Source organism: Terrapene carolina, unplaced genomic scaffold, assembly GCF_002925995.2.
Source record: "Terrapene carolina triunguis isolate 2854851 unplaced genomic scaffold, T_m_triunguis-2.0 Scaffold66, whole genome shotgun sequence".
NCBI classification, from domain to species: domain Eukaryota; kingdom Metazoa; phylum Chordata; order Testudines; family Emydidae; genus Terrapene; species Terrapene triunguis.
This window is the reverse complement of record NW_020664417.1, coordinates 48,779,831-48,924,009: the sequence shown is the minus strand read 5'-3', so window position 1 is coordinate 48,924,009 and position 144,179 is coordinate 48,779,831. Positions and strand designations below refer to the sequence as shown.

Genomic DNA, 144,179 nt, shown 5'->3' with positions numbered 1-144,179 from the left:
CCTAGTAGCCCTTCTCTTCACCTGTTCCAATTTGAATTCATCTTTCTTAAACATGGGAGACCAGAACTTCACACAGTGTTCCAGAGGTCTCACCAGTGCCTGTATAATGGCAATAACACTTCCCTGTCTCTACTGGAAATACCTCGCCTGATGCATCCTAGGATTGCATTAACATTTTTTCACAGCTTCATCGCGATGGCGGCTCACAGTCATCCTGTGATCAATCAGTACATCCAGGTCTTTCTCCTCCTCTGTCACTTCCAACTGATACGTCCCCAGCATATTATAAAAAATGCTTGTTGTTAGTCCCTAAGTATGTGACCTTGAACTTTTTACACTATTAAATTTCATTCCATTTCTATTACTCCAGCTTTCAAGGTCATCCAGCTCTTGTATAATATTCCAGTTCTCCATACTGGCAGTTCCTCTCAACTTTGTGTCATCCTCAAATTTTATTAGCATACTCCCACTTCCTGTGCCAAGGTCATGAATGAAAATGTTAAATAAGAGTGGTCCCAACACTGATCCCTGACAAATTCCACTAGTGACCTCCCTCCAGCCTGACAGTTCACCTTTCAGCATGTCCCGCTGGAGTCTCCCCTTTCATCAATTCCTTATCCACCTTTCAGTTCTCATATTAATCCACATCTTCTCCAATTTAACTAATACTTTCCCATGTGAAACTGCATCAAATGCCTTATTGAAATCCAAGTAGATTAGATTGCTGCCTTTCTTTTGTCTAAAAAATCAGTTATCTTCTCAAAGAAAGAGCTCAGGTTGGTCTAGCACGATCTACCTTTTATAAAACCATGTATTTTATTCCAGTTACTGTTTTCTTCTATGTCCTTAACTACTTTCTCTTTCAAAATTTGTTCCAGGCCCTTGTATACAGTTGAGGTCAAACTAACGGGTTTGTAGTTTCCTGGTTTGCTTTTTTCCCCTTTCTTAAAAATAGGTACTATGTTAGCAATTCTCCAGTAATATGGTAGGACCCCCGATTTTACAGATTCATTAACTCCCCTCTATCCCTCCCCTCCATCAATGTTGTCCTCAAATAATCTTTATAATCTTGCTTCATTTGTTAAAGAAAATACATACATAAGTGTAGATTTGGCCTCGTATTTGCAATACTTACAACTTTCAAACAATTACCACATTTCTCAGTTCCTTCTCATAGTGCCTATGGGATACAATTTTCCATGTTTGGCTTCTGCCCATAGGTGTGTGGGGGGGGGCGGTGAGCAATGGCACATAAAAAGCCTGTAGTGAGGGGTGCATATTATAAACTTGAACGGTTGATTGGATCATAAAGTTATAAGCAACTGAAAAATTGCTTCTTAACATACTCAGAAGTATCTGCTTCTGATCAGGCACAATCTTTCATCTCCAAACTTGGTACACCCTAACATGTGTACCAATAGGGCTTTTGTCTTTGGATAGTGGATCAATGAAAGAGCTTAGAGGGAAAGTGTCACCTAAATCTAAGGTCCCTTATATATAATACAAGCGTGATATACTGCATCAGATCTCTGTTATGATACGCTTTCCAATTATATGATTACACACAATATAATATATTTTGTAAATTGTAATCTATGAACTAAATTCTCTGCTGGTGTAAATTAATTGATTTCAATTAATCTACATCAGTTTTCACCAACGAAGAATCTGACCCTATATTTTTTTTCCTATACAACGTTTGATATCCTTACTTTTGACTGCTTAAATGTGCAAACATAACTTAGCAATAACATCATTTTTGCATTTCATTACATATAGTTCAATAGGAAAGTTTATGCTGAAGAGGGTATATCACAACATGTAAGCTTTTATGATATATCGAAAAATTAAAACACATAATATGACTTCTATGTTTTACTTTTTTCTTTTGATGTATTGTTTACATAGATGAATTCAAGCGTGCTGTGTATGTAGCTACAGGCCTGAAGCTTTCAGCACATTTGGTGAACACAGTCTTCAAGATCTTTGATGTTGACAGAGATGACCAGCTGAGTTATAAAGAATTTATTGGCATTATGAAGGACAGATTGAATCGAGGGTTCAGGGTAAGAATATCAATATTATGTTTATTTTAATTGATTCAGAATTGTCAAAGTAGTGAAAGTAGCCTCTGAACTAACAGCTGATTGAATCTTTATATTTTGAAAGACTTAGGAAACAGTCTGGAAGATTAATCTCTTCCTGATTTGTAGAAGTTTGTTATTCTGGAAGAACCATAGATGGGGGGCAGGATGTGCCTTTACAGTACAGGACCACCTCGGAAGTGCAGAGTGCTGTCCTGTACACGCTGCCATTTCTGCTGGTTGGTGTGGAGTGGTTTGGGGCTGGAGGTTTTAACAGGTACTGTGTTTGTGCCTGGACCATTGGCAGAGGAGAAAAGAGGAAGGTGCCTTCCACCTGAGGCCTTGTGTATCTGTGCAAAGGCAGTTACTGACAATGGGTGTCTGCAACAGATACAGCTGATCAAGGTTTTAATTAGTGAAATTAACAATTAGTGAAACCATGCTGAGCATGATTAGCTGCAAGTGTAGCCATGGACCAAACTATATATCTGTGTTCAGCACCAGTTAAGACTCTCTTTTCAGCAGCAGCTGTGAGGCTTGGGATTTTTTGTTTGTTTGTTTTTGTATAAACAAGGTTATTGTGGCCCACAGCTACTTTTTAATAATTTAGGTCTGTTTCTAGCAGATTTAAAGTCAACATTACAACCCAGGAAGATGGGTAGGGAATAGGAAATCACTTGCTAAAAGTTGGAGAAAATGAGCCTGTAAACTGACTGGAGCTTTGCCATGGGGCAGATCTGTAAACGTCACTACTCTCTACACTCTTCCCAGTCCACCAGCAAAGGAAGGGAATTTTGGGAGTGTCAAAGTTTAAAGGAGAATTTTTAAATAACATTGGACAATTGGGACCTACACCTGAACATCGTTGCATAGTGGTGTTATGTGATTGCATAGCTATTTTGCTAGACTTATGAGTTGATTTGGGATTTAGAAATAATTTTAGATTTTATTTTTAAATGGAGCAGTTAGAAAAATTCAGGTATCATTTTAGAATGACCATATGAAGTCCCACGTTTTTCTTACTGTTTTTTATATAGCAATATCACAAATTATTTATTTAAAGTTAGTTTTTAAATGTAATATGCTCTTTTCAAACTGACAATATAACCATTTAGATACAAGCTTTAAACTCATACTATAGAGTACAGTACTTGTTAAATTGAAATTTGGATTTGTTTTTTCATAATATTTTATCCACTGTATTACTCACTTTTAAAGTAGAATAGATTTCTAAATTGACTAATTAATGTTAGGTCTTGTGTAGAAGGTGATGTTGAATCTTGTAGGTGGCTTGGCTTTCTTTGTTGTATTTTGACCCTGTGAAGAAAACATGTTGATGACATTCCTTCAGAAGTGGTGACACAAATGTATTTCCTGCTGATGCTCAAACCATAATTTTTTTTTTTTTTTTTGTCGAAGTATAGTTGTTTTATAACCATTAGATGTTTAACTGCATGATTAACTATGTTAACTAATTGTAAAGGTGTAGTATATGTTAACTTAAGTTACTAAATAATTCTTGTGAATATGGAGTATATGTATGCTTCTTTTTAATATTATTAAAAAGCAGGACGGAAATCAAATATAAGCTTTAAAAGTCATCTTTATCAGACACTATTTTGCTTTCCATGTACCATGCTTTCCTTTATAGGCAACTTGAAAAGCTCTTGGCCCACAAAATAGGGAGTATACTGCACACGCTAGGCTAGATTGTGATATCTATGGGGGGAGGGAGGGATAGCTCAGTGGTTTGAGCATTGGCCTGCTAAACCCAGGGTTGTTAGCTCAATCCTTGAGGGTGCCATTTAGGGAACTGGGGTAAAAATCTGTCTGGGGATTGGTCCTGCTTTGAGCAGGGGGTTGGACTAGATGACCTCCTGAGGTCCCTTTCAACCCTGATATTCTATGATTCTATGATCTTTACTCAGACTGAGTGGCACCTTGCTCCACAAGTGATCCCATTGATTTCAATGGAACTACTCTAGGAATCAGGTGCTACTCACAGTGTGTAAGGGTATCAAAATTTGGTCCCATACTATAGGGACAACAATGATATAGTCACTTTTATTTTTTAATTGTATTTATTTATTTTTCTTACAAGGGTTATAACTACCCATTGCCTTGTCATATGATTCCTAAAAATATATTATTTTCCCCGGGAAAGTAGAACTCCAGGACACGCTCGAAATAAACTTCATGGTGCGAGTATCAGTTTTTAGCAAGCTTTCAGAAATAATGCAGAAAACATGTCAGTATATACCATGTGTAAGTAATGGTGTCTGTTGTAAACCTCTTGCAAAACTCTCTTTTTTTTTTTTAATAAAGTCTAATAAAAAACAAACATTATTGAGTTGTAGAATGAAAAGGAAAAAGGGCATAGCATGTAGCACCTTACTGCTTTTTAAGTGCCCAAATTGGCAGGAAGTATCTATGATCTTTCAAGCTGCAGAAAGTTGCAGATATGGCCTCAGGGGCCAGGATAATTTCTTTCCAACTAATTTGACCTTGCAGAATTATACAGTATTTATTATTGCCAAAGCAAGTACATTGTAACTCTTTAGTCACCATTATAGTCACATTTATAGTGTGCTGAAGCAGTTGTCTCATGCTAAACTGAAATTAACATATAAGTAACAAAGCTAAGGGATGGTAGGAAGGAAAACAGCACAATAAAGATATTGGATTTCAAGAAGTCAGACTTTAGCAAACTCAGGGAAATGGTAGGTAAGACCATGGGAAGCAAGTGTAAGGAGAAAAACAGTTCAAGAGAGATGGCAGATTTTCAAAGAGACATTATTAAGAGCACAAGAGCAAACTATCCCACTGCAAAGGAAAGATAGAAAGTATGGCTAGAGACCACCCTGGCTTAACAAGTACATCTTCAATGATTTGAAACTCAAAAGAGTCCTACAAAAAGTGGAAAATAAATCAAATTACAAAGGATGAATATAAATAAACAACGCAAGCAAGTGGTGACAAAATTAGAAAGGTCAAGGCACAAAATGAGTTTAAATTACCTAGAGACATAAAGGGTAACACGAAAACCCCAAGGATAGGGTAGGCCTGTTAATTCAGTGGGGGGAGAAGAACAATAACAGGAAATATGGAACTGGCAGAAGTGCTAAATGACTTTCATGTTTCAGTTTTCACCAAAAAGATTAGTATCAACTGGATATCTAACTTAATGAATGCCAGTGAAAATTAGGCACGAGCAGAGGCTAAAATAGGAAAGAACAAGTTAAAAATTACTTAGACAAGTTAGATGTCTTCAAGTCACCAAAGCCTGATGAAATACATTCTAGAATACTCAAGAAGCTGACTGAGGAGATATCTGAGCCATTAGCAATTATCTTTGAAAAGTCATGGAAGATAGGACAGATTCCGGAGGACTGGAAAAGGGCAAATATAGTGCCCATCTATAAAAAGGGAATAAGGACAACCCAGGGAATTACAGACCAATCAACTTAACTTCAGTACCCATAAAGATAATGGAGCAAATAATTAAGCAATCAATTTGCAGACACCTAGAAAATAATAAGTCAGCATGGATTTGTCAAGAACAAATTGTGTCAAATCAACCTAATTGCTTTCTCTGGCTTGTGGATAGGGGGGAAGTGGTAGATGTGGTATATCTTGACTTTAGTAAGGCTTTTGATATTGTCTCACATGATCTGCTCATAAACAAACTAGGGAAATACAACTGAGATGGAGCTACTATAAGGTGGGTGCATAACTGGTTGGAAAACCATTCCCAGAGAGTAGTTATCAGTGACTCACAGTCAAGCTGGAAGGGCATAACGATTGGGGTCCTGTAGGGATCAGTCCTGGGTCCGGTTCTGTTCAATATCTTCATCAGTGATTTAGATAATGGCATAGAGAGTACACTTATAAAGTTTGCAGGCGATACTAAGCTGGGAGGGGTTGCAAGTGCTTTGGAGGATAGGATTAAAATTCAAAATGATCTGGACAAACTGGAGAAATGGAAGTAAATAGGGTGAAATTCAATAAGGACAAGTGCAAAGTACTCCACTTGGGAATGAAAAATCAGTTATACACATACAAAATAGGAAATGACTGCCTAGGAAGGAGTACTGCAGAAAGGTATCTGGAAGTCGTAGCAGATCACAATCTAAATATGAGTCAACAGTGTAACACTGTTGCAAAAGAAAGCGAACATCATTCTGCATATGCGGGAGTGTTGTAAGCAAGACACAAGAAGTAATTCTTCTGCTCTATTCCACTCTGATTAGGCCTCAACTGGATTATTGTGTCCTGGGTGCTACATTTCAGGAAAGATGTGGACAAATTGAAGAAAGTCCAGAGAAGAGCAACAAAAATTATTAAAAGTCTAGAAAACATGATCTGTGAGGGAAGATTGAAAAAACTGAGTTTGCTTAGTCTGAAAAAGAGAAAACTGAGGGGGAACATAACAGTTTTCAAGTATTTAAAATATTGTTACAAGGAGGAGGGAGAAAAATTGTTCTCCTTAACGTCTGAGATTAGGGCAAGAAGCAATGGGCTTAAAAGGCAGCAAGGTAGGTTTAAATTGGACCTTAGGAATAACTTCTTAACTTTCAGGGTGATTAAGCACTGGAATAAATTGCCTAGCGAGGTTGTGAAATCTCCATCTTTGGAGATTTTGAAGAGCAGATTAAACCAAACACCTGTCAGCTATGGTCTAGGTAATGTTTAATCCTGCCTTGAGTGCTGGGGACTGGACTAGAAGACCTCTCGATTCTAGAAGACCTTCCAGTCCTATGATTCTATGAAGTGGTTTCTTAATAAATATAATGATGTGTTAAGTCCATAGCAAGTTTTGCAAATTCCATTTGCTAAGAACATAACTGGGTGAGACTAATAGCCCTCTAGCCCAGTATCCTGTCTTCTGACAGTGGCCAGAACTAGATGCTCCAAAGTGAATGAACAGAACCGGGCAAATTATCGAGCGATCCATCCGCTATCATCCCCAGAGCATGGGGTTGCGTCCGGGAACAGCTTGGCTAAGAGCCGTTGATGGACCTATCCTCCATGAACATATCTAATTCTTTTTTGAATCCAGTTATACTTCTGTCTTTCACATAATCTCCTGGTAATGAGTTTGACAGTTTGACTGTGCGTTGTGTGAAGAAGTACTTCCTTGTGTTTGTTTTAAACCTGGTGCCTATTCATTTATTGGGTGACCCCCCTTGGTTCTTGTGTTATGTGAAGGGGTAAATAACATTTCCCTATTCACTTTCTCCATGCCATTCATGATTTTATAGACCTCTATCATATCCCCCCTTAGTCATCTCTTTTCTAAACTGAACAATCCCAGTCTTTTTAATCGCTCCTCATATGGAAGTTGTTCCATACCCCTAATCCTTTTAGTTGCCCTTCTCTGTACTTTTTCCAATTCCAATATACCTTTTTTGAGATGGGGCAACCAGAACTGCAGCCAGTATTCAAGGTGTGGACATAACATGGATTTATATAGTGGCATTATGATATTTTCTGTCATATTGTGGATCCCTTTCCGAATGGTTACTAACATTCTGTTAGCTTTTATGGATAAAAGAAGACTAATAGCTTCTGCTGATACAATATTTTATATCTGCAGAGAAGCATTTGGCAGCTCAAACTTTATGAAGGTCAAATTTAAACTTATAAAGTCCAGATTCAGAATTTTAATATTTTAATGTGAAATACCATACACCTACATAAGTCACATCAGTCTTTGTTATTAGCTAAAAATATCTAGTAAGAAAGAGTAATAGAAACTAAATAACAGCAGGCATCTGTTTGGAGTGTGGCTTTTCTAAATGGCAATTCTTTTCTGTATAATAAGTAGTTCTTGCAATTATAGATGATTCCCTTCAATCAGAGGCCCTCCTGTATTGTAGCTTCTCATGTTAGTTATAAAACCCAGCAGTTTTTACTGTAGTTTCTCATAATAGCCAAGTAAGCTTCAATTTGCTACATTTTAGAAAGACCCTGCAATTGTATCTTTTGAATTGACATGTCATGTGACTGTTTTGATATTGTTATGATGATTAATAAGAGAAAAAATCCTCTTCACTTTGAGTGCTGCCTTGAAAGGAAAAATAATATTCTGTTTTTTTTATTAGTTGTTTAAGCAATATTTCCTAATAATGGAGATTCTTTAAAAATTCTGTTTTATTGAGGATGTTTTGCCTGAAAGAAGCTTATGGTTATTACAATTAATAGTAAGTATTTTAGCACAAAGTGTTCTGTGGCCACATTAAGCCTGAATAAAGCAAGTGCACTTAGTAAAGCACCAGGCTAAGTGAACTGGAATTCTAAAAAGATACTGCCAGGACTGTAGGTTTTACTCTATATAAGGAATCATTCACTTGAATGTCAAAGGACAAAAAGTTATGGGGATGGAGAGAGGACCAGATACTAATCTTTATACAGAATTAACAAGTATACCCAGTAATTTTCTCTTCCATTGTCTTACACTGTCTACTTGTCTGACTGGATTACTTAACACTATAAATTAGATGTCTATAACAATTAAAACATTATGTAAACTAAATTTCCAGTACCTGCCTTCATAAATGGAACATTCAAGAAACTAGCATAGACATAAAACAGTTGAATGTCTAATAGGTTTTATATTATTTAACAAAATATATCTCTCTTTTTCAAGTATGCAACTTAACATTAAAAGATAACTTATAATCTGAGAGAGAGGGTTTAATTTGAAAACCGCTTTTGAGATGATCTGATGTATTTAACTGCCACCCAGTGGTCAGTCAGAATATTGCCATAGGTTTTTTGTTAAAGCTTGTACAAATATTATATAGTAGGAAGGCATAACAATGAAAACTATTTTCCTTGTTTTTTGTTTGATTGAAGATAATGATTTTCATATATTTTATTTTAAAAAATAATGCTAAACCATTTCCCTCTCCTTTATAAATTTTATTTTCAATTACAATTCATTTGAAATATAAAGAGGGAATGATAAAAACGTTTTACCTATAATTCACTATGTACTATGACTAACTTCTAGCTATTTGCCATTTAATCCCCATTGTTTTCTATTTTCATACCACTGTTGTCTTATGCTTACCTCTGGCTGCCTTCACATGTTGTCTGCATCTGCACACTTCTCCATCTTCTGCTCCACAGGGATACAAAACTGTACAGAGGTATACCACTTTCAAAGCCTGCGTGAAGAAGGAACTCTATAGCAGATAAGTTACGGTATGTGTTAGCTGCTTAGTCTCTCTAAATGTGCTAGCATGCTGATGAGAATGACTGCATGTTAAACTGCCACCATTATGTTTTCCCATTACAGAATTAAGGAATAGATTATCAGAATGTGATCGTCATAGTATTTTACAAGGTCATATAATTCTATTTTTAGACTTAAGACTATCTCAGGCTATCATTGTTTTGTTGGCTTATTGCTTTGTTTGTACTGTATTCAAGAAAACACTTCTTCTCCCTCTCCTACAGCACAGATTTTGTGAGTTTCTGTTGGTATTTTCTGTCTGTTCTGTAACTAGTTTTATTCATGCTTCAGATAACTCTGTATGATATATATGGTAGTAAATACTTGTATAGTAAAGGTAGATTTTCCCTCCTCCCACTGAGAAATAGTTATTTAATTTAATTCCACTTTAGTTTGAAAATGTACATATTTTTAATAGCTTGGTTTATTTCTAACATTGTTGCTTGAACTATCTTTCTGTAGAAAGCATGTGTTGGTGCTTTTTTGTGATTTAAGGTTATAAATGCCAGTGTGTTTTCCTTTCTGTGCATAATAATTATATATTGTATAGTAGCTACTCATAGGGGCATTAACAACTAGTTTAGGTCCCAAACATAGTTTATGAACGGAGTGGGGGAAAGGGGCCTATTAGAATCTGGACCCACATGATACTGTACAATCACGAACCTGTTGCAAGTGAAAACAATCGCTGGGTCCCATGTGCTTCCAAACCAACTGGGTCTGGCTAGAGCAGGGGTAGGCAACCTATGGCACGCGTGCCAAAGGCGGCACACGAGCTGATTTTCAGTGGCACACTCATGGCCACCGGTCCGGGGGGCTCTGCATTTTAATTTAATTTTAAATGAAGCTTCTTAAACATTTTAAAAACCGTATTTACTTTACATACAACAATAGTTTAGTTATATATTATAGACTTCTAGAAAGAGACCTTCTAAAAACGTTAAAATGTATTACTAGCACGCAAAACCTTACATTAGAGTGAATAAATGACAACTCGGCACACCACTTCTGAAAGGTTGCCAACCCCTGGGCTAGAATGTAGTAACTGTTTTAGCTCTGGAACCGTAGGCCAGACTCAAGACCACCTGTCTTATGTCCTTCCTTGGAACATGAGATGCTGCCATCCAGCTGCCATAGACCCTCCCTATGGCTTGGGAGGCCTCAGGGTCTGAGGCCTCCCAAACGCCCCACTCTCCATCCCCAGTCATTTGCACACACTGCTGTAGAGCTCCACCTAGGCTCTCGGCTTCTAGTTTAACCCACTTGGGGATAACCTAGCAGGGAAGCAAGGAACACATGCTTAGCAATAGAATTTCTTAACCATAATTACTTTACTCTTAAAGCACTTAAGAGTTACAGATCTTTGAAAACCACAAAACCCTTTGAGACGCACCCTCCCCTAGGCTTATCGCACCCTTCCTGTGGGTCTGAGGTTTGTCAGTGTTTCAGGCTGTGCAGAGTTCTTCCTGCCCTCTCTCCTTCAAGTTGTTTTTCTTGTAGCAATTATCGTTCCCTGCACAGAGCAGAATGAGGCCACTGTCTGTGAGCCATATACTCAGACTGAGAAGCTATATGCCCACCAGTCATGCTTGCCCCTTTTCCCCTTCAGGACCTTGTGTAGAAAGCCCATTGTTGCAAACAAAGTTGTTGGCCCCAGATTGGGGTTTTAGTGGCTCTTAAGGGGAACATCTATATAGCAGCTTGTCATTCCCCGCTTGGGTAGATGTACATGTGCTAGCTCTGTTTGAACTAGTGCCTAAAAATAGCAGTGTGGCCATGGCAGCATTGGCAGCAGCTTGGGCTAGCTGCCTGTGCATGTACCCAGGGACTCAGGTGGGATTGTACTCGGACAGCTAGTCTGAGCCAACACCCGTGTAGCTGCAGCTATGCTAGCTCAAGCAGAGCTAGTGCGTGCAGGTCTACCTGAGCTGAGAATTACACCTCCCAACTGCTGTGTTAGATATACCCTTAGTGTTAGTCCTTCAGCAAGGTATCAAACACCTTTGCTGGGCAGGGCAGCTCTCAGGAGTGTAGTACAATAGGTTGTCTTTGGGTATGTGCAGGCTTGTGCTGTCCGTATCCAATATTTCCACACACCCACAAAATAGAGCTCAAAATTTGCCTCAGACATATCCCACTCAGTCACGTATGAAACTTAGAATCAATAGGACTTTATTTTCCAAAAAAGAAAACTAAATTTTGATTACACTTTGTAATGTAAAAATCGTATGTGTGGGTCCAACTCAAATACGCACTATTGTGTTAGTGCCTCAGAACTGGAAAGTAACTCATTTTAAACAGGCAAAACTCTAGTTTCTCTGCACAAGTGAAGTGAAATGTAAATGACAGGTGAAGTGGTAAAAACAAAGTGATTTTTAAAATTCATTCAATTTAATAATCTAACTGGTTAATCACACAAGGTAAGAAAAATTATTTTAGATTAATTTTATCTTCACCTCTGAGGCTCACTCTTTTGATTCCCAGTTTCATAACATGAGCATTATCTTTCTTTCCTTCGTTCCTACCTTATTCAATCTCTTGTTAACTGAAACCCCAATCCTGCAGTTTCTTCCAGGAGTACGATACTTCCCCAATAATCCTTACACATCCTCCTTTTCCTGTACTGTTGTTACATGCCTTGACATACCTTTGTTTTTCCTTTTATACTCTAGACAATAACTTCAGGGCAGGTATCATGTCCTAAATAGATTGGTAAAGTGCTGTACATTTACAGTGCCTTTTTAGTGAGTTTCAATAGTAAGTATTTTCCAAAATTGGAACAAAATGTTATCACTCAAAAGAACTCCAAAACATTAATATTAAACCTATAAAATTCTCTTGAGACATGAGAGGCTTTGTGTTTTAAGCATCAAGTTTAAGTGCCCATACTCACTGAAACCAGATGTTTAAATCCAGGCAGAGTTAATTCATCCTTCTGACATAAATAAACTGAATACCATGCAGTGTACTACATGTAGACTCTTTCAGGTGAGACTGAAAAACTGAAGTCCTGTCTGATGTACCTGAACATTCTCTTGGAGCTTCTTGTAAGAGTTGCTGTTTTAACCCTCTTTGCCTTCGCTAAAATTCCCCCTTCCCTTAATGTGCACCAGTTGGTTAATGCCCTCCACCCTAGTGGCAGTTGCATTTCAGTAGTGATGTATGTACCATACCATATGTACTTTGTGAGGTAATTTCCGTTCCTTTTGGATAAAAGATGTTGCATTCATTTATAATACTAATCTGTGTTATGAAGATTGGTGAGCTGAAATTGAAGCAAGCTTTGGCCAACTGTATTAATTAAAAACATAAGTGATGTGATTTTGAGCCTGCTGCTCTGAGAGTTGTCTTGGGGACAATAGAACCTGCACTATTCACACTATACATATTCTGAAATGAAAGTGAGTTTATATACCCTTTTAAAAAGTCATTGCAAAAGTAAACTACAGAATAATTGAAAAGAGAATAAAGGCAGAGCCATTAACAGCGGTGAAACTGAACATTTATTTCAGAAAATTAATTAATTTAAACATCAACCTCATATACAAAGAAACACGTAGTATGTCTGCAATATAAAAATCTACCACATTTATCACCCAGGTTAGATGCAGTATGATAACTCTCAATTTTACTTTGTTCCAAATATAAATGTAAAGACTCTAAGTCTATACTTGGATATGATTTGTATGGTGGACTTAGATCAGTGATAAAAAGAGATTAAAATATTTGGCATGCTTATCACTGATTATATCACACTTTGAATCTGTACCCCAAAAGAAAGAGAAGCACATTCTGCTATGTGTTACATATCTCTAAATTGCACTAATGGCATTTGCTTCATAGCATGAAGTATGCTACCCTTATAATAAATAATGAAATCTGTCCTTGGGGAACAAGATCCAAACTTTGCCTGGTTCAAACAGTTGACAAGTCTTGCAGATCTTGTCTCTCTCTCTGTGGCTGTCCCTGCAAAGCATAGCATGTGAATTAGCATCAGTAGGAGTTCACTTGGTTGAGCAAGAAAGGGAACAAGAAACTGTTAAGAAAAAACAGTAGAAGACTGATAACATAAGTATGAATTCTAAAAGCTAATTTCTAGTTATGTTTTCTTATTCAGTTTCTTATCTAATATAAATGTTTTATACAAACAAGATTTAGATTTGTCATGTGGTAAATGTTTTAAAAACCTTTAATTGCTATGCATTCCCAATGTACAATTCTCGTAATAAAAGGCTATCTTTTTATACACTTAAACTTGACCATCATAACAAGCAATATTAGGAAAACCAGCTAACTGTCTCGGAAACATTGTTGCTAGGTCTTTTCTCTGAAACAGGCAAAGTGAAAGGTGAGCAATGACTTCTCTTTACTGATTGTGCAGAAAACTGGGATTACCAATCCAGTTTTAGTGTTGTGTGAACAATAGTCTTGTAGGTAGATGGATTATATTGGATAAAAAAAGATTGAATATAGTAATGACACTGTTTGGTTTATTGTTTAATTCTCTCAACTATTTTTCACTCCGAATTTTAGGGGAAATTTTAGATCATATTGGATTCATAGCTGAAGAAAGTCTAGTTTTAAGCTCTGCAAGGAAGAATCTTACTCTCCAAAATGTGCTGTACTTCAGTCAGTGTTTGTTACACAGGGATATTTGTTATTTGACTGCTAACTATATACTGTGTTCCCAGCCATGCAAGAGAGGAGCTAGCATTTCCCATTTCTTCTAGAAAGCGTATTGGCATTACGCCTCTCAATACAAGTATCAGCTGCCGGAACCTTTCTCTGCTGCCAGAGTCTTTCCCGCAGCTCGCTTTTCACTGCAAAATGTAACTACGCAGACCTGACATGCTGCCGCTACTGGTGTGCAGTGGCAGCAGCGGCTTATTTGTGATGGTAGCTACGTTTACTTCAAATCAGATTTGGAAAGGCCATGTTAGGAACCTTCCGAGTCCATGTATGAAGCTTTTCCTCATTTAAATGTGCTGGATTGTAGTCTATCAAACTATATCAGATAATTTTTCATCTTGGAAGTTCTCAATTGAGGGCCCTTAAAAATACAATACAAGACCCATTTTTCTTTTCAGACATTTTACGAAGGGGCAAATTGGGTTGTGTATCTAAATACATAGAGTGAGTATGTTAAATAGTCTAAAAAAATAACAAGACAATACACTCACTTAGAAAACTGTGAAAACATTGGAGAGTATGGTTTTTAGAGGAAAAAATTCTCCTAATTTGATATACTGAGACTAGCTACAGCAGTGCTCGCACATTAGAAATACATAGATAAATGGCTAGAGTAGTGTGGTTTATGAGTGTATTTTTAAAAATATTGAGTTTATGCCCAGGAACAATTGATGAATCTATCTTATAAATTTAAAAATAAAGATAAATCTTTGGTTACCTTGCCCCTGTAGTATCTGATCTCTTCTTTATCTAAGGCCTGGTCTACACTAGGACTTTAATTCGGATTTAGCTGCCTTAATCCGAATTAACCCTTCACCCGTCCACACTACAGAGCCAGTTAATTCGAATTAAAGGGCCCTTTAAATCGATTTCTGTACTCCACCTCGACGAACGGAGTAGAGCCTAAATCGATTTTGTTAATTCGAATTAGGGTTAGTGTGGACGCACACCACCGAATTACTGTATTTAAGTTAATGGGGTAGTGTGGCCGCACACCACCGAATTAATGTGGTTTAAAACCGAATTAAGGTGCTTAGTGTGGCCGCGCACAATCGAATTTATACAACCTGTTTCCCAAATTCGAATTATCTAAATTCGGATTAATCCTGTAGTGTAGACATACCCTTAATGTAAGTTAGTAGATTACACAAGATGCACGTGAGCAGGGAACTAAGTAACAGACTCAGTGATGTGTTGGAGGTCATACAGGAAGTCTTGCAGAGCATGGAATTGAACCCTAGACTTCTGGGTCCTGTGTTGGAGCCCTAACCACTAGACCATCTTTGCGCCCTATTCAGCCTACTCTCTACTGGGTATTTGTCAATGTCGCAGAACTGCAGTACCATTCAGCATAATAGTAATTTTTTATTGGATGGCCCAGGATTGAAATAACAGAAATCTCATAGTTCAGAATTGACATAACAGTGCAAGGAAGTTTGTGTATCATCTGCCTTCATTTTATACTTGGCTATAGCCACTGCCATGAGTCTTCCACAAGCACCAAGAAATTTTGGTATTTTTATTTTATTGTGTAAAAATGTGAACCTTTTGATACAGCTATGAAAATGAAGAAATTATCTTAAAAGCAGGAGACTTCTGAACAAGAGGATATGTTTTCATTTAGCTACCAATATAGACTAAGTTATTGGGTGAATACTAACCAGGTGCTTGGCAGTGGAGGTGCAGTTCTGGAAACCACTTACTTATCTTCAGACAGATCCACAACCATGTTTATGTGCAAGGATCTACATGTCAGACCTGAAGAAGAGCTCTGTGTAAGCTCGAAAACTTGTTTCTCTCAACAGAAGTTTGTCCAATAAAAGATATTACTTTGCCTGTTTTCGCTCCCTAATCTGAGGATTTAGCACTTCCTGGTTGTAGTCATGAAAAATTTACCTAGTTTGTATGAACACCTGTAAAATATAATCTAGTGTCAAGGAATTTAATGCACAGTATCTGTTTCTAATTCTATACTTGTTCATTTTTAACAGGAGACCCCAAAATATGGTTTGAAGGGTTACTATGTTTGTGTGACAACTGTAACAAGCAAACATTTAAGAGAGCTCTGGAAGCAATTTCGGAGTCGAGATATGCTAGGATAAAAAACTGAAGGAAAGAAAAAACTTCAGCATTTGGTTGCTACTATTTTTTCTAGATATTGTGTGTGAAAAACGGCATAACACAGGTAAACTATGTATCTTTCACTTGCAGCACTATGCACTGAATCACCATTGGGTTTTTTCACTTGATTTGCTGATCTATTCATGGATTTTTTTCAAGCACTTTTTCAGTATGTGTTTTGTTTTAAGGGTTGACTTACACTGTTGTCTGGCCTATAAAAGTGTATCTTAGAGAATGTGTTTTTAAAGATATTTGTTGTTCGTATTTATTTTGAGCTGTGCCTTTCATTTAAAGAATTTTTTTTTTCATTCTGGTGAATGTGCCTTTTGGCAGTGGTGAAAAATTATTTCCATGTGGAGGGGATGTGAATTTGTTTTTAGAAAATGAATATTATATGAAGATTGTGTTAAAACAGGGATGAGAATGCATTCTGTAGTACAACTATTGACTAAGTGTGGAATGTACAGGTTGTAAGTACTCATGAGCCAACAAAGCTGTCATTTAAAAACAACTATAAGTAGCAGTTGTGATACAGGATAATGTGAATTATTGATTAAGAGGTTAATTAATTAAGAGGTACTGATGTCCAACAGCTGTAAGTCTTACTATTATAATCTTACTGATTCAGTTTAATAAAATCTCCTGATTTTAAGATGTCTAATTCTGTACAATGTAATGAAAACAAAATGTCAAAGTATTAGCTAATATTTTTATCATGTTAGTTAATACAATGCTACTTAATATATAGCATTGTGTTTCTGTAACTTTTTTGCCAGAGTATGGATTTCAGCTTAGTTATGTATTACTTGTTAATAATGCACTTTACATAAAAGCTGGACATGGTATGAGGCAGAAATTAATCCTATCCAGTTTTGCTAGACTGGCATGCAGTACTGAACAAATATTTTCCCCAGGTTGTGGCTTTAAAAAAATTAAAAGGAATGCAGGCAATAGTACAGAGCTACAGCCAGTTACAAAATGTTACAGTGATAAATGTAAACATCATGAGACTTTGGAATTCTACCTGTATCAAATTCTAGAATTAAATAATAAGGCTTTAATACAGCTATGGGTTATGCAAGCAATCTGTAGCCTCCCTGGCCTCGTGTCTGTAGATGTCTATGTTATGAAAAAAGATTTTGTTGTTGTTGAATTAAGTCCTAAAAAGTCATGATTAATGGAGCACAATTCTGCTTGTTTTTACATATCCTGAGTATTTTTTGTTTGGCTGGGGTGTGGCAGGTTTGCCTCAATGTAGCGATTGCATTTAAAAGTTTTGCACTGCTTTTACAAGGCTGATAGCATAAAGTAAATAAAACCCCAAATACTAACTCACTTTAACACACAATTTTAATGCCACTCTTAAGAAAATTTATTGAATATGAAATTAATTAGTATTTACATAAAAGCAATCTGTGCATGAAAACAGGGATTATCTAATTTTAATCTATTTACATTATCAGTTGTAAAAAAAAAAAAAAAAAAAACAGTTTGGTTTAGTGGTGCAATTCAGTCCTAAATCAACTATTAGACACAACATATTGTTTTTAATCTTTCATTGTTATCACGAACACAACAAAGAGTTTTATTCTTTCATCATGTAGAATGTGGCTGTCTGTCACTCAAAGACCATATAGTATCTTTAAATGCATGAATAGAAAAGAATATGTTTTGCTTCTGTGTTAATAAGCTTAAGTTCCAGGACTAATCAGTTTACAAAGATTTTATTCATTTTTTTAATTGACTTTAAAAAACTTTTTTTTGAGAAATTCCACTTTAAGAATTTCAGAAAAATCAATGTTAGAATGTTTTTTTTAGCATGGCTTATCTGGCTTTTGGTAAAAATCTTATAATAAGAAAATACTAGCTAGAAAAATGTCAGAAATATTCTACTGTAGACAGCATTTTGATGATAAATACTCATGCAGTCCCTACTTCACTCTCCTCCCGCAACTGACAACTAGAAAATCAGAGATTTGAACTAATGCTGATAGGCCCTGATGTTGTAATTGACAGTATGCAGTGGACTGCTTTTTCGGTGTGCAATCAATTGCAGGACCAATCACAATGTATGTAAAATCTTGGTATCATTTTTCCAATTTGTATATTTTTCTATATGGTGCTTAAGTACAGTAGACTGGCATAAAATAGAATATATTAGTGACAGATTAGTCCATAAGACTGTGCTTTCTGCTTTTGTTTAATAATACAATAACATATGTAACAGTACACTAATATGAAAAAATATGCTTGTCATATTCATGTTTACCTCAAAATAAATGCACTTGAAATTAACTAATTTCCTTTGTTGCAATGCAGATTAATCAAATTCAGGGCTGGGCTGAGGGGTGGGCGGACTAGGCAACTGCCCGGGATGCCATTCTAAAGGGGAGCACCTCCAGAGCAGGGGTGCCTCTCCTCACCCTGCTGCTTGGCTCTGCTGCCATCTGCTGCTGCTGCTGCTCCTGCCCCTCACCTTGGAGCAGCCTCTGGCCAATCTCTTCCCAGGAGTCTGCTGTGCAGAGCGGCGGCAGGAGGCTGACGTTGGGGTGTCCGCCTCCCCCCACCTATATACCCAGTCTCCTCTGAGCTGGGGTGGGGGTAGTCTGCACTGCTGCTTCTGAATCAGGAGTGGGAGCTGCTGGCAGGGGCTGCTGTCTGAACAAGCCTTCAGACTAGTGAGTGCTTTGCTTAAAGTGACAGCGTTACTCTCTCACACTCCCCCAACACACACACACTGTGTCTCACACTCCCCCAACACACACACACTGTGTCTCACACTCCCCCAACACACACTGTCTTTCTCATATTCCCCCAACACACACACTCTGTCTCTCTCTCACTCTCTCTCTCTCACACACACTCTCTCTCTCTTTGTCTCTCTCTCACTCCCCCAAAACACACACTCTCCCCCCCAAAACGCACTTATATTATTGTTGTTCTTATTACTTCTTGGTACTGCCTGTTGAAATGTGCAATGCACATATATTTTCTATCATTTTATTCTTTCAAAGTTCTTTAAGGATTACAGTGCTGTTATTTTAGTTTTTTGACTGGTCTGTGCATTTCATAATTTTATTTCTCTCTTATGCTTAAATTTAATTCTTTGAGTTGTGAGTTCTAAAATGCCTAACCTGTCCTGGCTGGAATAATTATCATTATTACTTTTATTACCATATTGTTCTTTGCCATTCATTATTTAAAATAATACAATCAAATAATAGTATTCTTCTAGAATGTAAATTTAGTTTGTACTCATCTTAGCAGTGCCAGTTTAAAAAACATTAGCCAAACACATAATTTTAGACACTATGCAGATGAAAGTCGCTTATTTTCAAATTGTATTTTTAGTTATATCTGTAAAATAACTTAAAATTTGTATGAAAATAAATGCAGTTCCAAGAATGATACAGAGAGTAATGATAGAGTCAAATGTTAGTGAGGCACGTACATGATTGTGATTGGTAAACATAAATGCCAAAACAATTAGAAAAATAAATCCCTGTTCTTAATAAAAGAGAAATAAACCTTAATCACATATGTTAAAATTCAGTAAATACGTTTTTAGTGGAATGAAAATCAATTAACTACAATAGAGTAGATAATGGCAGTGACCTAGAATTTGTCTGTTAGAGGAAGTAAACGGATATTAAGCAGATTTTATTTATTTTTATTTATCTCTACTAAAGATAGTTTACAAAGTATCAAACTTGTGTTTCTGATATCTGTGTTAAAGCTCCAGAATTGATATTTGAAGGCTTGAGATTGGGAGTATTTTGCTAATTCCTAAATTATTATCTACAAAAATAACCCTAGAGTTTTCAGGTGCCTAAGTAGCCACTGGAATAATGATTAAAGTTGCCCCACCCCACCAAAATCTGAAATGGCACCCCTGGTGAACCAAGCGTGGCCAGAGGGCTGTGGGCTCTGTCAAGATGCAGCCCCCATGTGACTGTGTAAAGCATGCCTTAAGCCTCAGGCAGAGTGCCAGGCACCATGAGCCACTGCAGCAGCGCAGAAGTAAGGGTGGCCATATACCATGACACCCTTACTTCTGCGCTGCTGGTGGCTGTGGTGTTGCCTTCAGAGCAGGGCTGCTATCAGGCTGCCTTGCCAGTGCTTAAAGTGTGCCAGGACTGAGATCTAGCACCTCTTTCAATACAAAGTAAGCACTGGGGGGAGGCAGCGGAGCCCAGAGGTGATGGGGGGTGGGGCCAGGGGTGATGGGAGAGCACCAAAATACAAATTCATCCATGGTGCCATTATCGCTAAGGCTGGGGTTGCCAATTTTGGCTGGACATATTCCTGGAGGTTTCATCACATGACATAATCTTTAATTACAGACTATTCTTTAATTCCTGGAGACTCCAGGACAATCCTGGAGGCTTGGCAACCGTACCTAAGGCTGGCCCTGGTCAAATTCTTTTCTTTTTATAACATTTTCTTGGTATTCAGCACATAAAAGAGTATCATGAATCATAATTTCCCACTTTATCACAAAAAAATTGTGCTCTTGATTTCTTTAGTAACTTTTGTAGATGTGTGACGGAATCCCCTCATGAATCACACAGAGAAAGGCACCAGCCAAATCCCCCCAGTTCCCAGCACTGTACCCCAGGAATGTACCACCTTGCACTGCTCAAGATGGGCAGTGCAAATTTATTAATTGGTTCACCACTTCAACAATGGAAAGTGGACATACACCAGCCTTTGCCAACCTGAGCAGATTTGCCCCACACTTCATACAAATTCACTGGTAAAAATAAACAATTAAACAAATTTATTGACTATAAAAGGTAGATTTTAAGTGATTTTAAGTGATAGGTAAAAAGTCAGAGTTAGTTACCAAAAGAAATAACATGTAAGCATGCAGTCTAGACTAGGTATAGAATGTCACAAAATGTATATGCTGTCCTGCCACAGACTTCTACAGAGAGGACAAAGGTTCAAGGACACATAGGTGAAGCAAAGCAAGACAGTGGGAGATGCCATCTGGTGGGGGTGCACCCTCTGGATATGGAGCAGAGGTGGTATAGTTGGCTAAAGAGATCATTGCAATAGCCTGTCCCCAATTGGCTAGCAGCCTGGAAAATGTATATGCTGCAACTAAATAATGTGCAGGCACCAATAGAGGGCAAGATTTTGGCTGAGGAGCTTGCTGAACTGTTAATGTTGACTTTTCAATCGCTCTTGGTACACTGGGGAAGTTTCAGAAGACTGGAAGAGAGCCAATGTTGAACCAATATTTAAAATGAGTAATGGGATGACCCAGGTAATTATAGGCCTGCCAGTCTGACTTCGATCACAGACAAGATAATAGAGTGGCTGATATGGGAGTTGATTAATAAAGAATTAAAAGAGGGTAATATAATTAATGCCAGTCAACGTGAGAAACTAACTTGATATCTTTTTTTGAGGAGGCTAAATTTGGTTGATGAAAGTATGTGGTGACGTGATCTACTTTCATCCTCTTAGCCTTACAGCAGGTAGTTAAATTGTATGTGCTTTGTTTCAAGACTATGGTTTCTGGCTGCAAATGATGAACTTCATCCAGCTCACGTCAGTCCTGTATTCAGGAGACACAAATGTCTCCTCTCCCATAAATCTCCAGTTATGGATTTTTCTCTGCTGCGTGGTCACATACTGTGCCTCACTCACCTGACCAGAAATAGAAAACAACTAACTTGGATGCTGAATTAAGTCAAATGGGAATGTTCAGACACATCTCTACATGGAAGAGGGGATGAAGCTTCAGGGCAGGAAGCTGGCTACAGAAGTACTTCCAGGGAACTTTTACTTTGCCCCCACCCCACCATATTCATAGATTTTTTTTAAGGCCATCAGGGACTATTTTAATAATCCAGTCTGATCTGCATAATACAGGCCATAGAACCTTACCCAGTAATATCTGCATCAATCATCTATTTTAGAAAGACATGCAGTCTTGGTTTGAAGACTCCAAGGGATGGAGAGGTAAGTTGTTCTAATAGTTAATTATACTCATTGCTATAAAATTCTTCCCTATTTCTAGTATGAATTTGTCTAGCTTCAGTTTTCAACCATTAGATATTGTTAGCCTTTTTCTGCTAAATTAAAGAGCCCTCTACAATCTGAAATCTTTTCCCCATGTAGATACTTGTTTACTGTGATCAAGTCACTTCTTAGCCTTCTCTTCAATAGATATAGATAGAGTCTCAAAATGGAAACAACTCAATCTAAGTGCTAGGCATAGCCATGCAATTAAAAATAGAACTTCTGCCCCATTGGTCATCCATTCCATTGCTCTGTATGTGTCAGTATGGAGGCTGGAGTGGGAACGGGGCTGAGCTGAATTCCCAATCATAACAATGTGGATAGATGGCTCCTCACAACCCCATGCCTTACTGATCATTTCCTCACTCATCCATTTGTCCCCCACTGCTAGTTCTACCCAGCACTACCACTACTGGCAGAAAGTAGAAGAGGCAGTGTTGTGCAGTACCACATTGGGGAGGAGAGAAAGCAAATACAGGGACAGAACCGAGAAGCAAGCAGGATCTCTCCTTTCCCTATAGGACCCACCCCACAAAATGGGAATCCCCCAGTTTTAGTAGTGTTTTCCTGATTTCATTGGTATAGTCTGAGATGACCTCAAGAGAAGTTTGTCATGAAGCAAACAAGCGAACTTGAATTGACCATGTCAGACAGGGTAATGGGAAAGTGGTCAGGTATTTGCTAGGGAATTGGAGTAATGACCGCGCTGCACATTAAGCGGGGGTCTGCTGTCTGGGTTGCTGGAGGAAGGTTTGTTCCTCTTTAAGGGGTAGAAAGAGGTGGAGTGACTTTGCTGCAGCAGCAGAGCTGGTCAGCCTGGGTAACCAGAAGAGAGGGGACATTATATAAGTACATGCCAGACAGGAGAAGCCCTCGTTTACCTGGACCAGGCAGAGCAGCAAGGACTTTAATCTTCATGGCACCCTGTGGTAGTAGGGCAATGAGAGCAGGAAAAGGGGGGAGGAATCCCCCCCATTCCAGTCCATGGAGGGAGAAGCAGGCATTTAATAACAAGAAGGGGAGGCAGACCAAATTTCAGGCATAGCTCTGAGCTATAACAGATCAGTAAGGATGGGGGGAAGTCCCCCCGCACCAGCCTGCAGCTCCAGTAGTAGGCAGTTAATGGGAGAAGGGGTAGGGGATCCAGCCTGGGACTTCTCTCTAAGTCATAGCAGGTGGGGAGTGGCTCCCCCTGACAGCCAGGCATAGCAGGCATGCTAGAGCAGAGAGGGGAGGTATTTTCAAACCCAGCACAGGGTGGATGAGGTGGCACTGGAGGGACCATGGGGAACACATGGGCAAGATGCTGGACCCAGCACTGGGGTTGGTAAATCCCAGGGTGGTCTGTCTGCTTGTCAAGTGGATTCCTCTCAGCTGAGAGGTGATGTGGATCCTGGGGAAGCAAACACCCCGATGGTGAATTGGCTGCATTTGCAGGTGGGACAGCCAACCAAGAATTGATTCAAGTGGTCTGGGCAGTTGCTTCCAAAATTGTTTCCACAGCACTGCGAGGCTTGCAAGATGCAGTGGGTTGCCCAGAGCTAGGGCAGTCATTTCAACAGATTGCAGGAGAGGTGAGCAACACTGCTGGCAGGGGTGAGTTTGATCAGCACCAGATAGAGGTTGCAAGGGCAGGATGTGAAGGTGGGCTCCTTCTACCTAATGTGGCAATGGTTGTCTGTAGGGGGGATGTTGGGGGATTCAGGGACCTGGCCCACTTTTCCCTTTGGTGGACTTAAATGGTGGAGGAGAGGGTGGAGTTAGTGGAGTAACAAATAGGATATGGGGAGGATCGGGTGTCCTAGGAGCTGTATCAGAGACATCTGGGGTACACACGCCTTCTGTGAGTGCTAATGGTATTACACAGTTGTTACAAGCTACCCTTCAGACATTGCAGCAGCTGGGAGCACCCATGGGTGAAGGGTCAGGAAGGAAAGTAATGGAAGCCCAGCATGGGTTTGAGTTTGTGAGACAGGTGATAGTCAAGTGGGGCAGACCCCTTGCCAGGGAGTGGGAGTCCTTAATGGAGGGGAGATTTCTGGGCACATTTCAACTTATCCATTGCCAAGGGACTGCAATTTGTGGAATAGAATTGCTGACCCAGAGGTAGCTGGAGGACAACAGGGCACTGAGGGTGCCCCAACAGAGAGTCTCAAGTATGGTTCTGCTGGGGTGGCTGACCCAGTGGGATTCATCTTCTCAGTACTACTAGGAATACAATTTTGAGAGATGAACATGTGAACAAATTATCATTGTTGCACAGGGAGGTGCTGACACACAATAAGCCATGGCACAGTAAGCAGGACAATGAAATGCCCAAGCGGCCAAGGTTGGTGAGAATATGGGAAAATTGGGAAGCTGCCTTCCTGATCCAGGTGAGAGTTATTGCAGAGGCTTACCCAGACGGGTGGCAGTATCACGTTAGGCTACATTTACATAGAGTATGGAATTTCTTTTCCATGTTCTCAATCATTATTTCCTTTTAATCTGGCTAATGATATAAAGGTCAATTCAGCCCTCAGGTAAGTGGGTACAATTCAATTAATGCCAGTGGAGTTACACTAGGACTAAATTTCACCCTAACAGAATGACAACAACTAGTCCTCTACGAAGCATCTGAAGAAGTGAGCTGCAGCCCACGAAAGCTTATGCTGAAATAAATTTGTTAGTCTCTAAGGTGCCACAAGTACTCCTGTTCTTTTTATGTATGCAATGCACGCTGAAATATTCTCTATACTGCTTCATCTTTTTTTCCTCATGTCACTGACAACCTACCATGCAGACATGTAAGTATTATATAACAAAAAGATGTTTAAAGATTCATTAACAGTTCAAAAACTAATGTATGCCTTTATGTTTATTTACAACATTTCCTTGACATGTATTACGATTGATGAGCCATGCTTATTTCCAGCATACAGCTAAGGTAGCCTACAGTGCTGTAAAATGACTGATGGGGAAATTCTGATGCCATCAGAAATGTTCTGCTGCAGCACATAAACCAGCATGCAGGTGCTGTATGAACACTCACATAATTTTAAGTAAATAAAAAGCAATACAATACTACTTCCTTTTTCTATAATCCTTGAGAAAGCATGCAAAGGGCTGAGACAATCAGATATTGGAATACTGTATTAAAATATTAGTCTGACAATTCAGTGTTTATCAACATAATAATAACACTTATATAGCTTTTGAAATCCTCAAAGTACTATACAAACATTCACTCGCCATGTTATGCCTGGAGTTTCCAGCTGCCAGCTCCTCATTGTGTAGCAAAATAGGAAATGGAATAACAGATCCGATCAGTGATCCATCTAATGCAAGTACCCTGTGTCTGACAGTGGACAGTGCCAGATACTTCGGAGGAAGGTGCAAGAAGCCAAATGGAATGACTTGCCTCTCTTTCTTCCTAACTCATGTCAGTAAATGGTTGGCACATGCCCTGAAGCAGGAAGCCTTTTATCCCTTATACTTTTAAAATCTATTTTATGTAACTGTGGATGTTCTCATTAGCATATAAATGTCTAATCATTTTCATTATTATTTTACTAAGCTTTTGTCTTCAATGATACCTTGTGGCAATGATTTTTGCAGGTTTATTAAGTATTGTGTAAAAAAAATTAATTTGTTGTCTTTTAGTTAATTGAATGTCTCTTTTTTCTTGTATTCTGGAAAACGATTAATAAGAGTGCCAAATTTACCTTCTCAGTGTCATTCATTATTTTTAATACCTCAGTCATGTCTCATCTTGTCTCCTCTCCTAATATTTTCAGTCTCCCCTTATATCAAAGTTTTTCAGTGACTAACAGTGTTCACAGTCCAACTCTGTACCCTTTCTGTTTCTGTAGTACCTTTTTTTAGATGGGATTATTAGATGGGAACACAGTAGTCCAGATGAGGATAAACCAGTGATTTATACAATGGCATCATTATTTTGTTGTCATTTTATATTTCATTCTTTCTATGGCCTGACATTTTGATTGATCTTTCATCCCAACCGTGCATTGAGCAAATATTTTAACTAAACTGTCCACTGTGACAAGTGGGTCTTTTTCCTGAGTAGTTGCAGATAATATAGAAACCAGGAATATTTAGGCGTAATTCAAATTATCCCTCTCAATATGTATTACCTAATACTTATTAACACTAAATTTCATTATGCTACCTGTTCACCCAGCTTTACTATGTCTGTCAAGCTGTCTGGAGTGGCTCAGGAGTGTGAGTACCAACCTCAGGGCAGACTGTTAAGAAGCAGGGCACAAACCCCAAACTGATTGTGAGTTCTATACTTAAATTTCACCAACCAAGTATCAAATGTGAACTCCTCAAGCAGTATAACAGTCTTAACATGGAGTCACAGACAGTCCCCTTGGGTAATCTGGTCTATCTTGCCACCCAGGTAAACTTGCCTTTATGATAGATGGTCCCTTACACCAAAAATCACAACAATATTCAGGTTATTCCCAGTCCCAAAGGACCAGTCACTTTATCCCAGGTCAATTACATCTTAGAGCCTATACCAAAGACAATGCTTGTAGCCAGTCCTATAATAAATTAACAAGATTTATTACCTACAAAAAAGAAATGAGTTATTTACAAGGTTAAAGCAGGTAAACTTACACACACACATGAGTTATAGTCTTACCTTTCAAAAGGTAGAAGAAGCTTCTATAATATGCAAGCTCTACAAGTCCTTTAGGGCTAACCCAGGCCAGCACTGGGGATCCCTTGCTTCTGCTTAGCAATCTTGTCCTCCCAGAGTCCAAGCAGCGTAGAGATCCATTTTCTTCTGGTTAGGGATTTTTATTTCCTACTCCCAGAGTTCAAACTAATGGGATGAGTCCACACGCACAGATTCTCTTCATGGGTGTGGTGGGGAAGCAATTAAAGTCTTTGTTCTTTGATGTTTTACAGTGGTTCATTTGGTTTCAATGGGCCTTCTTGGTGGGCAGTGTTGTCAGATGCTACCGGTGTGGTGCTTCTGCTTTCTCCTGTTGATATCACTCGGCTGCGTGCGCGTGTTCCCTCTGTGTGCTGCCCCAGCTCTGCGCAGATAGCTGACACAGCAAACCCGACGAGAACTCCCAATAACCACAGAGTCTAGTAAGGTACGAAGGCACCTCAGCCAGGTTTATTGCGACCCTGACACAATTTCAGTTCCCCGTAGATTACTTAGTCTACCGGGCATACTGCTAGAAAGTGCCGCTCGGCAATGGACTCAGCTCAGTCAGTGGCGGGACTTTCCACTGCCCCCTCGGCTGGACCCAGACACCACCCCAGGGATACATTTTTATACACAGATATACACAAGTTACACATCACTCCTGACGTATTGAGGTGCAACCCCCCTACGTAGTAAGGTGCCGCCTCGCACCTTGTACATGTTGGTTCGATCAAAACAACTCTATCCATCATTTACCCTTTTGCCCCTGTCATTGGGATGGGTCGGCCTGTTCCATGTTATCTGTGGAATGTTCCGGTATAGTGTGTCTTGGTACCATGTTTATACTGTAACTATGCTTATGAATATACATTTATGCAACATCAGCCCTTTCCTTGCCAGCTTCTGTGAGCAGGGCCTGCCTCTTGACCACAGCTTAACTTTGCTTTATGCTAGCAAAGTCTTGACCATTACTTTAGTTCAGGCCTCAGGCCCCATACTGGGCCTTTATCAGGGCCTTTACTTACTACAGGCAGGACTTACCATCTTCTGTAGGAAGCCTGCATTTTACATAAATTAATGCTCCTTTCCTGTTTGATTATTTACAAATTTACAGAGATTTATAATACAACTACTCAATATAACCTTACAAGGTGGGGTACAGATGTTATAAATGAGATTACTACACGCAGCATCCTACAAGCATTTCATAAATTCTTAACACTAAACACATTCTTATAAATTTAACATCTATTTTAACAATTGTAATACACAGGTAAGCCAGACTGGTTTCCAGTTATGTATTGGTCAGAGTTCAGTTGAGCCTAGGGCCGTGGCATGAGCTGGCACCTGGTCTGCCAGTGTCATAACATCCTTTTGCAATTCCTCAGTCTCCCTAGTTTTGACTAACCTAAACACTTTTGTCTGATATGTAAATTTGCCACCTCATGGTTAAAATCCCCTTATCCAAATCATTAATAAATACACTAAACAATACCAGCCCTAGTATAGAACCTTGTGGTACCCCCCTACTATACTTTTGCAATGTTGAAAACTCTTACTCTTTTTGTATCTCAGGGCTAATTTCTAATCTATGACCATCTATACCTCTCACACTGTGACTTCAGTTTCATTAATAGCCCATTGTGTGAGACCTTGTCCAAAGCTGTTTGAAAATCCAAACACACTTAAATCAACCAGCTCTTTCATAACTACAGTACTATATTGTTGACTCACTCAAAGATTCTAGTAGATTGGAGAAATGCTCCCTGCTGTTCCTGGCAGTTCTAATTTTGGAACTCTAATTCAGCAACTAATTTGTGCATACACACCTAATTATAATCTGGATTTACTATGCCATTTCACAAGTGTTTCTGTGTGAGAAACATTCATTAAACCATGTTTGGGAAAAAGTGAGTCAGCATACTGTATCCTCTCATGTCTTGCCAACTAACCCATTGTGATGTCAAAAGTAGAACTGACTGCCATGTTCACTGAAGTTTGAGCCACCATTTATTGTGACATCACTGGCTGCCTACAACAGTTACTGTATCTGTTACTTTGCAGTAATACTTAGCATTTAGATAGCACTTTTGTCCATATATTCCAATGCATTTTACAAAGGTGTTTAAATATCATCCTTATATTAACAGCTAGGGAAATTGAGGGATTCATGTCTTGACTGCTGACAATGTGCTCAGCACTATACAGAACACAGAAAAAGATAAGGTCCATGTCCATAGGTCTGTATAGTCTAAGAGCATGAAAACATTTTTGCAGGTGTATATCTTTATGCTCTTTGAGTTAAATGGAACTACACATCTGCCTAAAGTTAAGCAGGTGCATAAGCGTTGGCAGGATCAGAGTCTACGGAGCGGGCCCAGTGCTTCCATGAAAGTCAGGAAAAGAGAACTGATCACATAGGATCAAGCCGGTGTCACTGTTTGCAGGATCACACGGGGTATCAAGCCCAGCTGGCCTGAATCAGCAGTGTTACTCCGATTTGACGTTGATGCTAACTGCGTTGGTTTCAGTGGCGTTACACCGCACTACAAGTGAAGGCAGCGGCGCATCCTAATCTCCTTGCCCGCTGCCAGGGCCAGGGGGCACACGGCTTTTTCCTGTCAGTATCCAAGGCAGGTGCTCTGTTCTCCTATCGTTTTAAGCGAAAATCAAGCTCCGGGTTTCCCTCCCTCCGAGCGAGGCCCTAATGAGGGGCTGAGGCGGGGGGAACTGACCACCACCACCACCACCACCACTACCCCTCTGCCCAGGGGGGTACAGGGACCCCCTCGGCCTGGAGCTGTTATAGGGGTAGGTGGGAGCAAACGACCCTGCCCCCGCCCCATTTCCTCGCTGTCTGTGCCCTATGGGCTCCCAGCCTCATTCCGCGGGGCGGCTCCGCCCGCTCCCTTCCCATGCCCGGGGGTAGGCGGGGGCCCGTGACTGGCTGGCTGTGGAAGCGGCGGGGGCGGAGCAGCCCCGGCGCGGCGCCGCCTGCTGGAGGAGCCAGTCGGGAGGGAGGCAGGCACAGGCGCCGCGCCCTCCCCGCGTTGGCAGGAGGCTGCGGCGGCTCGGCTGGGCTGCTGCGCTGCTAGGGCCCGGGGCTAGTGGCTGGCATGCGGTGCGGGAAGATGGCGGCGCCGGCGGCGGGGACGCGGGGCGGTGTGAGGCGGCGCTGCCAGCGGCTGCTCTACTGGGTGCCGGTGCTGTTCATCTCCAGCATCCTCTGCTGGTCCTACTACGCCTATGTCACCCAGCTCTGCCTGCGTGAGTGGGGCCCGCGGCCTGCCAGGGACCCCACCCCTTCCCCCGCAGCGGCGACCCACGGGAGGGCAAGGGGACAAAACCCCCAACCCCGCGCCGGGGGACAGCCGGGCTCGGCGGGTGCCCAGGAGTTTGGGATGTATCTGCCGGGCTGTGCTGAGCCCGGCCCGCCCCGCCGCCCCGCGTGGGGCGGTGTGACTGTGCAAACACGAGCATGGCCCTGTGCTAGAAGGCTTCCGGGCCCGGCTGGCGGCTTATGGCCTTCGCCTTTCCTCTGCCGAGCTGAGCAGGATCCGCTCCCCGCAAGCCCCAGGCGCGCCCCGAGAGAGAGCCAGAGCCCGCCTCTGGACCCTGTGCCCCGGGCGATGGTGGCGGAGGCGCTCGGGAAGTGCTCCCGTGGCTGAGCGCCCAGTTCCTGGGTCTCTTCCTGGTCCCCTTCTCCTTGTGGGTGTTTCTTTGTCAGAGACGTGCTTTGCCAGGCTTGTGCGCATCGCAGTGTAGCTGAACCTAGGAGACCAGTAAGACAGCAAAGGATTTTAGGTTGGCAGGGCTGTGTGGAGAAGAGATGCGTGGTTCGAGATTCAGCTGTAATCAAATAGCGTAGTTCCTCCTAGAGTAGCCTTTGTCATAAGCAGTGACTCCTGAATTAGTTGTTGTTGTGAATTTGTAAGTATTGATGGTGGTGAAAATACTGTGCATGCTGATTTAGTATCATCAACCCACTACAACATCTATCTGCAAGTCAATAAGTAGCTAATTGAGTGAACAAAGCGCTTTAGAATTTGTGTTAATGTTCAAATACACCTTGAAACTGTTTTGCGGAACACCTATAGAGGGCATGATATTTTTCTCTGTCATATAGTATTTTGCCTAGAGTTCACCCCAGACCAAAATCCCAGACCAAACATTTAAAAATGCTGTGGGAATTTTGGATCTGACATTACAGTTAAGGCCCATTTTTAGTATTGTCTAGATCCCATTCCCCTTTTAAAACAATATACAGTACTTAAATTACACAGTTATGCTAAGTATTCCCATCTATTTTATGTGTTACATTATAACCGTTTCAAGTATCAGAGGGGTAGCTGTGTTAGTCTATATCCACAAAAACATTGAGGAGTCCAGTGGCACCTTAAAGACGAACAGATTTATTTGGGCATAAGCTTCAGTAGGTAAAAAACCCACTTCGTCAGATACAACGGTTATATTAATTAAACAGAACCCTTGGGGTGCATTCCCTTAATGGTATGTGAACAGTAGCTCTTTTCATAACTCTATTTGCACTAAGGCTTTGTGTACACTAGCACTTTTGTTGGCAAAACTTTTGTCGGTCAGGGGTGTGAAAAAACACCCCCTCACCACCACGACCACCACCACCAATGTAAGTTTCACTGACAGCAGCGCTGGTATGGACAGCATTATGCCAGTGGGAGAGCGTCTCCTGGTGACATAGCTACCGCCAGTGGTGGATTTAGAGTTAGTGGGGCCCTGTGCACAACTTCATTTTTGGGGGCCCCCCTCGGGATCCAGCCAAGAAAAAGAACATTCTCTTTTATCTCTTCCCCCGTTTTTCATTTTTTTCTTCTTCCTCTTCCTATATTATAAGTAATGGGAAATAAATGAATATGAAGTGAGGTACCTTGATTGGGGCAGGGGGTTAGGGTGCAGGAGGAGGTGTGGGGGTCAGGCTCTGGGAAAAGTTTGGGTGCTGGGTGTGGGCTCTGGGCTGTGACAGGGGATTGGGGTGGTGAGGGGTGTGGGCTCTGGGAGGAAGTTTGGGTGCGGGCTCTCAGCTGAGGCAAGGGGTTGTGGTGTGGGAGGAAGTCAGGGGGTCAGCGCTTACCTCGGATGGCGCAGCTCTTAAAGCGACCGGCACACACCACCCCTCTGGCAGTGGATCCTGGTGGGGAGGGCCAGGGGATCTCTGCGCGCCACTGCCCGCAAGTGCTGCTCCCGCGGCTCCCATTGGTCGCAGTTCCCGGCCAATGGGAGCTGCGGAGTCGGTGCTCGGGGCAGGGGCAGCACATGGAGACACCCCCCCCTCCAGGGGCCGCAGGGACATGCCAGCCGCTTCCGGGAGTGGCGTGGCACGGAGGGAGGGAGGCAGAGCGGGCAGGGAGAAGCCTTAGCTCTGCTGTGCTGCTGCTGGCACAGCTCTGCATGCCCCTTGTGGGAGGGAGGCAGCAAGTCTCCGTGTGCCCCCCGGGGCAGGGGCAGCATGCGGACCCTCCCCCCGCCAGAGAATGCCAGCAGCCGGCCGCTTCCGGGAGTGGCATGGGGCCATGGCATGCAGGCAGCCTGCCTGTCTGAGCCCTGCTGTGCCACCGGCCGGGACTCGGGCAGGTTGTCAGATGAGATTTGTCCTGCATTTTGGGGGCCGCGCTCTCATTGGGGGCCCCGTGCCACCACATGGTGTGTTTCATGGTAAATCTGTTCCTGGCTACCAACACTTTATGCCAGCGGGAGAGCTCCCTCTTTTCTTAGTTTTCAAAGACTGGGGTTTTCTTTTCAGTTTCAAGCTGTTCTCATTTGCTTTGTTTCTTCATTGTTTTTTCCTGCGCTGGACAATGACTAGGTGCTAGAAGCAGTCTCATCTGGGGAAGTAACCTCTCTCTGCCTGATTGCTTCACTGCCCTATTGTGAGGTGATGCTGAAGTTGCACCACAGTTACAATTTTCTACATATACATACAGATATTCGTAACTGTAACTTGTATACATATCTCACAATGACTTGTGTTCAGTGCATTGCAAGCTTTCATAAAAGATCTTGCTCAATACACTTTTACAGTGAAATAACGTAGTATGCCATCAAGTTGGTTTAACTGCTTATTTTTTTGGGTTCAGATCAAACCTGTTCTCTTCAGGTGTCTGGACCCTGATTGTCACAGGTGGTCATTGTGGTTACAGGTGCTAGGAAGAACCCTAATGATACTGCTAAAAGTTATGTTCATTAATATAAGCATTAATTTTCTCTTTCTCTGTTATAGACCATTTCAGTCACAGACTTCCTGTTACTTGTATTATCTAATAAAGGTGCTTATAAAAAAGATAGATTGCACCCTAGCTAATAAACTAGACTTAGGCATATCTGGCTTAGTTATTAAGTGATATTGCCTAGTCATTAAGTGATATTTTGAAGTCAAATTAGTTGGTGCTTAATACCTTGTAGAATTGTACCAAGGGCTCTGTATAAGAGTTAATAATTTTATGATGTATAAAGCAAAACTGAAGAATTAAGGTAAAAACATAACATCATGATGATAAATCTCTTTAGCTGTGCCTTTAGTAAGTATTTTGACATTCTTAGTGGAGTAGTTTTACAAGGCAGTGAACTGCTTCTTTGTTGATTTAACACCAAAGCCCAGGAGTGTGATAACTACAAGATCCATTGATTATTTGGAAAGGCTTCAATTCCATGAACACTAGTTATTACAGAATATGATACAAATAGTTAAATCTTAACTTTTTTAATGACTCTTGAAGACTTGGTAGTTCTAACGTGAAGCTGCTTTCTCTGACTTTTTCTGGATGTCATGTTGAAGGCCATGGCTAAAGATAAATATTCGTTTGAGGAAGTGGCTGTTGTTCCCAGTTACATCACTCCTTTTCTATATGTGCAGTACTGTACTGTAATTTTTCAAGTACAAACTTCTTACTGAAAATTGTTAGGTGACTCATGTCTAGATCAATGTATATGCTTCTTTTAATCCTCATCTTCACAAGTTGTTTTATGGCAGCTTGCAATGCCACCTCCTCCATTAACCTGCAAGTTTTCTAGTACACGAGGGTCTATTTGTGGATTATTAAACACCTTCCTCTCTAGTAATTAGGAAATATTTAGAAGGCTGGTTAAAAAAATTCCATCAAAACTGTTTTTCAGTGGAAAATTGGGTTTACAACAAAAACTTTTTTTGCAAAAAGTGTTTCCTTTCTGTGGAAAATTTCTGGGTTTGGAGTGTTTTGGTTTTTCAGTGAAAAGTTGAACGTTTTGGTTTTTGAGATGAACATTTGCACTCTCAGTTTGGAAATATTGAAACATTTCTTTTCAACACTTTGGATTGAAAGAAAATGTTTCATTTTGACTTAGTTTGACTTTAAACCACATCCTTCTGAGTTGCTGTGGTGCCTCTTCTCTATGTTCTCTTCTGTGGGGTGGGCTTTTCAGCAAGGCTGCATCTCTCACAATATACCTCAACCATGTGTCTGACATGATGTGCTGTGAGGCTCCATCATGGGAGATGTAGTCTGGCCAACAAGCCTGGCCTATAGGATAAAATGTGGGCTTGTTGTACTTGAATTACATCTCCTAGGAGGAAGTGCAGGTGGACGTAGTTCAGTGTCAAACTATTTCATACCCAAGCAGTATGCACATACGTGGATTTATTTTACAGGAGTTGGAAGAGGGGCTAAATGTACACAGACTTAAATTGTAAAAAGTTATCAACTAAACACAACAGTACAAAACTCTAAATCTTCACAGTCCCTGAGGCCTGAATATGTTACTTAGTGACTTACTGAAATATAATTTTTTTTGCACTGATCTTGTGTTTTGTGGACTTCACAAGATACTACTAAATAGCACCCAGTTCTAATCAGAAATCTTGGTGACTTGCTATTTTAAAATATTAATAATTTGTGATACCAGTTTTCCCACATCTAAGAGTAAATTAAAAAATACATTACTGAAGGGGCAACATGTTCTCCTGGACTAGTTGAGACCTGGTGCCAGGATCTCCAAGGGTCTAATCTAGCTCTGCCACTGACTTGCTATGTGACTTTTGGCAAATCACTTAAGTTCTGATTTGCATAGATTGCCGCAACTCCTATTGAATTCAGTAGTAGTTGTGAGTACTCAGTACTTTTTAAAAATAAGGCTATTAAATTCCTTGTGTGAGATTTTAAGTTTCAGCGTGGCCTCTGATTTTGCACTTACATTCATTTCCAGGCAAAATTGTAGGTACAAATGAAATAATTTATACTAGATTTGTGGGCATAGTGAGAGAGACATCTAAATTCAGTCACTTGTGCCTACAGTGGATTACATCTGTAAAAGCATAAGCATTAAATTAGAGAATTTTTAAATATTTGCCTTGTTCTTCATTGTTGTTCTCTGTCAGCTTATTAGGTTCAATGACATATTATGAGAGTTGATTATAACTTTTAAAAAACTGGGGAAAAGAATGTAAGCTAGGTACAATCCGTACATATATGTTTTGAACATTGAAAAACAGTGAACTTGCAACTTAGTAAGTGAAAATAGTAGATTGAAGTGGAATCTTCTTTCTCTACTCCATCCCACCCCACCTTTGTACAAGGAAAACCAGAGCTGGCAATAATACTACTATCCTACGTTTAGTAAGCTCTTTTGTAGGTACATGAAGAAAACAAATTTGCTTACTTCTCCTTACTTCAACTCTAAATCTTCCAGTCTAGCTAGGAATAGATTTATAGTTAAAATGAAAGTAACATTGACCAAAGTTCAAGGCCAGGCTACCAAGACAAAAACAAATCAGCTGTTGTTTGTCCAGTTTAACAAGTTTCTAAATATTGCTGAATTTAATTCTAAGGTTTACCATATTGCTCAGGGAAAGACGGAGAATCACCATTTATTTTAATAAATGCATGGTTTCTTATTTTAGAATACAAAAGCAGATATTCACAAATGGTTCAAATGTTACTTTGGTTAGAAATATGTAAAGAGGAAGCATTATACAGCAGCTATCTATAAATAGTTGTATTTTTTTAAAAGGAGAATTTTTCAAAATTGTTTTTACTATTTTGGGGAGAGAGAGATTGAGGGTGTTTCTGCTGTAGGGATTCATACACCAGAACATAGAAAAAGGTATTAGAACTTTAATTGGACTTTCACATTTGGGTGGAGGAAGATCCAGTTTGACCTGAGATCTGAAAGTTTGTGTTAATGATACTACCATATTTTGGAAGCACTGTATTTTTCCTTCTCCTAAAACTTTGAACACTTACACGTTTGTAGAACTCTTATAACTTCAACTGGGTAAAATTAACCCTTGCGTAGTGGGCCAGTGAAATGTGTATGCATCTTTAAAATCCCACTTAACTCCTTCAAATAGGACTTCACTGGGGAATGTGCCTTGTGCTGGCCCTCAGAACAGAGATGAACTTTGTCTACTCAAAGTATAATTTCTACAGAGCTGCTATTCTCTGCTTGTGAAACCTAATCTTTGAAAAATACTCTTTTTCAGTCAATGTTCAGCATGATGTTTGCTCAACTTACAGTGCATCACATTGAGTTGGGGGGGGAAAACTTCCACTCATACAATATTCTTTCCAGGCTTAGATATTATGCTTTCTTTTCTCCCAAAGTCACTCTCTGTAGTGGTGAAATTATAATCCCCTGGTAATAGGGTTGGGGTGAAAGGCTTTTACACAAGTTGATACATAATAGCATCGACATGATATACATTATTTGCAAAAGTGTTTCATCTCTGTTCTGAAAGGATCTCATGAAACTGATCATGATCGCCTGATCATGAAACTCTTAATGTGAGTAATCTTTATGCATCCAGGTAATCGCTATGATTTTGAATACATATTTGTTTAAGGATTGCCTAATGAAGCGGATAGTTTGGTTGCCATGCACACTCAGTCCTTGGTGTCCCTTCTGATCTATCCGGCAAAGCCTAGCCAAATGTGGTTGGTTTTGTGATATGGACAGCACTAGGAACTAAACAGAAGGTGCCAATTTACTTCATGTAGCGCATCAAACAGCATTAAGATATTACTGGCTTTTGGTGACTACTTATTTAGGCTGGATTTAAAACACTAAACTAAAGAATGGTAATGTTTTGTTTAAGCACACAAGTAGTACACAATTGTTATTATGAATTTTATTTCCATCTACTCATTCTGACTTCCAGCACAAAATAAATCACAACAAAAGAGGGTGGGTGGTTCAGGAGAATACAGTGCAAACAGTCTATCAGGATTAATGAAAATGCCAGTAGCACACTTTGTTAAAGGCGCAAAAGGCATTTTTGTGTGTAGAGGATAGGGGTTACAGTAAATTTTCAGATAGTGTTAAACCATTTTACAGCTTCAAAACTTCAGTAAAGATAAAATATGTGCAAATTTTGTTGTGAATTCAGATGTAGAATATTAAGTCATATCAGAGAGAATCAAAGGTGTAGAATTTTTGTTTAGTAATTAGCTTTATAATTTTATTCATTAGGGTAAATGGATCGTCTCACATCCCAAATAGAGTTTTTCTCACTTCAACAAGCTGTTATCTAAAGAATCTTATAATTAAGGTGTCCCTTTTTATTTTAAGGACATGGAAATTCATTATTTTTATTTTTTCTAATAGATTTTTTGCATTAAAAGCTTGACTAAAATCAAGAAGAAAATGTGAAATTGAATATTTTATCTACGTGGTACCTTACCCCTGACTTCTGTCAGAATGAGATTGAGAGATAAGGGTGACGATGTCACTGGATGTGACGTTATGAGATAAACCTTTTTTCTGGTGCCTGGCCTCCTTCCTTCCAACAACTGACCCCAGGGGTGAAAGCAACTTACAGGACTTACCAGTACAGCCGGAGTCCTGAGTGGGGGCGTGGCCTCACCCGGAAGAGGCGGGGCCTCTCGAGATTTAAAAGCCCTGGGGCACCGGCTGTGGCTGGGAGCCCCAGAGCCTTTAAATCACCCCAGGCTCCCAGCTGCAGAGGTGGCTGGGAGCCCCCGGGGCTCAGGGGCAAATTAAAGGGCCCGGGGCTCTGGCTGCTCCGGAGCTCAGTGCCCTTTAAATCCTCGCCGCAGCTCCGGCAGCCGGTGCAGTCCGGCACGGCGTACTGGCTCTTGCCGGTTCGCCATACTGTACCGTACCGGCTTACTTTCACCTCTGACTGACCCCCAATCTAAGGAGGGATGGTAATAGGATTTGATGTACGGCCTAGAACTCCTAAACCAATGACTGATAACTAGCACTATTCCTGGAAACTATAAAGAACCACAATGAAGATAATGAAAAAATACTAAAATTCAGAGGCATTTAAAATGTGTGCAGAGATACCTGTTAAGGAAAAATGGGTATCTAAATCTGAATGTTAACTAAAGCAGGCCAATGCGTGTTGTCGTCTTCCCCTCTTCCCCCCCCCCCCCCCCCGCAATAATTGGAGAAAAAATTGTAAAAACTAGGTACTTATAATTATACCTTTTAATAATCTGTGATGTACATTATATATTACATATTTTTGTTGGAAAGCAAATAGTATTTTTTATTTAAAGATAAATAGTTGTTAAAAGGATGTACCTCCTTACATTAATATTTTTAAAAAGAGGGAACAAACACAAAAGGTAAAAAACTACAGTGGAGCAATAGTATTTGTTTTCATAACCAACATGATAAAATAACTTGTTTGGCTGCAGTCACAAATTCTAGACAGCTATCTCTTTTTGTTTAATTTCAGTAAATCAAGATATTGTCCTACAACCATAATAATAGAAATCTGGGGGCTGCAGACCATGAGACTTTGTATCATTTTTCTTCATATAGCTCAGTTGTTAATTTAATCTAATAGATAATATAATAATAAGTCACTCTTTCTCTTAAATCTTTCATTTTGTTGGGGGGTTTTGCAACCAAAGGGATAAAAATATGTTGGTTGGGTGCATCCACAAACATTCAAAACAACACACCAGGCTATGTTCCTAGCACTAGAGCCACAGGAATCTGGGGGATATGGCCCCTGTAATAACTTGTGTCAATTTTCGAACATTGAACTAGAAGATGTACCCGATTTCAAAGCCAAAAAAGAAAATGCCTGTGTTGTCATATATAATAAAACTTTGCCTTATAATAATGAATTGACAAAGCACTTGTAGTATATCTTCAGCTCAGATTATTAAAACTGAAAGATATGCAAGCAAGAATTTTTTTGATAAGTGTAAAGAGTAGGAATTAGAGAAAATGTCCAGGTTTTCACATAATGCTATCTAACTTACTTTTAAACTCACTCCCATGTTTGGATACACCCAGACATATATAGGGTGACCAGATCACCCAAGTCAAATATCGGGACGGGGGGCAGGGCAAAAAAAACACACACACACACACACCCCTTTCCTCCACAAGCACTGGAGGGAGGCCCGGGAGACGCAGGGGAAGCGCGGGGCCGGGGTGAGTGAGAGTCCGGCCTGGCCCCGAGTGCAGGCAGGACTCAGTTGGGCAGTAGGGAGAGTAGGGGGGCAGCCCGCGGGGCCAGGCGGCGGCTGTTCTCCCCCCCGGGCAGCGGGACTCGGGAGCAGCCGCTGCTGCAGCTCCCACTGCCGCGGGGGGAGGAAGCGGCCGATGGCCAAGCTCGGCGGCTGCGGCTCTGGCGCCCGGGGCCCGAACCCCCCGAGCCCGGGCCTGTTGCGGGGACCCAGCAGCGCGCACGCTGCGCCCAGCCCCTGGCCAGTCGCGTCTGGGCTGCTGCCTAGCTGGTGCTATCCCGCGGGTGGCCCCAGCCCCCCCGTCCTGCTCGGGTCCCGCAGGGGAATGAACGGGGCTGGGCTGCCGATGCCTCCCTACCGCCCGACTGAGTCCTGCCTGCACTGGGGGCCAGGCCGGACTCTCACTCACCCCGGCCCCGCGCTCCCCCTGCGTCTCCCGGGCCTCCCTCCACAAGCGCCGGAGGGAGGAGGAATGGCGAGCCTGGGGAAGAGGCGGGGATTCGGGGAGGGAGCCAATGGGGGGGGGGGGGGGGGGGGGCGGAGTGGGGGGGGGGGGGGGAGGGGGTGAGCACTTCCGGGCTCCGGAGTATTTGCTTGTTTGTCCAGTGTCCCGACCTAACATTGGTCGGGACGCTGGACAAACAAGGAAATATCGGGACAGTCCCGATAAAATTGGGACGTCTGGTCACCCTAGACATATATGCAGTTTTTAAAAATTCTTTTAGCAAAACATTTCAACACACACATCCTCCACACTGTACATAGTAAATGTACATCTCAGTCACTTATGTGTTTTATAGATAAGACCAGAGGTGAAAGTAAGCCGGTATGCCCCGGTATGGCTTACCGGCAAAAGCCGGTTTGCCGTACCGGGGCGGCCCGGCTTCCCCAGGGGGCAATTTAAAGGGCCTGGGGCTCCCAGCAGGGGCTGGAGCCCCAGGCCTTTTAAATTGCCACCAGAGCCCCACTGCTGGAGTCCTGGGGTAGGGCTGCGGGGCTCTGGGGGCTATTTAAAAAGTCCAGGGCTCCTGCTGCGTCTACCGCCCCGGCCCTTTAAATAGCCGCTGGAGCCCCACTGCCACTACTCCAGGGCTCCGGCGGCTATTTAAAGGGCCGGGGCGGTAGACGCAGGGGAGCCCCGGGCCCTTTAAATAGCCCCCAGAGCCCAGGGCTGCTGCTGCTACCCCGGTGGGGGGTGGGCACTTACCTTACAGAGTGGGCTGGGGCTGGCTCTGACTCCCTCAGCCATCCCCCTTCTGCCCTAGGCCCCGCCCCTTCCGGGGGCCAGAGCTGGCCCCAGCGTACTGGTAAGTCACTGGACTTACTTTCACCCCTGGATAAGACACAAACGGAAAATACCAAAAAAGGTTCTCATCTGTGGCCCCAAATTAAGAAATAAGAGAAATGCAATATCTATTATTTAAATGGTCTCAACCTCCTAAGTAAGGTTCGTTTGAAGAAACAGTTTGTTTCTTTCTGAAATCGTTAGGGCAGCTGTATCAGTGATCAGCAGGTTGCAGTTTTCCATTGTAACTTATTTTTTGTATATAATATATACTCCTTGCAGCATATGCAACAGCATAGGAGGGCATAGAGCAACCAGTGTGCATTTTGGTTCACCTTCCAGAATTAGTATGGGAATCTGTACTGGGTCCTGTGTCTAAGATCCCTCATCCTGTGATCCATGAAATTCAGAAAGCAAAGTTGGGAAGTTGTCTGCAAGCAGGGGCAGAAGCTGCCAGATGTTTCTGTTGGTTGGAAGTGGGAAGTGACCCAGACGAGAGGTCTCCTGTTCCATTGTGCTGTTCTTATTCTGCATGATCAGACTCTGGAGGACTGTTTAGCTGGAAATGTTGCCCCATCATTCTGTAGTCAAGGGTCAATGTGGGCAGGAGGAAGCTCATGGGTTTGGAGGCAAATGACCCAGGCACCTCTTCTGCATCACCAGTAGAACTACTTGTCCTTGGAGCTCCTCTTTCCCTCCTCTCCCAACAGTACTTGGGGATGACAGCTTCCTAGAGATCACTCTTCAGTTTTGGGTCCTCTGTCCTGGACACACAGGAAGAAGGAAAAGACACAAGGGATGTGGCTTAACAAGGCCAAAACTTTATTAAACTTAACTCGTCTAGAACTATCTGGCAGTAACTTGTCCAGTGTAGGGCATTCTTCTCTCCATAACCTGCTCACATGGCAGAAGCCTGCCATTAGCTCCTCACCCTTCCATACCTGCTCCCTGCCTGTTCCTGGGACCCCACCAGCTTCTCCTCTCTGAGTGTTAAGGGGCTGTTTCCTCGCTGTACCCGACACTAGGTGTGCCAGCCCTATTTTCAAGCTTCTTTAGGGGATGCCTTCCCCTAAATCCACTTTCAGTTCTGGTTATTTAGGGAGCCAGACCCCAATCAAACAATTACCTGTGCTAACCACCTGCTAAGCTGTGACTACTTGAACTTTATCTCCTAATCTACTCACTGGGTTGCTGAGGGGAAGGTGAAAAGAACCCCATCCTTCCCTGGCCAATTTGTCAGGGGAAAATTCCTTCCCAGTCCAAAAAGTTGACTTGAGGGCAGTGCCCACAAGAGATCCCAGTTCTAGTCTAATCCCAGGGAGGGAAGGTGGGAGCTGTTGCTCTGAGCTTGTAATGGCAATCCAGCCAGGCGGAAAGGGTGCTTCTGCATGGGAGCAAGTGGCCTGCTGCTTCCCTGCAGACCAGCAGATCTCCCTCCTCCTCCTCCCAGCTACCCTTCCCATTCCTAAACTCATGAAGGAATTGAGCTCCCATGTTGAAGGTAGGGGTGCAGAAGAGACTCTGAAAGAAGCAACTGAGCCCTCTTTCACCAGCTAGCCTAGTCCCCTCTCCCCCCCCAAAGCTGCTAGGGGTACATTTTGAGTAATGTTGGTTGCTCAGTCGGACATAGGATCTGTTTATAGTTTTCTCTCCCTGTCTCTGTTTCTGTTGTTCTTCCTTGCCTGTCAGTCAACCTGTCCACATTGAGGAACCTCCAGTAACTTTAGCTATGCTGCAACTTTCATCTGAGAAATTATAATGTTCCAAGTTGAAAAATATATATTTGCATTATTTAAAAAGTTATATGCTATTTTTACTTGTAGAAAGATTCATGTTGACAGTCTCAGGTGCAAAGATTGGAATGGACCTGAAGAAGAGCAGTACAGTATGTTTACACAATACAATGAGAGAGAAGAATATAAAATAATTTGTGGGTATTTCATGAGCAGATGGGCTAATACTTTCTGGGTATAATAATCAGAAACTTGGGACTGAAAACCTGCACAGATCTGATAAATCTACAAGATTTGAAATGAGGTGAGGCTCAGCAGTTCAAAACTTTGAAAAGGGGTGAGGAAAAAACAAATTTCATACCTGCAAAGGAACAAAGACCCAGTTTGGAAAACTGTAACAATTACAAAACCCAGACAGTGTAATATATTGGAAATATTTCAACTTGAATATTTTGAATCACGGAGCTGTGAACAGTGTGAGCTGGATATGCAGTGTCTAATTGCTGTTTTTAACAGAACTGGGTCAGTACTCTATGAAATATGTTTCTTTAAATGTACATCCTTTTGCTGCTTAGTGTTTACACCATTCAGCAAATTTTCAGTGTTTAAGCTACCATTTACTAATGACCCAATACACTGTAAGCTTGACCTACTTTCTTGTATCAGCAATATATCTACTCCCCAGGAGAAGAGGGGAGGGGAAAAAACCCTATGAAGAGCTGTGCCTAGCAGGCCATAAAGGATCAAATAATAAAGTGTTGTGAAATAAAATAGAAAATATTTGTTTATAAATAAATGTGCATTTTAGATTTGTTTTCAGTACATTTATGGCAGCTTCTTATTTTTTGGGTATATTATGTGAAATGAGCATTTGTTCCTGTCTAAAACCAAAAAGAGTAAGTCATCAAATATTTCTTTTGTAAAACAGTTATAATTTTCCTTGTGCTTGACATTATTAATTCATGCCCTTATTAACTTTTCATATATTAGCTTCTTGCACCTGGAGTAATAAGAAAACATTTAGACAAAGTGCATTATTGGATTTAATGCTTTTAGCTATTACATTTTAAAAGTTTTCTTAATTTTTTTTGCTTGAGGCTGAAAATATTAATATCTCCTGTTAAACAAATATAAGGTGATAGTTTATGCTGATAAATTTAAGATAATACCTTATTGTATTAGGAACATTAAACTGTGTACAGAATGGTGGAAAGTGGATTGTTTTGTTTTCCTGAGTTTAATTTGAACACAACTCTTGAGTGTTGGAGTGAAGCAGAATAATCGAGTGAGGTGAGAGCTATCCAAAATAAGTAAATATTTTAATATATTTGTATAGCTTTTACCATGATGGCTGCCAATAAAATCTTTACAGTTTTTCCAGTGAGTGTAGATAATGTTGCTTATGGAGAACACCTCATTAAGATTTATTATTTGTAAAAAATGTTAGAAAACTGCAGTGATTATTGTTAATTTACTGCGCTAAGGCCATGTCTACACTACAAACTTTGCCTGTGTGACTTGCATCGACTATAAAGCTGCTGCAGTTAGTATATCACCTGTGTGTGTGTGTGCATACTTGGCTCCTTGCATCGGTGCTACACATATGCACCAGGAGTGGTTCTGTCAATGCAGTATGGTGCACCATGGGTAGGTATCCCAGTGCAACCTGCCATTGTGTAGCGTGCTGTCTTTTAGGAAGTTTTGGCAATTCACGGTGGGGCAGAAACGAGTCATGCAGGGGTGACTGGGAGCAAGGGATCAACTTCCCAGCATCCAAGTGCCATTTATATCCCATAATTTTTGCACGTTTTAAAAAAATCCCATTAACCTACTATTATTGCAAGCATAAGATGCATCATCCTCCGGTATTTACAGAGCCTAAGAAGAACTAATCAGCCAGGAACACAATGATTTTGTAGAGGACGTATGGCTGTGAGACACGATGAGAACCAATCCAGGGTTGTTGGTAGCATTCATAGAGCAGTTGCAGATGGTGGAGCGCTGCTTCTGGGACTGAGAAGTTAGCACTGATTTAGTGGGATTGCATCATAATGCAAGCTTGGGATGATGGGCAGTGGCTGCAAAACTTTTGGAGGTGCAAGGTCACATTCTTGGATCTGTGTGCTGAGCTTGCCCTTGCCCTCTAGCACAGGAACACCAGAATGAGAGCTGCACTGACAGTGGAGAAATGGGTGGCAATTGTGCTGTGGAAACTTACAACATTGGATTACTACTGGTCAATGGGAAATCATTTTGTAGTTGGAAAATCCATTATGGGGTCCATTGTCAGGCAAGTGTGCAGGACATATTGGATGAATTTGCAGCAGTGGGGTTCTTGAACTGCAGTGGACCAATAGATGGCATGCATATCCCTATTTTTGGCATCAGATCGCCTTGCCACAGAGTACATCAACAGAAAGGGCTACTTTTCTATGTTTAAGTATTGGTGGATCACTGGGGATGCTTCACTGACATCAACGTGGGCTGGTCAGGGAAGAAGCATGACTCTCCCATCTCTAAGAACAGGACTGTTCAGAAAGCTGCAAGCAGGGGTTCTCTTTCCTGACTGGCCGATTACCATTGGCGATGCTGAAATGCCAATAGTGATATTGGGGGACCAGCTGTGACATTTCACTCCATATTCTTTATGAAAATGAATATGACATAACTGAGATATACTTTATGCAAGATGGCTCATGTGAGGTATCATTGGGAAGGTTGTGATTTAGTGAATGTGATTATTCAATTTGTATGCCTGTATCATTTCTGTATCTGAAATTAGGAATATTGACCATGTATCTGTATTTCAAATATGTTACTTTGGGTGTCACCCCCAATTAGCCCTTCAGGTACAACAATGGAAAAGCCAGACAGGGCTAATGGCCCATTAGCAAAAACAATGGACTGTGAAAGAGCTTAGTCGTCTTGTGGACGCTCCAGACAGCCTACGAGTAATGGCTGCCACAGCCCTGCAGAGGCATGGGTCTGAGTCACTTGGTACTGGACCCACCCCTTGGAATGCCAGTGTTCTTCCACAAGAGCTATATAAGGCAGGGGAGTGACATCATCGAGGTTCTCCTCTGCCTCCCCACCCAAAGAGACACTGAAAAACACCTGGAAGCAAGAACTGAACTGGGGGGGGGGGGGAGAAGGCTTGCGCCTAAGCTGGAAGGGTGTCTAGCTTGTGAGTAACAATACTTGAGGTGTCAAGCTGGAGACCAGTGCAGCTGCCTTTCAAGACTTTCTGTAATCTGCCTGCAATGATATCTAGGGTGAGAAATTACTGTTTGTAACCAATTTCTTTAGTGAAACAAGCTTAGTTTGCGTTTGGTTTTATTTGCTTAGTAATCTGCTTTGTTCTGTCTATGTTATATTCACTTAAAATCCACTTTTTGTAGTTAATAAACTTTTCTTGTTTATAATATAACCCAATTTGTACAATTCATAATTGGGGGGGATAAGAGGCTGTGCATACCTTCCTCCACATTGAGGGAGGAGGCGGATTTCATGATATACCTTTGGGTCTGCACTCCAAGGGAGGTGGACACCTGAGTGCTGGGGCAAGTCCCTTAAGATGAGCCTTCCCAGAACTGATCTCAGTGTCTGTTTCGTTCTGCAGTTGGGTGTGGCCCTGCCTGTGTGTGTGCTGGAGAAGGCTTAATAGCCTAGCACAGCAAGACAGGTAAAAAGGGTGCCTAGGCGGGCTCAGTGGTATCTCAGCACATCAGGTAGCACCTTAAGGGGTCCAACCTGTCACACCAGCCTCCCTCTTGCTCCTCTGACTTATGAAGCCATACACTGACCACCTCGAGTGCACCAACGAAATATTCAACTACCAGCTCAGCAGGTGCAGAATGACAGTTGAATGAACTTTTGGTAGATTGGACTAGATGATCTCCTGAGGTCCCTTCCAACCCTGATATTCTATGATTCTTATGATTGAAGGGATGCTGGCATTGCTTACTCATAAGAGTGGACCTCAATGAAAAAACATCCCAAAGGTTATAGCTGTCGTGTCCTGCATAATATCTGTGAAACAAATGCACCTATTAATTTTATAGTGCTTGCTGTACATTATTACTGTTTGTTATTGATCCTGTGAGTTGTCACGCTGAACAGTAACAAATAAGTGGGTGCCTTCAGAACTGCTAGGCACTCTGCAGCATATGTTGTGAACTAATAAAGATAAATTATTTTCCAAATAATAGAATTTTAGTCAGTAACAAAACCAGTGCAAAGAAAAAATCTGTAATTTTAAAAGCAAATATATTAAAAACTTAATAAATTAATGGAGCAGAACTTCTGAAGGGTAAAGAACATTCATGTCCATTTTACCTACACATACACTGACCTGTGAAAGCCACGGTTGCTGAATGTGAGGCTGTGGTTGTCTTAATGTCCCCCGGGGTGGAGTAGTAGGGGTAGGGATGAGGCCCCTGATGCCACATAGAATGTTTGGGGGGTGGGGGGAGGGGTGTAGAGAGGTGTTGTAATTGAGATCTCCGTGGACTGAAAGGGGAGGAGAGCCTGTGATTGTTAAATCTGTAGGTCCATAAGAGTCTGCAGCATCTGTTTTTGCTGCTGGAGAAGCCCCATTATGTCCTGGTGCATCTCCCTCTTCTTTTCCTGCTGGGACTCCAGAGCCTTTCTCCAGTCTGCTCTTTCCTTCTCTAGGCCAGCTGCAATGTTCATCTTCCAGGCCTTTTGCTCAAGGTCTGATGCAGCACTGGCTTGCAGGATCTCATTGAACAGGTCATCCCAAGTCCTTTTCTTTCTCCTCCTTGTCTGGCTCAGGAGTTGTGTGAGTGTGGAGGGGGAACCGCTCAAGGGTGCCATGGCAGCAGCTGCAGATAAAACACACAGAAGTACCATTGTCAGTATAGTCACAACAGAGAGCAAGAGTTAAGATTCAGAATTCCCTTCCCTTTCTCCCCTAAAGTTTTAAACAAGACATGTCTATTGACACTTCTGCTTGGGAGTGCTTGTGTATGGCGCCGCTCACAGCACCAGCCAGGGTGAGTATGACCTGGCGGGGTAAGGGAAATGAGGGAATTGCTTGGTTGCATGTAACTATAAGTATAGGGCAATGCCATTGTATACTGGCACCATTGTCCACAGGCAGTGGTGATTTTAGCTGATCTCTCACTCTTGTGTGTAACAAAGGCATGGAAAACACAGCTGCTGCTGCTGTTCCAAAGCGCCCACCCAGGCCTGTATGCTGCTAGACTGTGTATTGCAGTGCTGCCTGCTGAAGTTATTGCTGACTGGTGTAGGGAAAGTCTTTATGATAGCTTTGAGCATTCCTGTGGGAAAGATCTGAGTGGTGATAGCAGTTGCTCCTCTTCACTAAGGATGCTTACCTTTTTGGAGTCCTGTGTAGCTCAATCTTCCAGTCCCTCTCGCTTAACTTGTAAAGGCGATTGAGAACCTATTGTTGTGCCACCAATGTGCTGATGAGACCTAGCTGTCCTCTTATCTAGAACTGACAGTGTGGTTTCCCTGCTGTTCTGATGTTTGGTTAAAAGAGGGACGTGGGGGGAAAACGGCAGGCTAAGGTTCAGTATAGACAAGATAGAGATGGTGATGGTTGGAAGAGAGCAGCATTTTGAGAAATCAATGGCTGGGCTATGGATATTTGATAAGTTGGATATATTCTTCAGTTCCTTCATTATTTTATTGTCCTTTTCAACTCTTCTGTGGGTTTCCAAGTAGTCAGTAATGTTTTCATCTTCACCTGATGAGACTGTGCCCTTTCTACTGAGGATGTGATTAGCCACGGTGATCCGTGCTTTTGTCACCTTAAGGTTAGACTATTGCAGTAGTTTTCACAGGAGGCTGATCCTGAAGGTCAACAAAAGGTGCAGCTACTGCTGCTTGTAGCATTCCACATGCGAAGTGTGCCCACCAGTGAGAGCACATCATACTACTACATTACACTTAACATTCGCTGCCAGTTAAATTGAGAGTCCAATTCAAGATGCTAGTGCTCCTCTTCAGAATCCTTATTGTATCAGCTACCAGACTAACTGCCTCTCCCTCTGTGGCCTGAAACAATAACTATGATTGGCAGGGATACTTTGGTTAGGTATCTCCAGGGTCTTGAATGAACCAAGGGAGGAACATTGAGTGGAGGGCCATGGAATTTGCTGCTGCTCTGTATCAGGTTGAGCAGGACTCTGTTTATGCCTTTTTCCTTTGAGTTGGTAAGTCAATCTGGTACTACAATAGGTGATTCCATTGAAGCATATAGCCCTTAGAAAGGGAGAGAGCTCCACTAGTGGTAGCAACAGTGGACTGTAGATAGGGCACCAATATCTTAACCACCTTATCATGTAAACCTGCTCTGAACAGATCAGTACTGTGCAGTGATTAAAATGCTGGTGACCCTCTGTGCTGAGTTCACATTAGTGTTTCCAGTAGTGGCACTAACAGCAGGGAAATTTGAGGAACAGAAGTCTATTGTAAAGATGGCCTTTGTGCATGAAGTTTTCCTTGTAAGCTAACCTGGGTAGTAGTTTCATCTCTGATTGCAGCCTTTAGCAGTGTCATCCTTCTGGTCCTCCAAAATCTTGCAAAAGTCCTCATCAAAAAAAGGGAAGTCAGGACTTGATATTCCCAGTGATAAAACAAACAAGGCAAGCTGGAATGGGGAGGAGGGAATTAAAAAATAAATGAACAAGTAGAGCCCATTTTAATATAAGCGAGCAGTAAATGTGCCTTGCTTTACATTTCACCTTTAGAGGAATTGCTGGAATGGCTTTATTCTTTTTAGTGATATCTGCTCTGTATTACACTCCAGCTGCACATCAAGAAGCTAGTGACTGCTTTAAAAGAACCATCCTTTTCAAGTGGTAGTAGTGAGTTTCTGTATTGTGTAACACTCAGAGTATTCAGAGTAAAAACAATTTGCTTATTGTTAGATCACTTGTTTATTCTCTCAGAAGGCTGTCGTCATAACTTTACGGATTACTGATTAAGGCAATGGTGCTGGAATGTTGGCAGTTTTATGTGAAATTCTGCCTAATGGGAGAGGCAATATGGTCTAGTGCAGGAATTGGCAACCTTTGGCACGCGGCCCACCAAGGAAAGCCGCTGGTGTGCCTGGACAGTTTGTTTACCTGCAATGTCTGCAGGTTCGGCTGATCAGAGCTCCCACTGGCCACAGTTCGCTGTCCCAGGCCAATGGGAACTGTGGGGAGCGGCGTGGGCTGAGGGATGTGCTGGCCACCCTTCCTGCTGCCCCCATTGGCCTGTGGGAGCTGCAATCGGCCAAACCTGCAGACGCTGCAGGTAAACAAATCCTCCTGGCCCACCAGCAGCTTTCCCTGGCGGGCCGTGTGCCAAAGGTTGCCGATCCCTAGTCTAGTGAAATGGGGTGTGTGCCAAAAATGTCCGAGTTCTAATCTCAGCTCGATAGGTGCTGGAACTAGGGGTGCTGGGGGGGGGCTGCCACACCCCCTGGCTTGAAGTGGTTTCCATTATATACAGAGTTTAAAGTTTGGTTCAAGGGCTCTCAGCACCCCACTATAAACATTGTTCCAGCACCACTGCTCAGCTCTGGCTTGGTGTTGATAATTTATTTAATCATCACAAAAAACCAACACCATAAACACATTTTAATAAAAGCATGATTCAGTGTAAAAATACAGTGTGTCCAAACTTGACGTTTTGATGTTTGTTTACAATCGAAGGAATGTTGGGGAAACTAATGTTTGGAATATTTGATTTACGACTTTATCTGTTTCCAAATAATAGCAAATCATGTTTTTTATTTTATTTCTCTTTTCTTTTCTTTTTTGCAGTATCTATGGCAAATATTGGAGAAAAAGGTAAGATATATATCTTAAACAATATTGTCATTTAATGAAGCTGAGCAATACAAAAGAAAAATAAGCAGGCCTTTTGATCATTTAAAAATAATCAGACCCGTATCTCAAATTTATTGCAAAATCATGTATATCACATTAACTGGATCTATGAATCTGACTTACAAAAAGCTAATCTATTGTTTTTAGGACCACTGTTTTATCTGTAAGAAGTAAGGTTTTAAAAAATAGTGATTTTTAGTTTTCTCAAGTTTGTGGTACTAGGTCTGTTTCCTTCCTTATCTGTACAGTCCTGTTTAAGGAGGCCCTTTTGAAAAAAAGTACTTTAAAATATGTGAATTTTAGTGGAAACAAAAGGTACCTCTGGAGACAGGCAGTAATAGTGAAAGCTTTTCCAGTATTCACTTGACTAGAAAAAAATCTACTTCTGTAGGATGAGGTTAATTAATTCTCTACACCTATTTAATATTTGATGTCTGTAGAGACAGCCAGCAGAGAGATCAGGTGTGATGTGCTTTCTGTTATGTGGACATCTGTTCAGTCAGGACTTTGATAATCAAACTTCCTTCACTTTGAGCTCCAAATAGCCATTACATGGTAGAGAGGAAACCTGCATTTTCCAAGTACCTCTAATGGGAAATGTTGACATTTTGAAATTGCATTCCATTCTGAAGCAGAATTAAACTCAAAATAATGGCAATATTTACAAAACAAAAAAAATCCAAAAAGCTTCAGATTGGAAATTATAACATTTTTATCAAAAACTAAACAAGTCAAATTGTTGAAACAGATTTTATCATTTCAAATTAACATTTGTGAAATTAAAAAAAGGGTTCTAAACGTCCATCCGAACAAACAATTCTTCCAATTGGAAAATTGAAAACTTGTGTTGAAATTTCAGTGAAACCACGTCTGACAGGAAAATTTGTTTGAAAAATGTCAACCAGCTCTAATAGCAATGTTGTTTGCTTAGGACTTGCCTAGTCTGGATTAGATCTAGAAATTTCCAAATGACCCCCCCCCCACACACACACACACACAAAATAAACAGATGAACATACTTTCTTCAAACTTTTCAGAAAAAGACTGAGAACAAGCATGAATAATTTCAGATAGAAGGATTTTTTTCAGAATTATAAACCCTTGAAAATAGAGGATTGGAATGAAAGTGCCTTCTCAGTCATCACTAGAATTGCTCCCTCTAGGCTATATTACTTTCAAGTTTATTAAAGTAGCATCTAGGAAAATGTATAATGTAGCTCAGGGATGCAAGTCTCTTTCCCCCCCCCCCCCCCCCCCCCCCTTTAAAAATAATGGTTCAGTTTTTTCTTGTGCTTGTATGACTCCAGTAGTTTTTGTGTTGGCACATATGTGGTTCTCAGTGAAGGAGTGAGTTTTGTCAAGTTAAAACAACAAGGAGTTCTTGTGGCACCGTAGAGACTAAAAAATTTATTTGGGCTTTTGCTAACAAATTTATTTGTTAGTCTCTAAGGTGCCACAAGGACTCCTCGTTGTTTTTGCTGATACAGACTAACACGGCTACCCCTCTGAAACTTGTCAAGTTAAGAAATTCAAAATAATCAAATTTTGTACAGTTCATGATTTCCATTAATGATCCGTTTGACATGTATAAACTTAAAACATATCCGTAGTTCCCCATACCTGATCTGAGAATTTTGAAACAATAATACCAGTGGAGTTTCCTGCCTTTCCATGCAGAGACCAGATGGTGGTTCTGCAATAATTCCCTTGTAGTGCACTATATGGCACTCAAAATTCCCATTTTTATAATAGGCAGCACTGGTAGTCCTGCCTATATTTCCCATAAAACCCAGTTTTCAGTTGCTTATAACTTTGGCAAGCTTTAACCACTCAGGATGAAATTTCCTGTGCTGACTGTCTGCCTCAGGCTGAATGTTTATGGAGAGTTTCAGCAAAAATAGTTCAGCCATTTCTGAGAATGAGATTAGAGAAAAATACATCGTTTTGCCCATATTTTTTATTTTAAAAAATCTTACAACTATTTCATTGAGAAACTCTCGTGCCTCCGCGCTTTGGAGCAAGGCTCAGAATTTGGCAGGTGGATTGCTTTTGTGTTAGAGATGTGCCTAGAAAAACTGCAAATTTGGCCAAGTTATAGCCTTTGAAAAATTTCAGGGACTTGGAAGTAGAGACCAGAGAAGGAGACTAGGATCGAATGGGCGAGGAGACTGGAACCGAGATGAGAAGCCCAGTGGGAGCAGAGACTCAGATGAGGTGCTGGGGAGGAAAACATGAGACTGAGGGAGGGGATAAAGGCAGAGTGGGTCAGGCTTACGGGGAACAGGGGCAGAAGAGTCAGTGAGCACTAGAACAATGGTTCTCAACCAGGGGTCTGGGGCCCCCTAGGGGGCCGCCAAGCAGGGCCAGCGCTAGACTTGCTGGGCCCAGGGCAGAAAGCCGAAGCCCCACCGCGTGGGACTGGAACCCCTGGGGCTGCAGCTGAAGCCTGAGCAATGTAGCTTCATGGGGGCCCCTGTGGCATGGGGCCCTAGGCAATTGCCCTGCTTGCTACCCCTTAATGTTGGCCCTGGCTTTTTATATGCAGAAAACCAGTTCTTGGGCACAAGTGGGCCATGGAGGTTTTTATAGCATGTTTGGGGGGGGGCCTCACAAAGAAAAAGGTTGAGAACCCCTGCACTAGAACATGTTACACTGCAATACCTGGGATGGAACCCAAGATTCCTGAGTCTCTCTGTTCCTTTGCAGTCCATGTGTGTGCCTCATCCTTTCTAATACTGGTCCATATGGAGAATGACAACCTACTACTGCTATCAGTTTCTCCTTTGACACAAGTTCTGTGAGTCTAAAGAAGGGGTGGGCAGACTATGGCCCATGGGCCACATCTGGCCCACCAGCTGATTTAATCCGGCCCTTGAGCTCCCTCTGGGGAGCAGGGTCTGAGGCTTGCCCCACTCCCACACTCCAACTGGGGAGCGGGGTTGGGGGATGCTTCGCGCGTGTGTGCCATGGCTCCCGGAAGCAGCGGCATGTCCTCCCTCTGGCTCCTACGTTTAGGGGCAGCCCGGGGGCTCTGCACGCTGCCCCATCCGCAGGCACCGCCCCTGCAGCTCCCATTGGCTGCAGTTCCTGGCCAATGGGAGCTGTGGGCGGCACCTGCAGATGGGACAGCATGCAGAGCCATCTGGCCGTATCTCTGCGTAGGAGCTGGAGGGGGGATATGCTGCTGCTTGAGGTAAGCACTGCCCGGAGCCTGCACCTCTGACCCCCTACCCCAGCCCTGATCCACCTCCGAATCTCTGTCCCAGTCCAGAGCACTCTCCTACACCCCAAATCCCTCATCCCCAGCCCCACCCCATAGCCTGCACCCTCCGCCCGAGCCCCCATCCTCCCCCCCCCCCCCCCCATGCCCCTGCCCCAGCCCTGATCCCCTTCCTGACCTCCGAACCACTTGTTCCCAGCCTGGAGCACCCGTCTACACCCCAAATCCCTCATCCCCCAGCCTCACCCCAGAGCCTGCACCTCCAGGCAGAGCCTTAATCCTCTGCCCCAGCCCGGAGCCCCCTCCTGCACCCTGAACTCCCCTTTTCTGGCCCCACCCCAGAGCCAGCACCTCCAGCAAGAGCCCTCACCCCCTCCTGCACCCAGCCCCAATTTTGTGAGCATTCATGGACCGCCATACAATTTCCATACCCAGATATGGCCCTTAGGCCAAAAGGTTTGCCCATCCCTGGTCTAAAGGTTCCAACTCTGCTGATGACCCATGTCAGTATCAATATGATGCCAAGTGATGGAATTTGTTTTCACTTTGCCTTTTTAATAATGTAAGAAATGAGACACAAAATCACTACGTTAAAGGAACGTTAAGGTTGCAAAGTCAAGCACTGAAAAGTTAGGAAATGCAGAATTAAGTTTGCCTGTGAAATCTTAATTTAGCCCCCTTTTGTGTATGTCTTATGATAGTATGAGATCATGTAAATAAGACTGTTTGTGTGGTTTTTCCATAAAACTCCTGCCTCATTCAGTGCACAGGATGGACCTATCAGGGGATCAAACAGGGTTGTGTAGTAAAAGAGGCTGTTCTCTGTAGGAACCCCTGGTTCATTTGTTGCAGAAGTTGGAAGGTGTGTGGGGAATGAGTTGAGATTATAGGAAGAGAAAGTAGTCTCATGGTTATGCAGTTGAATGCTGTCCTGGAAAATGGGATTCTGTCCCAGCCTCTGCAACAGAGATGCTGGGCAAGTCGCTTAAACCAAACTTTCCACAGGTGTGTCACTAGGTGTGTTTGCCTCATTTTCTGGGTGCCCAACTTGATACTCTGGGATCTGATTTGCAGAAGAGCTGAGCACTCACAGTTGCAAATGCAGTCAATGGGAGTTGTGCTTTGAACATATAAAGTGCTATATAATGCTAAGTACTCTGAAAAAACAGGTCCTTGTCATCTCAAATTGGGCACCTAAAATTAATAGAAACTTTTTTGACTTAATCCCTCTGTGCCTCAGATCGCTCTCTGTAAAATGAGGTAATAGCCCCCCCCCCCAACCTCACCTCACAGTGATAGACAATTCATTAGTGTTTGTGCAGGGCCAGCTCCAGGTTTTTTGCTGCCGCCGAAGCAACAAAAAAAAAAGAGCTGCCCCCAAAGGGCCGGAATGCCGCCCCTTGAGAAGTGCCACCCCAAGCACATGCTTGGAACGCTGGTGCCTAGAGCCGGCCCTGTGTTTGTGAAGCACTTGGATTCTATAGCGATGAGGAGGGGCGGCTCTATGTTTTTTGCCGCCCCAAGCACGGCAGTCAGTCGGCCACCAGTGGCATGCCTGCAGGCAGTCTGCGGTCACTCGGATTTCGGCGGCGTTTCTGTGGGTGATCTGCCGGTCCCGCAGCTTCGGCGTACCCGCCGCCAAAACCGTGGGACCAGCAGACCTCCCGCAGGCACACCGCCGAAGGCCGCCTGACTGCCACCCTCACATCGACCAGCAGGTCGCCTCAGACATGTGCTTGCTGCGCTGGTGCCTGGAGCCGCCGCTGGCGATGAGTGATATAGAAAAGCCAATGATGAAAGTATTAATTTTGTATTGTGAACTGGGTTTGATTAGTATGCAGTAAATAAAGCCTAGGACCACTTGTAAAATGAGGATAATAAAAAACATTGAATAGCTATTCATTGAGTAAACTGTTCGTTCTGGGTACTGAGTGAGGCAGGGGTCCTTTGGGGGGGAAAACAGCATGTGATCACGTAATTAAAGCGTGTATTGTAATGCATACGTAGAAGGGTATGCAGGCAACCTTAATTCTGGCAGCTCCTAACTTCTGAGTGCTTCGCTTCTCAACCTTAATGTTCTTTTAACGTATTTTTGAGTGTAATTATAATTATAGTTTATTTGATATTTATATTGCACCAGAAAAGTCCTCTGATTTATCATCATTCTGTGCCATGAATGTGTGTGGTGCTGTCATCATATTGTTGTAAATCATAATGGAAAGTAAACAGTATGCTGAATTGCATATTGTGTTGTCAGTTAATGGGTTTATTGTTTTTCAAAATCATCCCTGCAAAAGGATTTTCCCCTTTTCCAAGTGTGTTCTGTAGTGTCATGAATGTTTCCCATTTTCTATACAGTAACTTGTACTGGGTATGAAGTGCACTGCAATATTTTGTGCTGTGTCAGTGCCATGAAGAACAGTTTGAATAGCCCTTGTTAATTACTTTAATTGTGAATTTCTCTGTCAGTGGTCTGCAGTACTGTATAGTTCTTTATTATATACTGCAGTTTATTCCTGTTTAATTCTGTCATAACCCATCACTCTTTGTCATATCACGTCACTGTGGAGGGATTATGTAGCCTCGTGAACTAGGATGTGTATTTTTTTTATCAACAGTGCTTGCCTAATGCTTCTACCATTATCTGCTCTGTTCACATTAGCTAAGGCTTGGCTTAATTCTGGCCATCCCCCTTTTCCTCCTGACACAAAGCAATGAAGATGGTCAGGTCATTTTTTCTTTGATTATCAATGATTGCTTGAAAGTATGAATGAATTGTGAGTATTCTATTCATGTTGTTTCCATTATGCGTTTGTATAATGGATTATGTAACATTTTTGAAAAAGATGACACTTGCTTTTGAAAAGAGCAAAAGAGAGTTTTTCATTTTGACAAGAGAATTTACATGTTTGTGCTGAGCAGTGCCAGGCTTTTAAGAACCTTTTGTATGGAGAGGTGATAGCTTCTTCATAAGGGCTGACACTTGATTTATAATATAAGCCCTATTTTAGCCTTGCTCCCGCCTGTAAAATACTCAAAATGGTAATTTCCTCTTCAAATTTTGCATAAATAGTCTGTGGCCAGAGAACCATTTTTGTTCAAATTTGAGGTAATTCAGACACTAAGGGTATTAATCATATCTTTAAAATTCTTGTTAATGATGCTTTTAGCCATATCTGATACTTTTACCTACTAAAAGAGACTGATCCCAGCAGATTCTTCATTTCCTATACACTCCGCTCAATTTTCTGCTTTTGGCTTCATTAGCACTAGCTGTTCCATTCCAGGAGAATCTGTTCTTTCTTCTTTACCACCTGAGCCAATTTTGTTATTCCTCATTCCTCTTTAGAGAAACCAAATTTAGAGGGAAAGGGTGGGAATGTTTTTTTAAATCATCTGTGGCTGTTGAGAAGACTCCAGGAAATGAGCCTACCTGTATCCCCATGCCACATTTATGAGGGAAGAAAGTGCAGCTGTCCTTCATTTCCATGACTCTGGACACAAGACTGCCTTCACCCAGAACAATGTTGACTCATTGGAATCTGCTCAAAGGCAGCTGGACATGGATGCTGATGTAGTTCTCTGGGGTAAACTCTTCAGCACCTCATCTGCAGGTTAAATATGGTGGTGTGTAAAGTTTCCTACACAGTAGCAGGCTTTCCAGCAGTACTGCCAGTCCCTGTATGAGAAAGGCTGGTGGTACACCCTCTTGTCCTGTGGATAAGTTAGTTCTCTTATCTACCATAGATGTAGGGAGAAGGTGGCAGAACTCTCTCTTCACTCACTCACTCACTCACTCACTCACTCACGCACTCACTCAGGGAGATATGTGGTAGAATCTTCCCTCATGGGCATGATACACCTCTGATTCCAGCAAATGGAGGGAGAAGAAATTTGTGGGGCTAAAGAAAAAGATGTAATACTGTGGAATCCGTGGCATCTGTCCATGAAGTGCCATTACCAAATTACTTTGTCATTCTTCACAGGACTAGGGTATTGTCTGCTACCATGTCCATATCAGTCAGTAGTGGAGAGGTGGCAGCTGCCAGTGTCACTTTATTGGAGCACAACACGGGAAGCTCAGTTTCAACTCCCGTAGTCCCCAGAGAACTCCTAAGCAGCCCAGTGTTTCTCCCTTAGTTGCAGTTTAGTGTGTCTGCAGAATTGCTAAACTCTTCAGGCTTTCCCTGGCCACCCTAGCTCCACAGTGAGACTTCATAGATTTCCAGGGACCTTTCTGATCCCAGACCTAATTCCCAGACTCCATACCTCAAGGCATTGAATCTGGTATGCCAGTGGAATAAAACTTTCACTGGATAGTGGTTCCTTCCTCCTACTTAAAAATGGAGATGAAATTGAGATCTGTTTCCCAGTATTGTAGAGGTAAAATGTACAGGGAATAACACTCACAAATTAGCAAAAGGATATAGTACAGAGAAAGTCATATAATCAATATTTGCTTTCTTACCCATGTTTTGTACCATCATCATATTACTTATTTTCAAAATAGCAGATATTGACCTTGAGGCAATATGTATTATAGAGTAAATACAAATTGTTCTGACAAATGATTAAAGCTATCAAATAAAGTGACCAGTGCAGATGTTGATGTAATAAAGTGATATTTGCTTGCTGTTGACCTGTGATATTCTGACTGATCTGAAGAATAGACTTACTCTTTGCCGAAGCCAGTCATCAGACTCCAATTTGTCCTGTTTAGCAAAGTACCATACAGTATGGTTTGATTCAGGTTTTTGTTTTTACAAATAAGTTAACTTATGACTGGCATATGAACTGAGAATACATTTTTAAAGAGTTTCTGCTTGTCTTTAACTTTAACAAAAATTCAGTGCCAGCTACATTATTCCACTATTACTTTTGATATTTTGAACTCACGAAAGTGGGGAAATTCAGAACTGAAGTTGCTGCTACAACTTTTACTCTGCCTTCTTGCATGTGTGCATTATGGAAACGTCATTAGCACTGAGTAATCTGGCGTACTACTTGGCAAGTGTTGCCAACTCCCTCAACTTTTTCACAATGGCTTCAGCCCCAGACAAAATCATGCCAATCTCACAATGATGAGAGACGCTCCAGACCACTAGTGAATTTGAGCCCTTTGATTGGCTGCTCGCCCCGCTTGAGTATCTCCTGGGGCAGAATAACCAATCAGAGCTGCTACAGGGTGCTGTGTCCCTCTCTCCCTGGCAATCCGAAGCCGTTTTCATAGGAGGGAGCTAAAGGGCCCAGTAGCATCTGGCCTGGGAGGGGCCAGAGGGTAGTGAAGAGCTGCCCCCCCACCCAAGCCTGCTGGAAGAGAGGAAATTCTGCTGTAGCCCCCCCCCTCGGAGGGAGAAGAAATGAGGCTTGTGGAGGGGCAGAACTGATGACTGGAGTTGGAAGGGGAAGAAATAATTGCCAGGCAGGGGACATGCAGATGAGAGATCCTTCAACAGGAGCCAAAATCACCTTACCCAATAAATTTGGGAGCGTGGGTAACAGTAATTGTCACACACACACACACCTGTGTGTGTGGGGGGGGGGGAGTTCAAAAAATAATCAGAAGACAGACCAAAAAAACACAATATAGTCTTTTTTCCCCTAAATCTCTTCATTTGGGGGGGGGGGGGGGTCAATCTTGCAGGTTTTGGGAGTGCGATTCATGATTTTTTATCTCTTGAGGTTGGCAGTACTGTAATACCCAAAACCCTGGGCTAATTCTATAGTGGTAATGTTTCACACACTAGAGGGGGACTGGATTGTCTTATCTATAGCCGCAGACAGTGCCATGCAGTGGAAATGGTCCACTTCCACTTTGTGTGAGTGGTTCTAGGGAAGCTGTGTAAGGAGTGTACACATGTGCAGGCATTTTGTGTGGTGTAGAGACCACTTGCACAGCAGGGGCAGAGCATTCTGTGAAGATCCTCTCTCCAATTCATCATATAGGGTATGTGTAAGCGCCGCGTGCAGCAGCTGTACAGCATGCTGCAGCCTGGAGGAATGGGATGGATTCTCCTTTTCTGCACATCTTCTTGGTATCTGGTCAGGCTACTTGGAGTGGGCACTGGAGTTTGGCTTTGTCCTTCATTACAGTGACTATGCTATATGTTAATGTGAGGGATATCAAGAATACTGAACAATTATTGGACGTACAATTAGTGGTGTTCATAAAATTTCACCATCCACTTAAGACAGATTTGCTGACATAGTTCTCATTGTAAGAATAGAGAATGTGACAAAATACCACAACATAGTAAATCTTGATTGTACTATTAAGAGCGACAAGAACACATCACAGTGGATCTAAAGAATAAATTGTTTTGATCATTTAAAAACCTGCATTTGGACTGTGTAACAACAGAACTACCATAAACAAATAACTAGTACACATTAAGGCTAATATTCAAATCCAAATGTATCCATGTACAGTATCTGAAAGATTCTCATAGCCTGTGCAGCATAAAGTTTAGGTCGTTTTATTCCCTTTCTTGCACAGCTAACGATTTCACATATGGCTCATAATACTGAAAGGGAGGGAAGGATCGATTAAGTTTACCCAATGCCTCCAGGAAAATACTGGAAGTACTTTGTGTTTTTTGCTTTTACTGATCAGGGTTTTACCACCTTAATTCAGTTTAATGTTTATAGTTAATATTTTTTACAACAGTAAATTTTTGTTTAAGGTTTCAGTGCAACATCTTGTTTACCAATATCATTACACTGTATTAAACTGATATATTTGTGTATACCTGTATGCTTAAGGCTGTTAAAAAAAAAAAAAAAAAAAAAAAAAGTAGTGATTTTTTTTCTTCTTCAGAAGTTGCAGGCATAGTTTAAGTTGTGGTGCAGACATGCAGCCTACCTTCCAAAGTAGGGCAGCAGGACAGAAGAGATGCCATGTGTTCCACTTGTCGATCAAAGGCAACCATGATGGAGGGGTGGCTGGACCAAATCTGAATGATTGGCATTGCAATCCTGTGTGCCACGTTTGGGATTTGGCCTACCTGCTGCATGGGCAGCCAGGCCAAATTAGCATTGCAACATGGCACATGGGGTCACAATGCCACTAACATTTGCAGAAACTATTAAAAGTTGTAGTGTGTGTTAAAAGTTGCAGTTTCTGCAACAAAATTGTGGCACATGATTTTCTTACAGCCCTAATGATGCTGATAGTTTGCTTATATAATGTAATTAATATGCTGATGTTGTTCTCTTCTGTATAATATATTAATTACATCCCTCTTTAATTTTAGTTGTGTGCCTGATTGCCTATCACCTATTTTTCATGCTGTTTGTCTGGTCTTACTGGAAAACAATCTTTACATTACCAATGAATCCTTCAAAAGAAGTAAGTTGAGATTTGGGACAAATTTATGTTCGTTTCTGATATATGCAGTTTTCAGGTGATTTTAAGTGGTCAAATGACATTTCGGAGGCTGAATAACTTTACACTTTATACCTTGTATACCTGAAGGTCACCAGTTCTAATGTGGCCCTGGCTGGTAGTGATAAGTGATTGATTGTTACCATCATGTTGGTGGTTTGATATATTATGGGAAAGAAATTAAATGTAGCAAACGTTTGTGTGCTAACAGAAGACAATAAAATAAAAATGTTTTAGTTAGGGAGATGTCCACTCTTTGGGGAGTAGTGCACATAAATATATAATTTTTTGCAAATGTATTTGAGATGGAGTGTTTTAAGTTCTCGCCTTAGTTCAGATGTCCTATTGTCCTAGTGTCAGTTATATTCTGAAAAATCACTTTTGCCTACCATTCAAAAAGTACTGGTTTCTGAACATACACAATCAAGTCCTCATGCTGTCATTGCACGAAGGGGTAAGAGGGACTTCTAAAGTGGACACCCCCTACTGGCTCAGCCAGAGAGAGGCTCACTTGTGGGTCACCTTGTAGAACAGCTGCCTACAGACTTTGAGAATCCCAATTAGTCTTTGCTCAGGTAAGGTCTACGATGTTCATACTGTAAGTCCAGCTACAGTTGACTCAGCTAATCAGTTAAATATAAATTCTAATGTCTAGTTATAATACTACAGAGGGATAGGAAGGATCCACTTGTCTGGAGGAGTATGAGGAAGATGGAGCAGAATGCTGGATTCATCCTAATAAGCTCCAAGAATAGTACATGTTGCCTCTTGAATCAGGTTTACTCTCTAGGTACCATTCTTTGAAGCATATGGAACTTTCACACCGGGAATTGGAAAAACTAGAAGACAAAATTATGCTTCTCTTATGCACTACAATCGTTGGAACTACGTGTGTGAGTAAAACCGGCAGGATTTGGCCCTAATTTTGAAGAATAGTTATCTGTTGCTCTTTCAAAGTATTCACTACATAAGCAAGAAGTACGTTTTCCTGTCTAATTTATCCAGTTACCATACTATGGACTCACTACCATGCCTCCATAGTTGAGGTTGCATTAAGAATTTTTATTTTGTTCCCCTCATCCTCATCTGTTTGATCTCAGAAAGCAAACTGGTTGAAATTTTCTGGATGAAAAATTATCCTTCTCTTTTACATTATCCAGAAAATTTCATGGCTCTGCAGTAGTTTCCATATCCAAGTTAATCAAAACTTAACAGCTTGAAAAAATCATGCAGAGCTTCAGAAAATGTTCTTAATCTCCACTGCTTCCGCCACAGGGTTCACTTTTAAACTCCCAAATTGGCACATGTACTTTGGCCTACATTGAGCATGGACTTGTAAAGTCATGGAGCTTTTTAAAAAGGTGAATAACTAACAATGTAGATGTCATTTTTAAATGGAATCCCCTTCATTATATTTGGTGTATGAAAGTAAACCATCTCTATTAGCCAACCAAACCAGCTGCAACATTCTGCCTCCCTGCCCTCTTGGACACTCCTTTATTCCCTCATGGGCCTTGCACAACACCCCACCCTCCTCCATTGGCCCTCACCCCGCAAGTAAGCTAAATAAACTGGCCATGCTTAACTAGCCAAAATTGTCTTCAGGGCTGGGATGGATGTGGAGACCTATGTTACTCCTCCTTCTCCGTCCTGAGCTCTAAATGTCCACTGCTTTAGTGCTGCTAATATGAGGGGGAAAGGAGTCCAGGAGATCTGGCTGTATTTTAAAGAAGCCTTAATGAGGGCACAGGAACAAACCATCCCGATGTGCAGAAAGAATAGCAAATATGACAGGCGACCAGATTGGCTTAACAGTGAAATCTTCGGTGAGCTTAAACTCAAAAAGAAAGCTTACAAGAAGTGGAAACTTGGACAGATGACTAGGGAGGAGTATAAAAATATTGCTTGAGCATGCCGGGGTGTAATCAGGAAGGCCAAGGCACAATTGGAGTTGCAGCTAGCAAGGGATGTGAAGAGTTTCTACATGTATGTTAGCAACAAGAAGGTCAGGGAAAGTGTGGGACCCTTACTGAATGGGGGAGGCAACCTAGTGACACATGATGTGGAAAAAGCTGAACTACTCAATGCTTTTTTTGCCTCGGTCTTCACAGAGAAGGTCAGCTCGCAGCCGCTGCACTGGGCAACACAGTATGGGGAGGAGGTGAGCATCCCTTAGTGGTGAAAGAACAGGTTAAGGACTATTTAGAAAAGCTGGACATGCACAAGTCCATGGGTCCAGAACTGCATCCAAAGGTGCTGAGGGAGTTGGCTGATGTGATTGCAGAGCCATTGGCCATTATCTTTGAAAATTCGTGGCGATCGGGGGAGATCCCGGACGATTGGAAAAAGGCAAATATAGTGCCCATATTTAAAAAAGGGAAGAAGGAGAACAAGGGGAACTACAGACCGGTCAGCCTCACTTCAGTCTCTGGCAAAATCATGGAGCAGGTCCTCAAGGAATCCATTTTGAAGCACTTGGAGGAGAGGAAAGTGATCAGGAACAGTCAACGTGGATTCACCAAGGGCAAGTGATGCCTGACCAACCTGATTGCCTTCTATGATGAGATAACTGGCTCTGTGGATATGGGGAAAGCGGTGGATGTGATATATCTTGACTTTTTAGCAAAGTTTTTGATACAGTCTCCCACAGTATTCTTGCCAGCAAGTTAAAGAAGTATGGATTGGATGAATGGACTATAAGGTGAATAGAAAGCTGGCTAGATTGTCGGGCTCAACGGGTAGTGATCAATGGCTCTATGTCTAGTTGGCAGCCGGTATCAAGCGGAGTGCCCCAGGGGTCGATCCTGGGGCTGGTTTTATTCAACATCTTTATTAATGATCTGGATGATGGGATGAATTACACCCTCAGCAAGTTCGTAGATGACACTAAGCTGGGGAGAGAGGTACATACACTGGAGGGTAGGGATAGGGTCCAGTGTGACCTAGACAAATTAGAGGATTGGGCCAAAAGAAATCTGATGAGGTTCAACAAGGACAAGTGCACAGTTCTGCACTTAGGATGGAAGAATCCCATGCACCGCTACAGGCTGGGAACCGACTGGCTAAACAGCAGTTCTGCAGAAAAGGACCTGGGGATTACAGTGGATGAGAAGCTGGATATGAGTCAGTAGTGTACCCTTGTTGCCAAGAAGACCAACGGCGTATTGGGCTGTATTAGTAGGAGCATTGCCAGCAGATCGAGGGAAGTGATTATTCCTCTCTATTCGGCACTGGTGAGGCCACACCTGGAGTTATTACGTCCAGTATTGGTCCCCCCCACTACAGAAGGGATGTGGACAAATTGGAGAGAGTCCAGTGGCGGGCAACAAAAATTATTAGGGGACGTGGGCACATGACTTACGAGGAGAGGCTGAGGGAACTGGGCTTATTTAGTGTGCAGAAGAGAAGAGTGAGGGGGGACTTGATAACAGCCTTCAACTACTTGAAAGGGGGTTCCAAAGAGGATGGAGCTAGGCTGTTCTCAGTGGTGGCAGATGACAGAACAAGAAGCAATGGTCTCAAGTTTCAGTGGGGGAGGTCTAGGTTACATATTAGGAAACACTATTTCAGTAGGAGGGTGGTGAAGCACTGGAATGGGTTACCTAGAGAGGTGGTGGAATCTCCATCCTTAGAGGTTTTTAAGGCCCGGCTTGACAAAGCCCTGGTTGGGATGATTTAGTTGGTGTTGGTCCTGCTTTGAGCAGGGGATTGGACTAGATGACCCCCTGAGGTCTCTTCCAACCCTAATCTTCTATGATTCTATGCTCCTACTCCAAACCCACAACTTTGGCTCCCATATTCCCCTCACCACCACCCAGAAAAAATACTCAAGATAATTAAATGACATAAGTTATACAGGGGGAAGTAGTGAGAGCACCATCCAATACACGTAGGTAAATACGTTATGGATGTGCTTGTCATGTGACCTCCATAATTGCAGGTCAATTGAGTCCTTTTGTAAATCATATTTTAACCATCCTACTCTCCACAAACCCCACTACCATTTTATAGCAAAGAGCTATTACTATGAAAAGTTTTATGATTAAGAAGAAGAAAATGTTCAGACGTGTAGGAGGAAAAACAAGCACTCATCATGAGCCTTTTTTCAAAAAGTATAAATCATTTGCTTTTCACTGGTTGATGCACAAGAATTGGATAGTAAGTTTGATGCTGAATTGCTTATGTAACCTTAACTTGTGATTTCCATGGTTAACGTTGGGCTTTTTCAAATGCCCTCCCCCCCCATTTTTTTTTTTTAAACTTGGGAACTATGAACACTTTTACAAATAATGTATCATGAAAAATCATTGCGGAATTGAACTGTTTATTTAGAGAAACATTCTGCAACAATACAGTCATCAGTGACTTCTGTTGAGCTTAATTTAGCAACATTTGCTGTATCTTTTTGTGGGGAAATATTAAAAAAAAAAATTAAGTTAATCTATTTTTCATTTGGTATTTACATGCTACGATTTTTATAATTATACTCTTTTGGAGTGTCGGGTTGTGCAGGAAGACTATATAGGAATAATTAGAAGAGGGATCCACTCAAATTCTTATAGACGAATTTCAATAAAAGATGTTGAGAAAAGGCTGCTACTGAGTGCTAATCATATGATAAATCATTAATTAAACCTGGGGTGGAAAGCAACTATTTCATGTTGTTAGAGTTTAAAATGGACTATCGGATTAAATGCAGCAAATTTAGGTATTAGAAGGCAATGTCTACTGTTCCAGTAGTGCTTTTGAACTTCATTGTCAGCGACATTATGCAACAACATCCTTGTTCAGCAGTGTAGAAACAGATGCTAAAGGACAGGTCTACTGGACATCATTCCTTTAATTACAAGTAATTTAGTGCTACAAAATACTCTGGATTCTATGTAAGCATAAAATGATGTACAGTAGAACCTCAGAGTTATGAAAACCTTGGGAATGGAGACTGTTCGTAACTCTGAAATGTTCATAACTTTGAACAAAATGTTATGGTTGTGCTTTCAAAAGTTTACAACTGAACATTGACTTAATACAGCTTGAAACTTTACTATGCAGAAGAAAAATGCTGTTTTTAACCTTCTTAGTTTGAATGAAACAAGCCCAGAAGCAGTTTCTTTACCTTGTCAAATCTTTTTTTAAAAAACTTTCCCTTTATTTTTTAGTAGTTTACATTTAACACAGTACTGTATTGTATTTGTCCTTTTTTGTCTCTGCTGCTGCCTGATTGCATACATCCAGTTCCAAATGAGGTGTGTAGTTGTTCATAACTCTGAGGTTCTACTGTAATACTGCTCCTATTCCTTTATAAGGTTAAAGTAGCCATAACTCCCTAGTATGTTCTTCCTGTGCTGCTTGAGTAGTCTGCCAGGTGTGTTGAGGGAGAAAATTGACATTGCATAGTGTGCACTAATTTGTTGACTTTGCTAAGTATGATTCCTTAACACAATTCCCCTTCCTGCTTTCCTACCTATTGCGTATTATATTTTCTTTGCCCCCGCTTATGACATTGAAAGACTAAAGTAACTAACTTCGGTTCAGTAGCCAGTTGGATTTATTCTGTATCACAGGGGTGGACTTTGGGCTTGTCTAAAGGAACACTTAGTTTGTGTCAAGTTGGGATGTGAATTTAAATCTACTCTGCATTAGCCTGTGCAGATGAACTGTGTGGACCCTGCTGACATGCATTAACAGTTCATTAATACGCTTTGACGTAGTCTTCTTTGAAACTTGTAGAGAGAATGGTAACCAAATGGTTTAAGGATATATCAATTAATCTTGCTTAATTTTAAACATTTGGAGTTCCTGTTTTACCTTAAGGAGAGCAATCAATATTAGGTTGATACACAGTGGAATCAGGAAATGTTTTAAATTGCTTTTGACTAAGAAGAGAAATAAAAAAACACCAAAACTTGAATTTGTGTCTCTTGGGAACAATGGGTTGTTTGCTACAGTATTTTACACATACACCATCATTATTTAACGAATACCTTTTCCTTTAGTCGGAGTAAAAGTCCATAAAGATGTAATATTCTAGGCATTAGTAATTAAAAATTACATTATTTTCCAGTTCCATCTATCATATGCAGACAAAGAACTGCTGGAAAGGGAGCCTAGAGGTGAAGCCCAGCAAGAAATTTTTAGGCGAGCAGCCAAGGACCTTCCTATCTATACAAGGACAATGTCTGGAGGTAAATGCTATTTGTTTCTGTGGTCAATGAGACATGTGTCTTGGTACATTTCACTGTCAGTAGGAAGTGAGATTTTTAGATATTGTTTTAAAAAAATGAATTGTCTTTCAAAGCTTAAAAGAAAAAACTGACCTAAGAATGATGCCTATTATTATTATTATTATTTAGTAGAAATACATTATTTAACATACTGCAAATGCAGATTCTATGTAATAATGAGTAATTATGGTAATAGAATTAACAAGACACTAAAAACATAAAAAATGTTAATACTCAAATATTAGTCAAAGTTAATCTGATTTTTCTATTTTGCTTTATACACACCCACAATTTGTAACTGAAGATGGATTGAAAACACTCTAATACTATTAAAATCCTAACTAGTGTCAAGACTGGTTTCAAAAGCAGCACTAGTTTACCTGTAGTTATTTGATAGCTTGCAGTATTAACAAACACTACAAGAAGGTGAAATATATATTTTAAGGTGACGTAATTTGACTTTTATTTTTCATTCCTGAAAAGGTAAATATTAATATCAAATTGTCTATGGCACCTACTATTGTGGCACCTATGCACGTCCACTACAGTGATGAAGAAATATGAGCAAGAGCAAACGCCAAATCTGAAAACTAAACAAAGGCCTTACATTATATCATCAGTGTCATTAGTTTCAGATTATGCATGTCTGCCAAGTAAGCAAATCCTAAAGGCAATATACAAAATTAAATCTATTATTAGCATAAACTCCTAAAATGGCTTCTTAGAATTAATGTGAATTTATTTATTAATTACTAATCATGTTACATAGCTTTTACTGTATTTTTAGGTTTTGCAATGCTGACTTTTCTTCATTTGAAAAGTAGCCTCAGTGAAAAGCTTTAATAAATAATCCAGAATGCAATTTGTTGGAATATTTCTCATGTGTATTAAAAATTCAAAGTGCACTTGATTAGTAGCTCTGAGCCAGCCTTTATGTGAGGTGCTGAACACTTGCAACTCTCACTAAATTCAAATTGAATCACTTTATTGGAAGTTTCAGGGAATTCAGGATCTGATATAAATATTTATTTTGGAGTGGGTCTAACGATGTTAAAATGTGCATAACCTTATGTTAGATCTAATATTACATGGATATTTTTTCTTCTCAGCAATCAGATACTGTGACAGATGCCAACTTGTAAAACCAGACCGCTGCCATCACTGTTCCGTGTGTGACAAGTAAGAACAGTTTTTTAATGTTAAATAATAATTGTTAAATCTTGTTAATGCAAAAGAAAATAATTATAAAAAATGCCTCTGCTAAATGGTAAAGAACTGAGCAATACATTTTTGCTACTTTCTTATTTATTACAAAAAAATATTTGGTGTTTTGTTACAAAGACACTCTGAAAGATATTTTTAAAGGTTTGTTTCTGCTTTTAATTTTCTTTACAAATATCAAGAATGTTTACTTTTCTTTTTTTGTTTTTTATTGGACAATTTCTTGGGTGAGTTCAGGGAGGTGTGATTTAAATCAGTGATTAAAAGTACCAGTTTTAATCATGATCTAAATCAGCAAGCAGGAAATAAATTTGATTTAAATAATTAATTTTAATTTTGTATTACATCTGTACTTCTTAGTTATTTTTCTAAAGAGAGGTACTTTTCTCACTAGTAACCATTAAAACCTGTTGTTTTGTAACTAAATATAGCCTTTATTATCCATTTGATATTCTTTCTTGCTAACTTGGAGGATATACTGTATCTGTATACATTTATTTAAGCAATTATATAGCTTAATATACATTTATTCAGATTTTTATTTTTTGATTGTCAGAAAATAGCAAATGAGCCATTTCTTGTTTTATGAGTTTTTTTTTTTAACTTGATATGTGTCAAGCTGCCTTTGCATGGAAATTGGAATTCAATGAAAAATGAACAAAACCAGCATTTTAAATTGTTTTTTTAATAAATAAAACTACCCTAAATGTGTAGGATACATAAAAAAAATCAGCTTCATCAAACTGTTTTGTATTTCAAACTGATTTATTAAAGAAGTATTGTCTGTAGTTAGTGAATTGAACAGTGATTCTGTCCACTATGTCCTTTGGGATTTTAGAACTAGTAGATCTCATCCTCACACCTTGTTTTTATTCATGTATTGTAAGAGGAAAACAAGCATTCCTGCTTTTTCAGCTCCCAGTGGGTTGCTCAACTTTGAATGAACTAGTCATTGAACTGAGCTAGTTGAATAAACTGAATTTAAGCTGTTATTCTCTCTGCCCCTGTCAAAAGCTAGGGCTACATCTTCACTACGGGGGAGGGGGGTGTCGATTTAAGATACGCAAATTCAGCTGCGCGAATAGCGTAGCTAAATTCGACATATCCGAGCCGACTTACCCCGCTGTGAGGATGGCGGCAAATCGACCTCCGCGGCTCCCCCGTCGACGGCGCTTACTCCTACCTGCGCTGGTGGAGTACAAGCGTCGATTTGGGGATCGACTGTCGCGTCCTGACGAGACGCGATAATTCGATCCCCGAGAGATTGATTTCTACCCACCGATTCAGGCGAGTAGTGAAGACATAGCCTAGGTTTAGCACTTCAATAAATTCTGGCTCCAGGTGCTTAGCCAGTGACTTTCACCAGTTCAATGGCTTGAATTTCTTTAAAATTGTAGCAGCAAACATATACTTACTGAATATTGAATTTAATTTAGTTTAAATTATTTTAATAGATTTATAGTAAATTTAGGCCTTAAATGTAGGTTGTCAGTTTCAAATTTAATTTTAAATAGGTTGATTTTTAAAAAGAAAAAATGTATTGAATTTAAATTTTAAAAAATCTTTCACTGATTTTTATCCACCCTAGATAACTCACATGTGGATTAGGAGTGCTCTCATCCCTTAGTAGAAGGGTGAGGGTGTTGAATTGTTAATGAAGAGCTTTTCTCCTGAGTGTTTTAGTTAAATTGCTGTTAACAAAATGTGGGGCTTTAAACAGTCCAAATAAAGATCACTAGCCTTCTTAAATAATCATATATCACTTCCTTGGTATCTCTGAGGTCTTAAACTTACTAGTTCTCCAGTCAATCATTGTCTTCCAGAGTGGACATAACTTTTGAAGGATAAAAACCTGGATCCCCCCACACTAAGCTCCTCCACACTTGGATCCTGCTGGGATGAGCCTGCCTGCCCACACCTGGTGCACATGGCATGGAGGGCCAGGGCTCTGAGGTGTTTCTGGGGCGGGCCGGCCCTTGCACTGTGTCAGGGTTGAGTGTAGCTCATCGCCGAGTCCATGTCCTTGAGTGGGGCTGATCTCCCTCCTCTGTGCAGCCAGTGGCCTGTGCTCCCCACTGCCATGCTGGAGCCTCCAAATTTATTTAATGACAAAATGTGCAGAATTTTAAGATATTGCGTGCATAATTTTTATATTTTTGGTGCAGAATTCCCTCAGGAGTAATTATCTCTAGTGCTTAGGAGCCCTAGTCATGGCCCAGGACCCCATTGTGCTAGATGCTGTACAAACGCAGAACAAAAAGACCATTCCTTCCCCAAAGAGACAAGAGATGGATACAAACAGACAGACGGGGAGTACAGGGAAAGAGGCAGTATTGGTCAGCATGGGTAGGCAGTGGTCTCAGCACACAAGCAGCCTAACTGATGTCAGGAATTTTTGTAGGCATCACAGCAAAGGAGAGTTGTGTTTTTTTTAAAAGAGTTTGAAGGAGTACTGGAGTAGCTTTGCAGCTGTTTAGAGGCTGTGCCTCCCAAGCATGAGGAGCTGCTTGAGAGAAAGCACAAATGTGCTTGTATGAAAATTTAACAATTGGGCATCGGAGGCTGGCATCATAAGTTGATCTTTGTGAACTTCTGCAACAACTTGTGGATAATGTAAATACAAATTCATGGTAATGTGCTCATATATAGTGACTTGTTAAGTTATGTAACAAAATATGGCAAAACTATAATTTGAACTGCCTACTACACTTTTCAGAGCGGGAAAAAGCCTACTTGTTCTGTTGTAGGCAGGTGGTATATTATGTGGGCAGACTTGAATATAACTGTGAATGAGATTTATTCTGAAGAAGTCTATGTAGCTGATTGTCAACCCATTCTCCTGGATATATGAAATCAGATGTTTTGTAGCAATTGTGTTAAGTTTAAACTCTAAATCTCCTGTTTATTTTAACACATATATAATTGTTTGCTTTCTTTTAAAGATGTATTTTGAAAATGGACCATCATTGCCCTTGGTGAGTATAGTTCATTCATCTAATTTCAGAAATGAAAGGTGAACAGTTTTGAGGGGTTTGCTGTGAAAGACAGGCTTCACTATTACAAGAGACTGGAGTTAAAACACATTCCTGGTGTCTTGTCTTTCTACAGTGTCTTAATACATTGGTGCTGTGATCTTGATCTGGAGCCCCTTACACTATTGTAATTTCAACATTTAATAATAATCTCACCTTGTTTTGCAGTTGCATAGTCAATACTTCTAGCAGTTGTATCTGACTTTCATGCTCACAGTACCATGTGTCCCAGAAGTGGGCTACCCCACTAGTGTAAATGTTTCTAAAGTAAATTAGGACATTGGTTTACAGAACTCTTTTAAAACTCTTCTGGCCTTCAAACAACCCCCCTACCTCTCCAAATTCATCATCATAAGCAAGCATCCCACAGACCAGGACACACCAGCTTAAAGTGGCACCAGACCTTGCCAGAACAACAGATGCAAAACCTACAGACATATCTCCACCACTAGAATGATCAACACCCCCACAACACATCTTTCAAGATCCACGAGTCCTACACATGTCTATCACAACATGTGGTGCATCTCATCCAGTGCACTAAGTGCCCCAATAACAACTATGGGCATGGCTACACTTGCAGAGGTAGAGCGCTGGGAGTTAAACCAGCCTTCAGAGACCGCAGCAGGGAAAACGCTGCCATGTGTTTACACTGTCAGATTCAAGTGCACTGGCATGGCCACATTAGCAGCTCTTGCAATGCCACAAAGAGCAGTGCATTGTGGTAGCTATCCCAGCGTGCAAGTGGCTGCAACGTGCTTTTCAAATGGGGGAGGTGGGATGGAGTGTGTAAACTTAGAAGTCAAATTAGAAACCCATTGCCTCAAGCTACATACTGCAAAAGTAGCACTCAGTTGACACATAAAGTGCAGTTAACAGATATATTTATCCAGACCATAGGCTTTTAGGAATACAAACTCATTTCCTTTCAGTAGAGTTGGCTTTGTTTACCCATTTGAAGACATTCTCTATCCAAATTGATAGATTTTGTATAGGGCAGACATATCCGACTCAAAGCAAGTCTCTTTCACTTTCATTTTAATCCAATAAACCCTGAGCCAAAATGAGGCAGGTAGAGGATAGAGTGGGTGCTGGTAGTGTAGTGATGAATTTCAAGGGACATTTTACGAAATCCATAATACAGATTTGTACTTAACTTGTTGAAGTCATAGAAGCCCTGAACCCCCTTGTTCCCACTCTTTTAAAGAATAACTCCTTTAAATCCTTTACCAAGTCAGTTTATTTGATCACTGTATCCTTTCCCTAGGGAGTACCTGCACTGGACATCTACTCCACATTTACATAACGAGTTGCAACATCATAGCCTAACTCCCGTTTCATGTTTGCCCCAACTAAGCCCCCCAGAACCCACTATGGGGATGGCAAACCTCCCCCCACACTTCATCTTGGACAGTCTGGCAGTGAGGGAAAATTCCTTCCCAGTCCCTGGAGAAAGGAGTGACTAGTGCAGTGCCCACAGCAGATTTTGACAAAACCTGGTATGTCACCACTTCTAGTTGCTGCTCCGCCTGGTCCAGGTAAAAGAGGGTTTTTCCTGCACTGGAATGGACCTATATAGTCCCTCCATTCTCTTCTGGTCGTGTGTGTGTGTGGGGGGGGGGGGGGGGGGGGGGTAGGGGGGGCAGAATGGGGCAGTGTCACCATGCTGACCTGATCTACAGCCATGTCACTTTCTGGCATTCTAGCCCTTAAAGGGACACACACCTTTTCCAATAAGCCAGACAATGGCCGCCACCACTTAATATGCTGTGAGGTCACTCTTCAAAAGAAAGTTAAGGAAGATTGCCTTTCCATTAATCCAGTCAATTGGGCTAAGAGTCTGCCAAAAGATTAAGCTGAATCATGCTTTTGTTTTAAGGAAGTATAGCTTGTCTATGTTGTGTGTGTTAATCCACAGGTAGGGTCTAAATTCTGTTGTGCACCAGTAGGTCGTGTACTAACTGGCTGTGTGGCCCCTGCTGGCTCGTACTAAACGCTTGCACTAGAGAGCTCAGGGTGTGCCAGCAGAGTCCACATGGCTGGTTAGTGTGAAACACGCTCATGCACACTAGAATTTACACCCAAGCCTAGTGTGCACTAACCCACTGTGTAGACAAACTCTTTGAATGATTTCTTTGTAGCATGCCACTTTAGAGTTCCACCTTAAGTTTCTCTATCATACAACCTATGTTATACTCCATTTATTTAGCTTATTTCCCCTTTACACATTAATATAGTTCCTGCATTTTTTTGATTCTTTTGCACAGATGCAGACCTGATCATTCTTAAGTTAGGCACTTAGCAGTTCTGAAATAACACATTTTTAACCCAGCTAATCTTTAACTAATTAGATAACAGACTTGGGAGGTTTTAATATCTACTTGGGGAAATAGTAACACACAAAACCCACACATGCACACTCTTAACGGAAGGTTGGAGAACTCGGGTGTCTCTGAATTCTATGCTGTGGCCTACTGCAGTGCCTATTCGCCTAAAATCAAACCTGCTTTAGCATTCCTTATTAGTAATAAACTTCATTTATCATTTGACCAAATAGTTTATCCAGATCCAAACTCAAACCTGGCCCATGTTCCCTATAAGGCCTGGTCTACACTAGGAGTTTATGTCGAATTTAGCGCCGTTACATCGTATTAACTCTGCACCCGTCCACACCACGAAGCTATTTAGTTCGACATAGAGGTCTCTTAAATTCGACTTCTGTACTCCTCCCCAACGAGGGGAGTAGTGCTAAATTCGACATGGCCATGTCGAATTAGGCTAGGTGTGGATGGAAATCGACACTAATAGCTCCGGGAGCTATCCCACAGTGCACCACTCTGTTGACGCTCTGGACAGCAGTCCGAGCTCGGATGCTCTGACCAGCCATACAGGAAAAGCCCCGGGAAAATTTGAATTCCTTTTCCTGTCTGGGCAGTTTGAATCTCATTTCCTGTTTGGACATCGTGGCGAGCTCAGCAGCACTGGCAACGATGCAGAGCTCTCCAGCAGAGATGGCCGTGAAATCTCAGACTAGAAAGAGGGCCCCAGCATGGACTGATCGGGAAGTCTTGGATCTGATCGCTGTGTGGGGCGATGAGTCCGTGCTTTCCGAGCTGCGCTCCAAAAGACGGATCTATGAGAAGATCTCTAAAGCCATGGCAGAGAGAGGATACAGCCGGGATGCAACGCAGTGCCGCGTGAAAATCAAGGAGCTGAGACAAGGCTACCAGAAGACCAAAGAGGCAAACGGACGCTCCGGATCCCAGCCCCAGACATCCCGTTTCTACGAGGCACTGCATTCCATCCTAGGTGCGGCCGCCACCACTACCCCACCACTGACCGTGGACTCTGAGGATGGGATATTGTCGACGGACGGTTCCTCGGACATGGTAGCGGACGGGGAAGATGAGGAAGGAGATGAGGAGGACGAGGCAGTCGACAGCGCTTACAACGCTGATTTCCCCGACAGCCAGGATCTCTTCATCACCCTTACAGAGATCCCCTACCAACCGTCCCCAGCCGTTAACCCGGACACAGAATCAGGGGAAGGATCAGCCAGTAAGTGTTTTAAACATGTAAACATTTATTTTTCACAGAACAGGAATATTAAGAGTGGGTTTTTCATGATTACTTTGCCCTAGGCGCTTAACTGTTCACTCCCTGGCAGTGCAACTACTTAAAAAAATCAAACAATGTCCGGTGTAGCATGATTGTTCTGCCCAAGCCGTTCTACTGTTTAGTCCCTGCCAGTGCAGCTACAGTAAAATCCGGTCTATATGTCTGGGGATAGAGCTGAAATCCTCCATTGACATCTCCACGAAGCTCTCCTGGAGGTAATTGGAAAGCCTTTGCATCAGGTTCCTGGGGAGAGCGGCCTTATTGGGTCCTCCGTAGTAGGAAACATTTCCGCGCCAGGAGAGAAGCAAGTACTCCGGGATCATTGCCCTGCAGAGCATGGCGGATTACGGCCCTGGTCTTTGCAGGCTTTCCCGAAGCATCCTTTCTTTTTCTGTCTCGGAAATCCTCATCAGAGTGATGTCGCTCATGGTGACCTGCTTTGAATTAGGTAGGGGAATGTTAGTATTGGGACTGCTTGCCTGTTCCTTTACAGAACTGTAACCGGCGGTTTACAGCCACGCGGTGGAGGCGGGAGAGGGGCAGCATACAGGGATCTTTCCCTGGGACAGCCGCAAGGGGGTGGGACAGGGGCAGAGTTCATGCTTGCCGGATTGCTGGCAGCAGGGACTGGCATTGCTTTCAATGTGAAAGGAGGCCAGTGCAACTATCAAAGTTTTAAGCAGCCACAAGTCTACGGCTTACCATGTCGGCCTGCTACACAAATTCCGGTGTCCTGCCCCGCTTCTCTGATCTGCACTGCAAGACCCCAGGCACTGAATGCGAGGGCCGAAAATTCGACCTTGTCCTGAGTGCGCATGTGATAGGTGCTGTGCATGGTCTTGTTCACAGAGAAAGACTATGTTCTTTGTTCACAACGAAATTTATCTTTCTGAGGAATTCACTCCCTTTTTCCCATTCCCACAGCTGCGACTGTCTCACAACCTAGCCTGGCATCACACACCCAGAGGCTAGCGCAGATGAGGCGTAGGAAGAAGAGGACACGGGAGGACATGTTCTCGGAACTTATGGGCTGCTCCCGAGCCCAGGCAGCCCAGCAGACCCAGTGGAGGGAGAACTTGTCCCAAATGCACCGAGCACACATGGAACGGGAGGAGAGGTGGCGGCAGGAAGACCAGCAGGCGACTCAAACGCTGCTTGGACTAATGAGGGAGCAAACGGACACGCTCCGGCACCTTGTGGATGTTCTGCAGGACCGGAGGCAGGAGGACAGAGCCCCGCTGCAGTCTATCTGTAACCGCCCTCCCCCGCCACCAAGTCCCATATCCCCCTCACCCAAAGTCCAAAGAAGGAGGGGCGGCAGAGTCCGTGAAAACTCTCACTCCACCCCTGCAGACTGCTCAAGCACCAGAAGGCTCTCATTCCCCAAAATTTGAAAAGTCCTTTCCTTCCGCCTCACCCAAGCCCCCGTCCAAGTTTCACCCCCCAGTTTCATGTGTAGTTGTTAATAAAAAATACGTTTCTGTTCATTACTGTTTCCATCATGTTCTTTAGAGGAGAGTCTGTCTGAAGGGGGGGAAGGGGGTTGGTAATTGGACAGGACAGCAGCAGGGCACACACATTGCAGTCACTAGTTACCCTGATCAGTCCGGGAGGTGGTTTTAGTGTTCTGTGGGGGGTGCTCTGTGACTTTGTGGCGGGGGAGGGCAGTTAGAGATCTTATGCAGCGGTCCTTATCCTGGATCACAGAGCCACGCAGCAGGGGATCTGTAACTGTCCTCCCCCTGCCACAAAGTCACATAGCACCCCCCCCACACACAGTCCTGAACAGGAGGGGTGGCAGGCTCCATTGAAACCACCAGTCCACCACTGCGGAGCCTATCATTCCTGGAGTTTAGAAGCGTCGTTTGCATCACTACACTACACCCGCTCCCCACCACAGTCTGCGTCCCAGGTTCAAAACTTTCCCGCGAAAACAGTAATAAAGAAAACGGTGTTCATTAACAAAATTCAAGTCATTTTATTTTTAAACGTGTTTTGGAAGGGGGGGGGAACGGGGTATGTAAATGGAGAGGATACTGAAGATTTAGTGGGTAAAGAAACGGGGGCAGGTTCAGCTTCTCTGTACACAAACTGAAAAGTCACAGGTTACCCTGCTCACTCAGGAACCTAGCTTTCAAAGCCTCCCGGATGCACAGCGCGTCCCGCTGGGCTCTTCTAATCGCCCGGCTGTCAGGCTGGGCGTAATCAGCAGCCAGGCTATTTGCCTCAACCTCCCACCCCGCCATAAAGGTCTCCCCCTTGCTCTCACACAGATTGTGGAGCACACAGCAAGCTGCAATAACAATGAGGATATTGGTTTCGCTGAGATCACAGCGAGTCAGTAAGCTTCTCCATCTCCCCTTGAGACGGCCAAAAGCACACTCCACCACCATTCTGCACTTGCTCAGCCGGTAGTTGAAGAGTTCTTTTTCAGTGTCCAGGGCGCCAGTATAGGGCTTCATGAGCCAGGGCATTAGCAGGTAGGCTGGGTCCCCAAGGATGACTGTAGGCATCTCCACATCCCCAAGACTTATTTTGTGGTCCGGGAAGTAAATACCTTCCTGCAGCCGTCTAAACAGACCTGAGTTCCTGAAAACACGAGCGTCATGAACCTTGCCCAGCCATCCGACGTTGATGTTTGTAAAACGTCCCCTATGGTCCACCAGTGCTTGCAGCACCATTGAAAAGTAGCCCTTTCGGTTAATGTACTGGCTGGCCTGGTGGTCCGGTCCCAGGATAGGGATGTGAGTTCCATCTATAGCCCCACCGCAGTTTGGGAATCCCATCGCGGCGAAGCCATCTATGATGACCTGCGCGTTTCCCAGGGTCGCTACCTTTGAGAGCAGTACCTCAACGATTGCGTTGGCTACTTGCATCACAACAACCCCCATGGTAGATTTGCCCACGCCAAAGTGGTTCGCGACTGACCGGTAGCTGTCTGGCGTTGCAAGCTTCCAGAGGGCTATGGCTACTCGCTTCTGGACAGTCAGGGCTGCTCGCATCCGGGTGTCATTGCGCTTCAGGGCAGGGGACAGCAACTCACAAAGTTCCATGAAGGTCCCCTTCCGCATGCGAAAGTTTCGCAGCCACTGTGATTCATCCCAGACCTGCAGCACTATGCGGTCCCACCAGTCCGTGCTTGTTTCCCAGGCCCAGAATCGCCGTTCCACAACATCCACATGACCCATTGCCACCGTGATGTCCTCGGCGCTGAGTCCCGTGCTTTCTGACAGGTCTGTGCTACTCTCAAACTTCAGGTCCTCACCGCGGTGCGGTAGCCTCCTTGCCTGATTTCTCTGCATCTGCCTCTGGGAAAGGTGGATGATAAGCTGCGAGGTGTTGACAACGGCCACAACTGCAGCGATGGTCGCAGCGGGCTCCATGCTCGCAGTGCTGTGGCGTCCGTGCTGTCACTGACCAGAAAAGTGTGCGAACTGATTTCCCGCCGGCGCTTTCAGGGAGGGAGGGCGGTAGTGACGGACGGATGACGACAGTTACCCAAAAACACCCTCGACACATTTTTTACCCAGAAGGCATTGGCGGCTCGACCCAGAATTCCAATGGGCAGCGGGGACTGCGGGAACTGTGGGATAGCTGCCCACAGTGCACCGCTTCCAATGTCGACACTTTCCCCGTTAGTGTGGACTCACAACGTCGAATTACTGTCCTTAGTGTGGACACACACATTCGACTTTGCAATATCGATTCCACATATTCGATTTAAGTAAAATCGAACTACTCTCGTAGTGTAGACATACCCTAAGATGCAGCCAGTCTTCACTGATGATGGTTTAGGTCAGGAATGCTTCAGGAAATCTGCTGCAGCAGAATCCTCCTTTGCTTCTTTGGAGACTACAGAGAGGGTTATCTTTTGCATTGTAAAGAGAAGGTTTTTTTTCTTGGTGTTGATCTGTTTTAAAAGACAGTCTTTTTTTATTAATTGAGTCATTTCAAGTTTCGGCACTTCATAAGCTTGATTGATTTCTCTCTTTATATTAAATATTCCTTAAGGGTTAGGAGTTTTTCACTTTGTTTCTTTGTTTGAGGTTAGGATTCTCTATTTCATCCTTTCTTTCAACATGTTAAGGATTGTGATTCCAAAATCCTGACCCTTTCAAACAATTTTAGTCTTGTTCAAAATACATGCAACTATAGTTATGAGATCGTAAATGTAGTGTCCCTTCATTCCAGTTGGTAATGGCTTGATATTGTTTCCAATGTACCCATCTCAATAATTTGATTATCTTGTATTAGTTAGTTTTAAAATTTTAAGCAGTATTATAATAGTAAAACATCATATTGGAGGTTGCCATAGTTAAGACTTGGAAGTTTCTCCACAAAATCCTGATATTCATCCATATATTAATTTGTCAAAAAGATTCCTTTCAAATTAGGCCCTTTCTATGCCTGATTTCAGCCTGCAGATTTTTGTTGACATTGAGAGAGCATGGGGAGGACTTGTGGAAGTTCTTTGAAATACTACTTTGGAGTCCAAAAGCAAACAGCTGTTTATTTCATCCATCTGTATTAAATTCTTTTTTTTTTTAAAGAATGTCTTAATGAAGAATTTCATAGACAGTTTATGGCATTAGAGAGAGATACAGGAAACTACTACTTTTGTTTACAGATTTATGCTAAAATTATTTTACAGTAAATGAGTACATTAAAAATTAGACTAAAGCAATTTAAATAAAGATTATTAAAATGTATTTGTTTTCATTCAGTTTTTCATGTACTTATTTTTTGTTGTTACCAGGGTGAACAACTGCGTTGGATTCTCCAATTACAAATTTTTCCTTCTTTTCTTGGCTTATTCTCTACTGTACTGCCTTTTCATTGCTGCAACAGATTTACAGTATTTTATCAAATTCTGGACAGTAAGTACTTATCTTTAACCCATATTCTTATTTGTAAAGTGTGGTTCTGTAAATGTAAAAGCTCTCAGATCTGTATGTTCAGAGCTATATATTTAGCCTGTGTATACATATATCTCCTTTTGAGTTGTAAAATATCAATATTTATAGTCACATTAACTCATTTGTTTAGTTTTTAACTTGTAGTCTGTGTTCATATAAAGTGTGAACTTTCCTCCCACTGACTGACTACGGTCTTCTCTTAAAAACTGAAAGTTTTCCTGAGTGGTGATATTATGTCAAATGTTGTGATGTGGAAGAAAGTGAAGTGAATAGATTTTAGTTTCTGTGTGTCTTCACACTTCCAAGATGGTGACAATAAAATTGTTCAATGTATGAAAAGCAGAAAAGAGGCTATAAGAAATATTTAACTCTGTAACTTTTGGTCACTAAGTTACAAATTTAAGCTGGCTTCAGCAGCTGCCTCTGATTTTGTGCTCATATATGTGCCTTATCATAAGCACAAACAAAGGGTATGTTGATACAGCAACTAGACGCCTGTGGCTGGCCCGTGCCAGCCAATTCAGGCTCGTGGGACTCAGGCTGCAGAGCTGTTTCATTGCAGTGGAGACTTTTGGACTTGGGCTGGAACCCAACTTCTGCCACCTTCCCACCTCACAGGGTCCTAGAACCTTGGCTCCAGCCCGAGCCCAGATGTCTACACAGCAATGAAACAGGCCCGCAGCATGAGCCCCGCGAGTCTGAGTAGGCTGGCACAGGCCAGCCATGGTTGCCTAGTTCCTGTGTAGACATACCCTAAGAGTCTTCAGCTGCAAAACTGAATATGCTTTTGGATGTCAGGTAGATTGACTTGCTTCCAAACAAGGCAGGTGGGTATATGTTGTTCAGTGGTAACAGAAAACCACTAGTATATTTCAGGTATAAGACCCATCTTCCCATCAGTTGTGCACACATAACTTTCATTTAAGTCCATGGGACATGCAAATCAACACGTTTTAATGGTTACCAACCAATGAGAATCAACCCCACATTAGGAAGGTAACTAAAGTAATGCAAAACAAGATTAAACTCAAGGTTTCCAGCTTGTTGATTTTAATCATAATTAAAATTGGTGAAATAAATCAGTCAACTAGGCCTGCATATGAAAATGTTCTGCTACTGTCATCTGAATGTACAACATAGAATATGCCCTTAGATTTGTAACAGTGCTGTTTTCTTTGTGTACTATAGATCAGTCATTCTGACAGGGTTAGTTTCACAAGTTGGTTTTTTTAAATATAAAAGGCTCTACTCTAAAAGCCACTTCAGTGTGTAATTGAGATTCAGATCAGTTTAAAGAACTTCTGTTGTTGTCAATATTTACAGTAACGCCTTACTTAACATCCTCCCGGTTAACCTTGTTTCATTGTTATGTTGCTGTTCTATTAGAGAACATGCTCGTTTAAAGTTGCACAATGTTCCCTTATAAACGTTGTTTGGCCGCCTGCTTTGTCCTCTGCTTGCAGGATTCTCTGGAAGAGCAGCCCGTCCTCGTGAAGGCTTGGAACCAGGGTGGGCCAGCAGCCCCCCTATCAGCTCCCCTCCCCCCCAGTGCAGTGCCTTCCACCCGCCAGCGGCGGATCAGCACCTCACACTTCCTGCTCACTGCAATCCGCTGTTTGCGGCATTGAGGAATGCGGCGTGCTCAGGGAAGGGGATGGAGCGGGGGCAGGAAGAGCCAGGGCAGGAGTGGGGCCTTGGGGGAAGGAGTGGAGTGGGGGCTGGTCTGGGGCAGAGCCGGGGGTTGAGCACCCTCCGGCAATGTCGGCGCCTGTGCTTGTACCTGAGTTGCAATGGGGGAAGCTGCCGCTGCTACTGCTCAAGATGCTTCCTAGCCTAAGATGGCACCTTCAGCCTCCTTGCCTGCCTCATTGTCTGCAGCAGGCTGTGCCTGTGTGGGGTAAGGCAGGGACACCTCCCAACTACTATATGTTTGTAAACACACTCCACATGCACACTACTCCCCAGCGATTCACCATCGCTTTATGGCCCAGCTGCTGCCCTCCTCCCAGCTCAGGAATAGAGCTCTACGCTGAGCACTTGCGGAGGCTTCGCCTGAGGCCCCAGCTACCTGCAAAGCAGCTGTGGTGGGTGCACAGCGGCGGCCCTGCCTTGCTGTCTTGCGCCTGAATACACAACGTCTATCCACGCTCCCCCGCTTCGTGGGAGGGGGGTAAGAACTAAGGGGGCGGCAGCTCGCCCAAAGCAAGTTAATAGTGTTCCAGCACCTGCTTCGCTCTAGCAAGTGGGGAGAAGCAGTGTATGGATGCACAGAACCAATAAGGGAGCAGATTACCATGGAATTGTTTTACCATGGGTTTTCCAAATTCTTTCCCTTTCAGTAGTTGGTTGATGCTGCATGATCCCAATCACTCCAGGCTGAAGAGAGTGAAGAGTAGCACATGTATGTGCTGTCTGGAGGAGTATCACCCAGGATCATGAGTCAAAAACGTCCAGCAAGTGATAGTGGAGTGCCTAGCACTAGGAAAACCATTAGTTTGGGTACTAAATTAGACACTTTAAGGCATTTTGATGCAGGTGAGCGTGCGAAAGACATTGGCATCGCTCTAGGTCTTACTCCGACCATTGAGGAAAAATGTGGAGTAATGCCAACAAGATCAGGGCTAGTGCTCCGTGTGTAACACCGTGCAGTGCTACTACAATAAGTCGATCAAGAAGTTGTTTGCCAGAAAACATGGAGTGTCTTCTCTCAGTGTGGATAGAGAATCAAAACCAACAGAACATACCTCTAAGTTTGCTAGTGATACAAGCTAAGGCAAATAGTTTGTATGACAATTTGAAGAGAGACCAAGGGGAAGGATCACAGATAGAGAAGTTCACGGCAAGTCAGGATGGTTTGATCAGTTCAAGAGACGCTTCCACCTGCATAACATCAAGATGTCCGGTGAGGCGGCTAGTGCCGATACTGCAGCAGCTAAAAAATTCCCAGACTATCTCAAGAAAATAATTGAGGAAGGCGGCTACTCCCCTAAGCAAGTCTTCAGTGTCGATGAAACGGGCCTCTATTGGAAGAGGATGCCTGAGCGGATTTACATTTCCCAAGAGAAGACAGTGCCCGGATTTAAAGCAGCTAAAGACCACCTAACCTTGCTTCTAGGTGGTAATGCTGCCGGAGACATGAAGATGAAACCGCTGACAGTGTACCAATCCGAAACACCACAAGCTCTCAAGGGATTTTCAAAGGAACACCTTCCGGTCATTTGGAGATCCAATAAGAAGGCATGGATAACTGGAGCTATTTTTTCAGAATGGCTGACTCTTCATGCTGTCCCTGCTTGGAAGGAATACTGTGCCAAGGAAAATCTTGATTTCAAGATTTTATTGCTTATTGATGATGCACCGGCTCATCCAATCAACCTGGACAAGCAGTGCAAAAACGTCAAAGTTGTCTTTCTGCCACCTAAAACCACATCACTCATCCAACCCATGGACCAAGGATCCATCGCTGCATTTAAGGTGTTTTACTTATGGTGTGCTTTCAACTAGCTCATCAGAGGCACCAATGGGGAAGGCAAACCTACAATTCGGCAATTTTGGCATGACTACAAAATCCTCAAGTGCATCAATAACATCGGTGAGTTCTGGGCAGAAGTTACTCAGGCATGCGTGAATGGTGTGTCGGGGAAGTTGCGGCCTGAATGTGTCAATGACTTAAAAGGATTTTAAAATGTTGTCCCCGCTATGAAGACAGATATTCTCGGCTTGGCCAAGAAAGCGGGTTTTGATGAGGTAGAAGAAGCCGACGTTACACAACTTCTGCAATCCCACGGAGAAGAGCTAACCAGTGAAGATCTGATGCAACTAGAGGTGATGAGAGCAATGGAAGAAGAGGGCCAAGAAGTAAAGGAAGAACCAACCCATTGGAATTTGACTGCCAAACATCTTTCTGAAGCTTTCCAAATGATTGAAGCTGGCTTGCAAATCCTTAGTGATGATGATCCTGACAGGGAATGCAGCTCCAAAGTGATTAGGGCAGTTGGTCATGTAATGACTTGCTATGAAGAAATTTACCAAGGGAAAAAGAAGGAAAGCAAAACAACAATCTCTAGATGTGTTTTTTCGAGTTGGGAAAGTTCAGCAAGAGGAGCAGCCAGACGATCCACCCTCTTCCACCTTCTGACTCCACCACCTCAATCAAGCTTCACAATCATCGTTGCTGTGTACAGTATTAAATTCTTTGTTTAAAATTGTTTAAAACTTATACTGTATATGTATATAATGTCTTTTGTCTGGCGAAAAAAATTTCCCTGGAACCTAACCCTCCCATTTACATTAATTCTTATGGGGAAATTGGATTCGCTTAACATTGTTTCGCTTAAAGTTGCATTTTTCAGGAATATAACTACAACGTTATGTGAGGAGTTGCTGTATATTCTTTCTTGAAAAGGCCAAATTCTGCTCTAATTCATGCCTCTTGAAAGAACATGGGGGGTAGAATATAGTCCTTTCTCTCTAAGAAGATGCTGATTGCACAGGGGTGTGAGAGTCAGTGCAGAACTTGACCCACTTGGTTGAGTGGATATTATTAATATGGCTGAAGGAGTAGTTATTTTCCTTGCCTTAACGTTTTGGTTTTCTTTCCTTCTTTATAGAATGGCCTTCCTGATACTCAAGCCAAGTTCCATATCATGTTTTTATTCTTTGCTGCAGCCATGTTTTCAGTCAGTTTATCCTCTCTTTTTGGTTATCATTGTTGGCTAGTCAGCAAGAATAAATCTACATTAGGTAAGTAATGTCATAGTGTACATTGCAATCAATGAGTATTATTACCTTTGTGCTTATTCCAGTCGTATCAAGCTGTTGATATCACATGATGAATCACACAAAAAAGGTGGATTTTAAAGGCCGCTTTGCTTTCTTAGTAGTAAATGAGTGCAGAGACTCAGGATGATGGTACCACAGTCTAAAGACCTAACTATATTAAAAGTATAATCAGTTGCAATATGGTTAAAACTGGTAGCCTGGATGAGGCCTAACTGTGTCTCCATTGCCTGGTAACAGATTTGGCCACGTCCATGTTTGGCAACATCCATAACTGTATAGTCGTAGCATAGATGGGTCCTAAAAGATATCTTTGCTACATCTACACTACAAGCTAGGAGTGTGGTTCCCCTGCTTGTGTACATATATACCTCTACCTCGATATAACGCTGTCCTCGGGAGCCAAAAAATCTTACTGTGTTATGGGTGAAACCGCGTTATATCGAACTTACTTTGATCCGCCGGAGTGCGCAGCCCCGCCCCCCCCGGAGCACTGCTTTGCCGCGTTATATCTGAATTCGTGTTATATCGGGTTGCATTATATCGGGGTAGAGGTGTACTTGCACTAGCTCTCATCATAGCTTGTAGTGTAGACATAGCATATGTGTTTCTCACCTTCACTCTCTGTTGTTAGTTCGTTATTTCAGTCAGCAATATGATAGCAACAAGTTTCTAGATCTCTAAACTCTTTCTCTTGATGCACACTGAGTTTGATGCAGGGGAGTGGAAGGATTAGATCTGGGTTTTTTTCCCCTGCCAATGCAGATATTAACAGGACACTCTGACTAAGTATCAGTTGTAGGGGAGTCTGTGTATGCTTTAAGCCCATTCCTTCTAGTGTTTCTCTTTCACAGTATCCCAGGAAATCTAAGGTCAGTTTAGAAAATAACAAGTGTGGGAAAGTGATTCAAATTGGTCATAATGAGAGAAGAAATATGAGTCAGATTATTTAAAAGCCATTAATAAAATAAGTAGAATACTTATTTTTAATACAATAAACTGCACCCGTCAAGATTTGTGAGTTCATAAACAAGCATATGCTATTTTAGTGTAAGGGAACTGGAATATAAAACTACAAAAATTAGATATTTAATCAAACGTAAATATATATTTACATTTCTTCTTCCCTGCTTTACTTTGAGGTATATTCTTAATCAGGGCCGGCTCTAGCTTTTTCGCCGCCCCAGGCGAAAAAGCCTCCGGCCGCCCCGCCCCCCCCGCGGGGGGGGGGGGGGGCGGCCGGAGCCCCGGGGGTAGGGCAGCGAGCCCCGGCGGGGGCTCCGCTCTCCCCCCGGCGGCCGGCCAGAGCGCCGGGGGGAGGGCACCGGGGGGGAGGGCGGCAAGCCCTGCTGTGGCCCCGCTCTCCCCGGCGGCCGGAGCGCTGCGCCGCCGCCCCCCTCCAGGTGCCGCCCCAAGCACCAGCTTGGGTGCCTGGTGCCTGGAGCCGGCCCTGTTCTTAATACATCAAGTCCTGTGTAAATTAGTTAAGATTATGCTGGCCACAACTTTAAGCATGGTTGTTACTAGCAGGATTCCAGTTTCCCTAGGGAGCAAGGATATATTTTTCTCTTATAACAAGTTATAACTAATTCATACATTTTCTGGATCACATTCAGCACTTCTTCAACTTGTAAGCTAATGGCCTAATAAAAAAGAAAATCTCTGCAGTGTCCCAAGAGGGCCTTGTGTACTGACAGTAAATTTTATACAAGGAAATGATTGGCTTATTACATAAGGCCAATAAGGGAAAGACCCAGCTATAGAGTTATATGGTGGAAGGAGAACTCCTGTGAATACGCGCTCTGGATCAGACACACTGCAGCTCCTTGTGCTAGACTTAACTGTCTCTTCTCTTCCTATTGTTGGTGCAGTAATTTCCCTACACAACCCTAAAAGGGTAGAATGAAGATCTCAGGCCCTTATATAAAGGTCTGAGGAGTAAAAGTGGACTTCTCACATCCGTCCAGGTGTGTGAGAGAAACCGAATGCCAAAGTGGGTGGCTCCTTTCCTTTTCTCCCTTTGTAGCTGTTTGATTAGAGAATGGGTTGAAAAATTTCCTCAGTTAGGCCTCTTTTACCTTGCTGGACTCTGCTATGGGGCTGTTACATGGGGAGACCTCTTTACACCACACAACTCCCTGGCTTACTGAATCTGTCAGACAAGGGAAAACTCCTGCCTCCTCCCCAGCAGTAGGACTTCTCCAGATATGGCAATTGGGCACTAATACCAGTGTCTTCACCTTTCAAAAGGAAGTAGTTTTGGGAGGCTGCACAATACCTGAACTGGCATTATGGAGCCTCCACCAAAAGGAAATATTGATAGCCAAAAAGGCCAATAAGCCTATAGTTACCAGCATAATTATCTAAATAATCAGTGGGTGTTAATTAAAAATGTATTTAGGCAGGAAATATGACAAACCTATCTCATTTTCTAGAGGCATTCAGAGCACCTATATTTCGCCACGGAACAGACAAGAATGGCTTTAGCTTGGGCTTCAGCAAAAATCTAAGACAGGTGTTTGGTGATGAGAAGAAATATTGGCTGCTCCCTGTATTTACAAGGTATGCTTGGAAGAAAAATACTGTTTTTTAATACATGAGATAAGGATATCAGAACGTAGTCAGCAATACTTTTTTTCTTACACCAAATTGTGTGAAATAAAGCAGGTGCTTTGAAATTAGGAATTGTAAAATAAATATTTGAAGTATTGTTTATTTTGCTTGTAGAAGTGCTACACTGATTCTAAACTTCTTTTTCTCTGTAGTCTAGGAGATGGTTGCTCCTTCCCAACTTGTCTTGTTAACCAAGATCCTGAACAAGTTTCCACACCTGTTGGACTTAATTCAACAACCAAAAAGTATGTCTGTTTATGTCTGCCTTAAGTTTGTCATTTACCTGTCATACCATGAATTTCTCCACTTTTCATTTGCTTATTATTTTTAGTCAGTTATCACTAATGCAGTCATATATATGTGCATTTAAAAAGTATCCTACTAAGAAACAGAATTTAAGGCATCTATATAAAGTTCTTTTAATTCAGCTGATTTCTCAGTTTCAGACCTTCATCATTTTAAACCTGGCAAAGCAATCTCCCTAACATGCCGTATGAATAATACTGTTGAATGTGGGAGCAATATATTCTATTTCCTTTTTTTTTATCAGCTGTGTTTCTTGTCTCAGTTTAGCTGTTTCCCAGCCCCTGACTTTTGACAGTCTGTCTATCTAGCCACAACAAATTGTACTTTGAATAGCTACTAAAACAGTTAATTGGTGAGCCTGTTTGAGATATTCCCAAATTAAGTTCCAAGTTTTTCAGTATAGGGGCTCTTTCTTTTTGTGTTCTGTGCAGCATCTTGCACAATTGGGCCCCAATCTTGAGTGGTGCTTTTGGGGCAATGTGCAATACAAATGATAAAATTCCAAAAAATATCAGTGTTTTTTACTTCTGTATTATTCTTAGCCTTTACCAATGTCAGTCTCAGTCTCAGTGTCAGGTTCACTCATATTTAGATGCCACTATCAATCCTAGTGATAGTACCTTTCACAGCTGCAATCATTTCAGAACTGGTATAAACTGATGTAAATGCCTCTTAACCTAGGTAGATATGGTTACATAATAGTAGTGCTTGTCTAACATTGTGTGGCACAATTTTTAGCAATTTCTTATGTAACTGAAAGTGTGTCAGATATTTTTTGTTAATGTTGGCAGAGATCAGTAGAAGGCGATCAAGCTGCATTCAGTCAGTAATTCTAACATTCATGATAAATCCAAATAAAATTGTATTTCTTTATCAATAGACCATTATCTTCTTACAACCTGACCTACTATTTTGTTACACGACATGAAATGTTGTCTAGCTCTTCAACTTTAGAAAAATGGAAAAGCTTTCCTAAATATGTAGCAATAATATATAAAATCACTATATTAATGTTGTTTTACTAATTGCTGTAGCACTCCTGGCCATGGATATTAGACACTTTAATTACAAGATTCAATCACAAAGCAATAACAGAAGAGATTATAAAGATTAGAAATTTTTTTTAGACACCAAGTATGTCTGAATTTGGCTCATCACCTTTATTAATTACTTTTCCTACAAATGGGAGGCTTGAGAGAGCCTGATATTTGGTGAGACTGTTAATGTTCAAACATGAGTTCTTGAGCAGGGGCTTACCCACAACTTGATATGTGTGTCTGGCAGCTTAGCCTTCCAAAGGCTAATTTTAGTCAATATAAGTCCTATGTCTGTCCACTGACTTCACTAAGGATATAGAATCATAGAAATGTAGGGCTGGAAGAGACCTTTAGAGGTCATCTAGTCCATCCTCCCCACATTGAGACCGGTCCAAGTATATCTAGAGTCCCTGATAGGTGTTGTGTAACTTGGTCATAGAAACCTCCAGTCATAGGGATTCCACAACCTCCTTTGGAAGCCTGTGCCAGTATTTAACTATCCTTATAGTTAGGCTAGATATTAGGAAAAACTTTCTAAATCTCCCTTGCTGCAGATTAAGCCCATGACTTCTGGTCCTACCATCAGTGGACATGGAGAACAATTGATCACTGTCCTCTTTGCAACAGTACTTAATATAGCTGAAGCCTGTCATCAGGTCCCTTCTCACTCTTTTCTCAAAAATAACCATGCTCCGTTTTTTAGCCTCTCTTCACGTGTCAGGTTTTCTTAACCTTTTATTTTCTTGTTGCTCTCCTCTGGACTCTCCCCAGTTTGACCACATCTTTCTTAAAGTGTGGCATCCAAAAATTAGATACAATACTCCAGCTGAGGCCTCACCAGTGAGTAGAGCAAAATGATTGCCTACTGTGTCTTACATGCAACACTCCTGATAATACACCCCCAGAATATTAGCCTTTTTGCAACTTCATCACATTGTTGGCTCATACTCAATTTGTGATCAGCTATAACTGTCAGATCCTTTTCAGTGGTACTACTGCTTAGCCAGTTATTCCCCATTTTCTAGTTGTGCATTTGATTTTTCTTCCTAATTGGAGTACTTTGCACTTGCCTTTATTGAATTTCTCATAGACTCATAGACTTTAAGGTCAGAAGGGACCATTATGATCATCTAGTCTGACCTCCCGCATGATGCAGGCCACAAAAGCTGACCCACCCACTCCTGGGATAATTCTCTCCCTTGACTCAGCTGTTGAAGTCCCCAAATCATGATTTAAAGACTTCAAGTCGCAGAGAATCCTCCAGCAAGCGACCCCTGCCCCATGCTGCGGAGGAAGGCGAAAAACCTCCAGGGCCTCTGCCAATTTACCCTGGAGGAAAATTCCTTCCCAACCCCAAATATGGCGATCAGCTGAACCCCGAGCATGCGGGCAAGATTTTCCAGCCAGACCCTCCGGAAAAAGTTCTCTGTAGTAACTTTTAATATCCCATCATTGACCATTGTTACTAATTACCAGCGATGGCACGTTATTGACCTATTGACTAAAATCACATTATCCCATCAAACCATCCCCTCCATAAACTTATCAAGCTTAATCTTAAAGCCAGAGAGGTCTTTCGCCCCCACTGTTTCCCTCGGAAGGCTGTTCCAGAACTTCACCCCTCTGATGGTTAGAAACCTTCGTCTAATTTCAAGCCTAAACTTCCCGACGGCCAGTTTATATCCATTTGTTTCATCTTATTTCAGACTAATTCTCCAATTTGTGAAGGTAATCTGGTCATCTAAAGTGCTTGCAAATGCTCCGAGCATGGTGTCATCCGCAGATTTTATTTTTTAAGCATACTCTCCATTCTTTTATCCAAGTCATTAATGAAAATATTGAATAGTACCAGACCTAAGACCAACCCAATTAGATACATCCTTCCAGTTTGACAGTGAACCATTGATAACTACTCTTTGACTATGATTTTTCAACCAGTTGTGCACACACCTTAGAGTAACTTCATCTTTGTCATATTTCCCTAGTTTGCTTATGAAAATGTCATGTGCGACTGTGTCAAAGGCCTTACTATAATCAAGATATATCATGACTACTACTTTCCCCCATCCACCAGGTCAATAAGCCTGTCAGCATGATTTGTTCGTGACAAATCCATGTTGGCTATTACTTATCACCTGATTATCCTCTACAAATTGAGTGTTTAATAATATGTTCCAGTATCTTTCCAGAAATTGAAATTAGGCTGACTGGTATATAATTTGCCAAGACCCTCTTTTTAAAGATAGATACTATGTTTGGCCTTCTCCAGTCCGCTGGAACCTCACTTGTCTTCCATGAGTTCTCTAAGATAATCGCTAACGGTTCTGAGAGTGCTTTAGCTAGGTCCTTAAGTACCATAAGTGAATTTTGTCAGGCCCTGCCAACTTGAAATCATCTAATCTATCTAAATATCCTTGTTCTTTCCCTGTTCTGGCTTGTGTTCCTTCCCTCTTGTAGTTAATATTAATTATATTTAAGCAGCTGGTCACAATTAACCTCTTTAGTGAAGACTGAAGCAAAATAGGCATTCAACACATCAAAATCTTGGTGTTGTCTGTTGTTAGCTCTCTTTCCCTGTCAAGTAGTTGATCTACATTTTCCTTTGTCTCTCTCTTACTCCTAATGTATGTATAAAACTCTTCGTGTTGGCTTTTATGTCTCTTGTGAGTGTACCTCATTTTGTGCCTTATCCTACATGCTTGTGCTGTCCTTTTTTACTCCTCTTTAGCAATTTGTCCATGCTTCCACTTTTTCTAGGATTCTTTTTTGATTTTCAGGTCATTAAAGAGCTCCTGGTAGAGCCATATTGGTTTCTTGCTATTCTTCCTTCTTTCCTTTGCACTGGGATAGTTTACTGTTGTGTCTTTAATATTGCCTCTTTGAAAAACAACCAGTTCTCCTGAATTCCTTTTTCCATTAGATTTTTCTTCCCATGGAACCTTACTTATACCAGTTCTCTGAGTTTGTTAAAGTCTGCTTTATTGAAATCCATTGTCCTTATTTTGCTGCTCTCACTCTTTCCTTCCCTTAGATTCATGAAATTTATCATTTCATGATCACTGTCCTCAAGTTGCCTTTCACCTTTAGATTTGCAGCCAATTCCTCTCTTTGTCCGAATCAAATCTAAAATTGCAGCTACCCAGTCACCTTCTGAAACAAGAAGTTGTCCCCAGTGCATTCCTTGGACATTTTGTGTTTTGATGGATAACTTTTTCAACAGATGACTGGGTAGTTAAAGTCCCCCATTTCTACCAGGTCTTGTGTTTTGGATATTTGTTACTTGTTCTAGAAATGCCTCATCCATCACCATCTCCTGATTTGGTGGTCTTTCGTAGACCCCTACCATGACATTGCCCCTGTTTTTTCCCCTTTTATCTTCACCAAGAGACTTTCAACTGGTTTGTCACTCACCTCCTTCTGGTACTCAGAACAAATTAATATGTTTTTGATGTACAATGCAACACCTCCTGAACAAGTTATACCCTTCCATCCCAGTATTCCAGTCATAAGATTTATCCCATCAAGTCTTTGACGTGACTCCCTAGCATATTCAAACACTCATTAATCAGAACTGGATAAAAATCACTGAGTACACATTTGATATCTTCTGCTTCAATGCTATTTCTACACAACAAGCAGACTGGCCAAATCAAAGTGATCTTATTTGAGAAATAAATTCACAGCTCCTCATGGCAAGAAACTCTTAACTTTTGCTGTTTTAAGACATTGTGTTGATCCAACTGTCTACAACTCAGAACAGTTGTTCTTGCTGAGATTTTGCAGACACTATTGCTGAAGAGAAAAAGACGTATTTCACCTCAACCACTGCCATGGCAAAAGGAATGCACTTGCTCTCTGAGGCAGATGACTAGGTTGAAGTATTCTGTCAAATAAAGCAGTTGTATTTTAATTCTAATATTTTCTCCAATAAAAACTTTATTTTCACTTGATTAATTTTTTATAATTATTACCTATAGAAAACTAGTTAAAAGCCTAATCAAGGAAACATGATTATATTATTTTTAGCGTAGGGCATTTGTGGCACTTTATACATATAAAAGGAGTGGATACTGATTTAATTATAATACCTAGTTAATTAGGTATGCATCTTTCATTAATAACAAATACTGCTCATATAATTCTTCTTGCACCATGCTGAAAAGCAAGAAAATAGGTGACCATAGGAGGTGGACTAGATTGGGCAGAGATCCTCTTCTCACTGTTCTCCAGGGGTACGTCTGCACAGCAGCTGGGAGGTGTAACTCCTATCTTAGGTAGACACATATGCGCTAGCTCTGCTAGAGCTAGCACTTAAAAACAGCAGTGTGGCCGAAGCAGGTTGGGTGGCAGCTTGGGCTAGCTGCACAACTATGGTCCTGTCTTAGCCCCTGGGTACGTATTTGGCACTAGTCCAAGCTGCTGCCCATGCCGTCATGGTCCCACTGCTAGTTTTGGGACTAGTTCAAGCACAGCTAGCTTGTGTACGTACCCACGTTGGGAATTACACCTCCCAGCTAGTGTGTAGACATACTCTATGAGGTCGGGGGACAGAGGATGTAGAATGCTAGTAGCACGTGTGCTGTTAGATTGGGGCTGCTGGTATAAGGAGCATCGGTTACATTTAGCTGGAGCTGGCAACTGGCATTTTTTCAACTATAAATGAAATGTGATCCTTATTTTGAACTCGCTATCTTTAGGTGGGTTTGGAGTTAGTAAAAACATGTTAACCAGTCCCTAACATTTACCAAAGAACAAAGTTAAAATGTAAGTTAAATGTTTCTCTGTTCTGTTTTAAACAATTATATTTTAGATTGTACCCTGTCTCTGTGACAGAACTAAAATTTAGCCTGTATTAGAATGAAGGTTTGTATTAGAATAAAAGATTCAGCAGAAAATGACCAAAGTAAGATTTTTGTAAGACAGTTACATGAGCAGTTGTTTAAAATGTGTAATGGTATTGGTATTAACTAAAAGTTTATCTTTACTGTTTTATTTTTATTTTCTTTTAATTGCATATTAGCGAGAATCACCTTTTTCCACCAAAGACGTTACGAGATTCCCAGAGCCACCTTCTTACTGATACTCAGTCTTGGACGGAATGTAGTGCAAATACCGAAAAGGGCAAAGTTGGTAAGAGATTAATTTGTTACACCCATTGAATTTTAATGTAAATTCTTGTTGGAAAGATGTAATCTGAAAATGGCTGAAGACTTCTCTTTATGAGATCAAACTAATTTGATGTAGATGTAAGGAGGGAAAGAATTTATTGTTACAAAGTGTAATATTTAGGGTGCATGTTGGTAAGATGTCCCTTGCATGTTCTAAGCCCTCTTATACTTCTAACTATTAATGAGCCTGATGGTGATAGAGAGTGAATACCTGCAACTCTCACGAAGGTTAATATGAATTGCAGATGTTCACTGGCTCTCAAGATCAATCCCAATATTTTTTAATCAGAGAGGTGATCGTTCTAGCTAATCACTTGTTCCAAAATCTGATGGCACCTTCATGACTATTACAACTAGTGGATGTTGTATAATTATACGTTTTTCAGTATTTACACACAGTGCACCATGAAACAAAACTAGGAGAAGATTGGCAACCAAATATAATGCTGTTTTGATTAATATCTTTTAAAAATAATATACAACAGTTTCTTTACAACATTATTTTTTTCCAGTCCCCAAAGGTATGAGCAATCTTGGACTAACCGTGGAAAATGAAACCTAGTCACTGTTAATGGAAGCATCTAAATATTCAAGGAAAGGTAAGATAGTATTTTCTGTGTTTTATTTACCACTCTGCAATTAAACTCATTCCGAGGTGCTTCTGCACAATAGAAAAGTTATTAAAAATATGCTTGGTAGTTTTGCTTCTATTTTCACTTTGTCAGCATTTTTGCTGTTTCCAATTTAATTTTGTACCTACCTCAGACATTGAAACAATTTCTCCTGGTTATCCTAAAATACAGATTTATTGATTGAACAATACTTTTTCTAAATAATTAACTTAATCTTTACAGCACTCTTTAGATGTAGGCATGTATTATTATTGCCATTGCCTAGTAGGAAGACAGAGACACGGAAGTTCTGACTTAGCCAAGGCCATACAGCAACTCAGTGCCAAAGCTAGGATTCAGATTAAAGCATTTGTGACTCTCATCCCTGAACTCAATCCACTAGATCAGTGCTACTGTGTGATAGTATTTTGGATCAAGAGAAGTAGGCAAAGACCTAGAAGATAATTTCAGTGGTACAACTTGGAATAAATGAACTTGTAGTTTTGTTCTTTCATGCCAAAAAGAAACAGAGCCAATTCCCATTAATTATTAGAAATAATGGAGACTATAGATGTCTATATCATATTGATAACTTCTTAAGCATTGTCTTGGGTCACAATCTGGAGACGGTTAGCATGTTAAGCACTGATGTTCCACAACTAAGAAATGTCTATTTTATGGAACTGCCAAATTGATGATTCATGGGAACAAGTTGATGAAATCCTAATCTGCAAAGAAAAATAAGCAAAGGTACTTGATAATGTTCTGGGAATTGGCAGTGAAATATCAGACTCTGCTTTGGGTTGGTCGTAATTGAAAGCTTTTACCTTCTGAAGGCTGTTCAGTGACTTCTGTGCATTAAGTTATTTATTTTTATTTATTTAGATTTAAAATTATAAAAAGTTGCCTGTGATGGGTTCCGTCACTGAGACCCCCTTGGGACTGTCACCTGATGTGCTGAAAATACCTCTGAGCCCATTTTCTTTGATGGCTTGGGACTCCAGAACCCTGTCTTGTTGCAGCAGGCTAGCATGTCTGGCTCAACACAGACCCAGGATCTGAACCAGGCCCCCAAAGCTACAGACTTAACAAGTACTCCTGTCTCTAGCACCCAGCTCCCAGTGGGATCCAAACTCCAAATAAATCTGTTTTACTCTGTATAAAACTTATACAGGGTAAACTCATAAATTGTCCACCCTCTATAACACTGATAAGAGAGATATGCACAGATGTTTGCTCCCCCAGGTATTAATCACTTACCCTGGGTTAATTAATAAACAAAAGTGATTTTATTAAGTATAAAAAGTAGGATTTAAGTGGTTTCAAGTAATAACAGACAGAACAAAGTAAGTCATCAAGCAAAATAAAGCAAAAACACGCAAGTCTAAGCCTAGTATCAGAGGGGTAGCCGTGTTAGTCTGGATCTGTAAAAAGCAACAGAGTCTCCTTTGGGACCTTTAAGACTAACAGATGTATTGGAGCATAAGCTTTCGTGGGTGAATACCCACTTCCTCACATGCGTCTGAAGGCGATTAGGTTAGTCAGGCATGACTTGCCCTTGGTGAATCCATGCTGATTGTTCCTGATCACTTTCCTCTCCTCTAAATGCTTCAGAATTGATTCCTTGAGGGCCTGCTCCATGATTTTTCCAGGGACTGAGGTGAGGCGGACTGGTCTGTAGTTCCCCGGATCCGCCTCCTTCCCTTTTTTAAAGATGGGCACTACATTAGCCTTTTTCCAGTCATCCGGGACCTCATTATCATGAGTTTTCAAAGATAATGGCCAATGGCTCTGCAATCACATCCGCCAACTCCTCTAGCACCCTCGGATGCAGCGCATCCAGCCCCATGGACTTGTGCTTGTCCAGCTTTTCTAAATAGTCCTGAACCACTTCTTTCTCCGCTGGTCACCTCCTCCCCATGCTGTGCTGCCCAGTGCAGTAGTCTGGGAGCTGACCTTGTTCGTGAAGACAGAGCAAAAAAAGCATTGAGTACATTAGCTTTTTCTACATCCTCTGTCATTAGGTTGCCTCCCTCATTCAGTAAGGGGCCCACACTTTCCTTGACTTTCTTCTTGCTGCTAACATACCTGAAGAAACCCGTCTTGTTACTCTTAACATCCCTTGCCAGCTCCAAATGTGATTTGGCCTTCCTGATTTCACTCCTGCATGCCTGAGCAATATTTTTATACTCCTCCCTGGTCATTTATCTTCCACTTCTTGTAAGCTTCTTTTTTGCGTTTAAGATCAGCAAGGATTTCACTGTTAAGCCAAGCTGGTCGCCTGCCATATTTACTATTCTTTCTGCACATCGGGATGGTTTGTTCCTGCAACCTCAATAAGGATTCTTTAAAATACAGCCAGCTCTCCTGGACTCCTTTCCCCCTCATGTTATTCTCCCAGGGGATCCTGCCCATCAGTTCCCTGAGGGAGTCAAAGTCTGCTTTTCTGAAGTCCAGGGTCCGTATTCTGCTGCTCTCCTTTCTTCCTTGTGTCAGGATCCTGAACTCGACCATCTCATGGTCACTGCCTTCCAGGTTCCCATCCACTTTTGCTTCCCCTACTAATTCTTCCTGGTTTGTAAGCAGCAGGTCGAGAAGAGCTCTGCCCCTAGTTGGTTCCTCCAGCACTTGCACCAGGACATTGTCCCCTACACTTTCCAAAATATTTCCTGAATTGTCTGTGTACCGCTGTATTGCTCTCCCAGCAGATATCCGGATGATTGAAGTCTCCCATGAGAACCAGGGCCTGTGATCTAGTAACTTCTATTAATTGCCGGAAGAAAGCCTCGTCCATCTCATCCCCCTGGTCTGGTGGTTTATAGCAGACTCCCACCATGACATCATCCTTGTCGCTCACACTTCTAAACTTAATCCAGAGACTCTCAGGTTTTTCTGCAGTTTCATACCGGAGCTCTGAGCTGTCATACTGCTCTCTTACATACAATGCAACTCCCCCACCTTTTCTGCCCTGCCTGTCCTTCCTGAACAGTTTATATCCATCCATTACAGTACTCCAGTCATGTGAGTTATCCCACCAAGTCTCTGTTATTCCAATCACATCATAGTTCCTTGACTGTGCCAGGACTTCCAGTTCTCCCTGCTTGTTTCCCAGGCTTCTTGCATTTCTGTATAGGCACTTAGGATAACTCGCTGATCGTCCTGCTTTCTCAGTATGAGACAGGAGTCCTCCCCTCTTGCGCTCTCCTGTTCGTGTTTCCTCCTGGTATCCGATTTCCCCACTTACCTCAGGGCTTTGGTCTCCTTCCCCTGGTGAACCTAGTTTAAAGCCCTCCTCACTAGGTTAGCCAGCCTGCTTGCGAAGATGCTCTTCCCTCTCTTCGTTAGGTGGAGCCCGTCTCTCCCTAGCACTCCTCCTTCTTGGAACACCATCCCATGGTCAAGGAATCCAAAGCCGCCTCTCTGGCACCATCTGCATAGCCATTCGTTGACTTCGACGGTCTCTACCCTGGCCTTTTCCTTCCACAGGGAGGATGGATGAGAACACCAGTTGTGCCTCAAACTCCTTTATCCTTCTTCCCAGAGCCACGTAGTCTGCAGTGATCTGCTCAAGGTCATTCTTGGCAGTATCTTTGGTGCCCACGTGGAGAAGCAGGAAGGGGTAGCAATCCGAGGGCTTGATGAGTCTCGGTAGTCTCTCCGTCACATCGTGAATCCTAGCTCCTGGCAAGCAGCAGACCTCTCAGTTTTCCCGGTCAGGGCGGCAGATAGATGACTCAGTCCCGATGAGGAGGGAGTCCCCGACCACCACCACCCGCCTCCTTCTCTTGGGAGCGGTGGTTGTGGAACCCCCATCCCTAAGACAGTGCATCTCATGCCTTCCAATCGGTGGAGTCTCCTTCTGCTCCCTTCCCTCAGATGTATCATCTAGTCCACTGTCTGCATTAGTACCTGTGGAGAAAACATGAAAACGGTTGCTCACCTGTATCTGCATTGCTGGTACATGCATGCTCCTCTTTCTTCTTCTGGAGGTCACATGCTGTCAAATACATGCAAACAAATAGGATGAACACACTCAGCAGATCATAAGCTTTGTAATGATATCTTTTGCATGAAGCATATTCCAGTTACATCATATTCACACTTATAAACATATTTCCATAAAACATGGAGTGCAACGTCACAGTGCCTACCCAAGGCTCTGGGCACTAAAACACTTTCACTAACTATACAACATGATGAAATCACTGCAGCATTGAAATAATCATTCCAAGAGAATCTCGGACACCTACAGAAATTCATTTCCACCACTTGTCATTATAGGAAGCATACCGTCAGCCCGCTCCAAAACCCTCTCAAAAAGTTGTTGACGGATAGTCTTCAAATGACATGCAAGCGCCCTGTTGAACCCAGTCTTATCTTAACAAAACAATAGCCACCACGGAAAAATAGCTGCCTCACTCACCTCAGTTAATTATACATGTCATTGTCTGCCTGGGACCATTTACATGCTGAGATTTTTTAGCAAGGCAGCCTAGGAAACACTAGAGACACTTTTTTTTTTTTTTTAAAGTAAGTTTGGGGTCATATTATGGAACTCCATAAAATGACTTTTCAAATCACCTGTAGAATAACCACTAATATGACAAATCACTAGTCATAATCAGAGTTCCTGGTTATTTTTATAATACCTTATGAAATGCAGTTTTTAACTTGGCAGCTCTCAAGGTTCTCATTGAAATTGTTTGACTATTATCTCATCCATCCACTCAAATGCAAAATCCCCAAATTCATGGATATTTTCCATTAAAATAAAGGAATCCATTGCTCTAATGGCTGCACTCTCAAAAAATGGAGTATAACAATGGCCATGGCAATTATCAGTACGCATGCTCATATATTAAGCTTTCAAAGCTTCTATTACAAAATTAAAATTAGGAAGAAGAAATATATTTTTATTGAGTGAATAATGCATAATGAATAATTTGAAAAACGTAACCTCTTTCCTATTTGCATATTATCTGTGAGTAGCACATAATATATAAACAAAAAAAAAATCTATTTGCCTTGTTCCAATGAATATCTACCATGACTAATTATTAGACTGTACATTGTTTGTAAGCAGTCTGAAAGTATTCAAAATTTGAACTGTTAGTTTTGATTGGACACACAGCCTGCATGCTATTGTTTCTGTCTCTGATTTGATGAATAACTTGGAATCAGATTTCTGGTCTGAATACTTGTATATCTTACTTTTTGTGAGTATTTGCTTAAAAATCACTATGCCTGTGAGGTGTTTTGTTTTGTTTTTAACAAGTAAAGTTACTCATACAAGTATTCATGGAACGCTAACACAAATGAATCTGAATACAGCTGGTATAAATTTAATATTTTATTCAACTCTTTCTGAAAACTTTTTGGAGGTATTTTCCCAGGACTAATATTTCTGTTGTTACTTAGTAAATTCAAATTCAGTTATGTAAGTTCTTTCATGTATGTCATATAAACTTTTCTGAGTTGGATTGTGCCTATGAAAGTTCATAGAGAAACAGTGAAAAATTACATTCACTCAGTTATATTGATATTAATGAAGAAAGAATTTCTCTCTCCAGAGCACCATTATAGTGGCAGCACAACGCCACATTTCTGACACTGTGCTACAAGCTTGTTTGCACCACTGTTAGGGGTAGGCGTTCAGACTGGTGTGTGTACTGAGACTGACAACAATGGTTCATTTTAGTACCACTTGTAACAGTTGTTCTTATGAGGCACATACCTGTAGGAACTGAACTTAGATTACCAACTAATTTCACAGAGTAGTTGGCAATAGAATACCCACAAGATGATCACAACTTTTGATCACTACCAGCCTAAGATGGATTGATTTGAAGGCAGCTCTATTGCCAATCCACTGATCAATCCACTGCTTAAATGTTCCATTATATGTTGTTTTTTTCCTATAAAAGTTATTGCAAGAAATGTCATTAAATTGCTAAATGTGCCTGTGTTTCTAAAATATTATTGGAGTTTTATGCTTTCTGTTCCAGTTCAAGGTAAAGCTGCTGATGAAAGGAAGATGCATTCTTCCAAAAACCAGCCCCCATCAGCCAGCTGTTCCTGTCTGCTCCTGTGTGGATATGCTCAGAAGAAATTGACAGCTGATTAGCTGTTGCCATGTCATTGCTTGAAACATAAGACATACTGATATTTTTGGACTGTATTAAGAATGTTTCAACGTACACAAATTACTGGTAAAATGCTAAAGGACATTTCTGAGTATTATATGAGGAGAAAGGGAGAATCCTTTCATTAGGATTAGCGGGACAAAATTTACTATTGTGCACATTCAAGGGCTAGTTTTTACTTTGGTATTCTGATAGCACAAGAAAACGTAAACTCCTTACATATAGCCCGTCCATGCTTTTACATCAGTTTTGAATCTTGATATTATTTATGAATTTCAATGGCCGTAAGTAGGTTATTTAAAAAAAAAAGAATTATACATTTTGTGCTGCTGGCTTTATCCATGGAAAAGCATTATCAGCATTGATTTTTGGTAATTGAGTAGCTTACTGATTGGTCGGGTACCATATTTTGATTTCAGATTCTGACTGAGTCAGCTAATTTATGATTTAAAATCAACCTAAGTGAAATAGGTTGGATCATCTTAGACTATTTTGGTAGACTTGATTGCAGATAGTATCCCCCCTTCCCCTATACAGATATGACTGCTGGATTGTAAACACTTAATTGCTGAAATAACCTCTCACTTAACTGGATTGTGCGCTTACAGTTCAGGTTAATTTTCATTCTTAGTAGAGTAGTAAGAAGAGGCCCATATTGGAGATGGACTGTGTGTGTAAATGGAGGTTAGGGCTTTCAGTTACAGCTGCACAGGATGATTTCTGTGAAATTGGGATTGTTGTGATACAGCTTCTTAGTTTGGGCCAGCACCTCTTTAGAAAAATAAAATGTGTGGACTTAATGTTACTTAGAAACATTTGGACCAAAAGTGCTTAATCTAAATTGTGGACTTTGAGAAGTACATGGCCCAAGAACATTAATATGCTTCTCATGGCTTGGTAATCATTACAGACTAATTATTGAACATAAGCTCTTTCCTTTCTCAGTCGTATTTAAAATGTTGCAACTTGATGTACATACAAAGAGACTTTCATTGTCATAACAACATGTAGTATTTGCTCTATTACAGGGACACTGGACATCCGATCACTCACATCAAAAACCCAAACTTGTTTCCCATAGAAAACCTTTTACAGTGAAAGTAGGAAGGAGATGTGTACATATTCAATCAGATGTTGGATTTCATAGGATCAAAGTTTACCAGCCAGATTTAAAAAGAAAAAAGTGTATTGCTAGTTTCTGAAACCAAGGAAGTTTCAGCGACACAAATCTTACTCTGTCTTGTGCCTTTATATGCACTACACTTACGGTATTACAAAATGTTTACACAAAATGCAAAGTATGTTAATTGCAAAACCATTTTAAAAATAATTAACTTTCTAGTGGGCTAGCTAGAAAAATTAAAATAGGATCTTTAAAATTGCACGTAAGACTATGGGATCAGGGAACAGTTGAGAAGCAGATAAGGAATTCAGCTCTCAAAACTCAGTTGATCAGATTGGATCACAGGATCATATAAAACAGAAAGATAAAGTACAGGATATAGAACTGATCTCCATTATTATTTCTGTATTTGTAATAGCAGGAAGGTAAATCTTTAAGAAACAAGAAATGTTCAGAACACAGGGAACTGGAGTAAATTACTGTTGTTAGAATTTTTGTTTCTAGTAAAACATTATTATTATTACCTCTTTTACAACCAAATAATTCTAGATCATTGGTTCAAAATTGTTCTCCTGGGATGGTTTTAACCATTATCACTTTTAGATGAGAATTTTGATCTGACATGGACCAATGTCTCTGTGGAAAAGTGTTCAGCAGGTATGGTTTTAATGTTTTTTTATTATTATGAATGAGTTTTTTCCTTAAATTTTACTCATCTGAAGACATCTCTTATAGATTCCATTACCGGAAGTGCCAGCATATGATCTATAGATGTGGAACATTTTTAAACTAGCCTTTGAGGGTAACACTGTTTACATGATCCATGTAAACATTTTGCAGCCAGGATTTCCGTAGCACACTACTTGTTTCCTCAGTGTTACTCTGTCAGGAGTTTACTTTGTATCAGTGTTTATTTAAAAGTTGGTAACTGTCAACATGATCAGAGAGATGGGGTGGAGAAAGGACTAAATACTTTAATTTTTCATGCTTTCATAATCTGTATATTTGTTTGTAAGTAATTATTCAGCTGCAGCGTTGTCTGTCAAAATCACGAGTGTGCATTAAAAATATATACATATGAAGTGACATGTCCAACTTCTTAAAAATTAGCTTTAATGTAAGTTTAATGTAATATTCTATCTATATAACAGTAAATATGATTTAATATACAGTGTCTTTGCAATAAAATTCATACCAGAAGGGGCTCCCTCTAAATCTGGATCTCCTTCCTCCTCTGACCTATAAGAAGAACTCTCAGTAGGGTTGGGATCTGTGCAGAGCCGGCTCCAGGGTTTTTGCTGCCCCAAGCAGCAAAAATTAAAAAAAAAAAAAAAAAAAAAAAACACCACGATTTCGATCTGCGGCACTTCCGCGGCAGCTCTTCATTCTTCGGTGGCAGTTCGGCAGCAGGTCCTTCGCTCCAAGAGGGAGTGAGGGACCCGCCACCGAAGAGCCGGACGTGCCGCCCCTCCGTTGGCCGCCCCAAGCACCTGCTTGCTGAGCTGGTGCCTGGAGCCGGCCCTGGATCTGTGCAGGGGAAGGAAGTAGAACGTGGACAGCTCTCTTGGGTGGGTTGGGAGAATGCACTTCAGCCCTTCTACAGCCTTGCAGAAATAAGGGTTAAAAAATAATACAGCCTCAGAGGGGTTCCTGGAGCAGCTCTCTCATTCCAGGGAGGAAGGGGTAGAGATGGAAGGCCTCCATGTGCACACATGGGCGTTGTGTGTGTGATCACTAAGGCCTGTTTTGTGTGCAGAGGCAAATCTCCACATGCCTGCCAGAACAATTTGAGAGGGGATCATTATGGAGTTCCCACCACCACCCCCTACTGCAGATTATGTGGTAGGACAAGGCTGTCTGGGCCCTCGTTAAATTATTATTCCTTACTTGTGTTTGATGAGCACTCTGAAAGCTTTATACATGAGGGAAAATAGCTTCTTTTCAAAGCCCTGTGGTTCAGCTGTTGTGATGTTACAATGCAAATGTGAGATTCTTTTTGGGGGGGGGAAACAACAACTCAAGAGCAAGACTAACACTGGGAATTGTCAGATTATGCTGATCAAAAGAATCAATGTAAACTTGCTGGCCATTTGACTGCACTCTAACGTGTAAGACTTGTATTTTTTTTTAATGTAAGAACACAATGCTTTATATTTATTGTACCAGCAACTGCTTGTTGTTGCCTACTTCCTGTTAATTATGGCCCTATCTTGGGATCCACAGACATACCCCTGCACATAGAGGGACACCAACTTCAGTGGGATTCTGGGTAGGCCTGAGTGTCCCCACATTTGGTCCAGGATCTATAATTAAGTCAGAATGAATTCCCCCACAGGTGTGTAGATAATTTGTATGAATTAAAATTACTGGACACTCAAGTCTATTTAACAAAATATATTCATTAAAAATTAGACTAAAATAACTATAACTTGCGGGGAGGGATAGCTCAGTGGTTTGAGCATTGGCCTGCTAAACCCAGGGTTGTGAGTTCAATCCTTGAGGGGGCCACTTAAGGATCTGGGGCAAAATCAGTACTTGGTCCTGCTAGTGAAGGCAGGGGGCTGGACTCGATGACCTTTCAAGGTCCCTTCCAGTTCTAGGAGATATGCACCAGCAGATGTCTAGTTATTAGTTAAGATAGCCTAAGTCCACAGATTCTGAACCCAAATTGTGTAACTGAAATATTTTGATGTAATTTAGAAATCTCTTCCTCCAGAGAGAGATGGAATTTGCATTTTTATAAAGAAAATTGAAAACTTAAACGTTGAGTTCCATCCATTTACTCATTTTGTAATTATAGACCAGGTGCAGCTAAGTGGTGGTGAACACCCATTTAGAATTTTTATTCAGACATGTCTTTATGGAGATCATGAGCTACAATTAAAGTGGTCCGATACTGTCAATACCAATGTTAGTGCATCACTTGAGTATTAGGTGTTAAACAATGAAAACTAGTCATGTCTCTACTATAAATATAGCAGTAGATATTTCAAGTCTTTTTTTAAATTTGTCCAGACAAAAATCAAATGCTGACAGCTAGGGTGAATGAAGAACATGATATATTTCTATCAGGGCCTGTTTCAGCGCATGGCCCTATTTAATGCTGCACAATATTTTGAATGACTGTTGTCTTTTACTCCATAATGTGTTCAAGACAGCAATATCATGCTCTCCCTTCCTAAGGGTCAATTTAATATCTGTGTGGGTTAAAAATCTTTTTGTAGCTTTTTTTATTTTATCCATCTCAGCCCACAGTTAAGGTATTAAACCAGTCCCACTAGTTTAGGATGAAGCTTCTGTAGGACAACTAACCACTTGAGTGCAAGCCATCCCATTGCATAAACTGTAAATGGTGTTAGGCAGCAAAATATAGAATTTTGGCAGATAGGAGGAGTGAGTGATTGCAGCTCCCATTTGAAAAGTAGTAGCTGAGGCTCCAGGTTACAGTAATACTGTGTATGAAAAATGATAAACAGCAATTCATTCTCCCCTTCTGTTATGCAGAGAGGAAGAAACAATGGACCCAACTCTGCTCTGTTACATAAGAACGTTGCCATTGATTTTATAGAGCTAGTCTACAGCTGTAACTGAGATCAGACTTTGGCCCACTATCTCACTGCTTCAGCTATGAGCCCAATGTGGTGTTTTGCATGCAACACACCTAACTAGGTACCAAATGGATTGCTGCTTTAGATTATCATCTCTAGGAAGCATTTATAATATACAGAACAATTTCACAGGTGGGGGAGGAAATTCTCACTTTACAGACTGATGCTCTCCCCTTCCTTCAAGACTGCATTAAGAGCAAGAAGCAAGTTGGAGAACACCAAGGTGCACATTAGGTATGCCTTTAACTCCCTATTATGGCATTTCTCCCCCTTTACCGCTGGTAGCAAAACAACTTACAAGCTGAGCTGTCAGAAAAATCAGCTTCCAAGAGCTCTATTTCAAACCAATTTGGATATTCTGTCTTAGTTGTTCTGGAACAATGGTCACTGAGTATGCATTGCTGAGAAGTGTATATAACTAGTGATGTTACACACACCCTGGAGGAGCTTGTTGCTTGTTTGTATTGTGTAAACAGTATTATGTATTTTTGTATCATGTTAACTTGCTGCTGGAAAAAAATTAAACTCATTTGGCTTATGCAAGAAATCAGGCATTTGTTTTTAGAATGTGAAGTATGAAAACATCAGTATTCAAAATGTTGAACCTGCCTGATCTTATAACAGCAGTTTACATGGTCATGAGGGAAGCTCAGTACTGGATCAGACATGAAGAGCGAGCCTGAGCTCATCACCCACAGCGTGAAGTGCCATTTGCATCATCTCTGTGTTGACAACTATTGTAAGAGACCTGCCACTCTCATAAATACCTTCAGCCATTAGATTTGCCCAGACCAAGATTTGGGGAGGGGTGGGGGGATGAAGATGGTACAGGGAAAGAGTCTCTCCCTGAAGAGCTTTTCAATTTAAACAGACTGTAGGAGGCAGAAAGATAAAGCTGAAGCCATCTGTCAGATTAGTGGCCCAATTAATATAACAACTTATGTCTCCCCAGTCCTCTGCCTCCTTTATCCTTTGTCTCTTGTGCGCTCCTTATAAGTTTTCAGCATTGCCAGTGTAGAAACATGAACTTCCCAGAGCCATTGTTCAGTGATGTAATCCAATGCTATGCAGCACAGAGTCAAGGGTTATTTCAAACGGAATGGAAAACAAATATAAAAGTGTCTTCTCTGTAGCTGCCTATGAAAGAACACCGGAATGCAATACTTAAACTTGCTGCTGTGACAAATTACAAAAATAGGGAACATCTGTATTGTGTTGTCAATTATAGTTCAATGGACAGTGTATAATAAGCTATGAAAGTTGTTTTTAGGGATGTTTTTATCATTGTATGAATTAAAGCCAGTTTAAAAAGAAAACTCAAATAAGTTTTAATGTATAACCCTAAATAGTTATTAGGTCATCAGTAGCATTTGAACTCAATACCCTCAGATCCCAAACACATACCCCTACTAGAGTTAGAGTAAGTACCCTCCCCCTGGACCAGTCACTACTGAGGGATTGAACCCATGGCTGGGGGTTGCACAGCTGTTGAATTCTGCATGTTCAACTGATTAAGATTTTTGGGGTTCTCTGCCTACATCTGGAAGAGGAGTGATGAGTGTCAGGATTCAAAGTTCAAAAAGAGGAACATGATTCAAAATGCTGCATGTAATGCAAAATTCAGGCCACTTACAAGTCTATACCTGTTAGTATAGTAGGCAGTTCTTGTGCTGATAAACCAATAAGCAGACATTTCAAGAGGGGAGCTTTTTTCCCCACCTGCATAGCACTTGAGCTTTCATACGATACATCATTTCTTAACCTAGACTCCCTTTCTGGGAATGACAACTCCCCCAACCCTGATGATGCAGGAAGACTGTACAAACTCCATTAAGACAAGCTAATAAAAATAAACATGCTTTTAAGATTATGGAGTTAGCCCAAAGGGTTTTCTGGCTCTGAGCATGGTGAAGAGAGCTGACTTTCCAGTAAAAGAGAAATGCCTCCTTCCAACCAAAAAGCAAGCCCAAAGAAATGGGCATTTCATACCAATGTCTCAATGAAAGGCATGTCCAACATTCCCTTTTTGGCTAGAGGCTGCCTTTCACTTGCATGCTGTCAGCGTAGCTGCTTGGTTTTGTGCCTAAGTGCTTGGTAACAGGTAGCAGACCTTAACCCAGGCTCTCCTTTGATAAGGGCAGCATAGCTAGAGATCGGTAGCTGCCACTCGACTTAGGTAAAGTGGAATCTGGTTAGCTCAGTGGAGTAAATATTTGGCTAGCAGGTACCAGTTCAAATGCAGCTCAACTCAGGGGCCTTGGGATTAATCATCTCACACACTTCCCCCTCCACATCAAACATGTTGGCTATGTGCATGATGGATCACTGACAGTATTACAGTGCATACACAGAGCTGCTAAAAGATGAAATTGTGTGATCATGAATTTGCTGCTGACTATGGAGGCTGTACTTTTCTTAGTGTAAGAATTTCTTCAGAATAAGACAGGTACAAAAGCAAATATATTGAACAGATCACACTATCCACCCACAGAGGCTAGGAAATCTACTGTACCCCTCGTACAACAAATTACATACAGTAGGTGAAATTGCACATGCATTATGTTAGCCTGCTGCATTACTAAACCCTATTCTCCCAGTCCATGTTTCCTTCCACAAAGCTGACTTAGTGAACCCCTCACGTATTTTACAGCACTGTGCCAATAACAGGTCCAACATAGCTACTGTGAGGTGGATTGAATTTCACTGTATCTCCCCCACCAGTACCACGTTTGTGGAGGGATGTCTGGGTCAAGTTAGCACTAAGACCACAGGGCACGTAATAGGATTTAACCTAAAGCAACAGGAACAGCATCCATCAGCAACATTGCTCCATAGCATGTTGCAGCTGACTCTAGAGCTGGGAGAGTTCCTGTGCATAATTGCACACAGCAGCGGTTAGATCCCTTGTCCCCACACAACGTTGCCCTAACATAAGTGTGGCTGAATCTGACCTTTAACAGACTGAATAGTACGCAGAACTGAAGAAGATCATGTCTCTTCTCTGCTAACTGTTGTCATCAAGGATGCTGTAAAAGAAACCAAACAAAAAGCAGCACACTTTGGCGTGACTGATGCATCTGCTGCTCTGTATTTGATCAAAAGGTACCTGTATTGGCACAATATACTTGCCTACAGCCTCCCTTTGCAATCCTTTATCAGTTCTCTCATTGTCCGCAATTATTTTCTTCATCCTGGAACCGTGAATGAGAAATCTTCCTTCAAATTCACCATTCTCTAGAGCCCACCTCCTCTTTGGCTCCAATTCTGAAAAGCCCCTCCTTTATTCTGTCTAGGTAAATTCTTACAATCTGATTACTTGGTCATCTTGGAATCTGACAAATAAGTCCTAGTATTTTGGGCTGCAATCACCTGCCATATTGTAGACAGCCAATACTGAAAAAGCTGTGCCTGGGCCTGGTCCTTTAAGGCCTATGTCAGTTTCTTGTGGCTACTCACTCTTTTTGCCAAACATTCTTGGCCTAGCTGCAGAATGCCACTAGCCACTGCTCCTGCCCCTCTTCATTTTGTGAAGAATTCTTCTGAAAACAGACTAGTTCTCAATATACACAGAAGGCCCTCTTTATGAAAGTAGAATACCTGTAACAGGAAGCTGTATCAATCTGAAATACAGGAACACACAATCAATTCTCGCCATTGTTGAAGCAAGCTTAGGCATCAGTCCCCAAAGGATGGTAGCTCTGTGATGAAAGATGATAAAGGGACTGCACTATACTTTATCCCATACAAGAGATCCTTCTATGAAGAAATATAGAGGAACTTTCATTGCCACTGGCTGTGCTGGACCAGATCTTTAGATAAATAAAGGGCTCTAGCATTATCAGTCTAACACCTTTGACAAGCTCTGACATTCATACACTGTGTGTTTATACAAATTTTATTTTTAGATCGATCTTGCCAGGTAGATAAATATTTTTGTTAGAGTAACCACAAACAAGCAAGCAAACAAAAAAGTGTGCCAGCTTTCTTTACTCAGGGACACTGAGAAAAGAGCTGGGGCCTGACCACTATGACTCAATCAGCCACCTTGAATGTTGAGCCACAGGGCCTTCACCACTGATTTAGCTTATATTTGGTCTTATTTTTAGTAGACGCTCAAGTGCCTGCATTACATTGTGCAAGGCCCAGATACTATGGCTCTTAATTCAACAGAGTATTTCCAAAAACTAGTCTAAAAGTTGTACTGTTGCAGAAAACAGTCGTACTTCAGCTAATACTATTTTCAGTTGGGATGGTCAAAGACAGCAAAAGGGGCAGGCAGCAACGGAACGGCAATCCTGTGCCATTACACAAAAGGGAAGAAAGAATATAAAGTATGTTTGTGTAATGCAGCCAAATATTCACATCTGATTGCCTCCCCCATCTCAAATCAAGCTAGCAACATAACATTTATGTACAGTAGAACCTCAGGGTTACGAGCACCAGAGTTTCGAACTGACCAGTCGCCCACACACTTCATTTGGAACCAGAAGTACACAATCAGGCAGCAGCAGAGAGCCAAAAAAAGCAGATACAGTACAGTGTTAAATGTAAACTGCTAAAAAATAAAGGGAAAGCAGCATTTTCTTCTGCATAGTTGTAAGGCAGTTGCGGCTCTCTCCGTCAGTCAGGAAAGGAGACCACGCCCCCTTCTCTACAATGCCTCTGGAGCAACTCAATTCAGAGGGGAATTAGCCAACAGTTAGTTGGCCCAAGCCTGCAGTCCAGGCCAGCAGCAATTGAGTCTGTGAGCCCTGGCCCTAAGCCAGGGTGGGGCAGCCAACAGTTAATGGCTCTGGCTTGCAGTCAGAGCAGCACAGCAGTCTAGGGGGATCAGCTCTCTGGTGGGGCAGATAGCAAAACTGTCTGGCATCCTAGCTCGGGTGGATGACAGACCAAGGCAGGCCTCGGGGGGGGGGGGGGGGGGGGGGGGCAGGAATAGGGGGATGCAGGGGCCCCTGCAGTGGCGGAGTGATCTGCCACTGGGTCAATGTGGAATCCGGTAACACGCTGGCTGGCTTGCTGTCAATAACGCAGCCAAACCCTATTTGGCTTCCCTGGGCTCCCTCCCTCCTATACTCCCATTCAGGGGGTACCTTGGTTCCTGGGTTGTCATTTGTCTTGCAGGGGTGAATGGCTAGTGGCAGCTCCAACAGCTCCGGGTCTCTGGCGCTGTAGCAGCCTCCGTCGGGTCTGAGCTCCAGCAGTGGTGGGGAGATGTCCTGCTCCTCTGGCAGCTTTCCCTCAACTGAGCTGGAGGGCCTGTCTTTTATATTTCCAGTTCCTTTCCCACCTCTCTGCTTCCAGCAGGTGGTCATGGGTGTCCCGGCTCTGCCCACCAGAGGGCGGTCGCAGCTCTCTCCCAGTCTGTCAGGGAGGGAGACCACGCCCCCTGGCTACAATAGTAAAGTTTCAAAGCTGTATTAAGCCAATGGTCAGTTATAAATTTTTGAAAGAACCACCATAATGTTTTGTTCAGAGTTATAAACATTTCCGAGTTACGAACAATCTCCATTCCCAAGGTGTTTAACTCTGATGTTCTACTGCAGAGGATTTTTCCCTTCCTCTCCTCCTCCCAATAGATCACTGAAGCCAGAATTTCACTATGATAAGAAAAGACCAACCTGACAAAAAAAAACCAAAACAAACAACCCAACCCCATCTCAGCAAATGAGTGATAAGACAGCAAGGCCTCTTCAGCACTCCCCCTAAGAGGCAACTAGCAGCTGTCTGCAAAACCAGATCTTCACATTCAGCAGGAAATTACCTCTAGCAGAACCAGCAATTCTTCATTCCCCTAAGCACAACTACAGTAAGTGTAGACTATTCCTCCTTACCCCTTTTATCCTTACCCAGACTTTTATGTTTGTTTTCACCAAGAAGGTTGGTGGTGATTGGACGTCTAACATAGTGAATGTCAGTGAAAATGAGGTAGGATCAGAGGCTGAAAGAGGGAAAGAATCAGTTAAAAATTACTTAGACAAGTTAGAGGTCTTCAAGTCACCAGGGCCTGATGAAATGCATCCTAGAATACTTAAGGAGATATCTGAGCCATTAGCGATTATCTTTGAAAAGTCATGGAAGACAGGAGAGATTCCAAAAGACTGGAAAAGGTCAAATATAGTGCCCATCTATAAAAAGGGAAATAAGGCCAATCCAGGGAATTACAAACCAGTCAGCTTAACTTCTGTACTCGGAAAGATAATGGAGCAAATAATTAAGCAAACAATTTGCAAACATCTAGAAGATAATAAGGTGATAAGTAACAGTCAGCATGGATTTGTCAAGAACAAATCGGGCCAAACCAACCTGATAGCTTTCTTTGACAGGGTAACAAGCCTTGTGGATAGGGTGGAAGTGGAAGACGTGGTATATCTTTACTTTACTAAAGCTTTTGATACTGTCTCGCATGACCTTCTCATAAACAAACTAGGGAAATGCAACCTAGATACTAAAAGGTAGGTGCATAACTGGTTGGAAAACCGTTCCCAGAGAGTAGTTATCAGGGGTTCGCAGTCATGCTGGAAGGGCATAATGAGTGAAGTCCCACAGGGATCAGTTCTGGGTCTGGTTCTGTTCGATATCTTCATCAGTGATTTAGATAATGGCATAGAGAACACTTACAAAATTTGCAGATGATACCAATCTGGGAGGGGTTGCAAGTGGATAGGATTATAATTCAAAATGATCTGGACAAACTGGAGTAAAGGTCTGAAGTAAATAGGATGAAATTCAATAAGGACAAATGCAAAGCACTCCACTTAGGAAGGAACAATCAGTTGCACACATACAAAATGGGAAATGACTGCTTAGGAAGGAGTACTGCAGAAAGGGATCTGGGGGTCATAGTGGATCCCAAGCTAAATATGAGTCAACAGTGTAACGCTGTTGCAAAAATAGCAAACATTCTGGGATGGATTCGGAGGAGTGTTGTAAGACAGACATGAGAAGTAATTCTTCTGCTCTACTCAGCGCTGATTAGGCCTCAACTCGAGTATTGTGTCCAGTTCTGGGCGCCACATTTCAGGAAAGATATGGACAAATTGGAGTAAGTCCAGAGAAGAGCAACAAAAATGATTAAAGGTCTAGAAAACATGACCTTTGAGGGAAGATTGAAAAAACTGGGTTTGTTTCGTCTGGATAGAGAAGACTGAGATGGGACATAACAGTTTTCAAGTACCTAAAAGGTTGTTACAAGAAGGAGGGAGAAAAATTGTTCTCCTTAACCTCTGAGGATAGGACAAGAAGCAATGGGCTTAAAATGCAGCAAGGGAGGTTTAGGTTGGATGTTAGGAAAAACTTCCTGTCAGGGTGGTTAAGCACTGCAATAAGTTGCCTAGGGAGGTTGTGGAATCTTCTAACCTGCTCTTAAAAAAATCTCCAAACAGCTGTCAGGGATAGTCTAGATAATACTTAGTCCGGCCATGAGTGCAGGGGACTGGACTAGATGACCTCTCGAAGTCCCTTTCAGTCCTATGAGTCTACGAAAAGGATTAGTACTGTCAAGCCTGGGTACCCTGGAGCGGAACTTCACTGTAGGAAGGGGAAACATGCACTGAAGCAGTTTGTGATTTTTCACTCCACCACATGCAAAAGACAAGCATAACAGACTTCAATATAAACAATGCCACTCAGAGTAATCCTTTTACAATCCATTCACTGAAACCAGCAAGCAAACAAAAAGTCCTCTTGTCCTAAAACACACCAGAAACACATCTGTTGGCAGACTTTTATGAAAGGATTCTAAATCTCGTCACAACGACTAGGTCATTTTTGCACACATTCTGCTGGAAATTGTGTTTCATTTGCTATTATTGAGTAGGTAGGAAAGATGTCTGGATCAGAGTCAGTATTTTTGGTAACTTTGCTTTTTCTTTTTAAACTGCACATTAAGATACAGCATGGTTGAGGAAAACCCATCTACTTTCTGAACTTCTGTGGTTGCACCTCCATATACCCTACCAATTTGCTCCATTCTCCTTTTCTATGAACCGCGTCAAACACACAGGAGGATAGTGGTTTCCTTCTGAATGTGAAGAGAAAGCCTAGCCAAGGCAATGCTAACTTACATTTAAAATAGTCCTCTCTACTATACCTACCCGAACAATTGGCAGCACACTCAGGGTTATACATTAAAACACTATAGCTCTACACAGTGTTACAAAACAGAACATTGAATTTTCAATCAATAGGATTTCACTTCTTTAGATGTCGAATGCACAAGGAACGTACAGTTAGAGACTATATTTAATATAGTGTACCAAGCGAGCATAAAATTATTCTGCCATTTGACTTTGTATGACTGGGTCTAACTCGCCCATATAACTTTTCTTCACAAATGCACTCATTGCAGCAAAGGCAGCTTTCAAAGTGACCCACATTATATGAATGCTAGCAACATCAGTGTAAGTATGCTTAATGGGCACACTATTAGTTAAATGGTGAAAAGGTGAGGAAGATTGCATTGGAATAATACACAGGGTGAACAATTGAAGTGTACCTGCTATTACATTGGCTTGGGTCATTATTGCATTATCTTTTAATACATTATCTGGCTTCACTGCAACTGCTTATCTAGTGTACTGGAGGCTAAATGAGATTAAATAAAATGTTGGCTGAATTTAAGTAAGAACAAACAATGGTTACTTACCCTACAGCTGTGGTCACAAACCAGTCGATCACGATCTCTGGAAGCACAGCGGGGCTGCCGCTAAGACAGGCTCCCTGCCTACCCTGCCCCCATGCTGCTCCCGGAAGCAGCGGGCGTCCCCCTCCATGCGCTGCTCCTGCCTGCGAGCACCGCCCCCGCAGCTCCCATTGACCAGGAACGGGGGAGCTCTGGACAATAGGAGCTGAGGAGGCGGTTCTTGCAGAGAGGAGCAGCACACGGAGCCATGTGCCACCTGCCCCCCACCCCAGGGGCCAGAGGGCCTGTTGCCCCCTTCCAGGAGCGGCGAGGGGCCAGGGTAGGCAGGGTAAGCCTGCCTTACCAGTAAGTGCTGCCCGGCGGGAAGCCACACCCCAAACCCCAGCCCTGAGCCCCCTCCCAGAGCCAGCACCCCAAACCAGCCCTGAGCCCCCTCCCGGAGCCAGCACCCCAAACCCCCTCCTGCACCTCAACCCCAGTTCTGATCCCCCTCCCAGAGCCAGCATCCCTACTCCCTCCTGCACCCCAGCCCCAGGTTCAGTCCATAGGCCCCTCCCACACCGCAAACCCCTCGGCTCCCGCCCAGAGCCCACACCCCCTCTTGAACCCCAATCCCAGCCCGGTGAAAGTGAGCGAGGGTGGAGGAAAGCAAGTGACCGGGGTTGGGGGGGGGGAATGGAGTGAGTGGGATGGGGCTTTGGGGGAGGGGTGGGGTAGATCCTTCCCTTAAATTCAAAAAGTTATCTTGGGCATAAAAAGGTTGGAGACCACTGCCCTACAGTAACCATGGATCTTAGAAATATGCTGTCCTCATGGATTCCTGTTTACTATTCTGTCTCAGTAAAACTACCTTACGGCATCAAGTGTGTGAAGAGGTTTAGGAAACAAAACCCAGAGGTAAATGGATTATTTTAGATGGAATTTAGACAACCTTGGGCAGAAACGTGGAGTGAGGTCACAGATTAAATCTGTCTTTATGAACACTGTATAAGGAGGACTTGACCTGAGCACCTGAATCTCCCTTACCCTTCCAATTGATGTAATGGCCACCAGAAAGGTGGCAAGGGGAACAAGTTGCTTAGGGCTCAAAAGGAAGGACTCATCAACCCTCCTAATATGAAGATCCCAAGAGAGAGGAGGTGGCTCCTCAGCTGGGGGGAAAACCACAGATGAGACCTTTCAGGAATCTTAATATGTAGGGTAGGGAAAATACAGTAATGCTCTAGATCAGTGGCTCTCAACCTTTCAGGACTACTGTACCCCTTTCAGGAGTCTTTGTCTTGCGTACCCCCAAGTTTCACCTCACTTAAAATCTACTTGCTTACAAAATCAGACATAAAAATACAAAAGTGTCACAGCCACACTACTACTGAAAAATTGCTTACTTTCTCATTTTTACCATATATTTATAAAATAAATCAATTGGAATATACATATTGTACTTGCATTTCAGTGTATAGTATATACAGAAATATAAATACGTCATTGTCCATATGAAATTTTAGTTTGTACTGACTTCACTAGTGCTTTTCATGTAGCCGGTTGTAAAACTAGGCAAATATCTAGATGAGTTGATGTACCCCCTGGAAGACCTCTTTGTACCCCCAGGGGCACGCATACTACTGGTTGAGAACCATTGCTCTAGATAGGAGGGTGCAGCTATTGCTGCTAGATAGATCCTTATGGAGCTGATGGAAAATCCAGATCAGGACTAGCAAACAGTCCAGTATTACTGAAAATTGGTGATGTCAAGGGAGAAAGCTGGTGCCGAGATGCCCAAATAGAAACTCTTTTCTATTTAGCTTTATAAGAGTCAGTCTGGTTGAAGGTTTCCTGCCTTGGAGCAGACTGTTTTGAACCTCAGCTATACATCATCCAACTAGCATCCAGGCTGTCAGATGGGTCTGGACTATTCTGAGAGATTGTTTTGGACAGAGCAGATGGGGGAGGAGGTTGCTGAAACGTTAATAAAATCCTAATACCAGGACTGGGCTGGAACCCCTCTGGGCAGAATATCTGAACTTGTTCTGATCTGTGGTAACCAGGTCTCTTTCTGGGAATGCCCACTTGTGAAAGATCTTCTGTAGGACTGAGTCTTTGAGAGACTCATGGTTGTCAGAGAATTGCTTTCTCAGTTAATCTGCCAAGGTGTCCTGAAGGCCAACAAGGTGCAGACCCACCAGTGTGATTTGGTTTGGAATGAAACAGTTCCATAGACACGTGACTTCCTGACAGAAGTGGGAGCAAGATCATCCATACTTGCCTGTTGACAATCTGTCACTGTGACATTGACTGTCCACATTTTTACTGTGGATCCCTGAAGAGGAGTCAAGAATACTCTGCATGCCAGGATAAGTCTGAGCTCTAGAATGTTTGTGGAGGCAAGCTTAATGAGGGAACCACAGGCCCTGAATTTAAAAATACCCCCATCCCTGAGTGGAGGCAGGTGTCATCAGAAATTTGGCAAACAAAGCTGTTGAGAAGGGTACTTCATTGCATGCCTGAAGAGGATCTTTCCACAAGTTTAATGAGGAGATGCCTTCTTATGGGACTGTGACCATCATGTTCATGTGGTGAATGCTCAATAGATACACAAATTTCAGCCACCCTTTCATGCAGCATAGGTGAAGTCTGGCATATTGTGTGACATAAATGCATGAGGCCATGTGTCCTAGAAGTCTAAGTTATGTTTTCATTGATATCTTTGGATGAGCTTTTAGTTGATTGATAGATTCCAAACTAACCAAGTCCTCTCATGGAAAGTGAGTTCTTACTGACTTTCAGTCTAACAGTGCTCCTATGAACTCTACACTCGGAGTTGGAATCAATATGGATTTCTGGCTGTTGGTTTTGAGACCTAGTTAAGCACAGATCTTTAGAATTACTTGACTAGAGTCGGTCACCTGTTGCGGTGATCTTCCACAACTCAGCCAGTTACTGAGGTAAGGACAGACCTGGATTCTCCGTAGATGAGCTGCCACTATTGCTCCATTCTTGAATACCCTTGATGCTGTAGAAAAACCAAAGGGCAGGACTCTGTATTGGTAGGGAGATGTTCCTACAACAGGGCACTGTTGGCAGGGCAGTTGTTGGCATGACTGCTAATTTCTAGAGGTCGGGACAGAGGCCCAAAGAGCCCAGTTGCCTGTGATTTCTTTGAGGAGCGGAAGGCCTCATTTGTTCCATTTGAGGGTAACAAACTGTTCAACAATGGGAGGTCCTCAATGTTGCCTATACCTCCCTGGAAATGGCCAAGGATTGAAGCTATGATAACCCCTCATGGCTACTACAATGGTCATTGCTTGTGCCATAGTGTCAAACATCTAGCACAGCCTGTAATGATCTATGGGCAGTCAGTTGTCCCTCCACCAAGCTAGGCTTCAGGTCATCCGGGTGTTCCTTACAGAGTTTTAAAATTAGGACAAGCTGTTTCATTTTATAGACAGTTATATTTTGAGAGAAGGGCCACATTGTTAGCCTCATCTGAAGACTAGCTGACAAATACACCTGGTGACTGAACAGGGACAATTTGTTTGGGTTCTCTTCTCTAAGTATGGATTTACGAGGACTCTGCTGTTTTGATTTCTCCTGAACTGTTGCCACTATGAGAGAACCTGGTGTTGGATGTGAATAGAAATACTCAGAACTTTTAGGAGGGCCCTGGTACATCCTGTCAGCAACTTTGATTTGGCTGGGATGGATACAGGTGTAGGTCAGAAGTTCTTGCAGACTCCAGTAGACCTTTATGAGCAGACTAGATTTGTTTCCCTATTGTAAAAGAATGTTAAATGTTCGAGAACACCAGCACAAGCTCTTTGACTACTTCCAGGGGTATATCCAAAGTTTCTGTCATGCACTTCATCAGGTCCTGGAATTAACATAAGAATGGCCATAATGGGTCAGATCAAGGGTCCATCCAGCCCAGCATCCTGTCTGCCGACAGTGGCCAATGCCAGGTGCCCCAGAAGGAGTGAACCTAACAGGCAATGATCAAGTGATCTCTCTCCTGCCATCCATCTCTACCCTCTGACAAACAGAGGCTAGGGACACCATTCCTTACCCATCCTCGCTAATAGCCATTAATGAAACCGTTGGGCCTGCTCTGCCATTGATAGGAGGTGTGCACAAACACCTAGGGCACAGGCTTGGCCCCAACAGAACCTGCTGCTAAAAGAATCCTCTCACTCGCATGTGGTGCATGTGCAATAAGAGTGGAATCTGTGTGGACAATCACTCAAAGAAGAACACTAAGTTCTCAATAATTTGCTGAATTTCTTGAATATCTGATGGATCTTATCTCTTTAGCCATCACACCACCCAGCACCTACTTAGCTATAACACATAAACCAGTGCCCAGAGAGTTGGACACAGCTGACCAGAGATGCCAAAATGCAAGTGACAAGAAAAGGAACATTAGGCACAACAAATAAATAACAGCCTTGTTTGTTATTGACATATGCCTATCTAGTGACAGATTTAGAGGAGGCTGCGAGGTAAGCAGGGGCTTGAGATGAAAATTCTTGGACTTATAATAACCAGGCATATCTCTAAATTTCTGGAATAGTTCAATTTAAAATATGTACATGGATTTATCTCCACAAAGACATCACCATGTCCACCTTTGAAACAAGTTATTCCAATTTTAAATGGACAGGAGTAATTTGCTTCTTCCTATTTTTTAAGAAAATCTGCAATTTACAACATGCTGGCTCACAAAATGAGAGGTGCCCGTTTTCAAAAAACTGACATTCCTCCCCAGGTTAAATAGCTCCTTGTTAGAAACCAAATCTCCTTTGTGTTAACTTTGCAAAAGGAACCTGAATACATGCTCTATAGCTGGGACTGTGTGCGATGACAGCTCTTAAGTATGTGGGCGGATCAAAGCCGTTTAAGAGTTTTCTCTCAGTGATAAAACTGAATCCTGATTTCACATTGATGGGTGTGTTTTGGAGCAAGACATTCATAAGACCCTTCCCATCATTGTGAAGGAGAGGGAAAGAGCAGAAATGTCTATCACCGCAAACAAGCAAGGAATATTTCAAAAACTTTTAGAAAAGTCCCTTTTATCCACAGCTGAGAAGATTCTTCAAAACAACGATTAACCAAATACAAAAAAAATCCACAAAAAAACCAGTTTTCCTCAAAGCATAACCACATATAATCCCATCATAGTGTTTTAAATCTTAATAGCTTCTGTCTGACACAAGTACATCAGACCTTCAAAGGGCCCAATCCTGCATTCCTAGTATACTCTCAACCCCCACTGAAGTCATCAGGTGATCTGGATATTCAAATGAAAGCAGGATTGGGCCTAAAGATACGCACCTATGTTTATTTGTTAAATGCTAACAGTGTCCTTATTGATGCCCATCTGACCCAGAGGTCAAAATAAAGAGTGATTCAGCACAACTCTTAGAGTGACAGTCTCTAGATACCTGAAGAGAAAAACTATTAATTGGGCAGTTGTACCCATACACTCGTAAATTAGGCTAATAGCAGTGAAATAATTTGGACATAGAAACAGACTCCTGCTATGCTCTCAATTGGCAGAAATAAGCTGGTGCTGGCACCACTTGGGGAGCTGCTAATAGCTCTTTCAGACACCAGAAAGATGAATTAGTATGCATAGTGGAATAGGAAGTATACAGGGACTGAATGGGGTACAATATACATTCCAGTAAAGGTTTCAGAACAAAACTACCAGTCTGTAGATATGTAAGAAAACATTTCTGAAGCCTTTATTTACAAAAGCTTTAAAAACAAATAATACCCTCTGTTATGCAAATCATTTGTTCTTGTTTTAAAAAGGACCACCCAGTTATATTATTGTAACTTAATGAAAAAAGAATATGTTAAAGTACAAGGTAAACAGATCAATTTGGCGAACATTTGGAGATTTGCTAATATTGATTTCAGTGTAGATAACACACACACACTGAGGCGTGCATTCCATCATTTCAGGCTAGTATTTAGCTATTCAATCCCAAAAAAAGTCTTCCTGCACAATTGCTCTGCTATGCATGGTTAAAGTACAGTACAGTCCTTTAAAACAATATATATAAAATATATTGCTAAGATACACTCAAAAAATAAAACTAGCATTACACTCCTCAGGTAACTTTATTAGCTATAAGTAATTTATATTTTGTTGTTTTACAACAAATATATCTGTACCATCTGTCTTTGTAGCAACTACAAAAGCACAATTTATCTTCCTTCTAATTTAATCATTCAATTCAATATAAAGTTTACTTCAGGTCTTTGGGTTTTATCCTTAACTAAACTCACTTGCAAAAATCATCAAATCAAGTACATAATAAATATGACTTTAAAAAATAAAAAATATTTAGGTAATACATTACTGGAATAAAAGCTAGGAACTGAATCCAGGGAAGTGTGCCATAATAGAACCACTGCAGTTCCAATATTCTCAGATTTTCAGCTCAATGGCAAAAATACAAAAGTAAGTCTCACACAATTTGTCCTGAAGGGTGTAAAGCTGGTTTTCAAACATTTTCTTCCATCACAGAGTGGCTTTAAAGCAGCAGGCCAATTAGAAGCTGATGTGCTCAGGATGTGCTTGGAAGACTGAACACCAGTAAGATAACAGCAGTTACTAAGATTTCAGTAGTTTGTTTTGCTTGAACAAACAAACATTGTTATGCAGTGAATGTGTTATGTTCTGCAGGCTCAAAAACCAAGGAATACAGTGTGAAGTTGCTAAAGTTGGCAGACTATTATTTTTCTAGCTCGGGGCAAAAACACCCAAAACTTCAGATAAAACAGAGGATCTGAGACAGAGTCACTCTCTAAAGTGCAAATTTGATGGTCCGCAATCTTGAATAGCTAAAACACCTGCATACTGGAAGGGAGAGACATGAAACAGGGAAGTTAGTTACAAATCAGTGCTAGTTAATTTGGGGGAAGGGAGAAAAAACAAAACTAAGACCAACTAGGTAAGTTTACCAAAATATTCATTATGATTTAGCTTTCCCCTTCTCTCTGCCACACTGATCCTACACATGCTTCTTTAGAGATGGGGTAGGTACAAAGGCCAAATTTAACTCAGAAAATTCAACATATCAAGATCAGATCTGTGATAGGAACAATCAGATTCAGTACATAGAAAGGCAGAAAATAAAGTGTTCTGAGAAGGGGGTTGGGGGGGAGCCTAATTGTCCAAGGGATTCAACCAGAGATAAAACCTATATACAAGCACACAGAGCTCAGAAAAGATGACCTCCCATTTCATGTCATGACTGTTTGTTGGCTTCTTCTTCATATGCATTTCCTGTGCCATTTTGTACATAGGAAGAACCAGAACCAAGGCCATACAAGTGACCACAATATTTGGCATCATCAATGTGATCTTCAAAGAACATCTAAAAAGGAGTTAAAAAAAGACAAATCAATACTGAAGAATAAGTCTTACTGAGGTCAAATACTGTCAGGCTTTTACAAAAGTCTGAATTTTCATACTCCACATTTAAGTGAAACTAAATCAAAATAACTAAGTGACTCTTGGCACTGAAGTGTTCTTGGCCATGAGAGAAAGAATATTAGCCCTTCAATGCATCTGTAGCAAGGCGGTGGGATACCTCACAGCCCCACGGAGGAACGAGCCTCCCCTAGCACCAACGTGGGTGGAGCCAGTGGGTCCTGCGCCTGCCCTCCAGAGGTCACGGTGCAGGACAGGAAGTAGAAAAGCCCTGCTGCAAAGCTCACTTGAAAGCCAGCCGCCGGAGAGGCCAGATGCCTGTGGCCTAGCTCCGGGTTGGGGAACGCCGGGAGGCCGTGGCCAACCCGAGGACTGGCCGGGCCAGCCGCGCCTACCCCTCGGCCCGCTACCCCGAGGAGGAGCCGCGCCTACCCTTCACTAGTTACCCGGAGGAACCGATGGTGCTGGAAACCACCAAGGACGCCGGCCAAACCCAGGTACCTTACAAGGGGGAGTCCGGAAGTAGCCCGGGGGCAGCCGACCCTGGCCTGGCCGCAGCAGGGCCAGAACCAATGTCAGTGTGTTGCAGTCAGGATCCCCACTGACAGCAGCGAGTCTTCTGCCGCTGCTAGGGCCCTGGGCTGGGATGCAGTGGAGCGGGTGAGCCTGTGTCCCCCCTGCCACCCCACTCACGGGTGACAGTCTCCCCCTCGCACCAGACGCTCAGAAGCCTGAGCTCCTGACTGTGTTTCCTGCCCCGCCCTGACCTAGGGCCAGGGCTTATATTGAACTATTGGCTCAGCCCCTGCCTCAGGGCCTGAGCTCCTGACTGTTTGTTTACTGGCCCGCCCTGACTCAGGACTTGGGCCCAGAGCGACTTACTGCGAGGCGGTGGGATACCCCAAAGCCCCGAGGAAGGACGAGCCTCGGCCGAGCCCTTCTACAGCATCTTACCTTATTTTGATTAGTAGTAAATGTAGTAGCTCTAGAAGTCTCAGGAGTCTATTTTATCTCAAGAATTAGAGCCTTGTGTCTTACAAAGAGATACTGTTCTGTCGCATTTGTAAGTGATTTCTATGGGCCTTCTCCTTCACCCTTCCTAATTAAGCACTACACACCACTCAATATGGTTTTCAAAATATACTGAATGTTTAAACAGGGGCAAATCTAACTAAAACAGTTTTTCCTAAAGATTTTATCCACCATTATCTAGTTTAAATCCCGGTCTACATTCAAGGCCATTAATTTCCTATTGCTTGAACTAGAGTTTGGCTGCAGAATCCATGAAGTTTTGGGAATGCGGGAAGATGCAAATACATGTATACATTTAAACAAATCCTCTCCCTGTAGTGAGAAACTGGCAAAGCTAAAATACAAACTGAATAAATAATGCATGGATGCAGCACTTTACAAAATTACAGGAGAGCCAAAAGATGAAGTAGTAGAGAAAGGGCATAGAGTAACGATGAAGAGAAGACAGCACACACAACAATTTAAGGGAGACAGGATGAGTGCAGGCAGGAGAGTCAAGACGTTTATTTAAAGTCATCCATCCTCTCTTTCCCCAAAAAACTTGGATTTGCCTAGAGCAGCATTTCCTGCATGCAGGATAGTGAATTCTAGGAATTGCCTACGGGCACTTTTACTTTTTGGGGTTTGATTTTTCATTTAAAGTCTTTAAAAAGCCCACCACTAGCTTTTCTAAAAAAAACCTCCCCAGTGCTGTAGCATCAAGAAGCTAAGTATCTTTTAGACTGGGGGAGAAAGGAGAGAGATCAATGACCTCTTTTGTGGTACTTAAAAGACAGACCAGAAAGTTGTGCTCCCCCTGCTGGTTCTACATCAACAATCAATATACAACCTTTTCCAGAGCTAAAATAATACTGGTGAAAGATTACATGTGTTTTAGGACAAAAACATAAGTTAGTAAAGAAAAAAGTCTTGTTGATAGGATTCATTCAAAATACAAACATAAAACTCACCATTTCCCAAATAAAATAGTGCAAGAGTTAATAGAGGAGAAACATTTTCAAAGCTTCTATGAAGATCTGAACAAAAGAATTAAAAATCTTTGCTTGTTTTATAAAAACAGTGAGATCACGCCTCATTTTAATTAGAAAACTAAGTTTCTTATTTCTCCTAGCTAAGCTCTAGTAGTTAGTGAAAATGTAACAAGTTACAATGGTAGTAACTGAAGAATGCATTTTATTATTAGGGGAGTTTTCATGGGTTTAGACCTTTTCTCTCTTAAGTCACATTTAAATACAGTATCACACCCTGTGAACTGAGCAAGATATGGATGTTATTCACTTTTCCCCTCCTTCCCTCTTTGTTATTTTAGATCCCATGTAAAGCTTGAGCTCAAAGGAATAGGAGTATTGTGGGGAAACTTGCACAGCACCAGTGTGCTTTATACTTGGATCTTACCAGAAAAAGATCAGTCCAGCGCTGCAGCTCTAGCCTGTGCCCTGCCAATCGCACTAATCTGAGCCTAACCACATGGAGACTGTGTGATGTGCAGTAAGGATTAGAATGAAACTGTTGCATTCGTTTCCCACTTGCTACCTAGGCAATATTTGCCAGAGGCATGCAGCTGCCTCCTCCTTCATATGGCAGCGTGGACTGCAGAAGCTACACATCCCAGCATGCAACGCTCCATCTTAATCCAAGTGAAGGTCACTTGGATTAAAATGTTAAAGATGAGGGTTGCCACTGTCTGAACACTTTTTGCATATTAAAGGAGAACCACAAGTTCGTAGCATGAGGCCAGAATACAGATACACTGGTAAAAGAGAAGTTTCTTGTGCCAATGTTTTAACACATGCCCTTGTGTGAAAAATCAATGCATTATATTAGCAGCAACCAATTTCTCCCCCGCCCCCAGCCACAGAGCAGTCCTAGAGATGTGCAAGAGACTTACAGGGTTCATCTTCAGTAAACTGGTACACTGAGTTAATGGATTGCCAGTAACTCGAGGTATGTCACACATTAGTAAAAGCTAATGTGGACACTCCTCACATCTTAACAAGACTAGAAATATTTATGCCTTTACCCTAAGTTGATGACTAGCTGCCATTTGAAGGAGCGCAGCCAAGAAGCTTAGCATATGACTACTGCTGTAGCCATCAAACATGCAGCTGTATTGGTGACATCGAGAGGGGCCTGGAGAGACAGCTTGGCAATTGTCTGGCCTTCTCTTATGAGGACTTGAAGTTGTTCCCTCTGATCCTATGGCAGGTGTTCAATAAAAGATAAAACTTTGAATAGTTTGTAATCATATTTTGTCATCACGGCTTGGTAATTGGCTACTCTGAACTGCAAAGAGGCCAAGGAGTAGCTCTTGTAGCCCAGAAGGTCCAATCAGTTCAGCTCATTGTCAGACGGCATTAAGAGGGATTTATGTTGCCTGTATCATTCATTAACGACCTTGACGATCAGACAGTCAGGTGTAGGGTGGGAGAAAAAATATATATACTTCAAGCCTGTGGGTGGGATATAGTATTTTTTTGTCAGCCAGTTTACACGCAGGCAGTGTAGTAGCTGGAGTTTGCTGCAACATACAGGCTGGGCCAGCAGAGCATCACTGAAGGGCAAGGCAATTTTTCCCTGAGGAGATGTATGAAGGATGTCCAACAGAGAGCATTAGGGTTCCTGTATCTTCTCCAATTTATAAGGTCTCTGCTATTTGTTTCCCAAGGTCTTGAAAGCCCTTGAATTCATCAGCGTGGGAGGTATGACCACCCCATTTAGTGAGGAGGAGGATTTGTGGGAAGGTGGTGTTTCTTCTTCCTCAGCTGGCTCTTGCTCCTTTGTAACATCCTCCTGTGGAGCAGGAGCCAAGGGAGGAGGCTGTTGTTCCTGGTATGCCCTTTTACAAGATGGGACCCTGAAGAACTGTTCACCATAAGGGGCCAATAGGTTCCAGTAAGCCCACTGTGGTGGGGCATACAGGAAGGGGGCAGAGCCCCAAGGTTATCCTTGCCAGATGCATCGACTGCTAGGAGTTTCCTCCTCAGGGTGTACCTCAAAGGACGAAGCTGGAATGGGAAGGCAGAGGAAAACTGTATAGGCACCTCAGAATCCAATAAGGTGTCATCCCTCAGAGAAGCAAGTGGTGCCGATACCGGTGGTTGAGTCAGTACAGTGGCCAGATAGGGTCCTGTAACCACATTGGCACCAGAGGTCGATACTTGCTTAGCTGTCGAGATGCTACTGAAGGATGTGTCAGTATTAGCTTGGTATCCTCAATGAGTTTTTGTGGGGCTGGTGATCATGTCAGTACTGAAGAATGAGTCACTGTTGAAGATGGTAGGATCAGAGGGTAAGTAGGCTCCGGAGGTGAGTTGGTACTAGATGAGAGCGTGTCTTTGTATCTCAGAGCAATGGTGATTCAGGCTCTTCCAGGAGCTGAAGCTCCTCATGGAACAGGAGCCTGGATAGTACCAAGGGCTCTGGATAGGAGTCAGTATGTCTGGAAGTACTGGAGACATTACGGAAGTGTGATAAGTGAACCCTTATCTACTGGCTACAGAAGATGACACCAATGACAATTTCAGTTTGGCTCTGGAGTCCTTGTGTTTCAAAGACACGGAGCCCAGTGCCCAAGTCAGCGTTGCTCTAGGTTGTTTACCTGACAGCTTCTCAGTACGTGGCATGGTCTTCTTAATCAGATCTGAGGTCTCAGTACCGGAGAGGATGAGCGCCTCAGCAGTACCCATACCACAAGGTCTCCTAAGACTGAGGGGGTGACTCTCCGCTTATCTTATCCCATTCTGGAGAATGGGATCTTTTCTTTTTTGAGTGTCTACATAGTTCTCTAAGGGCCCCCAGGATTTTTGCTTATTACTGCAGCACAGATGATCCCTTGGGCTCTCTGAGCAACCAGATCCAAGGAGAATGGTGAGACTTGGATCCTGTGGGTCTCAGTGAGCTCTCCATAAACAGGAGTTTTAGTCTGTACTCCCTCAATTTCTTAGATCTGATTTTAAATCCAGAGCAGCCCTTTCATTTGGCAGGGACATAAATCTCTCCCAGGCAGTGGAGGCAGCCTGAATGTCTGTCACTGAGGGAGAAAATATCTACGCCAAGTCTGGCAGGGTTTGAAGCCCAGGGTCTCGGGCATAACCCATACTTGAGACTATGGGTCAAGCCCATGGAAAAACAAGGCCCAGATTGGGCAAACAAAGAAGGGGGGGGAGAGGAAGAGCATAAACTTCTAAATGAAAGACAATACCAGAAAGAAGAGAGAAAGATTAAGTGAGAGAGTTAGTAAGCTGTGTCGCTAGCTAACAGACACGACGCTCTGTCTCAAGGCACAGGCAGTTGAGAAGGACCTGGAGGGTGACAGGTCTGGTTCTCCCATATACCCTCATACCAGACACAAGGATATCTCACGTGCAGGCATGGATGTGCAAAAAATGCTGATGAAAATCTCTGATCAGGAGTGCACAGGTGACTGCACATCCTGATGTGAAGCACCCATTAGGGACACTATGCAAAGAAGAATGTATGACGTTGTGTCAGCTGGAGGAGGTAGTGGTGAACAGAAGTGCCGGCAGAGTGGCCTGAGCCATCTGCTTCAATCACTCAGAAGACCCAGGCAGTGGACGATAGGGTCAGGTAGCTGGGGCTCCCTGCGATGGAAGATGAAGGCCCACAGACCACAGGAAGGAACAGCACCAGCAAGGAGAGGAAAGGAGAGAGAGAACACACCGTGTAGAGACATCCCCTCACTAAGCGTGCACACAAAGCAAAACAAGGAAAGGAAAGGATTTGGTTTGTAGATTGTACTTTGCGTGGGAATGCCTGTCTTAGACTCTGCCCTTTGTCACAGAAGTGATACCCTCTCATGCATTTCTCTTACTTCTTCTGAAAATTTGTTGTACTGCCACTGGTTTTGGTGGGTCAATGGGTCAATTTTGGTGGGTCAATGGTTCTAGCACATCTCATAAATGGAAATAGCACAATATTGACTACTAAGGCAGATTACTTTCATCCAAATAAACTACAACAGAAAGCAATATGGACACCTACTTCTCTCATTTTGAAAAAGGCCATTCCCGTGAGTAAAGAATCAGATCCTGCCTGATGCTGTGGTCCTATCCTTTCCAGCTCCAACTGCTCTGCGACTTCTTGCAATCCACCCTGAAAAAGGAAGGAGCATTACACAGTCAAAGCGGGGATAATAATTACAAAGTCAGATCATTCAACAGTAGCACTAGAATTCTGCATAACAAAGTCTATTCAACCACCATTTGTATATATTTAGTTTAGCACTGCAGCAGTCACAATAGAAATACGCAACCAGCACACACTTGGAAAAGCCAAGCTTTTCATTCAGGCTTTAAGTATTATTTAAGCAATCAAGCACTTTCAAGTATTAATGACTGTCTTAGACCTAATAGGCCTAGACACACCAGCCAATTAAAGTTGAAGGAATTACTACTGAACAAGGCAATTCCTTCAAGTATTACATTGATCAAGCTGAAAGGACTGATGCTGCTGCTGAATGACAGTTTCAGAAATCAAGACGTTTCTTTAACTCCCTACTTTTCTATTAGGGTTAGAATTTAAACGCGAAGAATGGTACTTCAAACATAAAGCAATTTAAGATCCAAATCACTACAAACATGTGCACTCCAACTTCTCTTGAAAGTAATTAGCTTTCATTTAAAAACACAGTTTTTTCTTTCATTTACCTGCCAACACCTAAGCTCAGGGTTCTGCGCTTCCCCCACAAAACTTCAAAGCATCTAAAGTAGTAGAGGGAATCCAGGATAACGCTCTACCTTAGGAATTAGTGGAGAACCCTGAACCCAGGTGAAGTTGTAAAATTCAAGAGGGGAAAAAAGAACAAAGTGAAAAAGCTAACATTCAACCCATCATTAGCAACGTTTTAATTGGTTTTATTAACTGCCATAAAAGAGTAAATGAAACATCTGTGTTAAAAGTAATGTAAACTGCAGTGTGACCACATTCAAGAAGCTATTAGCTACCATAAGCACACAATTAGCTTTCTTTTAACAGGCACTGTGCTAACTGACAGTGTATTTTTTTAAAGAAAACATTTAAAGCCACATCTGTGCTTAAAGCTCCTTGAGAGAGAGGTAGGGGTGAGGGGGTGTGGGGGTGTGCAAAAAACAGCCCAGGTACAAAAAGGACAGCTTTTGAACACTGAGTGTAGCAAATAAACACAGGGCTCAAAATTGGGAACTGCTCTACAGAGAAAGTCTAATTGTAGGGTATGGATCATTGGTGGTCTACTCTACACAGCTTATATTACAACGGTAAAGTATACTTCAGTCTTCAAGAAATTTTTCTTCCTGTTAATTGCAGCCCAGTGGGGAACTTGTGAATTCCAGAAGCTTTTTGACCAACTAAGCACACCCCTCACCTCCCTCACAGCGCCTTCATGTCCTTTTATTAGGTGTATTTTTGGTGTAAATTCAACTGATTCAAATTTGCAGAAGATCTCAAAATAGACAAGGTAGTGCATACACACAGAACCAAAGTAAAGCACTAGGAGAAATCAGAGTCTTTAGGGGTTGCGGGTAATGGTGGAATGTTTGGAACTAATAAATGTAAGTCCTACATCCAGGGACAGGAAACAAATATCACAAATTTACAATAGGGGAGGGGAACTAACCAAGCAGCTGTATCCATTTAATCCAAGCAAGTTTATTTTCATCTTCACTCCTTTACCCTGCCCTAGCACTACTTTTTCATATAACTTCATAACACTACAGTTGCGCAGCAGGTGAGAGATTGGGAGGAGAGCTGCCAACGACATGAGTCCTATCTTGAGAAATGGTGCACAGAATGAAAATGCCGGAAAGACTTTTTCATGGACAAATTTAAAAAACAAAAACAAAAAAAACCACACAACTGAACAAATCAGACTATCCCTACTCCAATTTGTCCATAGGATAAGCAGGATCTCCTACAACTATCCCCAAAATAGGTATTGATGAATTCAGATCATTTTAGTGTCAAGAAAGCAGAAGCAGCCTCTCTGTAGATCAATTCAGCTTTAGACAGGTTAGTCTAAACTTCGCTAAACTGATTCCCGTGGGACAATATAGTTACGGTACGTGCAAAATTATGTTGTGGATGTACCAGTCCGTAAAGGGTTGTACAACTGGGAGAAAATCAGTTACCTTACAATAATTTTTGAAACACTACACTGCATAGCAAAACTGTGTGCCAGGCAGACTGCTTTGGATCACTACTCTGCCAGCAATAGGTTGAAACTAGGTAGAGCATCAAAATGCTTTTAGCCTGCACTACATTTTTTACATCTGAAAAAAGGGAAACCAAAACACAGAAGTAGTCAATGACAGGAATGAAGCTAGCACAAAGCAAGTTCTTTTTAATATTAAAAAGGGAACCTATAGTATTTGAATTCCATTGACCACGTACCATTTTGGGAGATGGAGGTGGAGAAGAGAGAGAGAAGAGGCTGAGGTGAAATATTGCAAGTTAAAGATTAAACTTTAACCAAGTCAAATTTGGCCCAAAATGCAGATTGTTCAAAAGAGCTATGAATCTTACGGCCAACCAGGATGTTTCCATGAGTGGGTTGTTTTTTGTTTTTGTTTTTTTAATTCAAATGGAAACTTCATTAATAAAGCCATTCCCAAGTGGCATCTGCAAGCCAAACACTACAGAATTGTGCTAGGGCACAAGAACCTGACATTGAAACTAACTAGTTTATTTCAAATCATCCAACATGTGAAAAATGAGCAGACAGTGTAAGGTAATGAAAACTACATTTTAAAAATTATTTCCATTTTAATTATACAAGGAGTTAATGTGACAGATAAGAAAATGTGTGGGGTAATTTAAATATTTTATAGTGTGACAATGTCAGTTTGACTTTTGCCATTTTTGTTGGTTTGTGCTACAATCTGAATTTTGCATACATTTCAACTCACACTATGACCTAACTTCCCCTTTTAAATAAGCACCACAGGGACAAGGGTAGGAAGGAAGAAGGGGCACACCTGAACTGCTGAATAGACATTTGCAGCATTCCCCATAACATTAATGTGGATTGCTATTAGAAACAAGCCTAATTAAAAACTGGGCCCTCTTAAAACCCACTCATCCCTTTTAAGCCACATGCCCTCCTGACTAGACAGTAGCTGAAGATCACTTCTCTCATCACTGGGTACTGCTAGGTGTGAGACAGCATACCTATCAATTCTAACTTACAGGACATCCAAGCTGTCTTAAATCTACCACTTGCAAAGAAAAAGGAAAAATGTGGAAATATTACATTCCAGCCCCCGCAGTCTGTGTAACACTGATCTAGAAAAAAATTCAGGACAGGGTGAAAACATCCCCTTCAGTGTGGATATTGGCCAAAATTTTCCAAAAAGGGTGCCTAAAAGTTTGTCACACAAAATAGTTTACAACTGTTGGAAATACAAGGGAAACACTGGATCTCTCTGGAGACTAATTATGGGATACAGAGCCTCTCTTCTCTAAGTCACTTTTTTTTTTTAAACCTCCAGATAAAGGCAGTGCTGACCAAAAGGTTTTTAATATAACCTTGAGAACCAAAAATGCTTTATAAACTATAGGTCAAATCATGCCCTCCCTCCCCTTAGCTATAAATAGCCACAAGAAGGAAAAGAAAAAATATTTCTAAATATTTCAGATGCATCATTCCTTTGAGACAGACAGGTTAGCAGGTTGGTTCTGTAACCACATCACCACGGATGATGGCCCAAGATCAATGGGGAACCCAAGCCCAACTCCACACATCTCAGGATATTGGTATAGAGTGTTAACTACTCTGTGCAGCTTCCCAAGCCCCACCCCACCACTAAATTCAGTCAGGATCTACCTATCTAGCTAAGGAAATTTATTGGTCCTCCATTACTGCAGAATCTGAACCTCTCACAATCATTAATGTATTTATCCTCAACATCTCATCAGGCAGGGAGGTAATACTATTCCTAGATGGAAAATTTCACAGATGGGAAACTGCAGCTCAGAGGGACTAAGTATCTTGCCTCCGGTCACACAGGTAGTTTATGGAAGAGTAGAGAACTGAATTTGGGTCTCTCAAGTCCCTAGCTATTGTTCCACCACTGGACCATTCTTCCTCTTTGGGAAGAAACTGTATTGCTATTGGTCACCAGGCTACAGCTGCACCATGGTCCCCACCAAACAGACGATGGAGAGGAGTAGTGCTGTATATGAGCAACAGCAACTAATTACACTCTTTCTATAGTATTTCTGCTGGAGTCAGGAGGTAATTCTACAATATTCTGCAACCACTATCCACACAATTCTATAGAGAGGGTTTCAGTCCCCAGGGCTGACCATCAGCACCAAAATGTGTCTAAGGAAAATCAAGTATCTCTAATAAAATGAAGTGACCAACAAGAGTAGTTTGCACCAATCAATAAAGGACATCAGTACAGCAATTCAATTCACTGCAATTTATTAGAGATTTAAACAAAAAAAGCAAAGAAATTCATTTAGGCAACAGTACATAAAAGTAATTAATGATTTGACTTCCGAGGACACACCAGCTGTTCTCAGTTTGGGACAGGTCTACACAATTGGCAGCATTTCACTGCTGTGGATAGCAATGGGACTGTTTCAGCAATGGTGTTTGGAGGAACAGGGTAGTTCCCATCTCTCCCCTTCCTTTCATAATTGGTCTACAGTTTAGTTGCCATTACCACAAAGCTCTAATGACAGAAGCTGTTAAATTTGTTAATTCCCCCGACAAGTCTGTACAGGTGGATTACACATTTAGTACTTGGGGCAAAACAACTGCATATAAGCAGCAATGGTTTTGTTTCAGTCCATGAGGGTGCACAATTTTGTTGACTTCTGCAGTTTTTCCAACTACTTAATTACTTATCTTGGTCCCAATGGAAACCCAGTGTCAATTAGATGTTCCCCAATATACATTCTTTACTCAGTTGGTGAGGTTTGCTGCTGGGATGCAAAACTCCTGACCAGATACTGGGCTAGTATGCTTTTCCTGATAGTCGGAAAAGACCATTCCACCCACTTCTCACCACTTCCAGTGCAGACTGATTAGCATAGGAGATGGTGGAAATTATGTTCTTTACTTCATAGTCAGCAGTAAGATCCTCATTAAAAAGTACATATCCTTTACATACATAGCCTCACAAAATTCAAGCTCATCAGCATCGTCTAAATCACTTGCTCAGCATTCTGAGATAAAGAGTGGCATACCATCCCTGTACTCAGGAGGTGGTTGCATTACAGTCAGTCCATGTCCAGTTTCCACGTGCTCTCATTTAGAAAACCCAGAGTGTTCTGTGTCGCCTTCCATCAAAACAATGAGCCACCTATTGCCTCGGATGAGTTGTGCCCCTTTCATTTCAAAACCAGTCCAGATACGTGGCCGTCTTTGGCAAGTGTGGCTGTAAATCCCAGCAGCATATCTTTTTGATGTCCTTCCCTTCATACATTTGTTTCCAGTTCACATTCATTCTCCAGGCCAATCAAATCTTCTCCAAATTTTATGCCTAATAGAACAAGCCAATTAATAGCCCAACTGGCTTGAGTTGAGAGGTTAGTTTCTAACCCTATTTTTCTAGAAGTCATGAGTTGGCTCTGAGCATATCTGTCATTGCTCACCTTTGCCTACAGGGTGACCTGCAGGTCTAGCCATTCCATCCCTTCACACCAAGGTCACTTTTCACTACACCTTATCACAACTGCAGCCCCTCAGTGGATTGAACAGTGAGGAATGATGCAAGAGTGTGTCATTAATACCCTGCTCACAGAGGCCAAGCCCATCAATTCTAACAACCTGAGAAGTTAACAGCAAGATGTAACTTCCTCCGAATATGGGTCTATCATTTGGCAGCACAGATTTATGAAGCTGCCAATAAATGGGATTGGTTTTTAATTTTTAAATGGCTAAGAGCCACAAGAACAAAATTGTGTGCTCCTCCTGCCTCTTACATTTCATCAGTAACTTTTTATATATCGAATACACAAAATTGATTAGACTAATGGTTAACAAATAATACCATCAAGGTAGAGCTCACTGCCGGACAGGGTAGTGAACAGATGCCACATATGTTCTTTCAGTAAGAAAAAATGCCATCTTAGAAAATTCTGTTCTGAACCAGATATCAAATCATTTACCTTGAGATTTTTGCAGCTCTTCATGAGATACTTCACATCATAAATGACGGGGAAAAACAACCGGAGTATCTCAAAGAAGTCCAGCTCCTCTTCAGGTAAATTAGAGTTAGTCAGGATTTTGATTAGATAGCCAAAGTCATAACCACTGCAAATTAATCACATATACAAAACAAAGTCAGGCAGATAATCAAAAAAATCCTTCTCAGCTCCAATGTCAAGTCTCCAATTAGTTAAATTTAAATTAAAAACAAAAAGATAGGGAGGTGTTTTATACATAAATTTAACCAAAAAATTTTGAGGATCATGTGACTCTTCAAATATTAACAGCAGAGAAACACAGGTGTTCTCACTGCAGTTTGCAGAGGACAAATTTCCACCATCATAAAAACTATCAAAACTGGAATCCGTGTTGGCAGTCTCTGCAAGGAGGCCAAATGATTGAATGAACATGAAGACTTTCCTGCAGAAACACTGTCAGGGCAGCATTATGAAGAAGACACTACTTTGCCACCACTGGACCTATTCTCGGAATGTATAATGGACAGATATCAAGCTGGCTCTTCTCATATGCATTGAAAGTTCCTGATGATGAGACAGTAGAGGATGAAAGTAAATGATTTCTACTGCTGCCAGAACCTGAAGTGTGCAAGTACTATGTAGAATCATGGATTATTTGCACCCAGAAGAACTTCACCCTCTCTAGGTAAGGCTGCACATAGTTCCCCTTTCTCTGGGTTCTGCAACAATAAGAGTTTAGTTTCTGCCTCAACATCTTGTTATTGGAAACCCTTGATACAGCTGTTAGATAGTTCATTTACCCATTAGCTGCAAGTTCAACATATTGAGAGAATACTGTTAATACACCTATTTTATAGATAGTTGTCAGGGGAATTTTCTAAACTAATTTATATAAATAAAAATAATACATATATTGATTGGGTTCAAGGGCTACTGCATGCGGGGAGAGTTAGACTGTAAGCTCTTCAAGGCAGGGAATACCTCTTGTATGTTCGGGGCCTTTCTGTGCTGTACTATCTTGATTGGGGCTTTTGGCAACTAACCCAAAAAAACCCAACCCAAAAAGCAAACAAGATGCAAATTTGCTGAGGCAGGACTGTTTGTTCGGCTGATACTACTGAACGAGGCTCTAATCCTGCATTGTGTTCCTGGACACTGGATGCCCATACCTGCATGGAGCCCGGATTTTGGATGCCGGACTGGGGTTTTAATTTGCATTATTCATTTCTATCTTGAATGCTATTTTCCCCTGGTTCAAGTGGAGTTATGCTCTTTTATAGGATTTTGTATCACCCTATTTGTATATTATTGATTATCTTTATGATCTGGCTGTTAGACTGCCTAAAGGGAGAAAAAGACCAGAAAATCCTTAACAGCAACACCAGGGAAGAACAGGTCATTTCTTAAACTCCACTAATGGAGGACAAGCGAAGTTACAGCTGACTATGGTTCTCCCAAGGGGGTTTCTACCATAGATTTCTAGTTGTTTGAAGGAGTCAGAGACAGCATCTGAAGTTCCCACTGCCGCAGTTGTCCTTTTGAGGCTGCAATCCAAAATTTACAGCAGAAGATTGACTCCTTTGCTCCCTGGCTTGTAAAGGCAGGAGTTTTAACTGAGACCAATAGCATAAAAATACAGAATAGTCAGCTTGATTGCTTAACAGCTGGACTTGAGATCATAAAAGCAGCTTCTTTTGCTCATACTAACAAAATAAAGTATTTAAAAAGAAAATCTTAAAAACCTGGGAAATGACATCAAGAACTGAAGCCTGAGAATGCTCAGGGATTAAGGAAAATTGGGCCCCTGTGGAGATTGTAGGTAGCAATCAGGAATTCACTGAAATAATGCTACAGTTAAGTCTGATCCCCTGTAACAATTGAGGCTGCACCAGAACTCTGCTTCCACTACAGATGGACAGTTATTATACAGTTTAGTATCTGAGCTTTTGTTTTTCCACAGGCACCCACCCACTCCCTTCTTTTCTTCCCCACATACCCACCCATTACAAGAAGAGTAAGCAAAGTAGTCCTGATTTTGTGCTGAGTGGGACCAGAGTATCAGGCTTGCAACAATGGACCAGAAGGGACCATTATGAATTGATCATCTAGTCTGACATCTTGTATAACGCAGGCCATAGAACTTCCCCAAAATAAATGATGGAAGTTTGTGGTAGCAGACAAACTGTTTCTTTTAGGTATTCCTGTGGTTTTATTGATGCAGAGGGCCCTCACGGGGGAGAAGAGGGGGGTGGCAAATCACAACAGGAGTGTTAACAGTGGAATACTCAATAGTGTGGATTACCCCCTCCCAGTACATGGACATTTAAATCAGACATCAGACATCTGCTTCTTGACAAGAAACACAGGCTAGTTTTGGTCAGCTCACCACCTGTGAATCTCTCTGACATTCAATAAATCTGAAGTATTTATACACATTCCCAAACGTGGCCATGACAACCATCACAGGCTGCATTTCACAAGCCACAGTACAAGTTTCAAGCCATCATATACAATGCCTTTACACTACACTTGTGGTGGTTACTAAGCTCCACCACTTATAGAACATAACAATTACCATTCCAGATCAAGCCTATGGTTAGCTTAGCTTGGCAATCCATATCAGACAGCAGCCTATGCTGGACACAGTAGAGGAAGGCACAAAAAAAGCCCCTAATGAGCAATTATGTAATTACTTGCCCATTAGGGAAGTTTCTTTCAAATACCCGGCAATTAGTGGTTTACCTCCTGAAACGAGGGCTTTCATTCCTTCTATATTTTTAATCCTAGCTAACAAAATTATTCAAAGTTACGATGTCTACATCTAGCCACAATCCCTGAAGTTATATGGCAACGTATGCACACAACCATATATTTTCAAGGAGCACAGCTAGCTGTAGGCAGTTGACTGAGAACCAAAAGTTTCTGAAAAGATCAGAAAAGCCCATACTTTTCTTTCCTTTGCCATTATCTGGGGGGAAAAGTTTAAATAACCAATTAACTGTGCATTAAGTCCTTTTCTCAAGCTACCAATAGACAGTTTGAGAAATATCAAAAGCTAGAGAGGCTGGAAAGGCTTTATCCCATTTTAAGAATGGAAAGTTCTATTTCTGGACTAGAAAGTAGCTGCCTACTTGACAGTTTAATTGATCTTAGCAAAATTCAGTGGCCACTAGGAATTGCAAGGTTTGGAACATCAGAGAATTCTTGGGGAGCTCACTTGTTTACACAAGACTTGCTGGACAGAATTTAACAGAACTTTTTTCCTTACCCTGTACAACAGGCATGCACTGAAGTTAAGATTTAAGGGTAGCTGCACATCAACTTATATAACTGTTGAGGGAGTCACCATGCCAATGCCCTGGCAACTTAAGTATCCTAAAAAATAGCATTCAAGCTGTTCTATGGTTTGACTAGAACTGCTGTGTTGTAATTGTCATGCTGAGCGCTTATAGCTCCTACTGACTACAACAGGGGTTTGGGTTTCAGGATTTTATTTAGGCCCCTTTATTTATCAGAAGAAACACTCCACTACCCATCTTTGACGTTGCTGTTCCTCTTCTGGTTTAGCAAGGTTACTGGCTCTCTGTGGGGAAGCTGCAGTATATACAAACAGAGCCATGGGAAAGCATCTCATATTGGTGGCTGTATGAGCCTCTGGCTGCACAATAGCTTTGTTAGTGCTATGTCAGGATGCCACTGAAGCAGATAGTAATCCAGAGATAGCTTCCTGAATCGTTTTCCTTCAAGCTTATTAAAAATGAGCTTTGAAATATAGTTGTGTAAAAGTTCCAAAAAGTACTGACTATACAGGGGTAACAGTAAAATTAATTATGCATGAAATGATGTCAAATGCACGCACACAGAAATTTTTGCTATGTTAGGGGTTACTTGGAACTACAGTAAAGTACAAAATATGTACACAAATAATTTTTGAAGTCAGCAGTGTCTCTTAAAAATGACTAATTTGTTTTGGAGGACCAGATACATTTAACACACATCACCACCGCAACACCCGAGAATGCCTGTGGTCAACAGAAAACACTGGTTGTCCACTGTGACAGAGAAGCGGGTCCCAGCTTTGCTCTGTTGAACTCTCAGAGGTATCTTTGAAAAATCAATTTGCAAAATAGTGAATACCAAGGAAACAAGATGCAAAGGTAAGATTAAGATATTGACTCTCAGCATCATCTTGAGAGGTACTAAGCATCCACAACTCCTAATGAAGTCAATGAGAATTGTAGGTGCTCAACATCTCAAAAGACACTAAGAAATGTTCCCAGTAAACTTGGAGTGAACACACACACCATGTCTTTGGATCTACCCTTAAAGAGAATACTTCCCTCCACTGAAAGATAGGAACCGGGGGGAGAGAGGGACAGAGGGAGAGGGAGAAATCAAGTGAATACCTATTTACAAGTTCTGGTATCCAGAAACTACATATTTTGGAATAAAAGACTGATGGGTGACCCGGTAAGCACATGTGTAGCAACTTTTATTGTTTTAACGTATCTTCTCTGTAATGCCTTCACCTTAAGAATAAATGTGCTTGCTTAGTAAGCTTGCTTGTGTGGTAACTAATAACTGCTGGCAATTATGTTGTTCATAGCCTTCAAAGAGTAAGCAAAGAGCAGGCACTGGCATAGTTAGACAGTTTGGCTTGCTGGAAATAACATAGTGTAGGTAGAGAAATGTGCAGCCTGAAAAAGATCAGGGAGGGAGACAAACACGGAACTCGGGCCAAGGGATGCAATGTCTGGGAGCCAGAGCCTTTAAAGAGTGCCATTGCTGGACCACAAAGGGGAAATACAAGTGCAGTTGCTCTGAACTGTGACAGTGGGCAGCACTCAGCACCTCACAAGATCAAGTCTTGAGTATACTTGCTTACACTTAGGTGACTAAAAATTTCCTGACTCTAAGGCCTTGTCTACACTAGACAAGGTTTTCCAAAAATAACTATATTGGCAACCCTCCCAATGGGGAGACAGCTTATACCAGCAAAACAGCTCTTCTGCCTGTATAACTTATACCAGTTCCCTAAATGAAATAAGCTTTACCAGAAAAAAGTTTTGCCAGTATATCTGTGTCTCCACTATGGTTTCTGCCAGTATAATGACGTCAGTTAGCCGATGTGATTTTCCCCATACTTCTAACCAACATAGCTACACTACTTCAGTTTTGCTGTAGACCAGAACAAAGATGGTGGTGAGATCTACTTTAGGGTCAGTGTTCCCTACAAACATTGAGTCGGGGGTTCTCTGAAACACAGCTGTCCTCAATCCTGTTGCAACACCCATCCACGGATTTATGCCAGTTACAGGACACTTAAGATAGACAGGTCCTAGTCACACTATTAGTTGCAAATCATGTTGTAAACAGATCAGGAGACTAGTCTCCTGGTTAGTTGTAGCTGTAATTTAACACATATCCAAAGATTAAGTTTCCAATGAAGAATTACTGGATTCTTTAAAAGTATTGTTCAAAATTCTTTAGTCTCCTGAAATAACTCCTTCTCAGTATTTAAGAGCTTTCCTCACTATTCCTGTAGATCTCTCATCTATATTAAATCTTCTATATTAATGCCAAAAGACTGATAAGTATAAGCACAGCAGTTTTGTTGATATCTGTAAGTGTTCAAAATAAATAAACAAATATTAAAATTGTATGTGACCTACATGCTCTTCATTCCCTCTCTCTGGGGACAAAATACACTTATTCTTTTAACTTCAAACTCAGTATTATCAACAGATTTAGCGTCATAATGGCTTTGCCTCCCTTGTATACACATTTGTACTAGTATTCTTTTGGCTCCATTCTTTGTTAGTTTTTTTTATTCTCTCAATTATTTGAAAATCATGAACTAATAAATACTGAAAAGAGGTTTCTTTTGTTCTCAGTTAAGAACAAAGCATCAGTATTTAAGGATGAATAAAGATTCTCCCTATCTTTTTAAAACCTGTACTAACCATTAATTGTGTGTTACCACTGTGTATGGTAAACAAAATAGGACTGTAAAAGAGCTATTTATTCTCAGCTAAGGTATTTCTGTCACATTTTTAGGAAGCCTTTGTTCCATTGCTTAGGAGCCAACATTTCAGACGACAAGTTGAGGGCATTTAAACAGCAGCAAGTCTTCAAATTCACTGTTGGCTACAAGAGCAAAATTTAGCTTTGGTGCTTAATTGACTATACGAGTCCATTACACAAATGCAAGATTTAAACTCCTACTAACAAGGAGACTTTGTTTAGATATTTTTAGAGGCTTAGTGTTTATATTTCCTGTTCCGTTCTGTGCTGGAAAATGCATTCATATAACTGAATAAAGAAGAGACATTCGAAATTTGCTTATTGTTGCTGCTATAAATAGGACTTCTTCAAGCTGTTCATTCTAAATCTTAATGATCTGCAGGTGCACAGAGTGATATCCAGAGTGGATATTCCATGTGGGTGGGCTGAAACTGAGGCTACTAAGTCTCAGGTCATGTCTACACTACAATCTTAAGTCAACCTATGTTAGGTCGATTTACAGCCACTGCAGTAATTACTGCAATGGCTGATGTCCACACTACCCTCCTTCTGTCAGTGGTGCATACCCTCACACAGAGCGCTTCCACCAATTAAAGAGGGGCAGTGTGGGTGGCTGAGAGCCAGGGCTCTCAGTTCCATGCAGCTCCCCACCAGGAGCCCAGCTGCCTCCCAGGCTTCTCGCTTCCCCGTTACCAGCCTGAAGCGGGGGGGCAGCCACCCAGGGCTTATTGCCTCCAGCAGGGAGATCTGCACCAGCATCCACATCCAGTCAGCTGCTGTGCTCCCAGCGAAGAGCTGGGACCTTAGGGAGCAGCCAGGCTCCCACTGAGGAGCGGAGAGCCCGGGCAGCAGCCCAAGAAGGGAGCTTGGGTGGCAGCCTGGCTTGAAGCAGAGGCCACGCAGCAGCCCAGCTGGGGAGCCAGCTTTCTTGTCAATTTCACGGCTCAGTGGAGCCATAAAATTAACAAGACAGTAACAGCCCAGGTAAGGAATGCAGCGTCTACAGACACTGCGTCACCCTAACTACACTGACATAAGCCCTATGCCTCGCGCGGACGTGGAGTTATGATGTTGGTGTAGGTGGGCACTTACATCGGCAGGAGCAAGGCTGTAGTGTAGACACTGACCTAGTTAGGTGAACATAAGCTGCCTTATGTCAACCTAACTCTGTAGCACAGTCTTAGCTGAGGAGGCAATTTAAAGAAAAATGGTTCTGTGGCTTGCAAATTATTAGAAGCTGTTCATATAATTTTTTTTCAAATGGCATGATTATCTATAAACACTGATATCTAAAACATTTATTATCCACTCAATTTTAAAAATATTTTCCCAAATTGAAGAAAACATTTATTTTCATTACTACTTGTGCACATGTTGCATAAAAAGACGAGAAAGTGCCATCTCCTGGATCAGGAGGAGTCTTAAGACCTTTCTACCCAGGTCTGAACTTCAGTTTGCCCATCTATAAAATGGGGCTAGCACTACTTCTCTAAAAGATACCTTGACACCTATGAAACAAGAGCTGCATGTATTTAGGTATCATGAATATTTTACCTGATCATTATGACAAATTTCTAATCTGCAACGCCAATCTGAACATGCACAAGAAATTCTGAGCTGACTCTCAAGAATATCCTTTACTTTCTAATTTGTCATCCACACTTTCAATCTGTTCAAACATGCTCATTGCTATATTCAAGTTTTACATAGACTACTGTCAAACAGCGGACAAATGAAATACAAGCCAAATATAGTTATCAAGCCACAGTCTACTGAATGGACACCCCCACAATTCTATAATCATACTGTATCTATCACACTGGATGCACGTTTCAGAACTTTCGCCACTTGCAACTTTCAACTACTTGGAATTCAACTATTTTATTTGGGATTTTTTGTTAGATGGACATTTTGCTTAGTGCAGGGATCTAAGGCTTCACACATTAACCAGCATTTCAGTCTATCATATCAGGCACCTGGCTTAAAATGCTCCTTAATACTGCTCTATATCTCAAGTACATCCCCTATGGGACCTTGGCATTCCAACAGAATACCAGCATTTAAAAGAATGCTGCTTTCCAACTTGTATGCTACATTCTGGGTTGCACTTGCATACTCCTGGGGGAATTCTGCGCCACTGCGCGCCCACAGAATTCCCCCCCGCCACAGAAAATACATTCTGCCCCAGAAGTGATGCAGTTCTGCCTTTTGCCCACCAGAGGCCACTGTGTCACCAAACAGCCTGCTGCATTAATGCTATTGGCTGTTCTAGCGCCATGGTGGCCTCTGGTGGGCAAAAGGCAGAACTGCAGCACTTCTGGGGCAGAATGTATTTTCTTTCAGGGGGAAAAAGTCTGTGCACGCGCAGTGGAACAGAACTCCCCCAGGAGTAGAAATTCATCACATCACCCTGCCCACAGAGCCAGGTTAGGACAGAGTACGGTGCTGCTGGGGGTGGGGGGGGAAGGTTACAGACTGGGGCTCAGAATGGCTAGTGGGGGGGGGGGACGACAAACTGGGGCATGGGCTCAGGAGCTAGTGGGGTGACAGCGTTGAGCCAGAGGCTGAATGGGAGTGGGGGTGCATGGTCACATGGGAAGGAGGCTGCAGGGACCCATCAGGATGGCGGGGTGCGGGGACAGGGGCAGATGTGCCTGACTGAATGGGAGAGGTTTGGGATCCGCCAGGGTCTGCATAGGGTAGGCTCTCCAACTCATTAACAATCCTGACCCTCCCCCCAAAAAATCTGTTCCATATTTCTCCCACCCACACCCAGCAAGCCTCCAGGCTCCTTCCCTCTCCCTCGGTTCCTCCATTACCCGACATTCCCAAGTCTTTGCACTGCTTCTGACGGGTGCAAGAAATACAGTTCTGTATTGTAAATTAAATAAATTACTTAAAGTTCTGTATTAATATGCAAAGTAAGGAATCTATTTGTTTAAAAAAAAAAAATGTACCAGAATCTTTTTTTTTTTTAATCTCTATTGTTACAGACATACTTGCTGAAAGATATTTTGAAATAAATTCCCAAAATAATTGAAAGTGGCATGATTATAGTGGGTTATTTTGACAAATAAAATATTCAGAATATTGCAGAATTTTAAAATATACGCAGAATTTTTAATTTTTTGGTGCAGAATTCCCCCAGAAGTAATTTACACTGAGCAGTGAACCAGTTCCTACCACAGATACACAATCTATCAGGCATCTTAACCTGAAAAAGTCTTCTTATCCCCCCTCTCGCCACTGGAAAAAAAAGAATTCTCTCTATCCACTCCCCCTACCACCTATATATCAGGGTGGATAAAAATCAATGTATGTTTGTTTTAATTTTTCAAAAAAAAAAAAAAAATTGTTTTTTTAATTTAAATAGTTTTTTTTTCCTCAAAAAGCATTTTAGCAAAAAAATCTAATCTAAAGATAGCTATAATGTATCTTAATTAAAACTCAATGATATCTCATCATGGAGTAGGGATTATAAATTCTAATTCTATAGTATGAGACAATATATTCATGTAATGTTTAAGAAAAGTTTTGTAAATGAGTTCCAATAGTTCATGGATTAGGGACCCAATCTTATGGGGTTCCAGGGGCTTCTGTATAGATTATTTAGGTTACTCTTTCTATCTACCCAATGGGACTCAGTCTAGAAGATACCATCAGAGATGCTTAGTTTTGCAGTTCTCAAACTGTGGATTTGTGTCTCCAGAGATAACAGCAAAAATGTTTTTAAATAAATAAAATAAATAAATAAATAAATAGAGGTGAGAAATAACAGACCTCAACCCCATTGTCCCTCTGCAAATTTGTGTACACAGAGTCAATCCCTTACCTCTCTCTAAAAGTGCAAAGTTTGAAAAAGTTCAATGAATAGAAGATTGTTGGGGGCGGAATAGATCTGGAAAAGGAGAAGAAGTCTGGAGATAAATGTGAGAAGGGAGGGACAGGCAGTAGAAACAAAGGTGAAACTGTTTGAGCAGCATATTCCAGAAGTCTTGAGGTCTTTCTGAGTGTAGCCTTCATTGATTTGAGATCTACCATACCATTCTCTCACTAGAGGAGAAAACCTTTAATGGCAGCAGGCCGTAAAAGAGACCCAGTTTGGGAATATTTTAATGAAGTTCCTCTACTTGTGGGTAAGACAGGCATGCGTGCAAAATGCAAACAGTGCAACAAAGAAATGCAAGGCCTGGTTGCCAGAATGAAACAACATTATGAGACATATTCCTTCTCAGGAGGAAGCTGTGTTGAAGATGATGAAAGGAACATGTCTGAACATGCAGGATCTTCAGGTTGGTAAACGTCTTTATTTCATACTTCTTTCTTAAGGACTGCCTGTCTGCCATCTAGACTATTCTTGAATTCTCATGTTTTAGCAAAAAATATAGTTGTTACTCTATTGTACTATCATTTTAGATGCAGTTGTAATAAAAAATAAATAGGCAGATCTTCCTTTTACAATTTCACCTTTAAAGTAGTACTGAGTGTCAGTGAACGCAATGAGTAATACTAAATGAGCAGTATAGTGGTAATAATTAAATAACTGCATTGACTTATTTTGTTTAGGGGAATCCATCCTCAACATACAGGATTCTGAAGACTATCCACCTTCAAGATCACCATCATTTTCTATAGTTTCAGAGTTATCTGCCAATGATAGTGTTTCAGTCACATCACGTATATCACATAGTCACAGTATATCACCTGTAGCAAAAAAAACAAAAACAAAAA

The 144,179-nt window shown here is 41.8% G+C and overlaps 3 protein-coding genes across 6 annotated transcripts in view; 2 read left to right on the top strand and 1 right to left on the bottom strand.

The window, feature by feature from the left end:
• MICU3 (mitochondrial calcium uptake family member 3) overlaps positions 1 to 17,278 on the top strand; it is an 81,302-nt gene extending 64,024 nt beyond the window's left edge. The window contains exons 11-13 of one of the 4 annotated variants that reach the window (XM_024193316.3): positions 1,909 to 2,066; positions 9,219 to 9,293; positions 16,005 to 17,278. In XM_024193316.3, coding sequence (XP_024049084.1) covers positions 1,909 to 2,066; positions 9,219 to 9,287 — 227 coding nt within the window. In that variant the 3' untranslated portion in view covers positions 9,288 to 9,293; positions 16,005 to 17,278. Of the gene's footprint in view, positions 1 to 1,908; positions 2,067 to 2,706; positions 3,286 to 9,218; positions 9,294 to 16,004 lie in introns of those variants that run through there. The other 3 variants (XM_024193325.3, XM_024193309.2, XM_024193301.2) reach the window with 3 other exon arrangements.
• A 12,572-nt stretch (positions 17,279 to 29,850) lies between these two features.
• Positions 29,851 to 102,869, top strand: ZDHHC2 (zinc finger DHHC-type containing 2). The gene is made up of 13 exons (XM_024193337.3): positions 29,851 to 30,100; positions 50,109 to 50,135; positions 60,648 to 60,742; positions 66,843 to 66,963; positions 68,112 to 68,181; positions 71,166 to 71,198; positions 79,630 to 79,750; positions 84,400 to 84,532; positions 87,004 to 87,130; positions 87,334 to 87,426; positions 93,545 to 93,654; positions 94,205 to 94,291; positions 100,309 to 102,869. Exons 1-12 carry the CDS (start codon positions 29,950 to 29,952, stop codon positions 94,252 to 94,254), a joined length of 1,131 nt encoding a protein of 376 aa, XP_024049105.1. The 5' UTR covers positions 29,851 to 29,949; the 3' UTR covers positions 94,255 to 94,291; positions 100,309 to 102,869.
• Positions 102,870 to 119,535: 16,666 nt separating this feature from the next.
• Positions 119,536 to 144,179, bottom strand: part of CNOT7 (CCR4-NOT transcription complex subunit 7) — a 32,256-nt gene continuing 7,612 nt past the window's right edge. Inside the window, exons 4-6 of the mRNA XM_029910691.1 lie at positions 133,407 to 133,551; positions 127,293 to 127,403; positions 119,536 to 121,203 (exon numbers count right to left, since the gene is read on the bottom strand). Coding sequence (XP_029766551.1) covers positions 121,075 to 121,203; positions 127,293 to 127,403; positions 133,407 to 133,551 — 385 coding nt within the window. The 3' untranslated portion in view covers positions 119,536 to 121,074. The remainder of the gene's footprint in view (positions 121,204 to 127,292; positions 127,404 to 133,406; positions 133,552 to 144,179) is intronic.

Bases quoted from the DNA above. Each gene is read 5' to 3' on its own strand.
- ZDHHC2 (XM_024193337.3), top strand. From the start codon at position 29,950: ATGCGGTGCGGGAAGATGGCGGCGCCGGCGGCGGGGACGCGGGGCGGT. The intron at 66,964-68,111 runs GTAAATGCTATT...TTTTCTTCTCAG, and splicing joins TACAAGGACAATGTCTGGAG to CAATCAGATACTGTGACAGA. The intron at 71,199-79,629 runs GTGAGTATAGTT...TGTTGTTACCAG, and splicing joins ATGGACCATCATTGCCCTTG to GGTGAACAACTGCGTTGGAT.